The 128587-nt window shown below is 43.4% G+C and overlaps 1 protein-coding gene across 1 annotated transcript; it reads right to left on the bottom strand.

The window, feature by feature from the left end:
- Positions 1-7556: 7556 nt before the first annotated feature.
- On the bottom strand, positions 7557-96501 carry VILL (villin like). The gene is made up of 20 exons (XM_044293585.1): positions 96356-96501; positions 56361-56436; positions 52051-52125; positions 45539-45735; positions 43724-43832; positions 42240-42350; positions 40300-40499; positions 34729-34807; positions 34387-34485; positions 32833-32986; positions 31619-31719; positions 30894-31031; positions 28522-28680; positions 22489-22668; positions 22037-22182; positions 17579-17723; positions 15134-15322; positions 11880-11948; positions 10769-11053; positions 7557-9559 (listed from the first exon to the last, which is right to left on the bottom strand). The coding sequence occupies exons 2-20, from the start codon at positions 56421-56423 to the stop codon at positions 9446-9448; spliced, it is 2613 nt and encodes an 870-aa protein (XP_044149520.1). The 5' UTR covers positions 56424-56436; positions 96356-96501; the 3' UTR covers positions 7557-9445.
- Positions 96502-128587: the final 32086 nt, after the last annotated feature.

Raw genomic sequence — 128587 nt, 5'->3', positions numbered from 1 at the left:
AGTAAGCCAATCCATCAAAATCTGCTTCAAAAGCCATATTGCCCTCCCTCCATTCTGAATCCTGCCATGTGACCCCACAGCAGTTTACCACCACATATGGGGTGTTGACGTATTCAGGAAAAAATGGGTAACAAATTATGGGGTGCTATTTTTCCTGTTACCCCTTGTGAAAATTAAAAATTTGAGGCTAAAGCACAATTTTATTGGAAGAAATGAAACTTTTCATTTTTACAGCCAAGTGTATCCAAATTCCGTAAAAAGCTTAGCGGGTCAAAGTGCTTAGTACCCCCTTAATATATTCTTTAAGGGGTGTAGTTTTCAAAATGGAGTCACTTTTTGAGGGTTTCTACTGTAGGGCTATGTCATGGTCTCTTCAAATACAAAATGGTGCCTAAAACCATTCTAGCAAAATCTGCTTTCAAAATCCATATGGCGCTCCTTTTTTTCTGTCCACTGCCACATTCCCATAGAGCAGTTTACCACCGCATATGGGGTATTTCTGTAAACTGCAGAATCAGAGTAATGTATATAAAGGTTTATTTTGCTGTTAACTCTTGCAAAAAAATGGATTAACATAAAAAATCTACCCAAAAAATTAATTTTTTAAATTTCACCTCCATTTTCCTTTAAAGAGGACCTTTCATCAGTCCAAACATTGTGAACTAAGTATGCTGACATGTAGAGCGGCGCCCGGGGATCTCACTGCACTTACTATTATCCCTGGGCGCCGCTCCGTTCTCCCGTTATGTCCTCCGGTATGTTCGGGGACTTGGTTATAGTAGTCGGAGACTTGGTTATAGTAGGCGGAGTCTGCCCTTGTTCTGCTGGGTGTCTCCTTCTCCTGGGCTGTAGTGCTGGCCAATCGCAGCCCAGAGCTCCCAGGCTGTGAGCTCTGCGATGCGATTGGCCAGCGCTACAGCCTAGGAGAAGGAGACGCCCAGCAGAACAAGGGCAGACTCCGCCTACTATAACCAAGTCCCCGAACATACCGGAGGACATAACGGGAGAACGAAGCGGCGCCCCGGGATAATAGTAAGTGCAGTGAGATCCCCGGGCGCCGTTCTATATGTCAGGATACTTAGATCACAATGTTTGGACTGATGAAAGGTCCTCTTTAACTTTCTTGTGAAACACCTCAAGGGTTAACAAAGTTTGTAACATCCGTCTTGAATAATTTGAGGGGTGTCATTTCTAAAATAGGTTTATGGGTTTACATTACAAAGGCCCCTTAAAATCACTTTATAACTGAATTGGTGCTTATAAAAATGGTTTGGGAAAATTTTGTTGAATTTGAAAAATTCCTTCTAAAATTCTAAGCCTTCTAACGTCCTATAGAAATCAAATTACATTTACAAAATAAAGCAGACATATGGGGAATTTTCATTGATAACAATTTTATGAGGTATTACTATCTGTCTTAAAAGTTGAGAAATTCTAATTTAGAAAATTGTGAATTTTTCTAAATCTTTGGTAAATTTTGGATTCTTTTATAAATAAAGGTGAAATATATAGACTCATTACCACTGTCATGAAGTATAATGTTGTCATGGTCTTACCTCCTGGCTGTTCCCTTCATTTGACATGTGCTGGCGGCCATCTTGGTTTCTGGGTTTTCTTGTAGCCTCCCACCCTGCGGCTCCTCCTTCCCACTGGGAGGAGCTGGATGCCTAGCTCATATATATAGGAGGTCTGTGGCTTCAGTTCCTTGCTTGGTCCTCCTGTGTTCACATGCTTCCAAGACTGCTGCTGCTTCTGGTTCCTGATCCTGGCCTCGTCTGACTACCCCGTTGGTTCCTGATTCCGGCTTCGTCTGACTACCCCGTTGGTTCCTGATTCCGGCTTCGTCTGACTACCCCGTTGGTTCCTGATTCCGGCTTCGTCTGACTACCCCGTTGGTTCCTGTTCCTGGCTTCGTCTAACTACCCTTCTGGTTCCTGACCTCTGTCTCCGCAAGACCCTGCTTCGGTTTAGCCATCCGTTCGGACTTTGCTTACGGCTTGCTCTTCAATAAACCTTCTTATTTTCCACTTATCTCTTGTTGTACGTCTGGTTCATGGTTCCATGACAAATGTGTCACGAGAAAACGATCTCAGGACGGCTTGGATAAGTAAAAGCTTTCCAAAGTTAATAGCACATAAAGCGACGCATGTCAGATTTGCAAAAATAGGCCTGGGATTTAACGTGAAAATTGGCTCGGTAGTGAAGGGGTTTAACTGTTTTTAATGTGTTACTTCTTGACCCTGTTGCAGTGGTCACTCCACCTAGCCAAACTGTTGGACTGCCACATAACTGTTGCTATATCTTTAGGTGCATGCTATTTCCATGCTGCATTATATCCCTGCACTTGTGTGCATTGTACTTGCATTCATGTGATAAGTCATGTTAGTTAAATTTAATATGTGTTGTACAATATAATGTAATCTGCTACATATGTGCTGTGTGTCAACACTCCAGTTTTTCACAAAATCAGATATTGATTGCCTATCCTGAGGATAGGCCATTAATATAAAAACCTTTTAACCCCTTTCTGATACAGCCTTTTTCTGTTTTTTCTTTTTTTTTTATTCCTTCCCTTCCAAGAGCCATAACTTTTTTATTTTTGTTTTGTTAACATAGCTGTATGCAGGTTTGTTTTTTGTGAAACAAGTCTAATAGCACCATATAATATTATATATGATGTAGTAGATCAGGGATGCGCAACCTGCGGCCCTCCAGCTGTTGCAAAACTACAACTCCCAGCATGCCCGGACAGCCTACACCTATCAGCTTACAGCAAGGCATGATGGGAGTTGCAGTTGTACAACAGCTGGAGGGCTGCAGGTTGAGCATCCCTGTAGTAGATGAAAAAAAAAATCTAAATGGGGTGGAATTAGAAATAAACAATATTCCACCGATGTTCTATTGGTTTCATTTTTGTGGTGTTCACTGTGGGGTGAAAATTACGTTTCCTTGGTTCCGCAGGTCTTTACCATTACAGTGATACCAAATTTACATAATTTGTCTTATGTTAAATACTTAAAAAAAATATATATTTTTTCCTTTGCATCGCCATTTTATGACACCCAGAACTTTTCCATCTGAGCTGTGTAAGGGCTCTGTTTTCGCTGGGCGATCTGTAGTTTTTATTGATACTATTTTGGGTTATGTATGACTTTTTGATCACTTTTTATTTACATCTTTTTTGGGTGGCGAAGAGACAATTTGATTTTATTTCCAGTTAGAGCGCAGTACTGGATAATTATTTTTATATTTCATACTTCATGCATATTTGTATGCGGCAATAGCAGTTATGTTTATTTTGTTATTGTTTATTTTTGTTTGTAAAATGGAGAAAGGGGTCATTAGATTTTTTATTATTTTAGTTTTTTATGTTTTTAAAAACGTATGTCGAGATTTCTTATACCATAGACTGTAAAATTTTACCATTTACCATTCACTGTTTTCCTATATAAAGAGTTATTCCAGGAGTACAATATTGATGACCTATTCTCAGCATATGGCCTCCTCACAACATACCAAGCACAGTGGCATAACACTGTATAGCGGCTGTGCTTTGTTATTGCAGCCCAGGCCCATTCACTTGACTGAGACTGAGCGCCACATAAGTCATGTGATCATTGAACACGAGTGCCATGACCTCTTTACCCACTTCAACCCCCCTAGCTGAAACAACCTTAATGACCAGGCCACTTTTTACACTTCTGCACTACACTACTTTCACCGTTTATTGCTCGGTCATACAACTTACCACCCAAATGAATTTTACCTCCTTTTCTTCTCACTAATAAAGCTTTCATTTGGTGGTATTTTATTGCTGCTGACATTTTTACTTTTTTGTTATTAATTGAAATTTAACTATTTTTTTGCAAAAAAACGACATTTTTCACTTTCAGTTGTAAAATTTTGCAAAAAAAACGACATCCATATATAAATTTTTCGCTAAATTTATTGTTCTACATGTCTTTGATAACAAAAAATGTTTGGGTAAAAAAAAAATGGTTTGGGTAAAAGTTATAGCGTTTACAAACTATGGTACAAAAATGTGAATTTCCGCTTTTTGAAGCAGCTCTGACTTTCTGAGCACCTGTCATGTTTCCTGAGGTTCTACAATGCCCAGACAGTATAAAAACCCCACAAATGACCCCATTTCGGAAAGTAGACACCCTAAGGTATTCACTGATGGGCATAGTGAGTTCATGGAACTTTTTACATATACCCATGCTGGGTGAGAGAAATATCTTGGCAAAAGACAACTTTTCCCATTTTGTTATACAAAGTTGGCATTTGACCAAGATATTTATCTCACCCAGCATGGGTATATGTAAAATAACACCCCAAAACACATTGCCCAACTTCTCCTGAGTACAGCGATACCAGATGTGTGACACTTTTTTGCAGCCTAGGTGGGCAAAGGGGCACACATTCCAAAGAGCACCTTTAGGATTTCACCGGCCATTTTTTACAGATTTTGATTTCAAACTACTTTGCACGCATTTGGGCCCCTAAAATGCCCGGGCAGTATAACTACCCCACAAGTGACCCCATTTTGAAAAGAAGACACCCCAAGGTATTCCGTGAGGGGCATGGCGAGTTCCTAGAATTTTTTATTTTTTGTCACAAGTTAGTGGAATATGAGACTTTGTAAGAAAAAAAAATCATCATTTTCCGCTAACTTGTGACAAAAAATAAAAAAATTCTAGGAACTCACCATGCCCCTCACGGAATACCTTGGGGTGTCTTTTTTCCAAAATGGGGTCACTTGTGGGGTAGTTATACTGCCCTGGCATTCTAGGGGCCCTAATGTGTGGTAAGTAGTTTGAAATCAAAATGTGTAAAAAATGACCTTTGGAATGTGTGCCCCTTTGCCCACCTAGGCGGCAAAAAAGTGTCACACATGTGGTATCGCCATACTCAGGAGAAGTTAGGGAATGTGTTTTGGGGTGTCATTTTACATATACCCATGCTGGTTGAGAGAAATATCTTGGCAAAAGACAACTTTTCCCATTTTTTTATACAAAGTTGGCATTTGACCAAGATATTTATCTCACCCAGAATGGGTATATGTAAAATTACACCCCAAAACACATGCCCCAACTTCTCCTGAGTACGGCGATACCACATGTGTGACACCTTTTTGCCGCCTAGATGCGCAAAGCGGCCCAAATTCCTTTTAGGAGGGCATTTTTAGACATTTGGATCCCAGACTTCTTCTCACGCTTTCGGGCCCCTAAAATGCCAGGGCAGTATAAATACCCCACATGTGACCCCATTTTGGAAAGAAGACACCCCAAGGTATTCAATGAGGGGCATGGTGAGTTCATAGAAAAAAAAATTTGGGCACAAGTTATCGGAAATTGTTTTTTTTTTTTTCTCACAAAGTCTCCCTTTCCGCTAACTTGGGACAAAAATTTCAATCTTTCATGGACTCAATATGCCCCTCACGGAATACCTTGGGGTGTCTTCTTTCCGAAATGGGGTCACATGTGGGGTATTTATACTGCCCTGGCATTTTAGGGGCCCTAAAGTGTGAGAAGAAGTCTGGAATATAAATGTCATTTGGATTCCGTGAGGGGTATGGTGAGTTCATGTGAGATTTTATTTTTTTACACAAGTTAGTGGAATATGAGACTTTGTAAGAAAAAAAAAACAATTTCCGCTAACTTGGGCCAAAAAAATGTCTGAATGGAGCCTTACAGGGGGGTGATCAATGACAGGGGGGTGATCACCCATATAGACTCCCTGATCACCCCCCTGTCATTGATCACCCCCCTGTCATTGATCACCCCCCTGTAAGGCTCCATTCAGACGTCCGTATGATTTTTACGGATCCACGGATACATGGATCAGATCCGCAAAACCCATACGGACGTCTGAATGGAGCCTTACAGGGGGGTGATCAATGACAGGGGGTGATCACCCCATATAGACTCCCTGATCACCCCCCTGTCATTGATCACCCCCCTGTAAGGCTCCATTCAGACGTCCGTATGTGTTTTGCGGATCCGATCCATGTATCCGTGGATCCGTAAAAAACATACGGACATCTGAATGGAGCCTTAACAGTTGTTCTAGAGATGTGTCTGCTGCTAGAACTCTGTGTGGCATTGACCTGGTCTCTAATTTGAGCTGCTGTTAACCTGCAATTTCTGAGGCTGGTGTCTCAGATGAACTTATCCTCCGCAGCAGAGGTGACTCTTGGTCTTCCTTTCCTGGGGCGGTCCGCATGTGAGCCAGTTTCTTTGTAGCGCTTGATGGTTTTTGTGACTGCACTTGGGGACACTTTCAAAGTTTTCTCATTTTTTAGGACTGACTGACCTTCATTTCTTAAAGTAATGATGGCCACTCGTTTTTCTTTACTTAGCTGCTTTTTTCTTGCCATAATACAAATTCTAGCAGTTTATTCAGTAGGACTATCAGCTGTGTATCCACCTGACTTCTCCACAACGCAACTGATGGTCTCAACCCCATTTATAAGGCAAGAAATCCCACTTATTAAACCTGACAGGGCACACCTGTGAAGTGAAAACCATTTCAGGTGACTACCTCTTGAAGCTCATCAAGAGAATGCCAAGAGTGTGCAAAGCAGTAATCAAAGCAAAAGGTGGCTACTTTGAAGAACCTAGAATATGACATATTTTCAGTTGTTTCACACTTTTTTGTTATGTATACAATTCCACATGTGTTAATTCATAGTTTTGATGCCTTCAGTGTGAATCTACAATTTTCATAGTCATGAAAATAAAGAAAACTCTTTGAAAGAGAAGGTGTGTCCAAACTTTTGGTCTGTACTGTATATTAGACGCTGTTATCAAAACAGCGTCTAATATACCTGTTAGGGGTTAAAAAAATCGCATCTCCAGCCTGCCAGCGAACGATCCACTATAAGAATCATCGGCATCCTGAGATAGTTCTCCCCCACCCTAATCATCCTAGGATTTTTTTTTTTCAACTCCTCCAAGTACTTATTTTACAGTCTTTCGCTTTTTTCAAGTTATGTAAATGAAATGCTTACTTCATCACGTCCCATTCCTAACCCCACCTGCTCCCGAACTAACATCCCAAATCACGCGCATGTGCAGAACCAGTCACCTCACTCACTGATTAAAAAAATCTAGAATATTCGTGATTACGAAGATATAGCAATATTTTCTAGATCTTCGTGAAATCTCGAAGTGCCGATATTCGCGATAAAAATTTGCGATTAGAATATTTGCGATCAACACTACACCTCATCTCACACTGATCATATAATGTATACTGCGCAGCTGTGAGACTTGGAAGAGAAGGGGTGGAGATGAGCAAGCGTAGAGGGTGTGTCTTATTGGTTTGTGGGTATGGCTGCACTGCAACAGTCAGAGAAAGCTGGACTCATCTCTGAAGCATGGAGAAGACAGGACTCATCTAAGTGCATTTACATATATGGCGGGAACATTTTTTTTAAAGTTTTTCTCTAAACTGATAGTTCATTCAGAATTTATTTTAATATCATTATTAATGTATTAAAAAGTATTTATAGAATAGTGAGTGGATAAAAAGGCTTAGAAAGTGATGACAGGTTTCCTTTAAATATGTCTTTGTTTTATTAAAGGCACTAAATAACAGACAAAATTATAGGCCGACACGTGTTTTGGTCTAACCATAGACCTTGTTCACGCCCATGTGGTATGTAGAAGAGCAAACTTGGCGTCAAAACTAACAAGAATGGAGTGTCTTGTAGGATGCAAAGTGCAAGGAATTCAAGGTTTTGACTTGGCCTCCTAATTCCTCAGATCTCAATCTGATCAAGCATCTTTAGGACGTGCTGGTAAAAGAAATCCCATCCATGGAGGTCCCACTCACAATTTATAGGACCTACAGCTAAGGTCTTGGTGCCAGATACTTTAGGACACCTATAGAAGATCTTGTGGATTCCATGCCTTGATAGGTCAGGGATGTTTTGGCAGTACAAGTGGGACCTACGCAATACTAGACAGTTGGTTCATGAGCTATAATAATCCCATAATTCAGCAACCAGGCCTTCCCTTCCTCTGTCTTTTAAACAATGAGAACAATACAGTAAATGTACACAGTGTTTACTGGATTACATATTAGGATTAAACTAAACTAAAAGAATAGAAAAAAAGTCACTGTAGACTTGCACAATGGGCACATCACTGAGATTTATGGAGCAAAAGACCTGATCTATAACTTACGATCAGCTATACATATAGACAATAGACAATATTTATCAGTGTTATCTTGACAACTAAAATGTTTAATGGATGTCTGTGAGAATAAAATGTTCCCCTCAGAGGGAGGAATTGTTCTGGTGTCTGGAAAACTCTGTGGATATGCAGTAGGCAAACTATATATATATTATAAAATTATACATTTCTGAAATAATATGCATGTATTAAAGGTGCAATATTTTCAACCCTTGTCTAAAGTAATGCCAGTTATTCAATCTTTCCATGTTAAGAACTAATTAAACAGCAGTCTTAGCTGAATTTCCAAGCTAAAGATGCTTAGGCCTCATGCACACGACCGTGTCTGTTTTTTGGTCCTAAAATCAAGGATCTGCCAAATACGAATGTAGTCCATGTGTCATCCATCTTTTTGTTTGACTTCAATGAGTCCATGGTCCGCATTTTGTGGGATATTCTTTTTGCGGAATGGACATACGGATGCGGAAAACACATAGATGATCCAATAAGACAGAACATGTCCTATACTTTTGCAAAACTTTTGATATGTTATATAGCAACATATCAAAGGTTTTGATCAGTGGGGGTCTGAGTCCTGAGACCCCCGCCACTTACTAGAAGAGCTCACAGAGCACTGTCTCTCCTTGCTGCAAGAAGACAGAATCGAGACTGGCTCATAGACTTTCTATTGAGCCTGTCTGACTTTCTCTCCTCCAGCGAGGAGAGAGAGCACGTTATGTCTGTTCTTCTCTCACCTCATTCTAGTGATCGGTGGAGGTCTGAATACTGAAACCCTTACCAATCAAAACCTTTGAGATGTTGCTATGACATATCAAAAGTTTTACAAAAGCTCAGTAACCCTAGCTTGTGACTGGAGGAAGTGCTGCCATTTCACATTATGGTCTTTTCCTCTTCACTTTGGGGTTGGGGAGTTAATTTGTAATCAATGTAAAATCATATATAATGTTCGCCAGTGGTCCTGAAGATGCTTTTATAATTATTTTACTGTGGTTCCTTACTCACATTGACATCTATCTATAAAGAATCAGAAAAATAGTAAAGTGTAGTACAAGTAATCAATACAATAACTGAAATTTGGAAGGTCGCATCTTCTAAGACACCACTGTCCATAAATTGTTAGATCTGTATAGTCATACACCTTATACAATGACTGTATATGTGGCTTCTCCCTCCAAATGACACAATGTGAGTTTTATTGGTAGCTGGGGAGAAAGCGGCAGAAAAATGAGGAATTCTAGGTACTAAAAAAGGCCATTTTGCTTTTTGATGTTTTGCTGTTTCCATCTGGGCAGTTGATAGAACTCGGCTTTGGGCATCCCAAAAATCTTGGCAAACTCATCATCCGACAAGTACATCTGCAAAAATGAAAATATTTTATTAATATCATTATTTTATTTTTAGGAAAAAAGTGTGACATACAAATACACACATTATAGGTTGTATACTACTTATTTAGTAGCATGTGCCATACTTTCTAACAGCTGTGTGCCCACTACACTACCCATTTCAGCTGGTATAACAAGTTTTAGGTTTCCCCCCCCATTGGTAAATATAAAACTGTCTAAAAGTTTTAGTTTGATGTTCTATAATGGATTAAATAATAATAATAATAATAATAATACTACAGTGATATCCTATGCCAAAGGCAAATAAAACAATTCCTTAAAGGAGTATCCAGCGCAATTCAAGCAATGCTCCATGGCCAAGGGTGCACCACCAATGAGGCCAGGTGAGGCGATGGTCTCAGGCAGCACCAGGTAGGGGTAAGAGGGGGGCAGGGGAAGGGTCATAGACAATGAGCGCTTTCATTTTGCTAAAGGAGTTTGTGGAGGATTTGCAGCAATAATGACAGATTAGGAAATTAATCATAGAAGTTTTTACCCAAAAGCAACATGATGAAATAACTCCTCAATACTGCATATTTAACTTTCCAAAGGCTGTATATACGGATAAGGAGTTAAAAAGCATCTATTGGGCAGATCAACCCTATTAAACCAGGCATATTGCCTGGTAGGGTTGATTGTGCTGATTAAAACGATACCTTAATTCTTTGTAGGTTGCAGCATATACAAATCAGGCAGTTGGAGCACCTAGGGGTGGGCTGTAGTGGTTTCAGCATAGCTACAGCTATGCCCACTAGTGCTCATTACACCCCCCCCCCTCCCCTTTGATTGACAGGGCTAATAGCCCTTTCTAATGGTGCCTGCACTGTGACTCGCTAATATTCATTGGTTGTCCAGCATTAATATGTTATATGGAGTGATTGGTGTCAGTGTGTATTACTACATCATGAATTCCCCTAGGAATGCTGTGGCTTATATGTATGCAGGCTTACATACTGTATATAGGTGTCAGAACATAGAGACACAAATAAAAAATGTTTTAACAGAATAAAAACAATAAAAATCTGGTATTGCTGTAATCGTTCTGACCCTTCAGAATAAAGTTAATGTCATTTTTACTAAGCTGTAAAATCGAAATCCATAAAACAAATGTGGAATTGCTTCTTTTTTTTCCAATCCACTCTACAACAATTTTTGGGCACCTTATCGGTCTCTGCTTACCTCTTTTCTGCTAGGGTCTACACCGTCAGGTAGATCTTCTGCAAGTTTGTTAAGAAGCAGACTCTTATCGAAGACCTGATTTCCATTGCTCTGTGTCAGTATTTCTACTTTAGGGAGGTTCTGGCTTGGTGATTGTCTTCCATTGTTACCGGCATAATTACCGTTGCTTTTTGGCAAACCACCATTGGTGTGTGACCGATACACAGGATCTTTTATGTTATTCTCCTCGTTTTTTACCTGGGCACCAAACTTGTTTGCGCTGTTTAGATTTGTGTTTTGTAAATCCTAGGAAGGAAAAAGCAAATTAATAAAATATATTGCAGATTCCAGGGCTGAGTTTTCCATTAGGCACACCACAAAATGCTGAGAACCTAAACTGAAGCTATCACCATGGAATTCAGTGCAATCTGCAGTCAGCAGGTTATAGAGCAGGAGGGGTTGAGCAGAAGGATATACAGGTTTGTGGGAAAAGATTCAGCAAAACTTGTAATATATACATTTACTGTAAGCGTCTGCTCTTTCTGATCTCAGTTGTACATGGGGTCAGTCTTATCAGTGACTGTGTGTATACACAGGTAATTGTCACCACACAGGGGTGGTTTTAAAAGGGTTGTCCCACCAAAAGCAGTTCAAGTTATTATAGCTACTGAGTTATTCCATAAAATGTATCTGTAGTGCCTCCTGCTGTTTGTTTTTTTATTTTATTTCTCTGTCCATATCACTGAGGTGTTCACACATGTTAAGTTCCATCCTTCAACTGCTACCAGCTCTATCTTTTGTTATACGGCCAGAGCTCCAGCAGAAAGTACACACCGCTTGAGCTGTCAGTTTAAAATACATTTAGCAGAGCTATTGGAGCCATAAATCAGGAGATCTCTGGATCCGTGTGAGGTACAGGGCTGGTTCTAGCTTTGTTAGAAGGAGATTGTCATGTACTGTAAGAAAGCCCTTCAGAATCTATAATGCCTTAAATGATAAATGTCCCTATGAACATTAGAGTATTGTGGGCCAAATCGTTTGTTTTTGCAGGACCAGCCAACCAGAAGTGTGTGCCAGTGGTCGTGTACAGCAAGCAATGCCATTTAGCCATACCTGAATCCAACAGACTTACCGCACTGATCTGAGTAATGGCAGAGACCTCGCCCAGGTTTTTCTTCATGTCTTCATAGGATAAGTCAGACTGTTGGGAAAGATTATTTCCATTTTAATAAGAATGTAACCAAGGGGAACCAATACAGTTACAGGTGTTCATGAGATTTACTACCAGTTCTGCCAGATTTAAAGGGTTTCTATCACCAGAAATACTGTTATGTAGCTGACTGATATAGCGATGCGCCAATGTCAGCACTACATAACAGTATGTTTCTAACGTTAGTCCCTGCTGCTGTTTTTGTTAAAAAAGCACTTTTATTATATGCTAATGAGCCTCTAGGTGCTATGTGGGCGTAAAATCAGCACCTAGAGGCTCCGTCCACTCACCCTGTATTCCGCCCAGGTCCAGTGTTGTGTCCGCCCCGCTCCTCTTGATTGATGCCACTGTTCCCTGCATCCCGCGCCTGCGCCGTTTACTTCTGTCTTCGGCGCAGTGAGTGAATGATGCGATCCTGGTGCCGGCTTCCTCACTGCGCCTGCGCCGACTACGTCACAGTGAGGAAGCCGGCATCAGGAGAGCGGCCTTCACTCACTGCGCCTGCGCCGAAGTGAACGGCGCAGACGCGGGATTTCGCCAACGATGCAGGGAACAGTGGCATCAATCAAGAGGAGCGGGGCGGGCACAACACTGGACCTGGGCGGAATACAGGGTGAGTGGACGGAGCCTCTAGGTGCTGATTTTACGCCCACATAGCACCTAGAGGCTCATTAGCATATAATAAAAGTGCTTTAACAAAAACGTCAGCAGGGACTAACGTTAGAAACATACTGTTATGTAGTGCTGACATGGGCGCATCGCTAATGTCAGTCAGCTACATAACAGTATTTCTGGTGGTAGAAACCCTTTAAGTCTTCATTTTCTAAAAAGTCTCACTTTAAACTGTGGGAGACTAAAATGTAAATCTGTGAAGTGCTTATGAGTTTCTTCTTGTAAAGTATGATTTGAAGTGTCATTTCATCACTCTAAATGACAAGCGAAACCAGTTTGACAAAATGTGGTTTCCATTAATCCATTACTCTCACATACGCTGTAGTGTGTTTGAATGTCATTTGGGGGACTTGCTGGGGGAACTATGAGTGTTGGAATTTCATTGCAGATTTGCAGCATAAATTGACATGATATGGATTTCAAATCTACATTGTAGGTGAATTTACGCTGCATACTTTTTGCAGCATGTGGATGAGGTTTCCTAAAAACTCCTCCACTTTGCTGCTCCCATGACAGGCTGTAGATTTGCCGCATGCAAAGCTGCAGCGTATCTGCTCCATGTGGACATAACACAAGTCATAGCATCTTCCTAATCCTATTCCACCTGAGTTTTTATCCTGATCGCTCACTTTTTTCCTCTCTTTTTTCCAGTCCTCCATTTTAGATGCCTCAAGAAACCCAATTTAAGAGACAGTCTCTACTCGCCAGATGAAATGATTCAGATGGTCTACTTTACAGCTATACAAAACATGTCCATGCATATTGCATCGGCATGCACAACCTAAAATAGTGATAGAATATGCTGTGCTCCAAATGTAGCTTAAGATTGGGTGGTCTACTGCTGGGCCCTATTATTGTGACAGACCATGTACCCACCAGAGAAAGCTCTAGATTTCTTGTGGGGCACTCTTACCCTAATGATAGAAGCACTACAGAAACTGTGGGGGCCATGAGGGTCATTTTTTAAGTCCGTTTTTCTTATTTTGTGTTGGAATAATTTATTTCAAGTTTATTAAATATCGCACATTGTTTGATAAATTTGGTGCATCTTTAAACATGACACTTTTGTCTGGGCTGGTGGAAGGTTGCAACTTTTTAAAAAGTTGCAGTTGATAAATCTAGAGTGAAGCTAATTAATACCGATTAGTGATGGCATAGAGATCTCTCCTTCCCATTCCACGGAGGACATTGCTGCATCGCGGCATCGGGATGTCTAATACACCCTTAAGCTAAACAACAGCACTCAATATCAGGCAGCAGCTGCAAAAACTAATAAGAGTTTAGAGTGTATAAAAAGAGAGATAGACAGCCATGATGTAATATAACCCCTTTGATAAATTCCTCGCAAGGTCACATCTTGAATATGGGATTTAGTTGTGGGCTTCTTATAAAGGATATATGAAAGTTAGAAAGGGTTCAGAGAAAATAGGATGGAAGGCCTCTCATAATAAGAGGCTTAAAAAATTGGGCTTGTTCAGCTTGGAAGAAAGACGAATTAGATGTGATCCATTCACCATGTATAAATACAGTACATGTGTGATCATCAGTACAAAGAACTGTAAGGAATCCTTATTCATTACAAGGACTTTACAAAGGACAGGGGGCATTTTTGCATATATAAAACATTAAAATACATTTTATGAAACATAATGGGAGACATTTATCAATAATGGCGTAATTTGTGCAAAAATACTAACGTTACAAATCAAAAGTGGTGATTTGTTTAACCTCATATCAAAAAGCGCACGCCACTTGTAAAATGTGACTTTTTAAAATATCAACTTGATAACCCAACTATTTCTTTTGATTTGCGAGATAGCAATAGCACTAAAATGCGACTTTTTTAAACTAAAATGCGCCATGTCAGCCACCTCTGCCAGACCACACTTGCCACTTTTAAAACATATTTGCGACTTTTGAAGCATATTTGCGACATTTACAGTGGTAAATTGCGACTTTTGTCTCAGACTCGGGGCATTTTTGTTATTGTTTTGTTTTTGTTGAATGACAATTTACTGACAAAACCCTGCTGTTTAGCTCATTTATATCATCCTGTTTTAATACATAATTTTCACTTGGTCCCACAATGATTTCTTTTCATTTCATAAATGCGTTTTTTTGACAAAAAGTCGCATCTTTATGCCATAAATTTAACTTTTTACACCAAACACCACCACATAAGCTGGCTTAATTGTCTGCAACAATTTGAGCCATTTCTGACGATAAGAGGATAATAAATAAGGTGCAATATGCGCCAATTTGATAGCCCCGCCCACTTTAACATTTAAAATTTATTTCTGGCGTGATGCATTCTTTATTGTGAAAATTCTGGAGAAAACTGTTGGTATATTTGGTGCAAATTAAAACACCATTCTTTTTGGATAACTCTGGAGCAACATGCTTAATAAATATCCCCCACTTTGTCCTTAGTATCTTATTAATGGAATCAAACCAATTAGTTTTAATAGGAGATAGACCTAGGACTAGAGATTGGTATTACTTACATTCCATTTGTGAGCATCCCAGGCACTGAACCAGCCAGTGAAGGTAGGAGGTTCATGACCTTGTTTTACTGTAACTATTGGAGTTGCCATGTCTCGGCTAGCAGGATGAGATTTCAGGTATTCTTTTGCAGAGTTAATGGATTGATTCTTCTCATACTCATTTGCTGATTTACCAATCCATAGGAAAAGCTGAAGTGAACATGAAAATAAAAGTTTTTTTTTTAAGGTTTAACTTAAAAACATTGTATCTGCCTAAACATATATATTTATCTAATATATAAAAATAAGTGTATGTGTGTGTGTATATCCGCTAAAGGAATCCGTACTGTCATGAAATTTGGCACACAGATACATCAGGTGTCCGGGAAGGTTTTAGACCGGGTCTCAGCTCTCTAGCACGTACCGTTCCTGAGATGTTCCCACAAAATGCAAATATGGTACATCACAAGTATTTCTCTTCATATCCCAACTGCCATACACACGGTCACATGTCCCTTATTAGCCAATAGAAGCTCACAGGTCCTTAGTCTCCACATACACACAGTTTTACACCAGGTTTCTATAACAACCCAGACATTTTTCTTCACTGCTGCAGGTCAGCTTTAAAGGGGCAGGGTGCTGTGGATGACACTGTTAAGGGAGCGGAGTGCTGTGGAGGTCACAGTTCAGGGGCAGGTAGGGTAGCCATTCAGGCTCTCCTTAAAAGATGGACTTAAAAACCCTGCCCCCAGGTCCCGCTAATCCACGCCCACTCCCACTCCAAAGCCGACGGGGATTGAAAAAAATCAAGGTAAAAATCAACTTCTGTCAGCTGCAGGGGTGGGAGGGTGACTTTCTCCCTGCAGCTCATGCTCAGACAGCACAGTGCTGCCGTCTTAGAGTGAGCTGTTAAAAGATCATCTGTGTCCATCCAGGCCCTGTGCCGGACGGAGGACAGGGAGTCTGAAAGCCGGACTGTCCAGCCTAAAACCGGATCTCTGGCACACCCTAGGGACAGGCTGCTGTGGAGGTCACAGTTAAGGGGACGGTCCACTATGGAGGTTAGTGTTAAGGGGCAGATTGCTGTAGAGGCCACTGTTAAGGGGATGGGGGTTGTGGAAATCATTGTTAAGGAGATGGGGTACTGTGGAGATCACTAATAAAGGGGTGGCCGTTTTGGAGGTCACTGTTAAAGGGACGGGCTGCTGTGGAGGTCACTGATAAGGGGATGGGATGCTGTGGAGGTCACTGTTAAAGGGGCGGGGACTGTGGAGATCTCTGTTAAGGGGACAGAGAACAGTGGAGGTTACAGTTAAGGGGACTGTCCGCTATGGAGGTCAGTGTTAAGGGGCGGGGTGCTGTAGAGGTCACTGTTAAGGGGCAGGGTGTTGTGGAGCTCACATTTTAAGGGAACATAGCTCTGTAGAGGTCACTGTTAAGGGGGCGGGTTATTGTGGAAATCACGGTTAATGAGACGGGATACTGTGGAGGTCACTAATAAAGGGGCGGCCACTGTGGAGGTCACTGTTAAAGGGGTGGGGTACTGTTATAGTGGATACTGTCGATATCTTTTAACGACACACACACAAACATTAAATTAAATAGATGAAATATACCCGTGCAAAGCCGGGTCTTTCTGCTAGTGTCCTAATAAGCTCCTTATGACACCCTTCGCATTGGAGCTGATAAGAAAAGCATGTTTGGAATTCAAGCATGTCTCAGTTAGGCTCAAACTACCTACATGCACTTTATCTGTTATTATTTATTTTTAAGGGCTCACCTCACTAGAATATGCCAACAAAGTTAGATAGGCGCGGGTCCCACCTCTGGAACTTGCACCTATCTCTAGAACGGAGCCCCAAAAAGTAAATGAGAGCGCACAGCACATGTGCGGTCACCCTTCATTCATTTCTTTGAGACTTCCAAAAATAGCTGAGTGCGCTCGTTCAGCTATTTCGGAACCCCCATAGAAGTGAATGGAGAGCATTCTAGTTTCTTTCTCTTTCTGGACTATAGTAGAGTAGAGGTGATCTTCTCTCTGTGGATCTCTCTGAGATAGTGATTCTCTGGAATGTAGGTCTAGTCATCTGAGGAGTGAGCACATAAAGCTCCTCTCACTTCCTGGCGCAGACCTAGGTCCATCTCCTAGCCTCCTACAAGGCTAGAGGCAGGATTGTTAACCCTGACCTATCCAAAACAGAACTATTCAGGTGATACAATGCATCAGAATATTAAATAGTTTTTTGTTGCATAATGTTATTTGCATGTACCCTATACTGAGGTACCGCATATATGCAATATCTATAAATATGCTAAAGCGTGCCCATTGGGCCTCATACCGTGACATTCTCTCTATTTTTGTAGGTTTGCAATGTCTATTATAAGTCTATTATGCCTGTTGACATCTGACTGGTTGGTTTTGATTGACTGTATGCGATAATTATCCTCATGTTTTGTGTCACATACCTCTTCCCAAGTATCAAGTAACATGACATCATCTTCATCAAGGTCACTCTGCTCAAAATTTATTATTTCTGTCATAATGAAACGACCGGTTTGATTGGAACACTCAAAGAGTCGAGGTTTGTACTGCATAACGGTCTCCTGGAATCTACATAAAATATTACAGAAACATAGTTACTAACGGCCATAGCAATTAAATACAAGACACTGAGAATGGAGAGGTGGTTGCATGTGCGTAGCTCTCTCTACAAACTACTATGAGAGTTCGAAAACCAGTCACAGCAGGACTGTGTTAGGAGAACTGTAGGTGTAGGCCCCAGAGATGACTGGAAATGCTCTGGATTGTTCGTGAAAATACTATTTGGAATGGAAAACATTTCAGAAATATCATGCAGTTCTGCATTTAAATGCTAATTGTGTAACATGGACATGTATTGGTTAGCACATCAGCGTAGGGGCGTAGCTAAAGGCTCATGGGCCCTGGTGCTAGACTTCAGTTTGGGACCCCCCACCCTCAATACTGTTTCCTAACACCACCAGACCCCTGCACGCCCACCATGCCCAATGGCAGAACTAAAATCTCACTGAGAATTTTTTTTTTTATCCAATAAGTGCATAATAATAATAATAATAAGGATGCCATCTAAAAGCATATAGGTTAAAGGGGTTGTCTAATCATAGACAATGGGGGCATATCGCTAGGATATGCCCCCATTGTCTTATACGTGCAGGTCCCACCGCTGGGACCCGCACCTATACACTACGTGCAGAATTATTAGGCAAATTAGTATTTTGACCACATCATCCTCTTTATGCATGTTGTCTTACTCCAAGCTGTATAGGCTCGAAAGCCTACTACCAATTAAGCATATTAGGTGATGTGCATCTCTGTAATGAGAAGGGGTGTGGTCTAATGACATCAACACCCTATATCAGGTGTGCATAATTATTAGGCAACTTCCTTTCCTTTGGCAAAATGGGTCAAAAGAAGGACTTGACAGGCTCAGAAAAGTCAAAAATAGTGAGATATCTTGCAGAGGGATGCAGCACTCTTAAAATTGCAAAGCTTCTGAAGTGTGATCATCGAACAATCAAGCGTTTCATTCTAAATAGTCAACAGGGTCGCAAGAAGTGTGTGGAAAAACCAAGGCGCAAAATAACTGCCCATGAACTGAGAAAAGTCAAGCGTGCAGCTGCCAAGATGCCACTTGCCACCAGTTTGGCCATATTTCAGAGCTGCAACATCACTGGAGTGCCCAAAAGCACAAGGTGTGCAATACTCAGAGACACGGCCAAGGTAAGAAAGGCTGAAAGACGACCACCACTGAACAAGACACACAAGCTGAAACGTCAAGACTGGGCCAAGAAATATCTCAAGACTGATTTTTCTAAGGTTTTATGGACTGATGAAATGAGAGTGAGTCTTGATGGGCCAGATGGCTGGATTGGTAAAGGGCAGAGAGCTCCAGTCCGACTCAGACGCCAGCAAGGTGGAGGTGGAGTACTGGTTTGGGCTGGTATCATCAAAGATGAGCTTGTGGGGCCTTTTCGGGTTGAGGATGGAGTCAAGCTCAACTCCCAGTCCTACTGCCAGTTTCTGGAAGACACCTTCTTCAAGCAGTGGTACAGGAAGAAGTCTGCATCCTTCAAGAAAAACATGATTTTCATGCAGGACAATGCTCCATCACACGCGTCCAAGTACTCCACAGCGTGGCTGGCAAGAAAGGGTATAAAAGAAGAAAATCTAATGACATGGCCTCCTTGTTCACCTGATCTGAACCCCATTGAGAACCTGTGGTCCATCATCAAATGTGAGATTTACAAGGAGGGAAAACAGTACACCTCTCTGGACAGTGTCTGGGAGGCTGTGGTTGCTGCTGCACGCAATGTTGATGGTGAACAGATCAAAACACTGACAGAATCCATGGATGGCAGGCTTTTGAGTGTCCTTGCAAAGAAAGGTGGCTATATTGGTCACTGATTTGTTTTTGTTTTGTTTTTGAATGTCAGAAATGTATATTTGTGAATGTTGAGATGTTATATTGGTTTCACTGGTAAAATAAATAATTGAAATGGGTATATATTTGTTTTTTGTTAAGTTGCCTAATAATTATGCACAGTAATAGTCACAGGCACACACAGATATCCCCCTAAAATAGCTAAAACTAAAAACAAACTACTTCCAAAAATATTCAGCTTTGCTATTAATGAGTTTTTTGGGTTCATTGAGAACATGGTTGTTGTTCAATAATAAAATTAATCCTCAAAAATACAACTTGCCTAATAATTCTGCACTCCCTGTATAGAGAACGGAAACCCAAAACTGAAGGAGGGCGCATTGCGCATGCGCAGATGCCCTCCATAAATTTTCTATGGGGCTGTCGAAAATAGCCGAGCGCTGGCTCATCTATTTCCGTCGAGCCCATAAAAGTGAATGGAAGCAGTGGCCGGTAATACGCAATACTCTCCCATTCACTTCTATGGGAAGGCGGCTTGGTGGTGGCCGGACCGGAGTCCTCCAGCCACCACCTTGCAGGGCTCCGTTTTCTAAATAGGTGCGATATGCCCCCATTGTCTATGATGAGACAACCCCTTTAAAGGCATAATTGACTTAAAGTTAGGCTGCTACGTTCACATGGCTATGGCGCTGACATGCCTGTGCTTTGCATTGCAAACCGCAGATCTGCAAAGCACCAACTGTGTGAACACAACATCATGGTGCGGACGGGGACCCATTGACAAGATGTGGCCAAAGACAGGACATGTCCTATCTTTTAAGGGGCAGAGTCATGCCCAGTGGCACCACAGCCATGTGATTGTAGTTGACACTTTAAGTAAATTCTAAAACAGGGATAAATCAGAAGGCAAGGTAGTGTCAGTGTACCCCCCAAACTGAGGTGACATGCTGTATAGCCACATTACAGCAGTGTCACTCACAGTGACTATAACCCAGTAGAACCCAGCCCCATCCCAGGCCAGCACAATCTGGGGAAACCAGTAGAAACTGGCCACTTTGTATACAGACTAGCAGCAACTAGGTCCCACCCTTCATTGGAACATCAGTCAAGACTCAGGACAGGAGGGCTGCGCTGGAGACCGGTAAGCTGGCTGCTGCTATCTCCCAGTCCCCATTCCTACCCGGCAGCATCCCTCAGTCTTATAACTTGTAGAGGCTGAGTTCTCTGCTCCGGACCTCACACCTCACCTCACTCACTGCCTGCAGCTTCATCATCCACATCCCGTGTCCTGCCCCGTACAACACACAGCACTGTCTGCCGACGGGACGGCACGCACCTGCGTGCACACACGCTCTGCCTCCGCCCGCCCTCTCACCCTATTGGTTGACTTGTGACTTGTGAACTTTGTGTTACGGACCCAGTATTGTATGCAAATCATCACACACTTTATGTGGACCTAGCGCTGCAGCAGTGCTGAAGTAGGGGCCCGGTCGCAATTCTGACCGCTTCGACCTCTATAGCTACGCCACTGCATGTCAATCCTTAAAAGGGTCGTCTTCAGTTAACTGATCTGCAGACACAGCAGCGTGTTGGGAACTTCAGTAAAGCACAGTGGTTGCTGTTCTTTTGATCATTGTAGGTAGCCCAGGGATCAAACCCGAAACCAGGAGCCCATTAATCGCCAATGATAAGCCCTTTAAACGGAACCTGTCACCTGGATTTTGGGTATAAAGCTGTGGACATGGGTTGCTAGATGCCCGCTAGCACATCTGCAATATCCAGTCCCCATAGCTCTGTGTGCTTTTATTCAGTGTTGCTCACGAATATTACAATTTTTATCGGGAATATAGGTACTTTGAAAATTTGCGAATATTTAGAATATAGTGATATATATTCGTAATTTTGGATATTCGAGATTTTTTTTATTGCAAATTTTCGTAATGCAAAATTTTACTGCGAATTCCAATTGCTGAGTAAAAACATGATTCCTCCCTGCTTCTTGCATATTATGCGATCATTACCTTGTCGATTTTTTTAGTAAAAAAATCGTAGAATATAACGAATATTCGAATTTGCAAATATTGTACAAAATATTCGCTAAATATCGCGAATTCGAATATGACCCCTGCCGCTAATCACTACTTTTATTGTGTAAAAAAAAGATTTGATGCATATGGAAATTAACCTGAGATGAGTCAGAGCTTGAAAATATGACTCTTCTCTGGTCACACAAGTAAGATATGACTCTTATGTTAATTTGCATAAAAGGCGGAAAGTACAAAAATGCATACTACTTATTGAATTCGTCTGCAAATGAAATTAAAAGTGTAATGTATATGTTTAGGGGAACACAATGAACATTTAGAAACGCTCAGTGAGGGTAGCATAGTAGAGGTGACAGGTTCCCTTTAAATATTTAGTAATCATTTCAAAGGATAATTGAAAGTATTGTCAGACTATGCAAATAATGAATACATGATTGGTAAGATCTCTGTGCACTCACCTCTTATCACTGGCATAAGGCGCCTTTCCACCCAGGGCCACCCAGAATTCAGCAGGCTCTTGACCCTCCAAGATGGTCTGTTTGTCTTTTATGGAGATAATGTTGGCCACTGTCTTTGCCATTTCTCTCTCATCTCCGCTGCAGCCCTAGGAGGTAATTTACACTTATAACATCATGAACAACTGGAGATAATCCTGTTATGAGTATATTTACAAATAGTTGTTAGACCAGTAATTGCCTTGTTTTACATATGCCTTAAAGTTGTTTGTGCTAAAACATAACTTTTATTACATGATTTGTAAAAGAAGGGAATTACTGGTTTAATGACTATTTGTAAATATAGTAATAAATGTGCCTGTATGCCTACAGTCTACAATTGTAGAAAAATCCAGTTATGAGCGCACCTGTTAAAAGATGGTGACTGTGCAGACTATAGTGAGACAAATACTGACCTTTCCACACCACAGGTAGCACACAGTATCGGTCTTCAGTACAAAGACATCGTTCGAATTTAGGGAAGCGGCTCTGGCCGGGATCTCGGTGGCCTTTGTGTTGTATTCATCGGTTCCCCTGACCTGGAACAGTCTCACTGCGGGTTCTGGCTCAGTATTTCCCTGGCGACTTGTTCCTCCCTAGTGCACAGGGGAAAATATAGATTTTATTGCATTTCATATATCTGATCCAAGGCTAGACCCAAACAGCAAAGGGATTGTGTACAAGAAGAATGAACATATCCCTTAAATGGCTGAACATTGAGTACCCCCCTTATGTCTCCAACAATTCACCAATAATCATGAGCCATGAAATGCATAAGCCAGGTCCATAAATGTACAGTAATCTAATAATGGAAGCTGCTTCAAAAGGGAAAAACATTGTGTTCTAATATAAAATTAAGAAGTCCAGGATCAAAAACTCACTGGGATTGTTTTTTACATCTGAAATTCAGGAGCACCAAATCACCTTCTTGGATTTAACCATCTTTAAGGGTCAAGAAGGCAATATCTTGGGAGTAGCATTCCTTTGCACTTTTGCCCTTCCTATCTCATAGACTGCCTTGATTAGGTGGTACATATAGGTGTGCTTACTACTCCTCCCATTGGTTGCTTGATGCACATGGAGGTGACTAGGAGCAGGACACCATATGTGCAGGGTCTGCGCTCCTGAACATAGAAGCCCAATGGCTTAGATAGGTTTAGCGTAGGACCCGCCTGACCTGAGACCACCTTGGCGCTTGGTAGGCGGGCACAGATGTGTTTTAATCAAAATATATTGGCTATTTAGAACAAACTACTACACTAATGCAGCCTTAGAGGAACAGCTAGTTGCCCCTTGGTCTTTATCAGCACTGTTGCACACTAAATATTGTGCCATTCCCCCGGAGGTCAAAACGAGCCTTTTAATAAAAGACACTATAACGAGCTGGAAAGCAACATGTAAAATGTTTTCACTACCCTTCACTTTATCTAAATACACTACGTGCAGAATTATTAGGCAAATGAGTATTTTGACCACATCATCCTCTTTATGCATGTTGTCTTACTCCAAGCTGTATAGGCTCGAAAGCCTACTACCAATTAAGCATATTAGGTGATGTGCATCTCTGTAATCAGAAGGGGTGTGGTCTAATGACATCAACACCCTATATCAGGTGTGCATAATTATTAGGCAAATTCCTTTCCTTTGGCAAAATGGGTCAAAAGAAGGACTTGACAGGCTCAGAAAAGTCAAAAATAGTGAGATATCTTGCAGAGGGATGCAGCACTCTTAAAATTGCAAAGCTTCTGAAGCGTGATCATCGAACAATCAAGCGTTTCATTCAAAATAGTCAACAGGGTCGCAAGAAGCGTGTGGAAAAACCAAGGCGCAAAATAACTGCCCATGAACTGAGAAAAGTCAAGCGTGCAGCTGCCAAGATGCCACTTGCCACCAGTTTGGCCATATTTCAGAGCTACAACATCACTGGAGTGCCCAAAAGCACAAGGTGTGCAATACTCAGAGACATGGCCAAGGTAAGAAAGGCTGAAAGACGACCACCACTGAACAAGACACACAAGCTGAAACGTCAAGACTGGGCCAAGAAATATCTCAAGACTGATTTTTCTAAGGTTTTATGGACTGATGAAATGAGAGTGAGTCTTGATGGGCCAGATGGCTGGATTGGTAAAGGGCAGAGAGCTCCAGTCCGACTCAGACGCCAGCAAGGTGGAGGTGGAGTACTGGTTTGGGCTGGTATCATCAAAGATGAGCTTGTGGGGCCTTTTTGGGTTGAGGATGGAGTCAAGCTCAACTCCCAGTCCTACTGCCAGTTTCTGGAAGACACCTTCTTCAAGCAGTGGTACAGGAAGAAGTCTGCAAGGTAAGAAAAACATGATTTTCATGCAGGACAATGCTCCATCACACGCGTCCAAGTACTCCACAACGTGGCTGGCAAGAAAGGGTATAAAAGAAGAAAATCTAATGACATGGCCTCCTTGTTCACCTGATCTGAACCCCATTGAGAACCTGTGGTCCATCATCAAATGTGAGATTTACAAGGAGGGAAAACAGTACACCTCTCTGAACAGTGTCTGGGAGGCTGTGGTTGCTGCTGCACGCAATGTTGATGGTGAACAGATCAAAACACTGACAGAATCCATGGATGGCAGGCTTTTGAGTGTCCTTGCAAAGAAAGGTGGCTATATTGGTCACTGATTTGTTTTTGTTTTGTTTTTGAATGTCAGAAATGTATATTTGTGAATGTTGAGATGTTATATTGGTTTCACTGGTAAAAATAAATAATTGAAATGGGTATATATTAGTTTTTTGTTAAGTTGCCTAATAATTATGTACAGTAATAGTCACCTGCACACACAGATATCCCCCTAAAATAGCTAAAACTAAAAACAAACTAAAAACTACTTCCAAAAATATTCAGCTTTGATATTAATGAGTTTTTTGGGTTCATTGAGAACATGGTTGTTGTTCAATAATAAAATTAATCCTCAAAAATACAACTTGCCTAATAATTCTGCACTCCCTGTATATGAATCTGTGGGGACATCCAGAATTTCCGGCAGGAATAGAGGCTAAGCACTTCAAAAAATGGAGAGAGCTGAGGATTAATAAGGTGAGGGATATGTGGGATCAGGGATGCACAGGAAGGAAGATACCTTACTTATATGGAATTTAAGGACAGGTTCCCAATACCACCAAATCAACATTTTACTGGCATACCTACAGGCCAAAGAATTTCTATCTAAACTTCGATCTATTAATGGGCCAGGGACTCATGAAAAAAATCGCTTTCGGACTTCTATTGGGGAATAAGAGATATGAAACAGAGACAAGTAGCTGAAAGTCTTTTTTCACAATGGGGAAGGAATTTCCGTCAGTAGATATAAGACAGACCATTCTGAAGGGGTGGCATACAATTAGAAAAGCAACACCAAATGAGGGATGGAGGGAGACGTATTTCAGGCATATATGGCTTCCGTTTTGCCTCTCGGACGCCCCATCCAGACAGACTCACGGAATGTCCCAAATGTCACGAAGGCAGTACAGACCTTTACCATGGCATATGGTCTTGCCCGGAGACGAAAAAATTCCGGGCATTGGTCATATCTCAAATTAAGAGTCACCTGAAAGTTGAAATCCAACCCACCCCAGAGCTTTTACTATTCCAGGTGGCCCCCGAGAGGCAAAAGTTTACTCCGCTTATACATCTCCTGTTATTAGCGGCTAAGAGGTGTCTTTTTAGGGAATGGCTCAGACCCATAATACCTTCAATGAACAGTGTTTTCATACACACAAAAGCATGTTTTATGTATGAGAGGGCGGAAGCAGAACAGTATAGAGGAAAGTGTATTGAAACTTTCTTCAGCAGATGGAAAGTATTCATAAAAATAGCCCTAAACAAAGAAGAACTAGTAGAAACAATGAAGCCCTTTATCTCCTCGGAGTGGTACCTGAAAAGGAAGATACTAAACAATCTAGGGAAGTTACAGATAGACTGACTAACGGAAAAAGACCAATCCTTAGATATTAGGGGTTATGATTAGATTTATTTTATTGTGTTAGTGACCATGAAGTGAGAGGGGGGGGGGGTTGTTCAGCATTGATTATGGCTAATGAGGAAAAATGGAGATAATGTCATTATCATAAATACATAACGCAACTGTGCGGGCTTATGCTAACGCTGTACTCAACGTTTATACTATTTATTATGTACAACATCTGTAACATATACAGTTTATCTGTGAAAAAGTAGACACCTGCACTGAAAAGAAAAGATTTCTTATTCTTAATCTCAATAAAGATTATATTAAAAAAAAAAAAAAATATTGGCTAGGTGTCTTAGATTTTATCATATCAGAGTGAGGACTTATATCCATATATTATGTCCATATATAATGCTTGCATCTATTTTATTAAGTGCATTATTACCTTATTTCTGTGATTTTTTTTCATGAATATGGCCAGGGACATCCACACATTTATTTATCATACCGTGCAGGATGTTTTTATCTTTGTTTTTTCTGTGATTTTTTTCATCTTGAAATCTGACCCAGATGTGGGTCACCTTATTAAGGACAGGCCAGTCATTACATATTGTAAGGGTTAAGACTCCATGTTGTGTCCTCAGCCTCCATGTTTGTATTTCATACTGCATACTGCCATTTTTTGTGTAATAAACTGTGAGCTTCTTGTGGAAAGTTGCTGTAACTTCAAGGTCACTCCTAGCCCCCACCAACTCTTGTTAGACAGGAATCTTAACAAGCACTAGGAGTACTAGTATATCGCTAGTACCCACAGTTAAGATTAAGGAGACGTTCTAGGCATATAGCCAAGAAGATGCTAATTTCAGATTGTGTTTTTAATGAGTTAATGACGTAAATGTTTGACTACGTCTTCAGTTGGAAATGATCCAGAAAATCGCTTTATTAACCTCTGCTTCCTTTAATAAAGTTTAGAAACTCTTGATGCACAGCTCTATGCCTGTGTTGGTTTTTCTCTATGGGTACCCATAACTTCTAATTCGGAGTCCACTGCTCATCCGGCATTGGGGTCTTTGCCCCAACAAGATCGCCGGGGATGCAGCCTGAGAGATTGATTGGTCACAGCTTCCTGCAGGCTCTCACAACTACTACATGGTTGAACATCAACCTGAAAGGCACATTTCGATGTGGGGGGTGCGTGGCGTGCAATGCTATCCAATTAGGTAGCAAATTTACTTGCACAGTCACCATTCGATCTTTTGTGAATTGTAGAACGAAAGGGGTTGTGTACCTGGCCACATGTAAATGTGGAAAACAGTATGTGGGAAATTTCGCAGAAGAATTAGGGAGCATCTCCACGATATTCGTATGGATGCTGATACCCCGATTGCGAGACATGTGTCTACCCTATATGACAACAATGTGGATATGATCAAATTTCAAGGAGTGGAAGTAGTTAGAAGGTCCCCAAGAGGAGGGGACTTTGATAAAAGACTGTGTACAGTCCAACCACGGGGCCTTAATAAATACAGCTCCTTCATCTGTTTCATCTAAGTGGCCTTGTATTTTTGAAGGTCCTTGTGGATCCCTTTATCCCTGCGCCCCTAGGATTAATCTGGTACATCAGTAGTAATAATGACCATCATTTTCCACCATACGTGAGAGTTCTGTACAACATCCTGGTATAACCCCAGGGGCTGCATACTATTTGGCCCCCAGCATTGTTCACCTGAGCAAGCTGACACAACTCCCGCATGTGCTGGTTTTATTATACGCAATGATCACATTTTTCAACTTTTTTTTTTTGGGCAGACTAGATGGGCCAAATGGTTCTTATCTGCCGACACATTCTATGTTTTTATGTTCATCCATGCTGTCATTTTCATATTAATACATTTATTGCACTCATCCATTCATTACCTCACTCCAATGCCATGCTGCTATAATAGGTAGATCACCGCCGTTTGGTCCTTGTCAATTGTGAAGGAGTGTTTTGACACTCCCCACGTGATCGCTCCATTCAGTGGGCCAACAGGAGGGGCAGGGCTGAACTGCGGCTTGGCCGTGCCTCTGGCTCTTAAATTGGCCGGTCCAGGGGCTCAATCCTTAGTCCCGATCCGAGTTCATCATCCCTTTTAGTATTTTAGAGAGCTTTAATAAAGATTGATTTTAGCTATTTTGTTAGAACGTCCCTTCGGTCAGTGATTCGAGTTCTTTCAACGGCTTTCATTGCTGGTTTGTGGGAGCACAGTGTTGGAATGCAAGTGAGTATGAACATAAAAATTACATAATCGGACTCAGCATCACTTACGCTATACATTGCTTACTCTAATTTGGGGGCTGTTTTGGAGCTGACAGATTCCCTTTAAGAAACCTCTATTCACTCGACATGTCAGATGTAAACAATGTAAGTGTAAGGCTTCGATCAACTATACAGGTTCCTCTTTCCTCAGGACACAGAGCCGTTACTAGAGAATTGGTCATAAAACACAATACAGAAGAAGATATTACCTCATATATAATCATCTTCCCTTTAAAGATAGCCTGGAAGTGCTTGGGTTCTTTCCCCATGGTCACTCGTATTTGTACTGGCTGATCCTGGTATTTGCGGTCCAACTCTACAGCATGAAAGGCACATGCTGTGATTTCATCTTGGGTGGCATGACGACCCTGCCAGTAAGACACCAAAGATTAATATAAAAGCTTCATTGACTCTCAACCAGCATTGGGGATCAGTCATATAAACCGAAAGGTGTTCAGTCATCTACCTCATTCTTTCATTTGTTAGATTCAAGTATGTATAAGGTGTTTACATCTTCTGTTATTTCCAGTGGAAATAAGCTATGAATATAAATATAAAGGAATTGACAACTGTGTGTTACTATTTTTATCTGGTGCTGTAAATTTGGTCAAACATTTCCAGGAGGAATACTAGAAGAAAGGCATAATGCTGAATTCTAAGAAAACATGCTCCAGAGCTGTTACTTCAGAAAGAAACTAAGAGCTGATGGGTCCTCTGTAAAGAGACCCTGTTACCATGAAATGCAGTGTAATCGACGTTGCTGAACAGATTGATGTACAGTTTTGATAGAAAAGATTCATTAAAACTTGTACTTGTATACATTTTAACCACATTGAAGTGAATGGGTCCGGATCTGACCTGCAAAAAATGCAGATCGGATGCAAACCAAAAATATGTTTGTGTGTATGAGCCCTAAGTGTGTACACAGGGATAGCTCTACATCATTGATAAGATGGCCCCCGCATACAACTGAGCTCAGAAAGAGCAGAGATATAAATGTATAAAAACTTAAGTTTTACTGACTCTTTTCCACAGAACTATATATCAAACTGCTCAGCTCCTCCTGTTCTATAATGTGCTGCCTGCAGATTGCACTGCATTTCATGGTGACAGGTTCACTTTAGAGAATGTAAGGAGGCTTAAAGAAGCCATGTCAGCAGAGACAACTATATGAAACCAGCCATACTGCCTGCTAGGATTGACTCTGTAGATTAAAATGAAAGCTGGATCACAATAATCCATTTTGCCACTTGAGAGAAAACAGAGTTTTTCCTCTATAATAAATTAGGGCTACAGTGCACTGAGGGGGGAAACATAGCTCCTCCATTTTGTCATGCTTCCCTCCTCTTGACTGACAGGCTCAGACATCAGCATCCTCTCTCCTGGCCTTGAGGCAATGAGTATACGCTGTAAGCACCTGTTCAGCTGATTCTTAGCTTGTATCTCTAGATGCTATACAGCCTGAGATACAGTGGTGTGTATCAAGGAGGTTTCTCATACCTCCTCAACTACTGAAAATAACTGGGTAATAATGTAGATGGTACAAGTTGAATACTGACACTGGCCTCCTGCTGGCAATACTGCCTAGTGTGTTCAGAAGGTCTATTGAAGTGAACGGAGAGCGGTCATCTCTCCATTCCTGGCCAACAGGGCCCTGTTGTATTGTAGAGGTGGGAACAGATGGGACATTTGAACTGTGTATGCTTGGCTAAATGAAAACAAATGATTGAGAACAGAAGTGAACAATTATTCTATATGTACAATGGGGGAAGTTATCATTAAGTGGATTTTTTAAAGGATTCTGTCACCAGGATTTCTCTTACTGAGCTGTTAACATGACCACATCAGTCTGCATGATTTATATTACAATATACTAGTATTACTGCTCTGTGTCTTGTAATTTGTCTATAAAATCGCTTTTATTAGTATTCAAATTACCTAAATAAGGAGCCCAAGGGGCTCTCCCTCTGTCCGTTGGAGCCCAGCCGCACCCCTTCTCCTTAAGCCCAGCACCGCCCCACTGCTAATTTATTCACTCCTCATCGCCGACCTCATATGCCTGGTGCGCCGTAATCTCGCGCATGCGCTGTGGATAGACCTGTCAGCGCCCGCGTGGTGTCCTGGCATCGGCCTTATGGGCTTCTTATTTAGGTAATTTGCATATTAATTAAGCGATTTTATAGACTAATTACAAGACACAGGGCAGTATTACTAGTATATTGTAATATAAATCGTGAATACTGATGTGGCCATGTTAACAGCTCAGTAAGGGAAATCCTGGTGACAGAATCCCTTTAAGTAAATTTTGCTTTGAGTCAGTGTTGGAATAATTTCGACCAAATTTTAAAAGCACACATTGCTCGGGAAATTTTGTGTATCTTACAGCAGTAAAACTGCTTTTTTGCTTTTTTTGGATCTACCCTCACACACTTTTTCACACATTTTTCCAAATTGTCTAATAAAATCACAAAAAGTAGCAACTGATATTACTGAAAAACATCATATATCAAGATTTGCCAGAATTATGGTACATAGGGAATGATACATTCCCCCAGTGTGTTTTTCCTCGTACATCACTTACCAACCACATGTAAAGCAGGTAATTTGGTTTGCCTGATTTTATGTATGTGTACAGCGCCAGATAGCAATCGCCTCCATAGAATCTCCCGTAGGTCTTAGGATCAACTTCTTTCAACTCCAGATTTTCGATTCTCCAGATCTGCAAGAAAGTTTACAAAAACCGAATCCATTTACAGTCCATTACTGTAATTACCGTATATTTAGTAGAGATTACTCTCATGTCTAGAAACTTGATCTGTAGGTCAGAACAAAGAATGATTATACAGAACCTCTCCCTCTTCAGAGGACCCATTACTTCTGTGCATTAAAGAGATAGCACGGTAATTTCAATGGATACCATGTAATAAGTCTGGAAAACTGAACACTTACTGCCAGGTTCTTTAAAAAATAAATGACAGCAGATCGCTGTAGGTGAGAGCTGAATGATGAGACCAGCTAGGGATTTGCCTAAAGTGACCAATCCCTTTAATTCTATTGCTAAAAGATGAATACAGTTTTAATGGCAAGGCTAAGTATTCAGAGAGTCAGGAATTCCCAGAAATAAATCATTATGTACAGTGTGCATATTAGTATCCTGTTTTGAACATACTGAATGCTATGAACGCTTGTTCCTGATAATTAGCAGATAATCAGATGGTCTAATAAGTGCTTTACAGTTGTGTAGTTGTATTACTGTAGCTGTGATTATAGCTCTGACCCTTGCCTCTAGAAAAATGATTTACTCACCTCCACATTTCCTGAAGCATCATCCACCATCCTCTGTTCTGCTGCTAAATCAGGTCTAGCATACAGCTGATTAATGTCAAATTTAACTTGCTCCACCTTGGCTGAAAAGATTATAGCTCTTATTAATGCTCACATCCGATTATAGACACGTACCTGCCATTATCCAAACAGGCACATATTTCACTATTGTAAATTCTCATCTCACTGAGACCTATAAAATCTCATAAATCATGAGTAGTAAATACTTCTATTTTTATTTCCTGTCCAATAAAAAGAGTTTGTGATTCCCCCTTAGGCTGCCTTAACACGCTGCAGATTTTGTTGCAGAAATTTCTGCGACTGAAAATTAGTTCCATTCACATGAATGGGGCTTGCAGAAATTCCTTCCTTCAAATGAATAGAACTGATTTTCAGTGGCAGAAATTTCTCCAACAAAATCTGTAGCGTGTAGGCACCCTAAGGCTAGTTTCTCACTAGCAGTGGCAATCCAATAGGCTGATCTCTGTGCATTCCGGCATTGATGGAGGTTTGTAGGGCTCCACCCATCCCCATTCACTATAATGGGGACTGATGGAGATCCCGCCACATTCCGGCAAATATGCTGAGAATCAGTCGGAAGAAAAACACTTCTCGACATATTCTCCGTCACTGCCAAAATGCAGAGCGATCCGGCCGGAACAGCCTGCCGGATTGCCGCCACTAGTGTGAAACTAGCCTTACATGGTCTAATGGTCACCAATCATATAGTCAGTCTACTGGGTTGAGTTTAAACACATTGGGGAAGGTTTATCAAGACTTGAATTTCGACCACCGGTGTTGATCTCCAGTGTGGCAGACCAAGATGTGTCAAAATTATTAAGAGGCGAATCTGAAAGCTATGCCAGCTAGGAGCTGGTGTAGCTTTTAGCCATTACTTGCACCTACTAATTAATGTAAGTAATGATGAATGTGTTAGGCCACGTAGGCCCCACCACCTCCCGTTCATGCCCAGCTCACTTTTACCAAAATTGGCGAATGTGGTGGAGAAGAGGCAAAAAGTTGCTGATTTCTGCTCAAAATGAAGCTTGCACAAAAATGTGGAACTTTTTAATACCACAATTTTGGCGCAGGAGGTATAAAAAATATCCCAAATGATCACAATGTATTCAATGCAATTAATTAACTTTTATATCACTGTCAAAATCTTCTGTATCAGATAAAGTAGGACATCTTACCAATCTTCCCCAGACTGTGTGTTTTTCCAAGTCCTTGTGTCTCTCCGAAATCTCTCCAATTCTGGAAGAGCTGTTTGAACATGGTTGACTCAGCCCCATCATTGATCACCTCTATATTTGTGGTTGCAGGGTATCCTTTGCCCTGTATGAAACCCTACAAACACAACATGATAAAATACATATATATATATATAAGTATCAGCAGAGAAATACATAGACACTCTCAATACATGCAAACACAATGCAATATGATAATTCAATATAGTTCCCACATAATACTGTAATTCAGTTCTCAAAAAATATACATTTCTAAAAGCTGAATGATTTATTTTGCTACTGGGGTTCGTATCCCCAGGGACCATATAGTAAACCTAGACCCCATTCAAATAGCCAAAAGATCAAATCCAGCACATCGTCCTATAAAACATAAAGGGGGTCACTTATTAAGACCAGCGTTTAACACGCCAGTCTTAGTAACCCCTATATTTGGCAGTGGATCCGCCGAAGTTATGAAGGGGCGCGGGACTCTCCATAACTTTGGCGCATCCAGCCAGTCTAAATGCAGGTCAGCTTCCTTGCTGGCTTACATTTAGACCATTTTCTATGCCTAAAACAGTCATAGAAAATCATGAATGAAAAGGGGCTGCCAGCCTGTCCCCTACCTTGCCCACGCCATGCCCACTTTTTTACAACTGGCGTGAGTGGGGAAAAGTCGCAGATTGAGTCCCAAATAACCTATGCGCCGCAATCTGTGCCAGAAATATGCCTAATATAGGTGTATTTCTGGATAATTAATGACCCCCAAATTCTTTATTGGTCACATTAAAAAGTCCATAAAGTGTTAGAAAAATACTACGCGTTTTAGACGATCACCTGTTGACTTTGTCCATCATCATAGCATCTCTTATAGTGTGAAAACCAGCATATTTAAAAGACAAAACACAAATGTGATCAATTAATTAAAATAAGGAGAACACACCTCCCACTTTGATTAATACTGCACAGACAAGCACCTAGGATAACCATTTCATTTCAGGTGATCGTTTAAAACGCATAGCATTTTTCTAGTGTTTTATGGACTTTTTAATGTGCTCAATAAAGAATTTCTGTTTTATGGTACGACGTGCTGGATTTCTTCATTTTACTATTGACTTCCTGATGCCGGAGCGGCTTCTTTCCGTGCACCGTCTGGTTTCCCAGATTTCCAGGATATAGAGGCAGTGTGGTCAGCTGAGCTACAGTTCCGTGTTCTTTTCTTTTTACCCCAGGCAAATGCCCACTTTGCCACCCCCTAAAACCAGCCCTGTACATAAGTGAAGGATCACACTGTTGTAAAGGAGAGGCCATATCTTGATATTTATTAAGATGGTCAGATCTGTGAACTACTACTACCAGAGCGAGAATAAAACATGGCATTTGCACCAGGTACCTACCTTCTAGAGGCCTCTACTAATAAATTGGCTACATTACTTATTATTTCTTGTAAAAAAAAAAAAAAGCTTTTCCCCGATAATTGTTCTAATATAGCGTCATAACTTTGTTAATTGCACTTACCACTGCTCGACTGAAAGCTGCTTTCTTCTCTTCTGGACTGGAATCTTTTCCCCTCCAAACAAAAATCTTTACTCCTCCTTGATCTAGAATGTGACTGTCCTGTAACAGGGAAAGACAAAATCTTAAACCTTCTGTTTTGCATTCATTTGGCGTATTAGTTGCACCCCTATTAAAGTGTTGTGAGTGCCGCCTATCTTTTTGTTCACTACTACAGAGGCACCAGGAACATAGATCTAAAAGGATTTTACTGAGAGTTATCCAACATTTTAAAGACTGAATTATATATATATGAATGTAGCATTTTAAAAAAAAAGTTTATTTCATTTTAAGCAACGCACTAACCTCGTGCTGCAGGAGATCTTGAGTCAGAGGTTTTGTTGCAATTTCTTCCACAACCAAGTCTCCATCTTTTTCAAACACACTGAGAAAAAGGATATTATAAAGACAGGAAGCTATTACTTGTATGCAATAAGAGATTAGGGTCAATTCAGATGAAATAGTGATATTTAAAGGGACTCTAAACCTAAATGGGCACTACAAGTCTATGGAGAGGTGAGGGGGAGGAGTGAGCAGTAGCTGAGGAAACAGGCCAGACATTGAGAGACCGCACAAGTACAGGTCCTTCTCAAATAATTAGCATATTGTGATAAAGTTCATTATTTTCTGTAATGTACTGATAAACATTAGACTTTCATATATTTTAGATTCATTACACACCAACTGAAGTAGTTCAAGCCTTTTATTGTTTTAATATTGATGATTTTGGCATACAGCTCATGAAAACCCAAATTTCCTATATCAAAAAATTAGCATATTTCATCTGACCAATAAAAGAAAAGTGTTTTTAATACAAAAAAAGTCAACCTTCAAATAATTATGTTCAGTTATGCACTCAATACTTGGTCGGGAATCCTTTTGCAGAAATGACTGCTTCAATGCGGCGTGGCATGGAGGCAATCAGCCTGTGGCACTGCTGAGGTGTTATGGAGGCCCAGGAGGCTTCGATAGCGGCCTTAAGCTCATCCAGAGTGTTGGGTCTTGCGTCTCTCAACTTTCTCTTCCCAATATCCCACAGATTCTCTACGGGGTTCAGGTCAGGAGAGTTGGCAGGCCAATTGAGCACAGTAATACCATGGTCAGTAAACCATTTACCAGTGGTTTTGGCACTGTGAGCAGGTGCCAGGTCGTGCTGAAAAATGAAATCTTCATCTCCATAAAGCTTTTCAGCAGATGGCAGCAGGAAGTGCTCCAAAATCTCCTGATAGCTAGCTGCATTGACCCTGCCCTTGATAAAACACAGTGGACCGACACCAGCAGCTGACATGGCACCCCAGACCATCACTGACTGTGGGTACTTGACACTGGACTTCAGGCATTTTGGCATTTCCCTCTCCCCAGTCTTCCTCCAGACTCTGGCACCTTGATTTCCGAATGACATGCAAAATTTGCTTTCATCCGAAAAAAGTACTTTGGACCACTGAGCAACAGTCCAGTGCTGCTTCTCTGTAGCCCAGATCAGGCGCTTCTGCCGCTGTTTCTGGTTCAAAAGTGGCTTGACCTGGGGTATGCGGCACCTGTAGCCCATTTCCTGCACACGCCTGTACATGGTGGCTCTGGATGTTTTTACTCCAGACTCAGTCCACTGCTTCCGCAGGTCCCCCAAGGTCTGGAATCGGTCCTTCTCCACAATCTTCCTCAGGGTCCGGTCGCCTCTTCTCGTTGTGCAGCGTTTTCTGCCACACTTTTTCCTTCCCACAGACTTCCCACTGAGGTACCTTGATACAGCACTCTGGGAACAGCCTATTCGTTCAGAAATTTCTTTCTGTGTCTTACCCTCTTGCTTGAGGGTGTCAATGATGGCCTTCTGGACAGCAGTCAGGTCGGCAGTCTTACCCATGATTGCGGTTTTGAGTAATGAACCAGGCTGGGAGTTTTTAAAAGCCTCAGGAATCTTTTGCAGGTGTTTAGAGTTAATTAGTTGATTCAGATGATTAGGTTAATAGCTCGTTTAGAGAAACTTTTCATGATATGCTAATTTTTTGAGATAGGAATTTTGGGTTTTCATGAGCTGTGTGCCAAAATCATCAATATTAAAACAATAAAAGGCTTGAACTACTTCAGTTGGTGTGTAATGAATCTAAAATATATGAAAGTCTAATGTTTATCAGTACATTACAGAAAATAATGAACTTTATCACAATATGCTAATTTTTTGAGAAGGACCTGTACATAGGAAAGTTATAGCTCAGCACAAATGCTTCATTCACAAAAATACAGGTCAGCACTTCTCTGTAATGTCCTCCATTATATTGGGGTTGCTTCTGAGTGACTATGAGACAGTCAGATAGTTAGATAGTCAGATATTCAGAAAGCATAAACTGCTAAGGAGGCCCCGAACTGAAGCGTCAACCTTCCTAATGACCCTTTAAACTCATTGTATTCAAGTTGTAAAAAATGTAAGTTTTATTAAAGGAGTTGTGCAGTGGCAAAATACTGGTGATCAATATCAGACTGGTGTGGGTCTGACTCCCGGCACCCCCACCAATCAGCGTGGACTCCATCCTCTTTATTGCTTAGCTTGTAGCAGCGCAGTGTAGTTACACCTTCCTTTCCATTTTTAGGTGACCAGTAGAGGAAGCTGCAATTACAGTGCACCCCTGCTACAAGCTAGATGGCATGCAGGTAAACATTGAAGAGGATGCAGCACTTGCAAAAGCACCACAGCCTCTTCAACCAGCTAATAGGCTGGAATGCCAGGAGTCGGACTCCCACCGATCAGATACTGATAATCAATCCTAAAGATAGCTCATTAATATCCTGACACTGCAAAACCGCCTTGTGGTACGTTTTATAATATGGAAATTAACTCAAGGTTAAGACTGATCCAATAAGTAAAAATAGAGAAGTGGTTGAGCCTCAGGCTACATGCACACAACGTTGTTTGTTTCCATGTCTGTTCTGGTTTTTTTTTGCGGATAGGATGCGGACCCATTCATGTGCCACCGTGTGCTGTCCGCATTAGCATGTCCGTTCAGTTGCCCCACAAAAAAAAAAAAAATTGTGCATGTCCTCTTTTTTTCTAGTTTGCGGACAAGGATGGGCATTATTACAATGGAACCACACAAAAAAAACGGATCCACAAAAAAAACGGAAGCCATATGAAACATCATCCGTTTTTTTTTAAGATCCGCAATTTGCAGACCGCAAAACAAATACGGTCGTGTGCATGTAGCCTCAGGGACATATTCAACCATTATGTGAAGATCATTATTACATGCAGTAAAGGAATTTAATATCAGCTGCCATGTCTCCACATCCTCACTGAAATAGTATTATATATTTGTTGATTACTGCTGGCATCTCCATTACATATTACCATTATTCCTATTGGTATATATTACTAGTACTACATATATTGCACTATCATTCTGCAAGGTAAAAGTATAAAGTCTTATATTGGTATTCAAAACCACCAATCTGAGGTTTTCTGAAGTATGTTTCCCGTGTGGTCCCAGACAAGCATCTGAATGACCAATACTACTATAGAAGGTAAGCCAGGACTATACAGAACCCAGCACCTGGGGCATATATTCCCCTAGCCCTTCTATTAGCTACGCCCCTACAATGTAAAGACAATTGCTATGGAACTGTGCATCAGTAACTTACAAGAATTCCCCAAACTCTTTTCCTAACTGTACCCCCATTTCTTGGTGACCACCAGAGGAGACCCCCAACAACTGGAGCTTCAACCTTTCCAATTATCCTTTACACATCTTTATATTCAAGTTAATTCCTGTACTATTCTCAGGACTGTCATCAATATCAGATCGACGGGAGTACAACTCCCATCACCCCTGCCAATCAGCTGTTTGAAGGGGTCACTTATGAAAGGGCTGCTGCATCCTCTTCAAAGTTTACCTGTGTGTAATGTAGCATGTCGTGGCAGTGCAGTGTAATTACAGCTTCCTTTTCCATTCACTTGAATGGGACAAGCAGTTGTAATTACACTGTACTGCTGCTACAGGGGAGATGCAGTGCAGTTAAAGGGTTTGTCCCACGAAAAATATTCTACAATTTTCAAACCAGCACCTAGATCTGAATACTTTTGTAATTGCATGTAATTAAACATTTAGCATAGCCACTGAGTTATTCAATAAAATGCATAGCATTTGTATAGCGCCACCTGCTGTAGCTTTTTTTCCCTATTTCTTTGTCCTGCTCACTGAGATGGCTGCACATGCTCATTTTCGTCCTTCAACTGCATCATGAATTGTGATAGGGAGAGAGCTCCAGCACAAAGGACACACCCTCTTAGCTGCAGCAGAAAAGGCACTACCCTTGAGCTGTCAGCTTGATATAAATCTAGCAGAGCAATAAATAGAGAGATCTGGATCCATGTGAGGTTTAGGGCTGTTTCTACCTTTGATAGAAAGAGATTGTCATTTTTTACATTAGTCATGGGAAAACCCCTTTAAACATTGAAGAGAACACAGCACCCACACGAGCGCCGCAACCCCTTTCGCACAGCTGATTGGCAGGGGTGACGGGAGTCAGATTCCCTGCTGATGTTGGAAGTTGCTCCCTGTAAATGACACATTTGACTGTTACAACTGCAATAGTGGTTATCAGCCTGTAGATGGAGCTCTAAAATGGACATTAGCTTGAGCACTTTTTTTTAGAACCTTGGGTAATCCCTGATTTCCTGTTATTATATTACCCAGTTTACCCTCCAGGATCCTCAAAAAAATGCAATACTGCCATCTGTGAAAATATTCTTAACTAATAACTATAACTAATGCTATATACCTAGTAGTTTTTTTTTAAACTTATTTTCTATTTGAACTGTTACAACTGCAGTAATATTTACCAACCTGTAGATGGTGCTTTATAACTGACATTAGTTTGAAAACTTTTTTTTAGTAAATAGGGTAATGCCTGATAAGATATTATTGTAATCAGTCACTTTAACTGCCCGGCTCTTCTAAAAACATACAATACTGCTAGTGTGATCTCTAAACTGTAGCCAGTAGTCTGCTGATAGAGTCTTACAGAAAGTGATATCAATTTCAGAATTTCCTTCAGGAGTTCTAATGTTATTGTCTGTGAAGGTTCTCATTTATCCAGGTCATGGTTTTATATCTGTAAAGAATAAATCAAGGCAACTGGACGTACTGTAGATTTCTTTAAAACGTTTCACTCATTTTTCCAATGAGCTTTATCAATTCTGAGTGACTGTACAAAAATTCTGGGAATAAATATGTAACTGAATCCACGTCTGGTAATTATACCCAGCATTGGGTCAAAGGTGTTGATTCCATTATCCTAATTGGAGTCAAGACAGCATTGTATGTGGCAGACAATAGATGTCTAACCCCCCCCCCCCCACCTACAAACGAGGCATGAAGGAGGCCATCTACGTAAAAATGGAGAAGCCAAGCTTGAATAGAGGTGTGGGGTGGGGGGGGGGGGCGTTAGACATCTATTGTCTGCCACATACAATGCTGTCTTGACACCTTTTTCTGGGAAGTCTTTATCACCTACTGACTCCAATTAGGATAATGGAATCAACACCTTTGATCCAATGCTGGGTATAATTACCAGATGTGGATTCAGTTACATATTTATTCCCAGAATTTTTGTACAGTCACTCAGAATTGATAAAGCTCGTTGGAAGAACGAGTGAAACGTTTTTAAGAAATCTACAGTACGTCCAGTTGCCTTGATTTATTCTTTACAGATATATTCTAATGTTATTGATTTGTTTTCAATTCCGGTAATACTATAGTTTTTTAGAACCTTCTATTTGAATACACAGAAGAATAGGGTACGATGTACATTTATGCCGGAGGTTCCTTTTTGGTTGTTGAATTATTTGCAGTGTCATAGGATTTAGAGCTGCAGTTTTTAACTTACTGGTAAAGCCTGACATTTGCTTTCTGCAGTTCATCTGCCTTTTCATCCGGAATAGCATCCTTCAGTTCACCAGTTCTTTGCCCAAGCACGGCATTCATTATCTGCATCAGGTCAGGGGAATCTTTTTCATTGTCTATGATGCCAATCTGGGCTCGCCCTCCTCGCTCATCATCTCTTATGCTCTGGGCCAAGGAGCAAGCCTGGGAAGAAATAGATGGGATTTGTTAGGTTTCATTTAGAAATAGTAAGCTTTTTATGTAGATATGCAGGACATAGTAAATTTGGCTCGACGAGGCACATATTTCTTAATTATTCCACCTCATGGCTGAAGTACAGTACATGTACTCCAATACAAATGTTGTCCCTTTTTTGGTGGACATGCCCCAAAGTTTATGTAAACTCATGTGCTAAAATATATGTTGTATATTATAGAGAATGAAGAGATTTGTGTTAATCGAATAAAATGCAATGCAATGTAATACTAATATTCTACCTGTATTACATCTACCTATTATAGAAAGTACGAGGAAGAATGAACATTGGGGGAGATTTATCAAAACATAGCAACCAATCAGATTCCACCTTTCTTTTTTCAGAGCTTCTTTGGAAAATGAAAGGTAGAAGCTGATTGGTTGCTATGGGCAACTAAGCCCGTTTTCCTTTATACTAGTTTTGATAAATGTCCTTCATTGTCTTTTTGTGCATTTTCAGCTATAAAAGTTTACTCTTTTGGTAACGATTTCCACTAGATTTTTAAATGTCAGTGGAAGCTCAAGAACGTTAAAGGACATCAGATTGTACCCATGAAACTGGCTGACCTGTAACATGTGCGCTTGGCAGCTGAAGGCATCTGTGTTGGTCCCATGTTCATATGTGCCCACATTGCTAAAGAAAGTGATGTGACGTGGGTGCTGGGGACTGGTATATCGTCTATAGGAGGGGTCTGGGGGTATTTGTACTATTGGATAATCCCTTTAAAGAGAATCTGTAACCAGTTTTATGGTGTCCCACATTAGTGACAGAGCCCCCTAACAAAATGCTGGGTCACTTTCTTTAACTGGCACAGCCAATTTGCTAACAAAAAAAAAATGTATTGAACAGCTCCAGCGCATACCAATGAGTCCAGCATATTCATGAGGTATCGGCTTTCTTTGTCCTGTGCTGCTAATTAATTTGGAAAAAAATGTCAATCAGCAGCAATGGGGGAAGAAAGCCAGAAGATCATGAATATCAGGACTCATTGGCATGTGGTGAAGCTGTAAGAATCGAGGACCTTAAAACTGGCAACAGATTCTCTTTAACAGGGAAGCTTCCTTCCCCTATGGATTACAAAAGCAATAGAGTGACAGCATATTTACCAGCCCTTGAGGGAAAGTGTTACTTAATGCAGCAGAAAGTTCAGAGGCCATACAAGAAGTATTATTAGAGAAAGGTAAGACACCTACATTGAGGTTACAAGCTTCTCTGCATACTGGTGGGAGCTATAGGCTTCAGGTTCCCCATCATATCAAATGCACAGAGTGTACTCCCCTGTGGATACTGCAGAGCAGAGATATCATATTGTGATAGCGCTCCTTTCCCATGACTGCATGGCCCAGGGGAGCATCAGAGTGAGTAAATGCAACCACCATTCCTTCTACTACTACTCCTGTCCTCTTCCCTCTCCTGGGTACGCGATAATGAGGGTAGCAAGGCAATCGTCTGCCCAACATCTTGGGAGGTTTCATGAAAAAACTATGCTCAGGTTTTCAGTGCTGTTGTGTTTGGGGATTATATAGCTGTACACAAGCGCTTGTAAGCAATGAATGGAGCCTTACTAAATCTAAATGTTATCTTTCATATATTTCTGTATAAGGCAGATTTGGAGCTCCTGTTGTTTGGCCTACATCAACGTTCCTTTCCTGAACAAAATACTCTGTCCTCTTCCTTCATCTCCTTACCCTTATCCTCTCAGTTCTGTTGCTTTCTGGCCCGTTCCACTGGATGATCACTTTGCCAAGGTCAAGAAGGAAAACATCGCCTTTGTTAAAACTGCTCCAGGACAAGTCCACCTGTAAGAGTCAAAACCAATACTTTACACTGAGGTGAACACAGCCATGTCATTGTTAAGGAAGTCGCAACCCCCAAGACAGTTTGGAGTTAGATTAGAGGAGAGTGAGGAATGAGGGACCAAGTGATCCATTTCCTAATCCTCCAGGCCATGTGGACCGCAGAAGCAACTCATCTAGGGGGACACCATTGCTCCAGAGAGACTGCATCTGATCAGGGCCACTACCATTACCATCCTCTGCATCAGCTTCTCAGGGGCTCGCTGCTCATTTGGAAGCTATGTTTAATATGGAAACGATATTTTCAGATTTCCTAGGATTTTTCCAGTATATCAATAGTCAGGTCAGTTGACATCTGATACAAAACCATAATTGCTATTGTTATATGTATGTCCGACACCACAGACTTTTTAGACTACCTGCACAGGTTGTGGATTAAGTGCATTTTTTTCCATGTGGATTTTCGTGACAAAAAATGCAGCATAATTCAGTACCAGCAACATGAATGAGAACTGACAAATCTCATGTACACTTTATTTTTGCCATTTTGTCATCTGCAGAATGCCAATTGTTTCTGCAGAACTTGCAAAGGGGCGAGATCTGAGGCAAAACCACATCAAAATCCGCATGTAAAACATGCAGATTTTGATGCAGATTCAGGCCACAAATGCAAACGCGCAAAATTCCACTTGGAAACTCATGTTAAGGTAGCCTAAAATAAGCATTCCAACTCCCAACAGTAACTCCATCGAAAGTAATTGTTCTTTTCCATGGGTGAGAACAGTGACAGGAAACTCATGTTCAGAGCTGTGAAGTGTTCCTCTTTTTAAAAATACTTCACCACTTCAGTAAGGGCCGTGTAGCCAGTTACAGTACACAAGCTGCATTGATACAGATCCAGAGCTGTGCCCTTAGGGTACTTTCACACTAGCGTTATTCTTTTCCGGTATTTTGTTCCGTCACCGGAAAAAAACGCTTCAGTTTTATCCTAATGCATTCTGAATGGAGAGCAATCCGTTCAGTATGCATCAGGATGTCTTCAGTTCAGTACCTTTACGGTATTTGGGCGGAGAAAATACTGCAGCATGCTGCAGTATTATCTTCGGCCAAAATTCCGGAACACTTGCCGGAATGCCATATCCGGCATTAATTCCCATTGAAATATATTATTGCCGGATCCGGCGTTTCCGACAAGGATAGCACTGCTCTATTAGGGGCCAGCTGTTCCGTTCCGCAAAATATGGAATGCACACGGATGTCAACCATATTATTTGCGGATCCGTTTTTTGCGCAAAATACATACGTCATGTGCATGAGGCCTTAGTCTTTTCACATCAGTAGTTAGTATGACTCTTCATGCTCTATAGTACACATACCTCTGTGGCTGAGACATGTTTTCTGCCCTTTACATGAAGTAAGCGACGTATGTTGTACATATTTGTCTCCACGTGTTTAAATCCTGAGGCAACTCCTCCTTTCTTGTATCTGGTGTGAGAGATAAAATAGTTATGTTATTATATTAAAAATTATCTATCTATTAGGGAGAGTTCACATAACTGTTATTTTTCCATTGTTCTGATCTATCAGAAGAACAGAAAAATAAAGAAAAAAAAAATGGATCCCGTAAAAAACGGATCTCTGACGGAAATGGCTCAAACGGGTGCCAAATGTGCATAAGTGATGCACAGGATCAGTTTTTTTGTAGGATGGAAAAATAACTATGATATGAACTCCGCCTTAGGCCTCATACACACGACAGTTGTTTTTTGCGTCCGCCCCAAAAACGGATGCGGCATCCGTTTTTTAGGGAGGATCCCTTTTTCCCACAGATCCCTTGTAATAAATGCCTATCCTTTTCCGCAAATGTGAAAAAAGTAGGACATGCACTATTTGTTTTGCTGAAAGGAAACACGGACAACGGACGCGGAACACAAACGGATGAACTATCAGCATTTTTTTGCTGACCTATTGAAATGAATGGGTCCCCATCCTATCCGCAAAAAAAAAACGGAACGGAGGCCGAGAAAAACAACGTCGTGTGCATGAGGCCTAAGGCTAGGGCTACATGGGGACATGTGTCTTGCAAAAGCAAGTCGCACCAAAAGTGTGCAGCTACAGTCACATATTTTTTTTTTTTTGCAAATCGGTTTATTGATTTTTCCATATACCATATAATAACATACACATATGGACTAGCTTTTCGCTGTCCATATCAGAGGCAGTATCCACAGATTGACAAATAACATTCCCCTCCCCCCAGTAAACCCCTCCCTTCTCCTTCCCCCCAGCCCACATGCCAATGATCTTATAACACCAACACTCTAATAGATCGCCATTCATGTGTCTCTAAGAAAATCAACACACCTTCAAAGCACCCAACCTTCCCCTTATATCGGCCTTCAGGTACCCATTGACATTTTTAATAATGAAAGTCAATGGTATGACTCTACGAGATGTGACATGCTGCCACTGTGATGCAACGGTCGCACAAAAATGCAACTTGGATGGGTTTTTTGTGACAGTTGTGTCGCAGTTGCAGCATGTCACATTGTGACTATTGACTCTTATTATAAAAAATGTTGTGTGACTTTTCAGCAACAAAAAGTTGCGCCAGCTTAGGCGTATAATCATGACAGCTCTGGGGGACTTTATTAAGGTCCCAGCTTCCATGGCAACACATGGTCACCTCACAATTGCATTTGCAGGTGTTTATGGGAACCGGGGGAGCCCGCTCCATCTGTAAAACTGCCTAGATGCCCCAGTTGCTCTTGACTGCATCATCTAGAGGGTTAAAAGGGGGCGAAAATAGTGTTATCCCCAATCCTGACCCAGTTCTCAGTCAGTGGCAGGCTTCCACAATGTTCATGGAGAAGTGGGGGAACAATGATTTCTTGATTCTGATTTTCAGTATGGTTGAGACAAAGGTATACTGAGGTATATTGGGCAAATCTATGCCAAAGGGACATTGTTTTGCCGTACATACTCCACATCTAAAGGTAGTCTATAGGTACATTATATGCCAAAAGTGATGTTCAACCATGGTGGGAACTAGGCTGACATGCACAATAACTGGACAAGGGCCATCTGCCCCATCTGCTACATATTTGTAATCTACATTTTCAATAGGAAATATCAGACCTATTGATCATGGTCATCGTAGCAGTAGGTGCCAGAAAATAAATCTCACTTACATAATACCATTCTTGAAGTAGCTTTTAAAGGTAGCAGATTCATATCCCTGCACCTCCCTGTGTTGTATTGGGCTCCCTCCTAGAGCCTCGTCCATCTGGGTTGCATAAACTGCAGCAGCTCCTTGTTCATCCTGAGATGAGTCCTTCCCTATCCAGTAGTGGAGATCACTGGAAATGCCACTGGATGATTGCTTGATCTGTGGAAGACAGTAAACTGCATATTCATATCCTTTCTATAATTAGTAAATTACTTACACAGTCCTAACATTAGTGCAGGTGTTGACCAGTCAGATTCCTGCTGCCAATTTTTAGTGCAAGGGGCAATTATGACATTTAAAGGCTATGGACACCTTTGGAGGCATTTGTTATAGCACTACGTTCTACTTATCCTGGGCTAAAAAATTTCAGCAGTTTGTCTTCTGCAACCTTCAGTTTCAATGCATCCACAGACTGTTGCTTCTCCTTCTCAGTGAAACCTGTCAGAGACATCCTCTGAAGGCTCAATCTGTGACCCTTATCTCTTCACTCCTGACATTTCATAAACACTTGTTTAAGCTAAAATCTAGTGAGTTTTAGAAGAACTTAGCTTAAATGTGTGTTTATGAACTGTACAGATAACGGCTACAGATCAAGCCATGAGAGTATCTCTCTGAAGGGTTTCGATAAGAAAGAAAAGGATGTAGATGAAGTGAAACTGAAGGCTAGAAAAAAAATCAACAGTTTGTTGTTTATAAAGACAAATTGGGAAAATGATATTTAGCCCAAGATACGCAGAATGCAATAATTAAAGTAAAAAATGAAAATCAGACATCATATAGTACATTATATCAAAAGAATATCAAGATTATTAGGCTACTTTCACACTGGCGTTTTGAATTCCGTTTGCGAGATCCGTTTCAGGGATCTCACAAACGGTTCAAAACGGATCAGTTCAGCCCCAATGCATTCTGAATGGATAAGCATCCGTTCAGAATGCATCAGTTTGGCTCTGTTCTGTTTCCATTCCGCTGTGGATGCGGACACCAAAACGCTGCTTGCAGCATTTTGGTGTCCGCCTGGCGATGCAGAGCCAAACGGATCCGTCCTGACTTACAATGTAAGTCAATCGGGACGGATTCGTTTTCACTGACACAATATGGTGCAGTTGAAAACTGATCCTTCCCTTATTGACTTTCAATGTAAGTCAGGACGGATCCGTTTTGACTTAGACTTTTTTTTTTAAAGAATGATGCAAACGGGTCCGTTCTGAACGGATACAAGCGTTTGCATTATAGGTGCGGATCCGTCTCTGCAGATACCAGACAGATCCGCACCTAACGCAGGTGTGAAAGTAGCCTAAGGCAAAAAATCTATAGCATATGATTAAAAACATAAATGGGGTAAAAAACTTCAGACATGGGTAACAATAACCACAATTGCTGTACAAAGTCACTGGCCACCGACCTCAGTACCATTCGACAATTCCCTGCATAAAATAACGTGACTTCTAGACAATCTTTGACCCCCTGACGAAGCCGAGGAAGCAAAACGCACGTCGAGGCGTTCTCTAGCCATTTTAGGTTCACTTCCCTTGATCATGTCTACAAGTGGGTTCTGTTAGTGAGAGCTTTAAAGCAGTGGTGCACAACCTTTTCTGGTTGGGGGCCACATTGTCAGCCTGAACCAATTCCAAGGGCCGAAAATAAAACTTAAAGGGGTATTACCAACTGAAATACTGTATTTTTGGCATATTGAACATACAGTATATTCTATAAATGTTTAGTTACAGTTCCAGGACTCCCATCTAATAGGAGAATACATGAAAGATACATGTAAAAAGCCATAAGACATAGACATACATGTCTTTTACCAGATGTTTGGGGGCCGCACAGAATGGTATCGAGGGCCGCATGTGGCCCCCGGGCCGCAGGTTGTGCACCCCTGCTTTAAAGGGAACCTGTCACCTGGATTTTGTGTATAGAACTGAGGACATGGGTTGCTAAATGGCCGCTAGCACATCCGCAATACCCAGTCCACATAGCTCTGTGTGTGTCACAGACTTTGGTTTGCGCTGTGACACTGTTGCCACACTTGCAGTTGCCCGCGGCAATGTGTTGCTGTGAGAGCATGCGGTGGCAGTGTCTTGGCCCTCTGGGTGATTGCCGTGACATGGTTGCCATGCATGCTGTTGCCGGTGGTAACATGTGGTTTAGTATGCTTGTGTGTGTACTTCCCCTTTAAGTTGTAGCCTCCCTCTGTCTGGTGCTGTAAGGGTTAACTCCCTGACTGGGTGTGGTCACTTGGCTTTTATCTTCTGTGGTTTCCTGGCTGGAGTCAGTTGTACTTCAGTTGTCTTTGGTGCTGGAGCTCTACTCCAGTCCAGGGTGTTCCATCTGTCCAATGAGGGCCACCCTTGTGGTCATCAATGTTATCCCGGAGTGTCCTTCCCTTCCTGTCCCTATTTGTATGGAGTGGGTTATGTTCAGAGTGTTTGTATGTCTAGTTTGATGTTACATGTCAGGTGATGTTTGGTGTCCAGCTTGTTTTCTAGACATTCCCCTGTCTCATGTTTATTGCACCTGTAGGAGGTGACCTGCTCCCTTATTACTCCTTTTGGCCAGGCTAATTCCCTTTTACCCTTTGACACTGCACCGGTGGGGGGTTTCCCCCACTCCCCGCCGTGACAGTGTGCTTTTATTTTGTTTAAAAAAAAAACTGATTTGATACATATGCAACTTAACCTGAGATGAGTCCTGTATGTGAGATGAGTCAGGGACAGGACACATCTCAGGTTAATTTGCATATGTATCAAATATTTTTTTTTTACATAAAAGCACACAGAGCTATGGGAACTGGGTATTGCGGATGTGCTAGTGGCGATCTAGCAACCCATGTCCTCAGCTCCATACACAAAATCCCGGTGACAGGTTCCCTTTAATGATATTATTAGGTTATGAAGCCTGACTTTATAGTATTGTTTGAGGGTTAAAGGGCTTCTGTCACCCCACTAAAGTCATTTTTTTTTTGGGGCTAGTTACATTCCTTATAGTGCGATATATGAAAATATAATGGTGTTACTTACTTTCATTCAGCCGTTTCTTATAAAAACGAAGTTTTATAATATGTAAATCAGGTCTCTACCAGCAAGTAGGGCGTCTACTTGCTGGTAGCCGCCGCAAAAAACCGCCCCCTCGTCGTGTTGATTGACAGGGCCAGCCGCGATCTCCTCCTCCGGCAGGCCCTGTCAGCATTTTAAAAATCACGCGCCTCTGTTCATTCGGCGCAGGCGCTCTGAGATGAGGAGGCTCGTCTCCTCAGAACTCCCTCAGTGCGCCTGCGCCAATGACGTCTTCTCAGGTGTTTCCACTAAGTAAGGCCCCTTTCACACGAGCGAGTATTGCGAACGCATTGCGACCACACGGAATCTGGACCCATTCATTTCAATGGGGCTGTGTACATGTGCGTTGGTTTTCATGCATCACTTGTGCGTTGCGTGAAAATCACAGCATGTTCTATATTCTGCGATTTTTCACGTGACGCTGGCCCCATGGAAGTGAATGGAGCTGCGTGAAAATTGCTTTGCATCCGCAAGCAAGTGCGGATGCGATGCGTTTTTCACGGATGATTGCTAAGAGATGTTGTTTGTATACATTCAGTTTTTTTATCAAGCACGTGCAAAACGCATTGCACTCGCGCAATAAAAACTGAACGCGATCGCAGGCAAAACTGAATGACTTTGCCTGCGAAATTGCGCATTTTTTACTGAACGCATCCGGACCTAATCCAGACACGCTCGTCTGCAAGGGGCCTAAGTTGCTCTAACATCATAAATGGGTTTCACATCACAGGTGACTTTTAGTAAGGTATACTGCTGTGATGTCACAATTGTTTGCTGTAAGGTAAGCTGATGGGACATCACTACTGAATTTCAGTTAGGTAGGCTGCTGAAACGTCACTGTGGATTTTAGTAATTTAAACTACTATGACATCACAACTATGGAGGAGATGTATCAAACTGGTGTAAAGTAGAACTGCCCATAGCAACCAATCAAATCCCACCTTTCATTTTGCAAACGAGCTGTGAAAAATGAAAGGTGGAATCTGATTGGTTGCTATGGGCAACTGAGCCACTTCTACTTTACACCAGTTTGATAAATGACCCCATATTTCAGGCAGATGAGTTACTGTAACGTGACAGTATCTTTTAGGTAGATAAACAATTTCTGCCTACTTGAGACTCCCTTGTATCTATATAGACTTTAGACTGTTGTAGCCACTGGCCATAAGTCTGTCTATTGCAATTCATTATCCAGGGCACATTATCTGCTTTTGCACTGTTGATTATAGTTTATACCTAGCTTTTATCTCAGGCATATCGCTATTTCATTACTTTGTGCTATTAGGTCCCCTGATGAGTCGCAACTGCGACAGAAACATGGCATATTGGGAGCAGCTAGGGGTATAAACCGGTACATGACCATATACTAGGGCAAGTTTCCTTTCGGGGTCACCCTTATCAGGGCGAGTTGCTCCATGGTTAGGCTCTTTAGGGCATAATAGCCCCTTTGCCACTATCATCTTAGGGTGTTATAGGATTTGGTGTCCCTCTCCTCTGCCACCTAGGAGACCCGTCACTGCATCTCTCCGAAGTCCGGGATCCTATGCCTACTATGGATTCTCTGCAGCACATCTAGCAATGCTGCGGTGGGTAAGACCCTATTCAGCTGTTATTACTGTGGTTTCCATTTTTTGGGGGGTTTTGCTGTTTATGGTTGGGCCTTTTTGATTTATTGTCAAGACTGATATATATTGACGGTTCCTGACTTAGTTTTTTTTGTATTTACTTCTTGCATTTTGGGGCGCTCAATTTTTTTACTCATTGTAAATTATGTTTTAGTATGCCTTTATTTTTGGATAGTTAGATATTTGGCTCCTAAGGGTTCTCTAACGCTGGGTTCACACCTGAGCGTTTTACAGCGCGTTCCTACGCGCTGTAAAACGCACAACAGGCAAGAACCAATGATTCCCTATGGGAAGGGTTCACACCTGGGCGTTTTACAGCGAGTACGATCGCGCTGTAAAACGCCCGACGCTCAAACAAGTACAGGAGCTTTTTTTGGCGCGTTTGACGCGCGTTTGGGCCATAGACTCTTTGGACAACACTGCTGTCAATCACCCAAACGCGCGTCAAATGCGCGTTCACTATTAAAAAAAACGCGCATAAAACGCGCGACAAAAACGCGCATAGAAACGCGCGTTTGAGAAACGCCTAGGTGTGAACCCAGCGTTACTGCTTTTTCCACTTCATTATGGGGAGATGCATGGCTTAGGCTTTGTTAAACTACTGTGAAATCAGAAGACCGTTTCAGGCAGGTGAGTTATTGTGACATCACAGCGTGTTTTAGGCAGGCCATTTTAGTGGACTCGTCCCAAACGAAGCTGAAGACATTCAGGTTCGGCTGCCATCCCCAAAAAAAGTTTTCGGTCCAAACTGGTTTGCTTATCCTTCGTTTCTACCATGAGATGTCATATCAATAGTACAGATGCGTGGCGGGTCGCAGTGAAAAATCTGCTGAAAACCAGCCCAAAATCTGCAGCAGCAAAATCTGCACTAAATCGTGCATATTTTGCTTTGGATTATGGTCAATGCTGTGAATTTGCTGCAGATTATAATGGGGAAAAAAAAATCTGTGGTGGAAATCCACAGCATAAATTGACATATGATTTCGAATAATGTGTGGATTTCATTGCAGAAGGTCTCTGCAAGTTCTGCAACATGAGATTTTTTTAAATATAATTTTCTTTGCTGCTACTGTAAATGCTACAGATTTTCTGCACACTATGGAAAATCTGCAGCGTTTACACCACTTGAAAGGATGTGTAAGAGAAAGGATGTGTTTTTTTTATTTTTATTAAATAACATTTTTTTTTTTAAATGAAATAAATTTGAAGACAATCTAACAATGTTTGGTAAATGTAATTTTGTATGCATTTCTAAATATTCTTTAGTGGTGCTTCATTTGTGCCGAAATAGTATGACAGGTGTGTGGGTTTAGGAGATGTGTAAACCACGCATGATAAAACACCTGTCTTCTGTTCTGTTGAATAGGAGCAGGGGCGTAGCTTTAGGGGGTGCAGAGGTAGCAGTCGCTACCGGGCCCAGGCTGCCTGAGGGGGCCCAAAGACCCCTGTGCCACATAAGACACTGGCATTATAGAAAGTGCATACTGGTCATTTTACACCTCTGGCTGGAGGGAAGGGGTTAGGTTAAGAATTTGGCATGAGGGGGTGCCCTTTCAATGTTTGCCTCAGGCAGCAGGAAGGATATGTGCTCCCCTGCCCCTGGCCAACAAGCACTGAGGGACGGGGGCCCAAGCTCAACTCTTGCACCAGGGCCCATATGCTTTTAGTTACGCCCCTGAATAGGAGATCCCAAGTAGGTGTTCATTCGCTTTTTCACTTCAACAAAGCTGTGACTTTGACAAAAACTTAATATATACAGTGTATAACAATATATCATCATGTATACTTACAAATAATATAATGTAGCAGTCACCTTCAAAGAAGCTCCCATAGGCTTTTTCAGGGAGAGGAACCATTTGCAGTTTCTGAAAAGAGAGTGATAATTAAATACATACTGCCATTTATGTGACAAACGCTGGGGACAATAGAAAACTAATGGCAGTTACTTGACCCTTGCGTGTTTGTGCTGCATAGTAGTTAGAATACAGCTCTGCATTTGGATCTGTGGTATTTTCCCTGCTGTCACTAAACTCAAGGGGGTCGTTTACAAAGGCTGTACACCAGTTTTCTGGAGCACAAAGGGTGCAAACTTTTTGCAAACAACATTTTGCGACTATTTGCCTCTCCCCTCTTCTCTTGCCGCTTAAAATAAATAAATAAAATGGGTGGAGCATACAGTAGCTATAGTTTCCGTTTCTGGCGCATGGCAACAAATTTATTGAGATTTTCAATTAAGACTGGCGTGAGGAGAAAGCTCGGCTGTGTGCAACAGGGGACAACAGTTTGGCAGATAGATATACAGTCTACTTGTGCATCTTCCGATATCTAGTTTGGGAAGGATTGCACTATTTAACTATTTGCTTCAGGCAACAAAAAACTGGTAGCACCCTTGAAAATTGCAACATACAGTATGTGTGAAGATTTGCACCAGTTTTTTGTGCCACAAAAATGGAGCATTAGCGTCAAGTTGAAATGCCACAAAACATTTAAAATATATAAAAGATACAAGCATTATTCTTTCTCTCCTTTTATGGTCCATTCCTAGTTTTGGCTTCCAACAGTGGCCATACCCTATCACTACTGTCGGAGCCTCCTTTGGTAGTTCCGTCAGATTATAATACATACAGTGGTCCCTCAAGTTACAATATTAATTGGTTCCAGGACAACCATTGTATGTTGAAACCATTGTAAGTTGAGTAATCGGTTCCAAAGCCCCAACATGTCATCCAAGATGAGATAAAATGAAGATTTAAGAAAAAAAGGCAGATAACTAAGACAGATAAATCAAGTTCTTACATATAAGGCCTCATGCACATGACCATTGTTTTATCCCGTGTCCGTTGCGCCATTTTTCATGATTTGTTTTGCGGACCCATTGATTTTCAATGGGTCAGTTGAAAACTTGGCTAATGCACCATTTGCCGTCCGTGATCCGTGGTTCCAGTCCGTCAAAAAAATATAACCTGTCCTATTATTTTCACGGAAAACGGTTCGCGGACCCATTCAAGTCAATGGGACCGCTAAAAAATGCAGAGGCACACAAGATTGTCATCCGCGTCCGTTTTTTTTTCTTAGACTTTTTTTTACTTTCCTTTATGTCTGGTGGTCCTCCAAACATAAAGGAAGACACACGGAAACAAAAACGGAAACGGATCACAGAACAACGGAACCCCATTTTGCGGAACGGAACACAACAGTCATGTGCATGAGGCCAAACAGTCAGGAATAGCTGCTAACTAGCACCATCCCCTGGGCTAGGTATGTTTTCTGATCTCTCCCTGCGGAAGATGTGTGAAACGCACGTTGGAGGGTGCGGTGTGGGACTGCCGCAGGAATTACATTGATATATGGACAATTCAGGTTGGTATATATAATTTATATATGAATTTTTTAAGCATGTGACTGTTTTTGTGAGATTGAGTACATGTATTAGCTTTAATGTGGTGCTTATCATAGCTTTGTCCACTTAGATATTAAGATAAGTATTCCATCTTTAAGTCAAAGATCTGCACCCCGCAGACTGGGCATTGCATAAAGTGTTAATGAGAATGGAATTACTGTACCTGATTGTGGTTATTTGGGAAGATTGCAAAGTGTACCTAGAGAGAGACTCGGGGAGGATTACTACCATCATTGCCACCTCCTAAATGCAAGTGTTTGGAGGATCCTGCTGTGTTATAATTTAGAACTGTGCCTGCTGTGTATGTACTATATCTCCCATCATCTACTCACTAAAGGGAGACTTTGTTTATTATAACCAAACAAGACTGGGGATTCCATTCTCCAGCCCCTAAGTCTGGCCACGCGAGGCACAACCAAGCAGGGGCCCCCAAAAGTCTAGGGTGTCCCCTCCATGCCCTGCACATGCGGCCCAGGGACAGGTAGAGGGATACAGCTCTTACTGATACTACCATCACTCCCATCCTCTCCAGTTTTGCAGCCACCATGCCTCCCCTGCAGCCCAGTGCGCTGCAATGGGACATAAGTGGCTGCTGATTTGCTGCCCCCATGTACATAGGTTCCTCAGAGGCCTAAAGAGTAGAGACCCCTGCAGGACCATGGATCAGCTATGTACATGAGGTATATTAGGGGTATATGTGTATTTGTGTGCAAAAACAATGCTGTGCAGCTACTGGCATTGCCAGTTATCCTACAGAGAAGAATAGCTGCAAGGTGGCACAACTGTGTAGCACTAGATGGCAGGTAATATTTGGGTGTTAAATTTGTGTCACTACGGTGTAGCTCTATTATAAGCCTGCTTTTGGAGGAGAGGCCTGAATAAAAAGAGGTAGGATATGGTTGGTGTCATAAACACTGACAGATGCTATTTAAATGACATATGGCTGTTGTGTATTGTGTGTGACTAATATGTGATGACAACATTTTGTATACTGGGAGAGCCCCAGGGTCAGATCTCTGTCTACTGACTGATGTGCAAGAACAAATGATTCAGTGAGATCTGTCTACAAGACTCATTTTTACTGTATACATTAAAAAAAATATAGAATTAAAAGGGTTTTCTCAGAAAATGATTTTTAAAAAGACCACAGAGGGTTAATATAAAAATAACCTATACCCTCACAAATCCCCCGATGTTAATCCTAACCAGAGCCATTTTGATGAGCACAATAATTAGAATGTGCTATAAAAACATATTATTAATTGAGATGTTTAAGTGGGATATTTTAGCTTAGGACATCATAAAAAAAACACTATTAGGGTGGGTTCACACTAGCGTTATGGAGCCCGTTATAACAGGGTTATAACGGAACATAACGGAATCCATAAGACTGAAGGACGGATCCATTTGCTGCCCATAGACTTGCATTATGACGGAATGCAAAACGGACGCCTTTAAAAGGCATTCCGTTTGCTCTCCGTCCTAATAGAAGTCTATGGGAATCAAAACGAATCGATCTGGTTCCCGTTTTGCAAGACTGAAAACAAAGTCCTGTCGACAGGACTTTGTTTTCCGTCTTGCATAACGGGACCCAGACGGATCTGTTATGTTTTCCCATAGATTTCTATTAGGACGGAGCAAAACGGAATGCCTCTTAAAGGCTTCCATTTTGCATTCCATCCTATGGATTTTGTTATGTTCCGTTATAACCCTGTGATAACGGAAAGCCATAACAGACTCCATAATGCTAGTGTGAACCCACCCTTACACTAAGTTTATTGACTGTGTCAGTAATGCAATATCGATACTTGTCATCATATCCTAGAATGGGCAAACTTGTTCATATGCCAGGCGCACTGAGCTTGAGTGGCCCATCGCAGTCTGAGTAAACATGTTCTATGATTATTCAGAGGTGGTTGACAGTGAGGCCTCTTGCACACGACCGTATGGCTTTTTCAGTATTTAGTGGACCGCAAAAATACAGATCCGCAAAAAATACGGATGACGTCCATGTGCATTCCATTTTTTGCGGAACGGAACAGCTGGCCCCTGATAGAACAGTACTATCCTTGTCCTGTATGCGGACAATAATAGGACATGTTCTATCTTTGAACGGAACGGAAATACGGAAACAGAATGCATAAGGAGTGCATTCCGTTTTTTTGAGGACCCATTGAAATGAATGGTTCCATATACGCACCGTATACGGAACGCAAAAAAAGGAACATACATGCAAAAAAAAAGTTTGTGTACAAGAGGCCTGACTCTGTGACTTTGTCACACAAGGATCCACATAAACCTAGAGCCATCCCCACAGATTATGTAGGAATGAACATTGGCCTAAAAAGGTTAACCTTAAAGGGGTTGTCCCATCTGGACATTTATGGCATATCAACAGGATATCTGAGACCTGCTCCTATTTGGATTTTTTTGGGACGTCTCATAGCAGTGAATGGGGAAAGCTGTGCATGTGAGCTTTGCTCTCCATTCATGTTAGGGGCACATTATTGAGAAAGGAGCAGGTCCCAGAGGGGGGGGGGGGGGGGGGGGGAGGGGGGGCTGTACCTATTGGACAATTATGGTGTATCCTACCAATATGCCACGAATGTCCAGATGGTACAACCCATTTAAGGCTCTGGGCCCCAATGCTAAATCAGTAACGGGGCTCACAAACAATTACAAAGTAAGAGAGTTACTTACCTCGATGGACCATATTTGTAAGCCAGGCTTCCTACTAATGTTAGCAAGTGGTTGTGTGTTCATTTTGGCAGAAAAACTGTAAGACAGGATTAGAGAAATGTTAGATTAATAAGTTATTGATGGCAAAATGACATTTCAAACTGCATATTTTACATGAAGATGAACCTAGGGGCATATTATAGAAAAAAACTATTCCCATAGCAGTGCTAACCACTGAGCCACCGTGCTGCCCATTTCGCTTCCATTTTAGCTATTTCCATCTGAGATACATTATTTAAAAAAGGACTTTGTGAATGTAGCCTTATTTCTTCAGTCCCTCGTCAATCCAGTGCAGATGCTTTGGCAGTCCCTCTGGTCTTTACAAGCAGCCAGCGTGTGACTGCTGAGGCCATCGTGGGAGTCAACATGCCAGTGGTATGGCCCATGACTAGGCCATTGATTGACTGCAGCAGTCACATGCCTACAGGGGACTGGAGAAGTAACTAGTATTATTTTTTATCTATAGAATTTTCAGCTTTTTTTTCCCCCTGGAAACTTGATAACCACTTTAGTACTTGGAAAAGAGCCGTGGTTACCATCACATGAGGCAGTAATGGGGCGGCAGAGACGCAAAACTGGATGTAAATATATGCTGTTTTTGCCACATTGTCACCGTGGTTGTAGTTTTGACTGCAAATGAGGTGTGTGACATGTTTTGTATCACTTTTGGTCTATTAAATGCTATTATAAAGACATAACTACAGTGCCTTGTAATACAAGATGAAGTGTAGTGAGTTTCTTGTTTGAATATATTCAAATTAGCAGAGCTGGAGAAATGAAGCCCAGGATAAATAACAAGCTGGAACATTACCACTCATCAGTATGTACATTTATCGTAGCTTTTGGCATACAAGGAAAAGCAATGATGGTCCCCATACACATTAGTGTATTGTCAGCCACATACGGCAGGAATGGCTGACAATCTAAGGTATATCAGGGGTTCTCAACTCTCCCCTGACAGATAATGTTGGGGGAGAGAAGTATCAGGTGAAGGCTCCATTCACACATCCGCAATTCCATTCTGCATTTTGCAGAATGGAATTGCGGACCCATACGATTCTATTGGGCCGCATGATGTGGCATTATGTCCTGCTCCTTGATGATGTGCAGGCCCCGATCCGGAATTGCGGACCCGCACTTCCGGGTCCTCAATTCCGATCCTGAAAAAAATAGAACATGTCCAATAGCGGACAAGAATAGGCATATTCTCTTAGTGCCGGCAATGTGCAGTCTGCAAAATGCGGAATTGCCGCTGTCCGTGTTTTGCGGATCCGCAAAACACACACGGATGTGTGAATGGACCCGAAGGCCTCATGCACACAATCATATATGTTTAGCAGTTCCAAAAACCACGGTTGTACAAAACACAGATACTGTCCGTGTATGTGCTGCCATTTTATTTTCCCCATCTATAGAAGTGTCCTATCCCTGTCCACAAAATGGACAAGAATAGGTTCTATTTATTTATTTATCTGTTGCAGGACAGCAGCATGGACATATGGATGCGGACAGCCCACGGTGTACTGTCCACATTTTTTGCAGCCCCAATGAAATTAATGGGTTCGTATCCTATCTGCAAAAATAGGGATCGGTTGTGGAACAAAAATATATTCTCCACATATTGTTAACTGATGGTTTAATGGCGAGTAAAATGTTAAAACTTTAAAATCTTGTCTGTGGCTGGATGCGTTGGCAGGAAGTCAACATTGTACGTGGCTGTATACATTGTACTGTTTGTTGCCTGGCAGGTGGCCTGTTTTATCTCACAAAGCCTGGACTTGCCATTAGTTCAGGTGCTGCAGACTGATACATAAAGCGAGAGCCGTCTCCATCAATCCATTAATACTCAATGCAAACACAGACATTCTAGTGAAGAGCAACTGTATTCACATCAGTCACATTTAACTCTTTCCAAAGGACTGTGTTAAATTACATACTGTCCACCAGTCCAGATTATGAATTTTACCTAAAACTGAGGGGGTTATTTAATATACTGAAATACAACTATATTGGCGCATTTCAGACACAGATGGCGGCGCAGCGGTTAGTTGCGCTGCAATCTAAGACTTCTGACGGCTCTTGACAGGTCTAAAGTTGTGGGGGACTATTTCAGGCGTAGAAAAAGGTCTAAATCTAGGAAGCGGTCTTGCATTTAGAACTGGCGCTGGATGCGCTAAAGTTATGGAGGGGCCTGCGCCTTTTCATAACTCCTGTGAATTCACCACCAGCTTAGGGATTTATTAAGACCGGCGTCTAAAATGCCGGTCTTAATAAACGTGCCCCTGAGTTTTGTGGTGTTTTTTCGCAACTGTGTGGTTTTTAGTGATCTTTTTTTGCATCTGTGGTTTCGCAACAAGCTCCAGATGTTATTTTAAAGTCTCTGGAAATTATGAAATGCAGGTCACACAAGTTTTTAATTTTTTTTGCATAGTGGTGCATTTTTTGGCTTTCTGGCATTCCTTAATGCAGCATTTAGAAGCTAAGGCGTTTTTTCAGACATCCTTCTCTACAGGAAAAAAAAATGCTTAAAAAATGCCACTCGCACATTAGTTTAAAAAAAAAAAAATTCTATGGCTTTTTTGGTGAACCCAAAAAAAAAAAAATCCACTGCACTAATTTCATGTGTGTAATAGCCCTTAGGCTGGGTTCACACTTGAGCGTTGCGCAAACGCGCGTTTTACGCGCGTTTTTGACGCGCATTTTTATGCGCGTTTTTGTAATAGTAAACGCGCGTTTGACGCGCGTTTGTGTGATTCACTACAGTGTCCTATGGCCACAAACGCCCCAAAAGTCGCTCATGTACTTTTTGGAGCGTCGGGCGTTTTACAGCGCGATCGTACGCGCTGTAAAACGCCCAAGTGTGAACCATTCCCATAGGGAATCATTGGTTTCTCCTTGTTGAGCGTTTTACAGCGCGTAGGAACGCGCTGTAAAACGCTCAGGTGTGAACCCAGCCTAAGGGTGGTTAGATGACTTTCTAGTAGAGTTGAGCGAACACCTGGATGTTCGGGTTCGAGAAGTTCGGCCGAACATCCCGGAAATGTTCGGGTTCGGGATCCGAACCCGATCCGAACTTCGTCCCGAACCCGAACCCCATTGAAGTCAATGGGGACCCGAACTTTTCGGCACTAAAAAGGCTGTAAAACAGCCCAGGAAAGAGCTAGAGGGCTGCAAAAGGCAGCAACATGTAGGTAAATCCCCTGCAAACAAATGTGGATAGGGAAATGAATTAAAATAAAAATTAAATAAATAAAAATTAACCAAAATCAATTGGAGAGAGGTTCCATAGCAGAGAATCTGGCTTCCCGTCACCCACCACTGGAACAGTCCATTCTCAGATATTTAGGCCCCGGCACCCAGGCAGAGGAGAGAGGTCCCGTAACAGAGAATCTGTCTTCATGTCAGCAGAGAATTAGTCTGCATGTCATAGCAGAGAATGAGGCTTCACGTCAGCCACCACTGCAACAGTCCATTGGCATATATTTAGGCCCAGCACCCAGGCAGAGGAGGGAGGTCCCGTAACAGAGAATCTGTCTTCATGTCAGCAGAGAATTAGTCTGCATGTCATAGCAGAGAATGAGGCTTCACGTCAGCCACCACTGCAACAGTCCATTGGCATATATTTAGGCCCAGCACACACACAGGCAGAGGAGAGAGGTCCCGTAACAGAGAATCTGGCTTCATGTCAGCAGAGAATCAGTCTGCATGTCATAGCAGAGAATGAGGCTTCACGTCAGCCACCACTGCAACAGTCCATTGGCATATATTTAGGCCCAGCACACACACAGGCAGAGGAGAGAGGTCCCGTAACAGAGAATCTGGCTTCATGTCAGCAGAGAATCAGTCTGCATGTCATAGCAGAGAATGAGGCTTCACGTCAGCCACCACTGCAACAGTCCATTGGCATATATTTAGGCCCAGCACCCAGGCAGAGGAGGGAGGTCCCGTAACAGAGAATCTGTCTTCATGTCAGCAGAGAATTAGTCTGCATGTCATAGCAGAGAATGAGGCTTCACGTCAGCCACCACTGCAACAGTCCATTGGCATATATTTAGGCCCAGCACACACACAGGCAGAGGAGAGAGGTCCCGTAACAGAGAATCTGGCTTCATGTCAGCAGAGAATCAGTCTGCATGTCATAGCAGAGAATGAGGCTTCACGTCAGCCACCACTGCAACAGTCCATTGGCATATATTTAGGCCCAGCACACACACAGGCAGAGGAGAGAGGTCCCGTAACAGAGAATCTGGCTTCATGTCAGCAGAGAATCAGTCTGCATGTCATAGCAGAGAATGAGGCTTCACGTCAGCCACCACTGCAACAGTCCATTGGCATATATTTAGGCCCAGCACCCAGGCAGAGGAGGGAGGTCCCGTAACAGAGAATCTGTCTTCATGTCAGCAGAGAATTAGTCTGCATGTCATAGCAGAGAATGAGGCTTCACGTCAGCCACCACTGCAACAGTCCATTGGCATATATTTAGGCCCAGCACCCAGGCAGAGGAGGGAGGTCCCGTAACAGAGAATCTGTCTTCATGTCAGCAGAGAATTAGTCTGCATGTCATAGCAGAGAATGAGGCTTCACGTCAGCCACCACTGGAACAGTCCATTCTCAGATATTTAGGCCCCGGCACCCAGGCAGAGGAGAGAGGTCCCGTAACAGAGAATCTGTCTTCATGTCAGCAGAGAATTAGTCTGCATGTCATAGCAGAGAATGAGGCTTCACGTCAGCCACCACTGCAACAGTCCATTGGCATATATTTAGGCCCAGCACCCAGGCAGAGGAGAGAGGTCCCGTAACAGACAATCTGGCTTCATGTCAGCAGAGAATCAGTCTTCATATCATAGCAGAGAATCAGGCTTCACGTCACCCACCACTGTAAGAGTCAATTTTCATAAATTTAGGCCCAGAACCCAGGCAGAGGAGAAAGGTCCCGTAACAGACAATCTGGCTTCATGTCAGCAGAGAATCAGTCTTCATATCATAGCAGAGAATCAGGCTTCACGTCACCCACCACTGTAAGAGTCAATTTTCATAAATTTAGGCCCAGAACCCAGGCAGAGGAGAAAGGTCCCGTAACAGACAATCTGGCTTCATGTCAGCAGAGAATCAGTCTTCATATCATAGCAGAGAATCAGGCTTCACGTCACCCACCACTGTAAGAGTCAATTTTCATAAATTTAGGCCCAGAACCCAGGCAGAGGAGAAAGGTCCCGTAACAGACAATCTGGCTTCATGTCAGCAGAGAATCAGTCTTCATATCATAGCAGAGAATCAGGCTTCACGTCACCCACCACTGTAAGAGTCAATTTTCATAAATTTAGGCCCAGAACCCAGGCAGAGGAGAAAGGTCCCGTAACAGACAATCTGGCTTCATGTCAGCAGAGAATCAGTCTTCATATCATAGCAGAGAATCAGGCTTCACGTCACCCACCACTGTAAGAGTCAATTTTCATAAATTTAGGCCCAGAACCCAGGCAGAGGAGAAAGGTCCCGTAACAGACAATCTGGCTTCATGTCAGCAGAGAATCAGTCTTCATATCATAGCAGAGAATCAGGCTTCACGTCACCCACCACTGTAAGAGTCAATTTTCATAAATTTAGGCCCAGAACCCAGGTAGAGGAGAAAGGTCCCGTAACAGACAATCTGGCTTCATGACAGCAGAGAATCAGTCTGCATGTCATAGCAGAGAATCAGGCTTCACGTCAGCCACCACTGCAACAGTCCATTGTCATAAATTTAGGCCCAGCACCCAGGCAGAGGAGAGAGGTCCCGTAACAGACAATCTGGCTTCATGTCAGCAGAGAATTAGTCTGCATGTCATAGCAGAGAATCAGGCTTCATGTCAGCCACCACTGCAACAGTCCATTGGCATATATTTAGGCCTAGCACACAGGCAGAGGAGAGGTTCATTCAACTTTGGGTAGCATCGCAATATAATGGTAAAATGAAAATAAAAATAGGATTGAATGAGGAAGTGCCCTGGAGTCCAATAATATATGGTTATGGGGAGGTAGTTAATGTCTAATCTGGACAAGGGACGGACAGGTCCTGTGGGATCCATGCCTGGTTCATTTTTATGAACGTCAGCTTGTCCACATTGGCTGTAGACAGGCGGCTGCGTTTGTCTGTAATGACGCCCCCTGCCGTGCTGAATACACGTTCAGACAAAACGCTGGCTGCCGGGCAGGCCAGCACCTCCAAGGCATAAAAGGCTAGCTCTGGCCACGTGGACAATTTAGAGACCCAGAAGTTGAATGGGGCCGAACCATCAGTCAGTACGTGGAGGGGTGTGCACACGTACTGTTCCACCATGTTAGTAAAATGTTGCCTCCTGCTAACACGTTGCGTATCAGGTGGTGGTGCAGTTAGCTGTGGCGTGTTGACAAAAGTTTTCCACATCTCTGCCATGCTAACCCTGCCCTCAGAGGAGCTGGCCGTGACACAGCTGCCTTGGCGACCTCTTGCTCCTCCTCTGCCTTGGCCTTGGGCTTCCACTTGTTCCCCTGTGACATTTGGGAATGCTCTCAGTAGCGCGTCTACCAACGTGCGCTTGTACTCGCGCATCTTCCTATCACGCTCCAGTGCAGGAAGTAAGGTGGGCACATTGTCTTTGTAGCGTGGATCCAGCAGGGTGGCAACCCAGTAGTCCGCACAGGTTAAAATGTGGGCAACTCTGCTGTCGTTGCGCAGGCACTGCAGCATGTAGTCGCTCATGTGTGCCAGGCTGCCCAGGGGTAAGGACAAGCTGTCCTCTGTGGGAGGCGTATCGTCATCGTCCTGCCTTTCCCCCCAGCCACGCACCAGTGATGGACCCGAGCTGCGTTGGGTGCCACCCCGCTGTGACCATGCTTCATCCTCATCCTCCTCCACCTCCTCCTCATCCTCGTCCTCCTCGTCCTCCAGTAGTGGGCCCTGGCTGGCCACATTTGTACCTGGCCTCTGCTGTTGCAAAAAACCTCCCTCTGAGTCACTTCGAAGAGACTGGCCTGAAAGTGCTAAAAATGACCCCTCTTCCTCATCCTCCTCCTCCTCCTCCTGGGCCACCTCCTGTTCCATCATCGCCCTAAGTGTTTTCTCAAGGAGACATAGAAGTGGTATTGTAACGCTGATAACGGTGTCATCGCCACTGGCCATGTTGGTGGAGTACTCGAAACAGCGCAACAGGGCACACAGGTCTCGCATGGAGGCCCAGTCATTGGTGGTGAAGTGGTGCTGTTCTGTAGTGCGACTGACCCGTGCGTGCTGCAGCTGAAACTCCACTATGGCCTGCTGCTGCTCGCACAGTCTGTCCAGCATGTGCAAGGTGGAGTTCCACCTGGTGGGCACGTCGCATATGAGGCGGTGAGCGGGAAGGCCGAAGTTACGCTGTAGCGCAGACAGGCGAGCAGCAGCAGGATGTGAACGCCGGAAGCGCGAACAGACGGCCCGCACTTTATGCAGCAGCTCTGACATGTCGGGGTAGTTGTGAATGAACTTCTGCACCACCAAATTCAGCACATGCGCCAAGCAAGGGATGTGCGTCAAATTGGCTAGTCCCAGAGCTGCAACGAGATTTCGCCCATTATCACACACCACCAGGCCGGGCTTGAGGCTCACCGGCAGCAACCACTCGTCGGTCTGTTGTTCTATACCCCGCCACAACTCCTGTGCGGTGTGGGGCCTGTCCCCCAAACATATGAGTTTCAGAATGGCCTGCTGACGTTTACCCCGGGCTGTGCTGAAGTTGGTGGTGAAGGTGTGTGGCTGACTGGATGAGCAGGTGGAAGAAGAGGAGGAGGAAGCCGAGAAGGAGGAGGTGGCAACAGGAGGCAAAGAATGTTGCCCTGCGATCCTTGGCGGCGGAAGGACGTGCGCCAAACAGCTCTCCGCCTGGGGCCCAGCTGCCACTACATTTACCCAGTGTGCAGTTAGGGAGATATAGCGTCCCTGGCCGTGCTTACTGGTCCACGTATCTGTGGTTAGGTGGACCTTGCCACAGATGGCGTTGCGCAGTGCACACTTGATTTTATCGGATACTTGGTTGTGCAGGGAAGGCACGGCTCTCTTGGAGAAGTAGTGCCGGCTGGGAACAACATACTGTGGGACAGCAAGCGACATGAGCTGTTTGAAGCTGTCTGTGTCCACCAGCCTAAATGACAGCATTTCATAGGCCAGTAGTTTAGAAATGCTGGCATTCAGGGCCAGGGATCGAGGGTGGCTAGGTGGGAATTTACGCTTTCTATCAAATGTTTGTGAGATGGAGAGCTGAACGCTGGCGTGTGACATGGTTGAGACGCTTGGTGACGGAGGTGGTGGTGGTGGTGTTGGTGGTACATCCCCTGTTTGCTGGGCGGCAGGTGCCAACGTTCCTCCAGAGGCGGAGGAAGAGGCCGAGGCGGCAGCAGCAGAATAGGCCGAGGCGGCAGCAGCAGAAGAGGTAGCAGGGGGAGCCTGAGTGACTTCCTTGGTTTTAAGGTGTTTACTCCACTGCAGTTCATGCTTTGCATGCAGGTGCCTGGTCATGCAGGTTGTGCTCAGGTTCAGAACGTTAATGCCTCGCTTCAGGCTCTGATGGCACAGCGTGCAAACCACTCGGGTCTTGTCGTCAGCACATTGTTTGAAGAAGTGCCATGCCAGGGAACTCCTTGAAGCTGCCTTTGGGGTGCTCGGTCCCAGATGGCGGCGGTCAGTAGCAGGCGGAGTCTCTTGGCGGCGGGTGTTCTGCTTTTGCCCACTGCTCCCTCTTTTGCTACGCTGTTGGCTCGGTCTCACCACTGCCTCTTCCTCCGAACTGTGAAAGTCAGTGGCACGACCTTCATTCCATGTGGGGTCTAGGACCTCATCGTCCCCTGCATCGTCTTCCACCCAGTCTTGATCCCTGACCTCCTGTTCAGTCTGCACACTGCAGAAAGACGCAGCAGTTGGCACCTGTGTTTCGTCATCATCAGAGACATGCTGAGGTGGTATTCCCATGTCCTCATCATCAGGAAACATAAGTGGTTGTGCGTCAGTGCATTCTATGTCTTTCACCGCTGGGGAAGGGCTAGGTGGATGCCCTTGGGAAACCCTGCCAGCGGAGTCTTCAAACAGCATAAGAGACTGCTGCATAACTTGAGGCTGAGACAGTTTCCCTGGTATGCATGGGGGTGATGTGACAGACTGATGGGGTTGGTTTTCAGGCGCCATCTGTGCGCTTTCTGCAGAAGACTGGGTGGGAGATAATGTGAACGTGCTGGATCCACTGTCGGCCACCCAATTGACTAATGCCTGTACCTGCTCAGGCCTTACCATCCTTAGAACGGCATTGGGCCCCACCATATATCGCTGTAAATTCTGGCGGCTACTGGGACCTGAAGTAGTTGGTACACTAGGACGTGTGGATGTGGCAGAACGGCCACGTCCTCTCCCAGCACCAGAGGGTCCACTAACACCACCACGACCATGTCCACGTCCGCGTCCCTTACTAGATGTTTTTCTCATTGTTATGGTTCACCACAACAACAAATATATTATTTGGCCCAATGTATTGTATTCAAATTCAGCGGGATATAAATTTGAGGCCTAGTATTTAGGCGCTGGGTGACCGGTATGGATTTAGTGACAGAATTAGACTTGGAAATGCACAGAAGCGTGTGTGTGTGAAGTTATTCTGAATGACCCAATGTGCACCTTGAATATTATATACCCTTTTAGGGATAGATTTCAAATAGCTCTGATATAGCAGAAACCACTAAATTATGAAATTGCTAAATTGGGAATTGTACTTCAACCCAGAACAAAAAATGTGCTTTGACGGACACTAAATATCTTGCCCAGCAACAACAGTACAACGGTGGGTAACGAGAGATTTAGAGGGAATTAAATTTGAGGCCTAGTATTTAGGCGCTGGGTCACCGGTATGGATTTAGTGACAGAATTAGACTTGGAAATACACAGTAGCGGGTGTGTGTGAAGTTATTCTGAATGACCCTATGTGCACCTTCAATATTATATACCCTTTTAGGGATAGATTTCAAATAGCTCTGATATAGCAGAAACCACTAAATTATGAAATTGCTAAATTGGGAATTGTACTTCAACCCAGAACAAAAAATGTGCTTTGACGGACACTAAATATCTTGCCCAGCAACAACAGTACACCGGTGGGTAACGAGAGATTTAGAGGGAATTAAATTTGAGGCCTAGTATTTAGGCGCTGGGTCACCGGTATGGATTTAGTGACAGAATTAGACTTGGAAATACACAGTAGCGGGTGTGTGTGAAGTTATTCTGAATGACCCTATGTGCACCTTCAATATTATATACCCTTTTTGGGATAGATTTCAAATAGCTCTGATATAGCAGGAACCACTAAATTATGAAATTGCTAAATTGGGAATTGTACTTCAACCCAGAACAAAAAATGTGCTTTGACGGGCACTAAATAACTTTCCCAGCTACAACAGGACAACGGTAACGAGAGATTTAGAGGGATTTAAATTTGAGGCCTAGTATTTAGGCGCTGGGTGACAGGTATGGGTTTAGTGACAGAATTAGACTTGGAAATACACAGTAGCGGGTGTGTGTGAAGTTATTCTGAATGACCCTATGTGCACCTTCAATATTATATACCCTTTTTGGGATAGATTTCAAATAGCTCTGATATAGCAGAAACCACTAAATTATGAAATTGCTAAATTGGGAATTGTACTTCAACCCAGAACAAAAAATGTGCTTTGACGGACACTAAATATCTTGCCCAGCAACAACAGTACAGCGGTGGGTAACGAGAGATTTAGAGGGAATTAAATTTGAGGCCTAGTATTTAGGCGCTGGGTCACCGGTATGGATTTAGTGACAGAATTAGACTTGGAAATACACAGTAGCGGGTGTGTGTGAAGTTACTCTGAATGACCCTATGTGCACCTTCAATATTATATACCCTTTTTGGGATAGATTTCAAATAGCTCTGATATAGCAGGAACCACTAAATTATGAAATTGCTAAATTGGGAATTGTATTTCAACCCAGAACAAGAAATGTGCTTGAACGGACACTAAATAACTCGCCCAGCTACAGCACTAGGGACAGATTTAGCTGGATATAAATTTGAGGCCTAGTATTTAGGCGCTGGGTGACCGGTATGGATTTAGTGACAGAATTAGACTGGGATATGGCCAAAAAATGAACAGACTATTGCTGGTTAAATGCACTTGGTGTGACAGCTTCACCCTGATGTAGGCTTTAGCCAAAAAACAACCACACCATTGAGGGTTAAATGCACTTGGTGACAGGCGCAGCTTGCCCCTGATTTTGTATATGGCCAAAAAATGAACAGACTATTGCTGGTTAAATGCACTTGGTGTGACAGCTTCACCCTGATGTAGGCTTTAGCCAAAAAACAACCACACCATTGAGGGTTAAATGCACTTGGTGACAGGCGCAGCTTGCCCCTGATTTTGTATATGGCCAAAAAATGAACAGACTATTGCTGGTTAAATGCACTTGGTGTGACAGCTTCACCCTGATGTAGGCTTTAGCCAAAAAACAACCACACCATTGAGGGTTAAATGCACTTGGTGACAGGCGCAGCTTGCCCCTGATTTTGTATATGGCCAAAAAATGAACAGACTATTGCTGGTTAAATGCACTTGGTGTCACAGCTTCACCCTGATGTAGGCTTTAGCCAAAAAACAACCACACCATTGAGGGTTAAATGCACTTGGTCGCAGCTTGTGCTGGCGCACCACAAGACACAAAATGGCCGCCGATCACCCCAGAAAAATGAGACTGACAAACGGTCTGTGCAGCCTAAAAACAGTGAGCAATTGAGGATCAGCAGCTCAATGATCCACAGCTGCAGATCGATCAGTTAATCAAGTCCTTTGGAGGAGTTAATCTGCCTAATCTCGCCCTACTGTCGCAGCCGCAACCTCTCCCTACGCTAATCAGAGCAGAGTGACGGGCGGCGCTATGTGACTCCAGCTTAAATAGAGGCTGGGTCACATGGTGCTCTGGCCAATCACAGCCATGCCAATAGTAGGCATGGCTGTGATGGCCTCTTGGGGCAAGTAGTATGACGCTTGTTGATTGGCTGCTTTGCAGCCTTTCAAAAAGCGCCAAGAAAGCGTCACAAAAGCGCGAAGAAAGCGACGAACACCGAACCCGAACCCGGACTTTTACGAAAATGTCCGGGTTCGGGTCCGTGTCACGGACACCCCAAAATTCGGTACGAACCCGAACTATACAGTTCGAGTTCGCTCATCCCTACTTTCTAGTCACACTGTGCAGCTGTTTTTTTTAAATTTACATTTCTTTTTGGTGCAAAAAAATTAAAACGTGCTGTGACCTGATGTTACATGTTGGCCAGTAGGAAATTATAAAAAGCCCTAAAAACACTGCACAGCTTCCTAGCATTTCTTGCTCCCTTAGCTTTTTTTATTTTTTATAAATTGTAATTCCCATAGGCTTCTGTATTGAAAAATAGGTCCCTACACAAATTAATTTGCACTGCCAGCATGCATTATATTTTTTTTTTGGACACCTGCATTATTTGTGACTTTTCTTCTGGTGTTTTTTGCAGTCTGCTTGGCCACTAGCGTTTTCCTCATGGTGTTTTTTCCCATATAGAAAAGATGTGAAATTGCCGGAAAAAATGCCCAGTAGTACAGTATAGTAACTGTGTTTTTGAAAAGAGTCCAGAAAGACAAAAGTACCCCCCTAAATAACAGAATCGCAGCAAAAATAAAAAATAAACACACATCTGGCCTGCATTTCATATTTTCGTAAGTCCGTAATGCTGACAAAAATAGGACATGTTCTATATTTTTGCGGATGGCACAGAACAGACATACAGATGCAAGCCGCATACGTACTGCTGTCCGCATCTTATGTGTCGCCATTGAAGTGAAAGGGTTCACATCCAACTTGCAAAAAATGCGGATCAGATGCTGACAAAAACAACACTTGTGTGCATGAGCCCTTAGGGTACGGCAAGATCAGCTTTCTGCATGTAATTTTGGAGGCCAAAAACGGGTGTTAATTAAAAGAGGAGAAGCTGTAACTGTCTTTTTTATACTTTATATCGTTTAATGGTCCTCTCCTGATTTTGGCTTTCAAAACTGTATGCAGAAAGCTGACAGTGTGGTAGTACCCTTAGGTCTTATGCACATGACTGTAGGCAAACAGCGGGTCCACAGTATAAGGATTGGAAGGTTTTCTGTCTGTGCATCCGCACCACAAAAAAGTAGTGCAGGTGAATGGAGTCGCGTCCACAGATGTTAGGCACACAATTTGTGGTCTGCAGCACGGGTATAGCCGGCACATGGTCATGTGCATGAGGCCTTAGAGTGGTGACCTACAGGGACGTCGCTAGGGCCTTTTATCCGGGGCCAGGGCCCCGAATAAATCTACCACTGCCCCAAACCTCGCGCCAGCAGCAGCCCCAACAACTAGTATCCGATCCGATTCCAACCCCATGGCAGGAGGCAGGGCCGCGCAGCATGTCCAGATCACACAGCGCGCTGTCACATCACAGCGTCATCAGCGCTGCTGCACCGCCGGCCAATTCTTGTTTCTGCAGGTGGGAACAGACGAGTGCGGTGCTGGTGCCACTGCAGTGCTTACTCCACTGTACTCACTGGCGTCTGGCCCAGCCATATTGTTGAAACGGTCGGTCGCCCTCGTTCTCTGACTGCCAGCCAGGCCCAGGCATACAGGTCCTTCTCAAAAAATTAGCATATTGTGATAAAGTTTATTATTTTCTGTAATGTACTGATAAACATTAGACTTTCATATATTTTAGATTCATTACACACCAACTGAAGTAGTTCAAGCCTTTTATTTTTTTAATATTGATGATTTTGGCATACAGCTCATGAAAACCCAAATTTCCTATCTCAAAAAATTAGCATATTTCATCCGACCAATAAAAGAAAAGTGTTTTTAATACAAAAAAAGTCAACCTTCAAATAATTATGTTCAGTTATGCACTCAATACTTGGTCGGGAATCCTTTTGCAGAAATGACTGCTTCAATGCGGCGTGGCATGGAGGCAATCAGCCTGTGGCACTGCTTAGGTGTTATGGAGGCCCAGGATGCTTCGATAGCGGCCTTAAGCTCATCCAGAATGTTGGGTCTTGCGTCTCTCAACTTTCTCTTCCCAATATCCCACAGATTCTCTATGGGGTTCAGGTCAGGAGAGTTGGCAGGCCAATTGAGCACAGTAATACCATGGTCAGTAAACCATTTACCAGTGGTTTTGGCACTGTGAGCAGGTGCCATGTCGTGCTGAAAAATGAAATCTTCATCTCCATAAAGCTTTTCAGCAGTTGGAAGCATGAAGTGCTCCAAAATCTCCTGATAGCTAGCTGCATTGACCCTGCCCTTGATAAAAACACAGTGGACCAACACCAGCAGCTGACATGGCACCCCAGACCATCACTGACTGTGGGTACTTGACACTGGACTCCAGGCATTTTGGCATTTTCCTCTCCCCAGTCTTCCTCCAGACTCTGGCACCTTGATTTCCGAATGACATGCAACAGTCCAGTGCTGCTTCTCTGTAGCCCAGGTCAGGCGCTTCTGCCTCTGTTTCTGGTTCAAAAGTGGCTTGACCTGGGGAATGCGGCACCGGTAGCCCATTTCCTGCACACGCCTGTCCACGATGGCTCTGGATGTTTCTACTCCAGACTCAGTCCACTGCTTCCGCAGGTCCCCCAAGGTCTGGAATCGGTCCTTCTCCACAATCTTCCTCAGGGTCCGGTCACCTCTTCTCGTTGTGCAGCGTTTTCTGCCACACTTTTTCCTTCCCACAGACTTCCCACTGAGGTGCCTTGATACAGCACTCTGGGAACAGCCTATTCGTTCAGAAATTTCTTTCTGTGTCTTACCCTCTTGCTTGAGGGTGTCAATGATGGCCTTCTGGACAGCAGTCAGGTCGGCAGTCTTACCCATGATTGCGGTTTTGAGTAATGAACCAGGCTGGGAGTTTTTAAAAGCATCAGGAATCTTTTGCAGGTGTTTAGAGTTAATTAGTTGATTCAGATGATTAGGTTAATAGCTTGTTTAGAGAACCTTTTCATGATATGCTAATTTTTTGAGATAGGAATTTTGGGTTTTCATGAGCTGTATGCCAAAATCATCAATATTAAAACAATAAAAGGCTTGAACTACTTCAGTTGGTGTGTAATGAATCTAAAATATATGAAAGTCTAATGTTTATCAGTACATTACAGAAAATAATGAACTTTATCACAATATGCTAATTTTTTTAGAAGGACCTGTACTCAGTCAGCGTCGACTTAGCTAGCCAGAGCCGGCCCAGCCGCCAGTGTTCAGCAGGCAGCACTAGTTGATTCAGCATGAGCCAGCTTAGGCGCAAGGACCCAAGCCCAGGTAGTAGGTACTACTGGTATATTCTCCTATAGATTATTATATATGTACAACTGGTATGAGACTGGGGGCAAATTACTTAATGTGGGACAGTGTGGGGGCAAATTACTTAATGGGGGGCAGTGTTACTAATGAGGGCATTCTAGAAGGGACTATGAGAAGTACTATTACTATGGGGAAGATTATCTGTATGGCACTTATTTTTCTTCAGGATAGTATTGGGGGGGCATAGTAAATGGTAGGATAACACTGTGGGGACTCCAGGTTGGAGTATGATGATAGAAATGTGAGGAAGCTAAGATGTCTGTGTGTCACACTTTGCAGAGACGAGGCGGCTGAGAGAAGTTGTCCAGACCGAATGGAGAAGATGATGACATAGATCTACATCCGAAGAGACGTCACCTGGGAGGCCCTGGATGTGAGAGGTGTGTGCTGCTGTATAGCAAGTAGAGCAAAATGCGGGGGATGGGGGTGGACTTAGAGAATTGGGCCATATTCATTGGGGCTTGTGCTCCGGATCTTTTTTGACCCTAGCAACGCCCCTGGTGTCATACATGTCTGTATAATGGTAAATTCGCACAATAGTTTTTTGTGGTGTTTTTACTGACGTAGACAGTAAAAACTTCAATTCTAGATGTTAGATGAAAGTCCATGGGAAATATGAAACACAGGACACATGCATTTATTTATTTTTCTTCAGTTTGGGTAAATTTTTTCTGGTGTTTTTCCATCCCATTCTCTATAGGGAAAATAAACACAAGAATAAAATGCTATTCAAAGGTTAAAGGGAGTCTGTCACCTCCATATGGCCATATACAGCGCTTACATTGTCCTATAGCACACCTATACATGAATGTAATGGTTCCTTTGTCTGTCTTTTTCTTTACACTTGCAGAAGCTGGAGAAACAAACTTTGATTAGGAATAGGAGGTCGGGCAGAGATGGGGAAACAATGAAAAAGGCAAAGCAGCCTGGGCTCCAACACACTGAACGCCGCCCCTGGGCACGTACGAGGGCTTTGTTTTTCCAGCTTCTGCAAATGTTAAGAAAATAACAAAGGTTGTATTACATTCATGTATAGGTGTGCTATAGGACAATGTAAGCGCTGTATATGGCCATATGGAGATGACAGACTCCCTTTAAAAAAAAAAAAACACCACTAAATAACGGCACAAAAATACACGTGGGGTGCAAAAAAAATGCATGTGCTTTTTATGGCTTTTATTAATGGTCAAAAAAATGCCACACTAAAGTCATGTGTGAAGGGTGCCTAAAAAAAAGCACACCACCTAAAACATTCTTGTAAAATATCCTAAAAAATGCCACAAAAATGTCTGTGTGAAGAAAGACTATATGACATTACGTATATTGTTAGGCATCAGTTAAATATTCAGCCCTTCCTGACTAACAGCAGAACAAACTAGGGGAAACTGGAGTTGGCAGCCGTATCCTGGACGGGCTGGATTGTTGGAGCAGGTCAGAGATTGTGACTACTAGAAGCTATATATAGATTTCTCTTCAAAACTAATTTACCTTCAAATATCTTCACCATCTTAGGGAAAGTTCACATCGCCGTTTCATGTTCCGTTCTTCTGATCCGTCAGAAGAACAGAAAAAATAAAAACAGGATCATGTGAAGAAAAAAAAAAAAGGATCCTATTGCACATTTTGCATCCATGTGAGCCATTTCTGTTTGAAATCCATTTTTTTAGATGGAAAAAAATTACTGCATGCAGGATTTATTTTTCCCATCTAAAAAAGTATCTTGGAGAGAAATGGCTCTAACGGATGCCAAATGTGCAACAGAATCCTTTTTTTTTTTATAGGATCCTGTAAAAAAACTGGATCCTGTGCATAAGGCCTCATGCACACGACCTTTGTTGTGTTCAGTTCCGCAAAATGGGGTTCCATTGTTCCGTGATCCGTTTTTGTTTCCGCGTGTCTTCCTTTATTTTTGGAGGACCACCAGACATAAAGGAAAGTAAAAAAAGTCTAAGACAGGTTTGCCATGCAAATGATAGGAAAAAAACGGACGTGGACGACAATCTTGTGTGCCTCCGTGTTTTTTAGCGGTCCCATTGACTTGAATGGGTCCGCAAACCATTTTCCGCAAAAATAATAGGACAGGTTATATTTTTTGGGCGGACTGGAACCACGGATCACGGACACGGATGGCAAACGGTGCATTAGCCGAGTTTTTAACGGACCCATTAAAAGTCAATGGGTCTGCAGAAAATAACGAAAAACGGCACAACGGACAAGGAATAAAACCACGGTCGTGTACATGAGGCCTTAGGCACATACATGTGCCTTCCATGCCCGTATTGTGGCCCACAAACAATGGGTCCACAAGATACAGGCACTGGTCACTTGTGCACCATATCACGGATGCGGACCGTTCATGTGCATGAGCCCTAGCTGATGCACAGGATTCCAACGGAAAATGAAACGGAAATGTGAACTCTCCCTTACCGATTTTTACCTTAATCCATAAATATTGTCCAAAACCTCATCTCTGCACCTCTGCTGATTAAAAAGGGTTGTCCAAGTCAATGAATTAATGCTAAAAGGTTATGCTCACTGTTCTGAAGCCCCTCTGCTCCAGCACCACCATTCTGATCTTTCCTGCCGATGTAGCCATGACGTCCCATATATATGGCACATCACCGCTGCAATCATGTGAACAAACCTGGTCTGGAAGGAACAGAGTGATGGCTCTCGAATGGAGGAGTTTGGAACAGTGAGTATAACTAGTTTATTATTTTCATCCCATACCATGCCTTTTACCTTGGACTTCACTTCACAGACTCTTTAATCATCCAAGTCTGTAACTCTCATATGAGATTTGCCTTTATGTTGAAAAATATTAGACATGCCTAATCTCCTTCACCTACTTATCATTCCCTCTACTGGTAATGCCTTTATATATGACAGTAACAATGAACCCCTCCTGCCAGTGTTTTTTTCACCCTTTCTTACATGTTTTTTCACACTACCTTAGATTATAGGATTGATTTGAACAGAATCTCTCTGATCCTCATGTATTTGATTGGAATCTGTATTTACACCTTATACTACTATGTAATATACAGCGCTAATATACCAATACAGGGGCCAAGCAAGCATGTGCTCTCAAGGGATAGAGGGGAATATGCGGTCAGTTGCCGGTTAAGCATTTATCACAATTTTACCACCAAGCATGCATGAGCTGAGTATCCATGTTCACTTGGAGGTTGAGAAAAGTGAATAAACAAAGGAGCAGCATATTAAAATCCAGTATACCCAATCTCTGTTTCCCACAACAGATACCCTCTCCATACACAGATTGTCTCACAATTCCATTAAAACCTTTGTCCAATGTTGGTAGCCAGCCATCTCCATTTCATTTTCTGTAATAATTTTCTCACGTCGTGTATGTTAGCAGTGACGATTGAATAATGTATTTCATAGGTTAAGAGAAAAGTAAAAGATGAAAGGCTCTAATCTTCTACTTGATTAAAACCTCTTCAGCTATGCTCCATGACATTCTCGTGTATTAGATGGTTAAAGGGACACTACCATCAAAACCCTTTTCATCACATATAAGCAACCAATATGTGGCTATTTTGTAATAAAATTTATTTTATTAAAAAACTGGTGGATGGTTTTCTAAGTAATTTTTTAAGCTGCTCAATGTCTTCTACTTCCTGTCCTGGCTCTTTAACTTCTTCTTCGTTTGGACTTTCAGCATGGCAGACACTTGCTTAACATTCTCAGTCAGGCCATCACTGCGGCTAGAGAGATTCCACTCAATTAGAGCATCACACATTAGGCTACTTTCACACTTGCGTTCGGGGCTCCGCTTGTGAGTTCCGTTTGAAGGCTCTCACAAGCGGACCCGAACGGATCCGTCCAGCCCTAATGCATTCTGAGTGGATACGGATCCGCTCAGAATGCATCAGTCTGGCACCGTTTGTCCTCCGCTCCTCTCAGCAGATGGACACCTGAACGCTGCTTGCAGCGTTCGGGTGTCCGCCTGGCTGTGCGGAGGCAAACGGATCCGTCCAGACTTACAATGTAAGTCAATGGGGACGGATCCGTTTGAAGTTGACACAGTATGGCTCAATTTTCAAACGGATCCGTCCCCCATTGACTTTTAATGTAAAGTCAAAACGGATCCGTTTGCACTATCATGAACAAAAAAAACTAAAAAAAAATAAATGTTTTTTTTTTTTTTTGGTTCATGGTAATGCAAACGGATCCGTTCTGAACGGAGCCACCGTCTGCATTAATATGAGCGGATCCGTTCAGAACGGATCCGATCGAACGCTAGTATGAAAGTAGCCTTACACTTATAAATGCAATGCTCTTCTGGGAGAATCTTTATCTAGGCCTAGCAAAAGAACAATGGATGTGTCACACTGTCACCCCATTTCCACACCTACTATAATTAATAAGGATTAACTTGCAGATAACATTTTCCCCTCACAGCAGCAGTAAACTGACAACGGATTACTTACACTTTGACAGGATTCCATAAGAACATAATAAATTGAACTTTCATTGCAGTGATAAATCATTGCAATGTAATGGGGCTTAAAAAAAGTAAGAAAAAGTTTTAAAAAATATTAAAAATAAAAAATGTTTAAAAATATGCACCAGCATGTCCCAAAATGCCCAAGTTATTCAAATAAAAACATATTTAGCCTGTACGGTGAACACTGTAACAGGGAAAAAAAAATCAAAATGGCCAATTTGAATTTTGTTTTGTTTTGTTGCTTCAACTCAAAAAATTTAACAAAAAGTGATCAAAACATTATACACATCCCAAAGTTGTATCACTGAAACCTACCGTTTGGCCCTCACTCCATAAATATAGAAAAGTTATGGGGGTAAAAATGTGGTTATTAAAGTAAATTTTTTTATTTTTTTTTAAATATTAAAATGCAAGAAAAACTATACAAATATGGTATTGTTGTAATCTTACTGACTCAAAGAATAAGGGGAACAGGTTAGTTTTACTGCATGGGGAACGCCATAAAAAATAAAATTCATAAAACTGTGTCAGAATAACTTTTTTTCCCCCCAGCTTTCCACTACATCATGTGCAATATTAAATGGTGCCATTAGAAACAACTTGTCCCTGAAAAAAACAGACCCTCCTATGTCCATGTGAACAGGAAAAAAAAAAAAAGTTATGGCTTCGGGAAGGCACAAATTAGAAAAAACAAAAGCGCAAAAACATCACTGCGTCATGAATGGGTTAAAGCCTTGACAAGCATTGCTATTCACATTACACAGTATAAGGCCTCTTTCACTCTACCGTTTTTTTTTTTCCGTTTTGCGGTCCGTTTTTTGCGTTCCGTATATGGTCCGTATACGGAACCATTCATTTCAATGGTTCTGCAAAAAAACGGAATGTGTTCCGTATGCATTCCGTTTCCGTATTTCCGTTTTTCCGTTCCGTTGAAAAGATAGAACATGTCCTATATTTGGCCGCTAATCACGGTCCGTGGCTCAATTCAAGTCAATGGGTCCGCAAAAAAAACGGAACACATACGGAAATGCATCCGTATGTCTTCCGTATCCGGTCCGTTTTTTGCGGAACCATCTATTGAAAATGTTATGCCCAACCCAATTTTTTCTATGTAATTACTGTATACTGTATATGCCATACGGAAAAACAGAACAACGGAAACGGAACCACAACGGAAGCAAAAAACGGAACAACGGATCCGTGAAAAACGGAACGCAAAACACTGAATTCAACATACTGTAGTGTGAAAGAGGCCTAAAGCTCTATGTTTTGGTTGAGTTCTTTGGTGGTGCATAGACATAAATATAGTTCTGTTTATGGCTTCATAGCTTTTCTGAACCTCAACAAAGTGTATGATCTACTCTACCTAGACTGAATCCTTATGCATAATACATGGAAAATCTGCAGCATTGCGTGCCAAACCATTAAAATCGAAACGTGAAATCCTTCATATTTGTTTTGCAAAATTGCTTTTCTTATGACTCCACAGACAAAGCAGGCAGATTAACGTGACTCTAGATCTAGAAAAGCACTGAACACTAACTAGCACTAAAATGATCCTTTGCCGGAACAGCCTGCCGGAGTTTATCACATCTCGCTTCGACTATAATGGGACGCGGCCTGTTTCCAGCATTAGTGCCAAGATTCGGCCAGACAAATACTGCTGAAGGCCCATGACATGATTTCTATCGTTAGGTCTACATGTCATTGCATGTGATACATTTCATTATATTATAAATTTATATTATATATTATAAATATATATTATAAATTATACTTGCATTTTGAATGATTAGATATCAACATTTCCTTTCTATGAACCATATACCACTGTTCCAAGGCAGGGCTAGAAATGTTAAGGGGTTGTATCAGAAAACACGTTAATGGCCTGTCGCTAGGCTCAGTGTGCGATCAGCCAGTGACCTGACCACCATCGCCCCCACCAGGTGGATGACTATATAATGGGCTGTCATGCAGCCATCCAGAGAAAAGCTAGTAGAGCAGACAGGTCACAAACTTGTCAGAGCTACTCCCACTTCATTCTTGCAATACTCCTTCAAAGCCTACCCTTAGACAACCCCTTTAAAGGGGTTATCCTATGATTGATGTAAAAAAATGAAAATTAGACATCATATAGTACACGACAATCTCTTTCTAACAAGGCTAGACCCAGCCCTGTACCTCACATAGAACCAGACACCTCCCCATTCATTGCTCCAATTGTTCTGCTTGATTTATTTTTCAGGGTGTGTCCTTTTTGCTGCAGCTCTATCACTGTGGCATGTCTTTTCTGCTGCAGCTCTCTCCCTATCACAGCTCCGGGGGGGGGGGGGGGGGGGTGTCTTTCCTGCTGCAGCTCTTTCAAAAGATATGGCTGGTGACAGTTTAAAATTTCAACTGTGACCACAAGAAATCAGGAAAAGAACAATCAGCAGGTGGTGCTGTAAAGATACACTTTATTGAATATCTCAGTGTCTATACAAAATTTTGAATTACATGCAATTACAAAAGTAGTCATATCCAAATGCTGGTTTAAAAAATGTTGATTTTTTTTAATGGCACAACCCCTTTAAGACTTTTTATGGATTTCTAGGACCTGGTTCTACTTTATTCTTGGCAACCATTATTTTTCCTGAAAATAAATGAGTTGATTTTATTGCTTTACTTATTTTTAATACCATTCAACAGTATGATGATCCCATAATGACCCTGCCCTTTGAGCAGTTATTTTTTATTTTTTATTATTGGAAGCAATGAAATTAAGGGCTCATGCACACGACAGTATGGCTTTTCCAGTGTTTTGCAGTCCTTTTTTACGGATCCATTGTTCCGTTTTATGTTTCCGTTGTGTTTCCTTTCCGTTTTTCCGTATGCCTTATACAGTAATTACATAGGAAAAATTGGGCTGGGCATAACATTTTCAATAGATGGTTCAGCAAAAACGGAACGGATACGGAAGACATACGGATGCATTTCTGTATGTGTTCTGTTTTTTTGGGGGACCCATTGACTTGAATAGAGCCAAGCACTGTGATTTGTGGACAAAAATAGGAAATGTTCTATCTTTTCACGATACGGAAATACTGAAACGGAATGCACACGGAGACACTTCAGTTTTTTTTGCTGAACCATTGAAATGAATGGTTCAGTATATGTACCGTATACTGAACTAAAAAAAACGGCCAGTATACTGAATGCAAAATACAGTCGTGTGCATGAGCCCTTATTTAATGCTAAAATGAATATTCATATTTGTCCAACACATAAATCATTGTTTAGCAGTGGCTAATCTAAGCATTGGACTATACAGTAACACACCACCATATCCAGAAAAATGTCAGCAAATATTTGGAGTTCAGGTGTGACACATAATCTAGGTTTCACTCTGCTCTTTCCTTTCCCCTGGCAGAGCGTGGGAATAAATACAATAAAGTGTTTGGTGTGGCTAGAGCTGGCAGTGATTTCTTCAGCATATGCCATCATGTGTGCGATCGCAGATTGTGTGTGTGATTGGATCTAAAAGAAAAGGCCATTCTCTCTCCACCAATTTGAATCCAATCCCACCTGCATATTTTGGTATTCTAAGGATGGGCATAACTATAGTCATATGCAAATGCTATTGGGGCTGGAGGCTGAGGGGGCCAATCAGCTAAAGGACCACCATGTTTTTTTTGTGGGCAAAACTAATGCAGAATTGTATCGGTTACCCAAGATCTCACAACTTATGACACATAATGTATATCTCACATACTGATATGAGCAAATTACTGTGATTACCTTTACTGATAATTGCAGTCACAATAACCCATACAAGCTCCTCTATTCGGAGGTTGGTATTTCACACTTGCACTCTTTCTGTTTACTACTAGTTCTTAGCCCCCCTAGTAAACTGATGCAGAGTCAGTCCATTGAGGAATGCTAACTAATAAGCAAGCTAAAACTAACACATGCAAAGGCAGTCATGCACTTCACAAATGTATTCTGTTATGACTTGGGTAAGAAATACACTTTGTACTGGAGTGAAGATGTGGCTGTCGTACACAGAACAATAGTAAGAGAGGCTAAGCATTCTTCACTGTTCAACCTCTGAGCTACGGATGGGGAAGGAGCCTCTGCCCTGAGCTCAGAAGCTCAATAAGCTCTGGAGCCAGCCAGTGAAGGAAGACACAACCACTTCCTTCAGTCGGTCTATTCTGTTTAGAATGGGATTCACATAGTAAGAGCTCATGCACACGACCATATGTATTTTGCGGTCTGCAAAACACGAATCCACCAAAAATATGGATGATGTCCTTGTGCATTCCGTATTTTGTGGAACAGAACAGCTGGCCCCTAATAGAACAGTCCTATCCTTGTCCGTAAACGGCAAACTAAGCTGCAAAAAACAGTGTCAGGCAGCTTAGAGATCTATCCCATCAGCTATTTATCCCCAGGACTGTGACTGTGACGAGGGGACATCCTCTGCGTCTGGAGGAAAGAAGGTTTGTACACAAACATAGAAGAGGATTCTTTACGGTAAGAGCAGTGAGACTATGGAACTCTCTGCCTGAGGAGGTGGTGATGGTGAGTACAATAAAGGAATTCAAGAGGGGCCTGGATGTATTTCTGGAGCGTAATAATATTACAGGCTATAGCTACTAGAGAGGGGTCGTTGATCCAGGGCGTTAGTCTGATTGCCTGATTGGAGTCGGGAAGGAATTTTTTATTCCCCTAAAGTGGGAAAAATCGGCTTCTACCTCACAGAGTTTTTTTTTTTGCCTTCCTCTGGATCAACTTGCAGGATGACAGGCCGAACTGGATGGACAAATGTATTTTTTCGGCCTTATGTACTATGTTACAATAATAGGACATGTTATATGTTTTTGCGGAACAGAAATACGGACATACGGAAACGGAATGTACAAGGAGTAACTTCTTCTTCTTTTTTTTTTTTTGCGGACCCATTGAAATAAATGGTTTTGCAAAACGGACAAGGAAAGAAAATACAGTTGTGTGCATGATCCCTAACGGTGAGTAGACAGCAAAATTGCTAGAAGGGAGACCACTAGTGGCAGAGATTTCAGAAGCATTTTTAGGGTGGATAACATGAAAATTTGTAATCAAAGTGATTTACAGATTTGTGACATTTGAGAAGAAATAGCTTGAAAAGTTAGTGTCCACTTGAAGATCACTTCTCTGTTATTATCAGACTGCTGGTATCTAGGGAAACAGGGGGAGGGGGTACCACCTTTAACTCACCCTTGGCCCCTTTACCCAACCTTGACCCATAACAAAAGACACCGACAACTGTATCACTTTATTGCTGGGTGGTGATCGGCCACAGTTTCTTTATTAAAGCGGCAAACCTTAATAAACCATAATATCGGAGCGGTATGCCAAAGGCTGGACTCCCAGCGGGCAAATTAAGCCGTAATCATCAGAGCGGTCTGCCAGCCGCTGGACTCCCAGCGGGCAGTTACGCCATCTGCTACTACCATATCTCCGCTGTACTCAAATGCCGCCAGCTGTGACTTCATAAACTCGACCAGAATTCGCAGCTCTCAAAAGCCGTAATCATCGGAGCAATATCCAAAACCGGGTCTCTTAAGAATAGAAAAAACAAAACAGAATAACCAAGTATCCATAACTGATCAGAACCGTGCACCTCGACCCGCCTCCCAAGAATAACCGCAAAGGGAGGGAGGGAGGGCCAATCTGCTTCCACTTGCAAGAGGAAGTGACCAGGACAGAGAGGAGGTATATGTGACCTTCAGGATTTCCTGCACCGCCCCCATCTTGTCTAGGGAGGATCCCCAGTGAATTAACCCTTAATGACCCTAATCTGCAACCTACTTAACCATTACTGAGACGGGGCCAGATTCCTAAATGCCCCTAAGGGGAAAAGGGGGGAGGGGGGAGGACCATCAGTCCCTAAGCACCCTCCCTATACAGTCGGGCGCTTTCCAGGATCATTGTTATTACCTGTCTAGCCACTGGAATATGCTACAGGGCAAACCAAGATAAATTTAAATTCCATGCTGCTGTCTTGCAGATCAAAGACAATTGTATCAGCATACGAACTCTGAATCCCCTCACAGACATTTAATTTTTTCATTGTTGCCTTGCAAGAGCTATAAGAGCTTTTTTTTCAGGACAAATTGGGGTTTAATGGTGCAATTTTGGTGTACACATAACTTATTGATCCACTTTTATTAACTCTTTCTGGGAGGGGTAGGGGAAAAAACAGCAATACTGCTATTGAGTTTTTATGTTTTTATGCAACAAAAATATGTGGAGATTTTATTTTTGCAATTTTTTTTCCATTGAAAAGCATTTTTTTCAGTGGAAAACAGTATTTTTTATACTTGCAATTTTTTTTAAATAAAACTTATTTTTAACTTTTTTAAACTAATAATCCCACAAGGGATTGATAAGCTATCTTTTGATTGCTTCTAAGATACATTACACTATTTATGTGGTGCAATGTATTTTACTGTTAGTGCTATACTGACATCACCAGCAGGCTGCGCCAGAGAGGCGCCACCTGCAGGGACATGCTGGAGGCAGGCCTCGACACCCAAGATTTCATTCATGGGGAGCCAATGAGAGACAGAGGGGGTCTGCTCCCTCTGTAACTGCTTACATGCTGCACGCATTTATTGCCGGTGGTTTGTAAAGGGTTAAATGGCCAGGATTGGGCTGTTAGAGCAGGAGCATGGCTCTCATATCAGAGCCAAGCTCCCACTCTCCGCTGCACAGTAGACCCATGCAGCGCTTAGACTGGGCCACTGTAAAATGGCGGCCCAGCCTAAGGCCCCTTTGTAATGTCATAAAAAGGAGTATTAGTGGTCACTAAGGGGTTAAAAACAAGTTACTTTCTTATTAAAGAGGACCTTTCATGGGTCCAGACATTATGAAATAACTACCAGGATATGTAGGGCAATGATGTAACATTGCTTACTATTTTTTCTGGGCGCCGCTCCATCCGCCCGCTGTGCCGCCCTGCAGTTTTCCTGCTGGTATGCTAATGAATAGCATCAGTACAGGGAGGAGACTGCACTGTTTCTCAATGGGCGTCTCCTTCTCCCTGGCTGTAGCGGCAGTCCAATCACAAAAGAGAGGGTCACAGCCAGGAAGAAGGTGATTTTTTTTTTTTTCCTTGGCTGTAGCGCGGTCCAATCACAGCAGAGAGCATCACAGGAAGAAGGAGACTCCCATTGAGAAACAGGGCAGTCTCCTCCTCCCTGTACCGATGCTATTTATTAGCATACCGGCCGGGAAAACTGCAGGGGGGCGCAGCGGGGGAACGGAGCGGCGCCCAGAATTTTTTTTAAGCAACATTAAATCAGTGCACTATGCCCTAAATATCCTGGTAGTTATTTCATAGTGTCTGGACCCATGAAAGGTCCTCTTTGTTATTGTAGAGGAGGTTACAGGCCTGGATATACACAATTCCAGGCAGCTCACTGGAAAGTTACTGGACACTACTTTAAAAAGACAAAACCAGCTCATAGTGATATCTTCCTGCTTGGCAACATTATAGGACATCACCTGTAATAAAAGCTTGGGGGTTAAACTGGTCTTCACCCTTTCACTGCTAAGTCAGTAAATTTCAAACCACAGCTATAAAAATCCCAAATAAATCAACATTTCCAATGCCAAAGTTAAAAGCCACATCCTTTTGTCAGAATCAAAAACTATTGCGGAGATTTACTAGGGCAACTTATTACAAGACAGCTTTAGGCTACTTTCACACTGGCGTTTTGGATTCCGTTTGTGAGATCCGTTTCAGGGCTCTCACAAGCGGTCCAAAATGGATCAGTTTTGCCCTAATGCATTCTGAATGGATAAGGATCCGTTTAGAATGGATCAGTTTGACTCTGTTCCGCCACCATTCTGCTCTGGAGGCGGACACTAAAACGCTGCTTGCAGCGTTTTGGTGTCCGCCTGACGATGCGGAGGCAAACGGATCCGTCCTGACACACAATGTGACTGACACAATAGAAAACGGATCCAACCCCACATTGACTTTCAATGGTGTTCAAGACGGATCCGTTTTGGCAATGTTAAAGATAATACAAATAGATCCGTTCTGAACGGATGCATGCGGTTGGCAACATTATAGGACATAGTATGCCACTATACAGTGCATATAACGTAACCATATAGTCAGGCCTTTTTTTTTGTGGCAAAATGCCCCGGAACGGCGTTCCGCAACCTATTTTCTCCGACTCGCCCCGCTCCCCTCATGGGCGTCCGACTGCCGCGGCATATGTGAACAAGAGAAATCCTCTCCGTACTCACAAACTGCTCCGCCTGCTTCATTCATAAAGTGGGAGGAGCAGGCGCGTGACGTCAGTGAGTTGCGCTGCCGCACGGCCTGCCGGCTACGGGAGTTTGTGAGTACAGTGGAGAGGATGGCAGAGGATTTCTCTTATTTAATGCCTATTGCCTACAGAAAAATTATTGAAAATGCTGGGGAAAAAAATTGGTACTGTAGCTATAAAATACTGCCAGCCTGCCACCACACATAATAGTCCTTAAAAAGACTTTTGGGTCTTTGAAACGTTTTTCTACTAAATAGATTGCGATCACACTCCCTACACTATCTTTGCCTTCCGAAGTGCAGCTCTCCCTGACTACAATTGAGCCGAATATGCGTCATCGGGTGGCTACTGGCATTACAGGGAGGACAATACTTACCGGAACATTTATTGGCTGCATAGCAGCCGTGAAACGTGCAGGGAGGAGACTCGAGCATGGCGCATGAGCACATGCGGTACTCGGCTGAGTACCGCCATGTGCCGAGCATAGCGATGTTCGAGCCGGACAGCAGTTCGGCTGAGCATGCTCGCTCAACACTAGACATTACTGGAAACACTGGGTATTTTAATTCTGCACTATAGAGGAAGTTTTAATACTAGGGGTATTATAATAAAATACAAACTTCTGCTGGAACAGTATTTTGTATTGCACTGTGGTATTTGGTTCTTCTCTGGCAGTATATTATGCTGCTCTGTGGTATTTAGTTTTGCTGGTGCAGTACATTTTGTGCTGTAGTATTTGGTTCTGCTGGGACAGTATACTGTGCTACACTAGGGTATTTGGTTGTGCTGTAGCAGTATACTGTGCTGCCTGTGGTATTTGGTTCTACTGGGGCAGTATATTGTGCTACATCTTGGTATTTGATTCTGCTGGGACAGTATATTGTGCTACACTTTGGTCTTTGGTTATTACTATTTATCATTCCATGGTGCTGTGTATATATAAAAAGGGGTATACATACATAATGCAGACAATTGCATTAAGCATGACGAGTTACAAACTGGTACAGAAGGAGAGAGGGACCTACCTCTGAGAGCTTGCAATCTACAAGGTATGGAGGAAGGACACAGTAGGTGAGGGTAAAGCTAGTCATGGTGGTATAGCATTAGCAGGATGACTGGTTGTAGACTTGTCTTAAGAGGTGGGTTTTCAGGTTTCTTTTGAAGTATTTCACTGTAGCTGAGAGTCTGATGTATTGGGCTAGACAGCATGGGAGATGCACAGGAGACATCTTGGAGACGATTGTGGGAAGAGGTGATGAGAAAGGAGGTCTTGTGAGGACCGGAGATTACGTGTGGGGATGTATCGGGAAAGTAGCTCAGATATGTATAGAGGGTACAAGTTGTGGACGCCCTTGTATGTAGTTGTTAGTATTTTAAGCTGAATTCACTGGGGCAATGGGAAGCCAGTGAAGGTATTGGCAGAGGGGAGAGGCAGAGGAGTAATGGGGTGAGAGGTGGATTAGTCGGGCAGCAGAGTTGAGGATAGATTGGAGGAGTGCGATAGTGCTAGATGGAATGCCACAGAGGAGGATGCTATAGTAGTCTAGGCAGGAGATGATGAGGGCATGCACAAGCATTTTTGTCGACTCCCGATTGAGGAATGCACGGATGCGGGATATATATTTTTTTAATTGGAGGCGACAGGTGGTGGAAAGTGCTTGAATGTGTGGTTTGAAGGACAGGGCAGAATCCAAGGTTTCTCAAAGGCAGCGGACTTGGTTGACCGGGGATATTGTGCAGCCATTGATAGTTATAGATGGGTCTGTTGGGGGGGTCTGTTGGAAGATGCTAAATATCTGGTCTGTGAGGTATGATGTTTTCCAGTTGAGTGGCAGGTCTGTGATGCCAAGAGATGAGAGAGTATGTAACAAAAGGGAGTGGTTGACAGTATCAAAGGCAGAGGACAGGTCGAGGAGGAGGAGGACACAGTAATGTTTTTCGGTTTTGGCCGTAAGCAGGTCGCTGGTGACTTTGGTAAGGGCAGGTTCGGTTGAGTGGTGGGGTCGGAAGCCAGATTGTAGCCAGTCAAAGAGGGAGCAGGAAGAGAGGTCAGAGGACAGTTCAGAATGGACATGTTGTTCAAGAAGCTTTGAGGCATATGGGAGAAGTGATATGGGGCAATAACTGGACAAAGAAGATGGGTCAAGGGAATGCTTTTTGAGGATGGGTGTAATGGTAGCATGTTTAAAACCAGAAGGGAAGACACCAGTTTTTATTGATATTGCAAAAAGGTTCAAGGAATCCAGCTCCACTTCGTTAAAGGAATATTTATATTGCTTGCGGTAAAATCACATCTAGTTACAGTTACAAAAGGCTTGTCTATGCGTTTCGGGCTACCAGAAACAATTCAAGCCCTTACTCATGAGCCCGAAACGCGTAGACAAGACTTTTGTAAGTGTAACTGGATGTGATTTTCCGGCAAGCAAAATAAATAAATATTCTTTTACCGAAGTGGAGCTGGATTCCTTGAAACTTTTTGCATTGTGTTACCTGGGCCTGACACGGGTCCTCCGTGCTCACAGGTGAAGGTGGGGCAGGTGAGAGCTGCTGAACTTTCCTTTTTACTACAGTTTTTATTGATAGGTTGAAGAGACGAGTTAGGGCTGGGATAAACACAGTCGTGAGATTGGGGATGGGGTGGAATGTGATTGGGTCAAGCACACAGGTGGTGAGATGTGATCTGGAGATTAGGGTGGAAAGTTTTTCTTTTGTAATGTGGAGAAGCAGGTTTTGGGAGAAGAGTACTTAGTAGTTGTGTAGAGGGACTGTGGGGAATGTGCACTGAAGCTTTCTCTGATGTTGACAATCTTTTGTTTAAAGTATGTGGCAAAGTCCTCAGCTGAGATGAAATGTGATGGTGGGGGCACTGGGGGATAGAGAAGAGAGTTAAAAGTGTTGAAAAGATGTTGAGGGTTGTGAGACGAAGATATGAGAAATGAGAAGTAGGCCTGTTTTGCAGCAGCAAAAGGATTTGAAAATCAGCAGGGATTGCTTGTATGTGGTGAAGTGATCCTTAGAATGGATTTCTTTCATCACCGCTCAGCAGCTCTGTTAGCTTGTCTCAGTTTTTTGGTCAGGCTAGTGTGTCAGGGTTGTCTGTTGATTTTCTGGGTTGTTGCGTGTGAGTCCTGAGCTGTACTTATAGTGGTGTTATACAGAGTGGTGGCAGCATCTGCGTCCTGGAGGGAACATATGGTAGAGAGCAGTAGAAGAGAGTCAGAAAGCAAGCGAAAGTCAAGATGCTTAAGATTCCTGCAGGGGTGTGTTAGTGTATGAACTGGGGGAGTAGCGGGAGAGATCAGTGAAGGTGAGTAGGTTGTGATCGGATAGGGGGAGAGGCGTGTTAGGTAGCATAGGAGGGCAAAGATAAGATCCATAGTGTGACCATCTCTGTGGGTGGGAGTGGAGGACCACTGCGGGAGGCCGAAGGAGAAAGAAGAGTGCTAGAAGCAGGGCTCGAGTGCTGTGGGAACATGTGGGAACGGCGTTCCTGCACTTTTTTCATAGCAGGAATGCCGTTCCCTTTCAGGGCCGCCTGTCTTTAACGCCGGGCAAAAGGGCCAGGAAGCGGTGAAGGCTTTGTACTCACCGCTTCCTGGTCCTCGGCTGTCGGCTGTGCAGGGCTGTGCACAGGCATGAGGGCTGAGGCACTCTGTGATGTCATGTTGTGCGCAGCCTTCACAGCACAGCCGACAGCAGGATCATCGCGTAGGAGGAGAGGAGCGGCGGTGTCCAGGAGCAGGAGAGGGTAAGTGTTTATTTTATTTTATGAGGCGGCTGATGGAGAGGAACTGTCTGGAGGGCCTGCGGGCTGATGGAGAGGCACTAGGGGGCCGCTGGTGAGAGGCACTGGGGGCTGATGGAGAGGCACTGGGGGCTGGTGAGACTGGAGGCACTGGGGGCTGATGGAGAGGCACTGGAGGCTGATGGAGAGGCACTGGAGGCTGATGGAGAGGCACTGGGGGCTGATGGAGAGGCACTGGGGGCTGATGGAGAGGCACTGGGGGCTGATGGAGAGGCTCTGGGGTCTGGTGAGAGGCTCTGGGGGCTGATGGAGAGGCACTGGGGGCTGGTGAGACTGGAGGCACTGGGGGCTGATGGAGAGGCACTGGAGGCTGATGGAGAGGCACTGGAGGCTGATGGAGAGGCACTGGGGGCTGATGGAGAGGCACTGGGGGCTGATGGAGAGGCACTGGGGGCTGATGGAGAGGCTCTGGGGTCTGGTGAGAGGCTCTGGGGGCTGATGGAGAGACTACTGGGGGCTGATATATGGCTACTGGGGGCTGCTATAATGCTACTGGGGGCTGCTATAATGCTACTGGGGGCTGCTATGAGGCTACTGGGGGCTTATCTGAGGTCTGATTGGGGGTCATTCATATTGGGGCCTGAGCTGAGGTGTGATCTGAGGTCTTATTAACATTGGGGATCTTATTGGGGCTGTAAGCTGATGAGCTCTGATTAACATTGGGGGTCTGATTGGTCTGACCTGAGGTGTAATGAAAAATATTAGTTTTCTGGAGCAGCTTGGAGAAAAAAGGCCTCAGTCTCCCACACTCCTTCTGCCCGGCCAAGCCTGCCAGCACCCCTGAGGCCAAGCCTGTCAGCACTCCTGAGGCCAAGCCTGCCAGAACTGTCTGAGAACTGTCTGAGTCTTCAGAACTGTAAGTAAGTTTTATATATAAGGGGAGCTTATAATATGAAAGAGACTAATTACTCCTGAACAGACATTTTGCGCGAATTCCAGTTTTTGTTTACGTTTTATGTTGCACAGAATTTTCTGCAAAATATATATATATATTTTTTTTTTTTTGGGGGGGTGGGAGGTCGGGGTGGCAGTGGATCTTGGGCGAGTTCCCACACTTTTTTTCCCAGGACTTGACCTCTGGCTAGAAGCTTAGAGGCGGCTGAGTGGCAAGTGTCAATGGGGATGTTGAAGTAACCCATGCTGATAGTGGGGATGTTTACAGAAAAAAAGTGTAGAGCCAAGTGTTGAAGTGGTTAAGAAAGATAGTGGCTGGGCCAGTGCTCCAGACTAAAAAAAATATCAAGGAGCCATTAAAAATGTAGGAGCCAAATTAAATTTTTAGTCACATATTTAAAATACATATAATTACGGTATACTTAAAAAAAAAAAAAAAAGACATGTCTTACCTTGTGTAGTTGCCCATTTGTCTCAACTTTTGATTCGGTCTTCTAACCCCATCAATCTTGAGGCTCACCGTCCTTCATTACACCCCTCACTGTTCCTCCATTAAAACCCCCATCAACATGGCTACTGTGGTGTTCCAATAAAAAAACAAAAAACTTGGGAAACTTAGGAGCATGAGGTTTGCTAGGCTACAGCCCACCCAGTTAAAGGGGTTGTACACTCATTTCCATGACCTGTCAGACTAGCCAGATTCACGTTGGTAATCCCTAGGTGCTGGGTCCTGGCTCATTCACTTCCAAGCCTCTGCTGCTTATCTTGGGTTTCTCCCTGAAAACGTTTGGCTGCAGTGGCATCAAGACAATCACTGGCCACTGTAGAGATCTGCTCCCCTTGCATCACAAGACCATTTAACATAATGCAAAGGAAGCAGTCATCAGTTATTGGCTGTAACTGCATCAAACAGGACGTTTTCATGAAGGGAATCAAGACAAGCAACGGGTGCTGGGGAGCAAACGAGACGGGACCCAGCACTGGGGATCAGGTAAGTATGATTACCAACAAAGGTCCTGCAAGTCTCACAAATTAGTGTATACAAATCCTTTAAGGAGTTATTTTTTTAAGGGGGTTTCAAACTAGTATTCTTCTATATGTAACACAGAATGGGTTAAATTGAACTATCCCCACTACAAACCTTAAAAGACCAATCACTTAAAGGATGCTAGGATGTGCCCCCATTGTCTTATAAGTGCGGGTCCCACTGCTGGGACCTGCACCTATTTCGACAACGGAGCCCTGAAAGTGAAGGAGGGCGCACTGCGCGTGCGCAGCCGCCCTCCATTCATTTTCTATGGGGCTTGCGAAAATAGCCGAGTGCTTGCTCAGCTATTTCTGTTGAGCCCATAGAAGTTGTGACGAATACCGTACCCCGACTGACAGCGAGATATGGTATGGTCACTGGTTATCAAGGCGTGACGTTACGCCTTCCTGGAGGAGCAGGTAAGGCACGGGTGTCAAACACAAGGCCCGTGGGTCGAATACGGCCCGCCAGACCTCGTCATGTGGCCCGCGTAGCCGCCGGCGGCCGCCAGCCTTCACCTTTTATTCTCGCTTTTTTTTTTGACACAAGAAAGCCGCCTCTTCAGCGCATGCGCGGCAGCCTACAAGCCAGAGAACGTCTGCCCTCTAGCGGCGCCGGCCGTTCTACACAGGAAACCTCCACTTTCAGGGGTGTGGAATTCCTATCGCCCGACGCCCGAGACATGCAGTTCCGGGCACCGGGCAAGTAGTTTGCACAGTTGTTTAGCCCTGTGCGGGCAAGTAGCAGGGACATGTCGGTTGGGCAGTAATAGGAGCGGTCATATGCTAGCCGCGAGCTGACCGCTCCTACATCTATGTCAGCCTGCCCCTGCATCGTGCATATGAGTACCGTACATATCACTTCCTGCAGGCGGCCCCCGCTCCTCCCGGCTCCTGTATCAAAGTCTCCGCCCACCTGCCAGCACAGGAGCGCACAGTAAGTCAGCACACCGTCTCCAGAGACTGAGTAATTGCAGACCAAGATGGGAGAAGAGGAGTGAGAGACCCCACGGCCCCCTGCAGATGAGCGTTCCTCCCGGAGCCTGTCCACATCGCAGCTCCCGGCCTGACCTGCAAGCGCTGACTGGGGTCACGTAGCATTATACTGATTTATGATGCTATGTAACCCTTACAGTTCTGGAATGTGTTGGATAACACTGACAGCATTATGTCAGTGTTATCCAACACATTCCAGAACTGTAAGGGTTACATAGCATCATAAATCAGTATAATGCTAAGGTTGTGCTGTCTGTCTTCTGAGGCTCTGGCCCTGCCTGCAATCTGCACTGCACGTGGCACTTGATAAACTATAATGTCTCCCTGTTGCCCCCATACAGTATAACATCTCCTTGTGGCCCCCATACAGTATAATGTCACCTTGGGGCTGCCCTAGTGCCCCATACAGTATAACGTCACCAAGCAGCTGCCCCCACACAGTATAACGTCACCCTGTGGCCCCTGCCCCCATACAGTATACAACCGTATACATCCTACAGATACAACCGGCCCTTTGAGGGTGACCAAACTGCTGATGCGGCCCCCGATGAATTTGAGTTTGACACCCCTGAGGTAAGGTCAGCTTGATACAGTTTACACAGACACCTCCTGTCCATGTGGGCACAGAGAGGCAACAAGCCTAGAGAGCCTTTTCATTGCCCCAGTGAAACAGCGCGTTCTCAGCCCGGGTATACTGCCACTAGTTTCTTGTTTGATATAAGCCCGGTCCGCTAACGGGATTATATAGGGTAAGAAACCAACCCGCGGTAGTGTATTACTAGGCCGAAACACGAACGTGGGGATTGGTGATCGAGATACAAGACAGCACAAGATTAAATTATATATTTAATTGCCTTAAGGGCTCTCTAGAAATAACACTATACACACAAACAATATATACAGTGGTCTGAGGTTACAAATACAGATGGCGTGGTACAAGCAGAACAAAAGTCAGTTTACCAGGTATAGGAGTCCTTTGGGTTGTGATGAGTTCTTAGCTGTCGTCACATAGGAAGCAGTGATGTCAGCTGGTTGCAGATCTCTCTTAACACATGGCACGCAATGAGCTCCATTCAGAGAAATACATGCCCGCTTGCTGGCACCAGCCTTTCAACCTGTAGCCGGCCCCTCCCGGCCTCTAGGAGGGGTCCATTCCCCTTCTGCTGGGCTGGAAGCACATGAGCCACAAAACCAATTAGGGCTAATGGCTCCAGACCAGAAGGTCGCAAATTGGTGGTTCTGGGACCAATGGATCCGCATGGGTTCCGGCTACCAGTATGGTACTGTTATTTAGTTTCTGTGGGGAGATAGTATATCTCCCCTCCCTGACATCCCACCACCAAACTATGACCACGGGCCTGTTCATCGGGGCCACAGTGACACAAATATGCATCTGGTTTATGTCTGTGATCGACGGGCGATTCATAATTCCTTAATTCCATGATGTCTGATAATGTTCATTGAACTGGGGAATGGCCTAGACCCCCTGCAGAGAGGGTTTTCCTGTTCCATTATCTTCGTTCCTGGCTGGCTGGCTGGAGGTGAGAAATTGTGAACAAAGGTGGCCTGCAAGAGGTTCTCTGCCAGTTGGCTGGGCTTTGAAGCAGGACTTCACTACCTCTGCTATCTGACAGCTGATGGCTGGTGTGGGAACATGGCTGACATAAAATAATAATCCATATTCCTCACAGAAGTCAATGGGAGCGGTGGCCAGTCATGCGCGGTCACTTCTATGGGGAGCCGGCTTGGTGGTGGCCCAACCGGAGTCCTCCAGCCACCACCTTGCGGGGCTCCGTTCTCGATATAGGTGCAAGTCCCAGTGGTGGGACTCGCACCTATAGGACAATGGGGGCATATAAATATAATACTTCAGGAGCTTTGCTCTTTATTCTCAACACCTCTGCTGTCAGTGAATGAAAACCTTTGCTCCCAGAGGGAGGGAAGATTGTCCATATTCTAGTGCTGCTCACTGTGTAAAGGTGGTTAGACATGGACATACAGTCTGTGAATGTCAAGCTTGAAGGTTTCCATTTACTGGCAGCAAAACAGATGTGTGGGAAAGGTAGGATACCTCCTCTGGCAGCTCAACTAGTCTGGGCTTAACCCCTTATAGGCTGCTTTAGTGAAATTATCCCTCTTTTTAACTTCACATGCCTTTGGAGCAGAAAGGAGCAGCTCACCGCTCTCTGCCCATCACCTCACATGTCAGTAAGGAGCCTTGCATTAACATAGTTGTCCTTTTCTAGATCAAGCAGGTGCTCTGTACTGACCTCCCAGCACTGCCGGGATCGAATAGCATTATATTGATTTATGATGCTGTGTAACCCTTACAGTTCTGGAATGTATTGGATAACACTGACAGCATTAGGTCACATTGGCAACCATTTTGGTCGCCATCTAAAGCACTGTGGTACAGGGGGGGGGGGGGGGTAAATGACAGCTACTTGGAGGTTGGAGGGAGAGTAGATGCGTACAGAGTGCACTTCAAATTAAGGGAGAGTAATGGAGGGTGGCAGTGGAGTTAGGCTGTAGGAGCAGTAGAAGAAGACCAACTCCTCCACCATGTTTGCAGCCATGGCGGGGGGAGTGAGTGAAATGAAATCTGCTATAAGAGAGTGCAGCAGGAGAGGCAATGTCAGAGGGTGTCAGCCATGTTTCTGTGATACCCAGAAAGGAAAGTTTGTGAGAGATGAAGAAGTCTTGAATGTAAGAGAGTTTGTCTCAGACAGAGCGAGCATTCCATAATGCTCCTGCAAAAGGGACCAAGGGAGAAGGGGTCAGGGGAATGGTTTTCAGATTTAAGGGGTTGCAGAAATGTATAGAAGGAGATCGGTAGTGGAAGGTAGATGTGATAATGAGGATTTGCTGAGTGGGGCCTGGATTTGGAGATATATCGCCATAAGGAGAAGCAGAGAAAGTGTTAAGAGGTGGGGGAGTAGGAGAGGGCATGAGGTATTTGTGTGTGTTCGGGAAGGAAGTGTTTTATGTTGCCAAACAGGTTTTTGCAAGTGGTCAGATGAGTAGATAAAATGGAGGGAGAGATAAATAGTTCATTGTTGGGAGAAGGGATGTGGGGGTATTTCAGGAGGTGGTATTTGGTTCTGTTGGGGTAATATATTGTGTTGCACTGTGGTATTTGGTTTTTCTGGGGCTGTATATTGTGCTGCACTGTGGCATCTGGTTCTGCTGAGGAAGTATATTGTGCTACTCTTTGGTATTTGGTTCTGCTAGGGCAGTATATTGTGCTGCAGAACCAAATACTAAAGTGTAACACAATATACTGTCCCTCTATGGCATTGCACACCCCACCTATGTATGCTGGCATTGCCTTCTTGTGTTGACCCCACCTACTCATATTGTCCCCACCTTTTGTCAATTAGGGCCCACATACATCATGGGGCCACTTTTCCGGGGCCACTTTAAATTTCAAGTCTGCCCCAGGGTGGAGTGGAATCTGCCAATAAGTATTAAGTATTATTCTTTTCTGCAGGAAAATCTCATGTCTTGTACAGTTTCTTTCTGAATCCGGACAAACCGTTTAATGTGTAACAACTAAAAGTCTTGCTTGGAATAACCAAGAGTCACCATTTTGAATGATAATGTAGTTATTTTATTAAGTCTATTGAAACATGGTGACAGCTGTTACCATGAAATCTGGACTAACAATAGTCACTTACTGCATCGAGGAGGAGGAGGAGGAGGAGGAGGAGAGAAAATATTTGTTTAGAAATATGTTCTGCTTTGACTTTGCCAAACTCAGCTGGGTGTGTACCTGGCCGACATGTTCTACACAGCCTGATTGTATGAGGACACATTTGCTGGTTCTCGCAATAAAATACAATGTATTGTATTACATAGTATTACAAAATTTCTGTTTAAAGTGAGCCTCCAACTTTAGAGACACTTTATAAATCTGCGTAACGCAATTTTTTTTATATAATGTTTTGATAGAGCATGCCACTTTTAGCCATGGAAGCTTTTGATAGTAATGCACAAAGCTATTGCAAATTTTAATAAAATTCCATACAGATCTCCTTCCCTGACTGTGCGCACACAGTTCTATTCACATCATGGCGTATATAAATTAGGTGTGTGCAGCACAATCAAGCAAGGTTTTCCTTCACCTAGACCTGTGGCTGAATACCTCTGAAAAGGAAGAGCGGTCAATAGTTGGCATCCGGCACATGCTCCACCAACACACTTCTAACTACACACATTTCTAGTATGGAGCAGGGGAATCATTGATGCAAAATTCAGAAGCGACAAAAAAATATATGTGGAAGTACAATATGAGAAAGCAACAAAATCCTCACATAAGAAAGGGATACAGCAGTTATAACATTTGTAATGGAAAATATCTCCTTCACCACATTAAAACGTATATGCAATACCAGCAATGCATATTAGTTAGTTAGTATGGAAACTGTATCTAATATTCGCCCAACTAAAGATAAAACAGGCTTCTAATAACCTATATATCTTGTGGAAGATCTGCCTGTAGGGTATACATCTCCTGAGGTAATAGGGTGGAGGTTACTCTGCATGCTTCAGTAAGGAGTCACACAGGGAAACACCCTTCATATCTACCTTTCCTTGCAAATACCAGCAAAACGCACCTCTGAAAATGTAGAGTGGTTAATTATCGCCTCCCTGATCCACCAATACACTTCTAACGACACCGATGTAGTACCTACTAGTATGTATCATGTTCCATGGTAGCACTTTGCCTTTTTACTCATTATTACCATGACACAGAATAGTTATAACTACTGAAAGTAATGCTTTCTACCTACATAACACACATATATATATATATATATACATATGATATACATATAGTCACAATCAGTAAAGTATGTGCAGTATTACAGTTTGTTGTCAGGAAACAGAAAAATGGCGAACGATCCCTGAACATATTACAAACCATCTATGGAACAATTGTGTTCACAGGTAAGGGACAAGTGAACGAGTAGTTCCCAGGAGAAGGATGATGGTTCTTACCATCTCCCATCCACAGCACACTACAGATGATCTCACACATAGAATAAAAATTATTACCTTAGATATACGATGACTCGAACTTCTTCTCTTCAAGTTTTCTCTGTCAGGACCAATATTGTCACCTCTATCTGTCGCAGGAGCACAGCTTCCCAAACCTGTAACCTGAGCCCAGACTCACCTGCAGTGATCCTCCTACCTGCTGGGTCGACCCACCCTGAATTCTCTTACCATGCACCCTGCCCACAATACAGGGGGGTATGTCCTGCTAAGTGAGTCAATAAGTAATTTGGATTCCTGTTAGAAGGTCCCTTGTACGAAGGTTGCACTCTTAAAATAATATGCATAGTCGAGTGCTTAACTGCATGAGTAAATGATATACAAGGAAGAGGAAAAATCAAAGCTTGCAATTACTATATGAAGCGTAGACACAGCTAAATCCGGGATAGTCTATTGTTTTTGGATCGGTAATACTTGATTTTTTTTACTTGTCAAGTTAGCCACGAGGTTTTTAAAATGCTTTATGGCAATTTTTTGAGTAACGGCTCATTTACATGAAGCAATTGTTGTCCGCTTCCAGATGAGCACTGATAATAACTGCCGTGCAAATAACCAAAGCAATCAAATTGTGTTATCATTCACATCAGTCCTTGTCCCTAATGGGGATCACAATTTTACTTCCCACACAGATGCAAACACGATCCAATTCCATGTACTATTAATCCACTGAAATAATTGTCATTTTCCCTATTCATACATAATAAAATTCATAACAGACGAGGATGATAAAATATAACTTTTATTCATATCCTATTAAAAATGTGAGCTAGAGAGAGACAAGGAAGGTATGATTTAGGGTGAATTTACATGACTGTATTTTCGAACCGCGTCCAATCCACATTTTTTGCAGATTTCACACGGGCCCAATCATTTCTACGAGGTGGCAAAAAATTAGAACAGCACACAGTGTGCCACTCCCCAACATTCCTCTGCTGAGGCAGACTGGCCATAGATCCTACCAGGAAATTTGCCGGTCATTCGATGCCAAGGGGCCTCTCAAGCTACCAGATACATGATGTTCCCAGCAGTGACTCAGGTCCTCATGTACCTGGCTGGTGACTGTAAAAGTCTATGAGGTGAGACGCAGATTATTCTCCTGAATTCAGCTGTTCCACCATTCACCCTCATAGGCCACAAACCACTTGGCCTAACCCTTATGAGATAATGTATCAATGGCACTTGTGAGACGCGGGCAGCACTATGATATCATCATAACCAACTGTGCCAGGACACAGGCATCTCCGTTTGCAGGCTAGAATAGGCCTGTCGCCTGCACCGCAGACAATGGCATGGAATGGAAGTGAGATGTTTTTTTTATTTCCTAGTCTCTAATAGGCTACTTTGGAGGAACATATTACTGGGGGCACTATAGGGGACAATATTATAACTACTGGGGACACTATAGGAAGCATTATTATTACTGGATGCACTATATGGAGCAATATTATTACTACTGGGGACACCATAGGGGGCACTATTTCTGGAGGCACTATGGGGTGCATAATTATTATTATTACTATAATTATTACTAGGGCACTATAAGGGGCATCACTTGGGGCACAATAATATACATTATTATTACTGTGAGAACTAAAAGAGGCAGTATTATTACTGGGGGCACAATAAAGTACATTATTATTATTACTTTGGGCACTAGGTGGCATTATTACTACTGGGCTCCTATGTGGAATTTATTATCAGTGGTGACGGTGAATAATGGGGGCTTTATGACTACTGGAGCCACTCTGGGGGATCACATGGCTCCCGCAACGACAACTATTGAAGATACTGCATGGCACATTACTTTTGTACATACTAGTTTTTAGCAGGATGAATATCTGTATGGCACTACTTTTTCTGCCAATCTGTTAAGAAAAAAAGACATGGATTGCAGAATCACTATTTTTTCTGCAATATAGTATTTGGGGAGAACAGGGAGCACGATATTGGAGGTAGCAGCAAAATGATACTGTTGGGGCACCAGGAAGGGGGGAGGGGACTGTGTTGAGAAAGTGGGGAGGATGACGGGGAAACTAAGAGGAAACTGTCTTTGTGGCAGACTCTGCAGAAACAAGATGTAGTTGGGATAAATTGTCATGGTGGTCTAGGTTGTATGAAGCAGATTAGGAAATGGAACATAAAAAATCAGAGATGTCAGGGGATGAAATAGGTATGTAGTGCTGTATACTTTTGTATGTTTAGTAGTACTGAAAGACCAGGCAGCATGCTGAAGGTAGGGCTCACTTGGTGCTGTGGCCCCTCAACTAATCTCCCCAGTTCTCTGTTCTGTATCTTAATTAGAGACAGCTGGAAGAAAAAGAGGACAAACTGTGGAAGCTCACTGTCCACAACAGAGGAGCAGCTCCTGGGAGGTATTTTGTGCTTTTATTTAGCGTTGCTGGGGCGGTATTTTGTGCTGCACTTTGGCATTTGGTTTTGCTGAGGGCAATATTTTGTGTTGCACTATGGTATTGTTGACTCCTCCTACTTTTCTGAGAGATGCTATCTTAGAGCATCTCAATGGAAATAAGCAAATAACGTCATATCAGCATGGCTTCATGAGGGATCGGTCATGCCAAACTAATTTAATCAGTTTCTATGAGGAGGGAAGTTCTAGACTTGACAGCGGTGAATCAATGGATGTCGTATATCTGGACTTCTCCAAAGCATTTGACACTGTACCACATAAAAGGTTAGTATATAAAATGAGAATGCTCGGACTGGGAGAAAATGTCTGTATGTGGGTAAGTAACTGGCTGAGTGATAGAAAACAGAGGGTGGTTATTAATGGTACACACTCAGATTGGGTCACTGTCACTAGTGGGGTACCTCAGGGGTCAGTATTAGGCCCTATTCTCTTCAATATATTTATTAATGATCTTGTAGAAGGCTTGCATAGTAAAATATACATTTTCGAAGATGACACTAAACTGTGTAAAGTAATTAACACTGAAGAGGACAGTATACTGCTACAGAGCGATCTGGATAGATTGGAGGCTTGGGCAGATAAGTGGCAGATGAGGTTTAACACTGACAAATGTAAAGTTATGCGCATGGGAAGGAATAATGCAAGTCACTCGTACTTATTAAATGGTAAAACACTCGGTAACACTGACATGGAAAAGGATCTAGGAATTTTAATAAACAGCAAACTAAGCTGTAGAAACCAGTGTCAGGCAGCTGCTGCCAAGGCCAATAAGATAATGGGTTGCATCAAAAGGGGCATAGATACCCGTGATAAGAACATAGTCCTACCACTTTACAAATCGCTAGTCAGACGAAACATGGAGTACTGTGTACAGTTCTGGGCTCCTGGCAGACATAGCAGAGCTGGAGAGGGTCCAGAGGAGGGCAACTAAAGTAATAACTGGAATGGGGCAACTACAGTACCCTGAAAGATTATCAAAATTAGGGTTATTCACTTTAGAAAAAAGACGACTGAGAGGAGATCTAATTAATATGTATAAATATATCAGGGGTCAGTACAGAGATCTCTCCCATCATCTATTTATCCCCAGAACTGTGACTGTGATGAGGGAACATCCTCTGCGTCTGGAGGAAAGAAGGTTTGTACACAAACATAGAAAAGGATTCTTTACGGTAAGAGCAGTGAGACTATGGAACTCTCTGCCTGAGGAGGTGGTGATGGTGAGTACAATAAAGGAATTCAAGAGGGCCCTGGACGTATTTCTGGAGCTTAATAATATTACAGGCTATAGCTACTAGAGAGGGGTCGTTGATCCAGGGAGTTATTCTGATTGCCTGATTGGAGTAGGGAAGGAATTTTTTATTCCCCTAAAGTGGGGAAAATTGGCTTCTACCTCACAGTTGTTGTTTTTTTTTCCCTTTTGGATCAACTTGCTGGATGACAGGCCGAACTGGATGGACAAATGTCTTTTTTCGGCCTTAAGTACTATGTTACTATGTTACTTGTTTTTGCCCAAATCTGGACCCATCTACAACATGGGCTAATTTTATTTTTTTCAGGGCTGACTTCAAGTCCCCCCCCAGGTCATCTGGGTAATGCTATAGTAGTTGCTAGTCACCATGTCCTCGCTGTTATCTTGCAGACTTTGCTTGATTGATGTCCTGCTCAGCAGCGAAAGTTCACATTGGGCATGGCATCAATCAAGGCAGGGTGAGGGTGCTAACAGTGAGGTCATAGTGACTAGTCATCACTTTAGCAACACCCAGATATCTATAGGTGAGCAACATAGCAGTTTTATAGCTTCTTTTCTTGCTCTTAGAAAGCAGCCTATTCCTTCTACTCGCCCTGCATTCCTTCCTATTGAATTGATAGTGTGAACAAACTTCCTTACTGTTTCATCACAAATTCTGTGCCATGAGTCATCAAGGGCCAGTAAATAATAAATTGGCCAGCATAAATCATCTAGCCATTAGAATTAGTTAGCACAAAGGTGAGAAACTCCAACTGTGGTTTACACCAACTCCATATGCCTAAGATCAAGCTAAAATAGAAAATATCAAGGAATGGGTAGGTTGTAAGATCCAATCCTGCCCTTTATAAACTCTTTTCCCTGCCCTAACTTGGTCACCCTACTAATGTAAACCTCCTATTCTACCATCATCCTGGTCCATATCACATTTGAACAACGCTCCCTGCATTGTCTAGTATCTCTTCTACCATTCTACATCTCTGGGCTTGGAAGTCACATGGTCAGTCTTTCGGCTCCTCTTTACCTCACTTGTCACACTTGATAACAAGATATGATGCAATCACAAGGGACTAGAATCTGTTCTGTAAAAGAGTCTCTGGTGCCTAAGAAATTCTTGTCTGGCACTGGACTAATTAAGAATATATTTCTGGAAATTGTATATCGGGGGTAACGCCTGGATAAACCCAAGCATATTAATAATTGAATAAACACACCAACAATTAATGCGAATGATGATGATCTATGTGTTGTCATCAAAATATGATAATATTCTATAATAATTCATGCTGGTAAAACATATGAAAAACATAAATAAGCAGGCTAGTAACAATTTAGTAGATAAATCCACTGGCCTACCTATTTTATAAGAATATCCAGAAAATGTAATATTGATATCACACCTCCTTTAGCATTGATCCTATCTATCCAGCTGCTGCAAAGCAGATATCACATTCTTCTTAAGCTGAATTAGGCGTAACCACATATTATGTATGACATATAAGCTGGGATGGAAAGTACATACTCATGCCTCGGGGAAGGAGAAAGTATGCCTACAGAAAAAACATTATCTAATTGCACATGCATATTTTTGTCATTACGATCATGCGTCACGTATGCAATTGTGCGCTTTTAACAATTTCATCTTTTTTTTACATTTGTGTTCTGCTTTAAATGGACCTTCTGGTAAAAGAACATTAAAGGGATTTTCTGGGATTTTACTACCCCATATTGGTGGGGGTCATACACCTGGGACACCCATCGATCAGCTGTTTCGGAAGGCATCGACGCTCCTGTGAGCGTCGTGGCCTTCTCTGTGCTTGCTAAGCACAGCGCCATACATTGTTTAGCAGCTGTGCTTGGTATTGCACTCAGCCCTAAAGAAGTGAATGGGGCTGAGCACAATACCAAGCATAGCACTATGCAAATGTACAGCTGATCAGCAGGGGTCCTGGGTGTCGGACCCCCACTGATCAGATACTGATGACTTACTTATCTTGTGGATAGGCCATCAGTAGTAAGGTCCACGAAAACTTTTTGAATGTGCATCAACATATTATTGGTGTGGATATGAGCCCAGGCAGCACAAATAAACATACAGATGAACCAATGTGCCTGATAAAAAAGGAAGGGCCAAAGTATGTGCAGATCAGTGGGTCAAACGTCAATCAATGAAATAGTGATGACCTACCCTGCAATGTTTGAATGTCCTACTATAATGTTGATACAGTCTATCAGAACAGATTTCAGATTGCATCATAATTTTACTTATTACTGTAATTTAATTGGTTTGCACAACAATACATCTTCCTGTCTCAAGACTGCATTACTTTATTTTTAGGCTGAATCACTTGCAACTTTGAACTAGAGATCTGTTAGGGAAGCCTTGTCTAGGGCAGAATTCACAGATGACCTATATAGAATCATGAGAATAGAAAAACTATTCTTCGTAAATTGGTTGTTCTTGTTCTTCATTACCTGGTATTGCTGGGAGGTTTTCCATCTCGGCGACATTGTAAGCTTCACTTTGAAACCAATAGATGACTGTATGTTGGGATATCTTTTTTTTTTTATAGATAACTTCCTGAAACTGTTACTACAATGGCTCAATGTACAGCCATGGCCAAAAGTTTTGAGAATTACATAAATATTGGAAATTGGAAAAGTTGCTTCTTAAGTTTTTATAATAGCAATTTGCATATACTCCAGAATGTTATGAAGAGTGATCAGATGAATTGCATAGTCCTTCTTTGCCATGAAAACTAACTTAATCCCCCAAAAAACTTTCCACTGCATTTCATTGCTGTCATTAAAGGAGCTGCTGAGATAATTTCAGTAATCGTCTTGTTAAGGCCTCTTTCACACTACCGTTTTTTGTTTCCGTTTTGCGGGCCGTTTTTTGCGTTCCGTATACAGTCTGTATATGGAACCATTCATTTAAATGGTTCCGCAAAAAAAACGGAATGTACTCCGTATGCATTCCATTTCCGTATTTCCGTTCCGTTGAAAGATAGAACATGTCCTATTATTGCCGCAAATCACGTTCCGCGGCTCCATTTAAGTCAATGGGTCCGCAAAAAAAACTGAACACATACGGAAATGCATCCGTATCCGTTTCTTCTGAACCATCTATTGAAAATGTTATGCCCAGCCCAATTTTTTCTATGTAATTACTGTATACTGTATATGCCATACGGAAAAACGGAACGGAAACACAACGGAAACAAAAAAAAGGAACAACGGATCCGTGAAAAATGGACCGCAAAACACTGAAATAGCCATATGGTAGTGTGAAAGAGGCCTTACTCAGGTGAGAATGTTGACAAGCACAAGGCTGGAGATCATTATGTCAGGCTGTTTGGGTTAAAATGGCAGACTTGACCTGTTAAAAGGAGGGTGATGCTTGAAATCATTGTTCTTCCATTGTTAACCATGGTGACCTGCAAAGAAACGCGTGCAGCCATCATTGCGTTGCATAAAAATGGCTTCACAGGCAAGGATATTGTGGCTACTAAGATTGCACCTCAATCAACAATTTATAGGATCATCAAGAACTTCAAGGAAAGAGGTTCAATTCTTGTTAAGAAGGCTTCAGGGCGTCCAAGAAAGTCCAGCAAGCGCCAGGATCGTCTCCTAAAGAGGATTCAGCTGCGGGATCGGAGTGTCACCGGTGCAGAGCTTGCTCAGGAATGGCAGCAGGCAGGTGTGAACGCATCTGCACGCACAGTGAGGCGAAGACTTTTGGAAGATGGCCTGGTGTCAAGAAGAGCAGCAAAGAAGCCACTTCTCTTAAAAAAAAGGGTAGTATAACAAGCAATTAGATTGCTTCTCTCATAGACTCCAATGCATTAGTATTGGAGTCTATGAGAATTTTACTATGTCCCTATTTAGCCATGCCACAGACAGGGGCTCCATAGTGACTAATATGCAGCAGCCTCGTGTCACACAGGAGGACAGGGGCTGCTGCATACACATTCCAGCTCCCCTAGTCCCTGACAGGGGACCTGGAATGCACCTGGAAGAGCGCGCATCTGGGTTTTAGGGCACCCAGATGCCGTGGTCATGTTTGACCACGGCGTCTGACTGTTAAAAGTCTGCAACCGTACTTACCACCGATGGCTGATATTAGTGCCGGGTGTCTGATATTTCAAACGGGTCCACACTCACTACCCATAACAACTCCCCCCCCCCCCCCCCCCCCCGCGCCCTCATCTATCTTCTAGTTTTTTTCCTTTGCTTTTTTGGTACATTGCATAGCTGGGCTATAACCTGCACCACTAATAATTTTCACATGCTCTCAAATTTGCACATGTTTTTTTCACTGTATGAGAGGGGTGTCTAAACTCCATTCACAAGCAATTTATTCCACTCTGTTACAAGTTTTCACTGCAGAAATAGCACTGAGCATCCACAACTAATTTGCCAGGTGTGAGCATAGCCTAAGGCAGCAAATCCCTTAAATAAGTACATAGAAGAAACATAACCGGGACTTGCATTATCTTATTACCCTATCACAGGGAGGTACTCCTTAATGAATGCTTTGCTACGTCAGTTAAATAAACGCCACTTGTCAATCTTTAAAAAGTATTTCTCAAGATGCTCCTTAGCAAACCTATCCTTCAATATCCTCCATGAATAAATGTTTACTTAATTTATCCATCATCAGTTATAAAACAAGCAGAAAAGAAAAGCAATATTGATCAAGCCAGCCTCCCAGTACAACAGCACCGAGTACCTGTATAGTTGACATAGGTTGATACTGGTCTTTGTTGACTTATGAAAAATGTGTCTGTAAATGTCACTATAAGTGATAATACATAGAAGAAAGCGTCGCCTGGCACAATGTTCAAAATGGGTCCTCCATTCTGATGTCTAATTTTGCCATCCAGGACAGAAAGGATTTGCATTTCTTTGCAGTTATATACCCCTTCAAGACTCCTGGGTCAATTCCTCCCCTTCCCATTTGCTAACAATGCATTTCCTTTGGAGACAGCAGTCCTGTGGAAGTTATTCCTGCTTAGTAGCCAAAAGGGATGCCCTCTGTTTTAGCAGCTGCACTTATTAATATTAACTATTCAGAACATTCCTTTCATTTGAAAACATGCACATTTACTCACCCCTTTTTCTCAACTTTAGAAGATCATTTGGCAAAACTATTGTTTTTACTGTTATTTTACAAGTAGCTTTCTTAAGTGTCCCTCACTACTTCAACGCAAGCCTAAAATCTACCCATCACCAACAAGGGTACCCTTAGTACAAGTAACAGAGGTCTGCCAGTTTCTTAAAGTTCAAAAGCAAAAAGTCAATTTCGAATTGTCAGTCCTACTTTGAGCGCTGCAGGTTACGGGTTGTTGGGTTTGTTCACACCTAGTTCTACTCTTCACAATATTGAAACCGCGCTGCTCTCCAATAACTCCATTCAGATCACTTCAGCATGTGCCGACATCCATCACACCCTTGATGGGCGGGATATGTACCTCTGACGAAGTGAAGGTAAAACCTGGGTCAGGTGATAGATGGGAAACCAGTCAAATTGTTTGATATGCCTGTATTCCTCTCAAGTTTGTGAGTATAATAAAAGCTGTTTTGGGATTAAAACTCATTGCTGTGCTTCACTATCTTTGCCTATCTGGTCTTGACCAATATAGGAGAGGCAAATAGATGTGTGGCAAGAAGACATTAATTGGCATGTTGCTTAAAGTTCACTTACTTACTTTGTTTGGACAGCTGCCTTGCATATGAATCTGGGTTTGGTTATTGACTAGCCTTGCCTGGTTGATTAGGGTAGTGTGCTGATTGTTGAGTCTATTTATATCCAGATCTTACTTCATTCTGGTTGCCAGGTATAGTGCCATTGGCTTTTCCTCTCAGCTTCTGTAATTCTGATCTTGTTCTGGTTTACAGTAGATTGTATTCTGGAATCTATAGTTACATGAATTCTAGTGTGTTGTGTGTGTATTTTGGAATCTGTAGTTCTATAGAGTTTAGCATGTTCTGGTTGGATATAATTTAGATTGAGTCTGTTCAGTATTCATTTATCCACTATCTACCTATATGTCATACATCTGTCATCCACACTGCTGGATCATTTCCTCCTTCCTTAACCCTCAGCATTCACCGAGTTTGTTTATGTGTCTTGTCTTCTGCCAGTAGTCTTCTGCTCGTCTTGTCTTCTGCTTCATCCGTGTGATTTTTTATTTTGCAACCATCCGGCTGTTGTGATTCAATCCCTACTGTAAGTCTTAGGGGTTTCTAAGTAGCATGAGCCACAGATAGGACCTATGAAAGGTGACTGCTATAGGTGAAGTCATTATACCCCCCCCCCCCCAGACCTTATGCTATATGTAGCTATTCCAAATCTTACAGGCAGGTAGATTCACAATCACATCAACCGTATGTGCAGTACAAATAATGTTGCTAAAGTCTAGCTCAACTAAATCTCCTACAATTCTTCAGAGCCATTGCCTAACCACTGCAATGCTTCCAGCCAGTCTTAACAATGGCTTTGGGACCTTACCCCACCCAAATTCACTGTGCCCATATTCAAAGTTTGTTGTGCTTTTTTAGTTTCTTATGGGCGCATCCACTTTTGTCTAGAATACCAAGGGAAGAGGCTATGGGTCTCATAACTTTCTTCTGGCACCTTCTTCTGAATAGTCACTGAAAACTACCACTACACAATTAGAACACATAGAGGGCAGTTCATTGTATGCATTAATCTTAAAATAGGTTGTTTAACAGGATCCTGGTAATTAATAGGGTAATTCCAATCCTATCCTGAATTCCTCTCAACTAAAGGTACAGAACAAAAGAAGGGGGGGGGGGGGGATCTAGATGTAACCAAGTATACATGACATTTTAAAGAAGCTATGACCATTTCCGTTTATATTTAGAACAGGTGTTTTATGCTGCAGGCTAAGCTTCCCATAGCCTCTCATTTGCAAAGTGAAGAATTGCCCTTCTCTGCAGCTTCCCTGTGACCAAGAGGAGGTCATGTGGCATCCTGTATGACAGTCTAGTTTAGTCTATAATCATACATAATTATAGCATGCTCAGAATAGTTATTTTAGAATAAATGTACATTCTGTAAGTAAATGTGCCAAGTCACATTCCCTGTATACAGTGATTGAACATCACATTGGAGTCTTCTGTCACAGTCTAATATGTGATTCTATATAGCAAAAAAAAAAAGCTGAGAGGTGCCAAAGGAACACTCTTTTGACATTTGTCAGGTGAATAAAGCCCTCAGGATACATTTTATTTGCCAACTGTAAGGCCCCAGTATGAGCAGAGCCTAAAATATCCTTGTGTTAGAGAATTTACTCTTTTCAGCAACAGCTAAACACCAACTATATCAGAATTATTTCTTCATAGAAGAAAAGATACCATCGTCTTATCACATTGGTACATTGTCACATTGATACAAACATTTACTACTACTACCTGGAAAATAGAAACATTTAGTATTTTATAGTATAATACATAAGCAATTTAAAGGGGTTTTCCCAGACTGTGATATTGATGATCTATCCTCAGGATAAATAAAATTAAATCAGCGGGGGCTCCTACAACTGGGACCACCACCAATCAGCAGTTTGATGAGGCTGTGGCGCTCTGATGAGCGATGTGGCCTTATCACAGCTTACCAACCAGCACTGCTCTCCGTTGGATAGTGGCTTTGATTGGCTCAGCCTCATACACTTGAATGGAACTGAGCTGTGCCTAGACCATGTGACCAATGAATATGTCACTGGCCTAGGAATAGTCTGTGGCACTCACAGGAGTGCCCTAGCCTTTTCAAACAGCTAATTGGCCGGGATACCATGCTGATCTTATATTGATGACCTATGCGGAGGATAGGTCAACAATATCACAATCTCGGAAACCCCCTTTAAGAATGATGGACCATTGAGAGCTCCTTGGTTTGCTGCACACAGGATAATTTCCTGGAGCCAAGGATTTTCTGATACATACCATCAGGAGACTTCTCAGTACATTAAGGTAACATACAAGATTGCATTTCATCTTCACCATCATCATCATATTCACAGGCACATACATGCTACTTGCATACTGTGGAGATTTGAGTCCTGTGAAACGTTATATGCAAACACAGCACATGACACATATAAGCTTTTTCAGAAATGAGAATGAACAGCGGTCTTTTGTTCTTAGACGGGTCATTGAGTCAGAGAATTGTGTAATCAAATTGCAACATGGACATTCAATGGATGATTTGAAAATGATCTGCCATCTTGAGATTTAGGCTACTTTCACACTTGCGGCAGAGAGATCCGCCAAGCAGTTCCGCCGCCGGAACTGCCTGCCGTATCAGGCAAAATGTATGCAAACTGATGGCATTAGTAAGACTGATCAGGATCCTGATCAGTCTTAAAACTGCCTGATCAGTCGAAAAAATGCATTGAAATGCCGGATCCGTCTTTCCGGTGTCATCCGGCAAAACGGATTCGGCATTTATTTTTTTCACCTTTTTTTCAGTCTGCACATGCGCAGACCGGAAGGACGGATCTGGCATTCCGGTATTCTGAATGCACTAATACATTCGTATGGGAAAAAATGACGGATCCGGCAATCAGGCAAGTCTTCCGTTTTTTTTCGCCGGAGATAAAACCGTAGCATGCAGCGGTTTTCTCTTTTGCCTGATCAGTCAAAACGACTGAACTGAAGACATCCTGATGCAAACTGAACGGATTACTCTCCATTCAGAATGCATGGGATATGCCTGATCAGTTATTTTCCGGTATAGAGCCCCTAGGACAGGAACTCTATGCTGGCAAAGAAAAACGCAAGTGTGAAAGTACCCTTACTATTAATCCAATGCTGGAACTATTTTTTATTTTTTATATTAGATGAACAGGAATTAACATAAAACACGTGTTAAACACCTAATACATTTCTCCACTTTTGTGGCAAACTTTGTAACAGAATTTGCCATTACCGGTATTTCAATTATTGAACTCATTTGTTTGTACTGTAGACACTTGCTATGTCTAATATGTTCCAACCTACTGGTAAAATTAGACACCTTTTCCACTGCATTTCTTTTATGAAACACGTCAATGAGAATCCATAAATTCTCATCCATGCAGTGCAAATCTACAGTTATTCAGTAATGTGTGAAACTAGCCTTAGACTAAAAGGAATTAAAAAGTGACAGGCTTTACTTTAGATAAAATGAAAATCTTATCAACATAGTGGCTACAAAATGTAAAGCAGGTGGTTATTTAATCAATGAGTATCTTTGCTAACGATATACTATATCATATTTAAAGGGTCTTTTCGACTTCTTAAAAAAAAGCAGCAACAGGCTGTTTCCTTGAAGTTCCTGTTTATAGAGCATGTAGTGCTTAGCAGCAAGGTGTGGCTCCAGAAAGTAATGTGAGGGTTTTTATGTGCTTACTGTTAACTCCTACAGAGAAACCGGAATTACAGGTTGAGGATTATGAACACTATATTCCTCGGCTATATGTTACTTACAGTAATACCAAATATAATATGGTAGAACAAATGTCTTAATATATTGTACGTGTCAGTATTTACGTGTCTTTGGGTACCTGGCTACAAGGAATATAGGCTGCAGTGTCATTCTCCATTCTGGAGAGCACTGGGCTCTATGTAAAGTCTAGGCTTAGCTCATTGTATACAGTTTTACTGCAGAGTGACCTGGATATCTACATAGGATAAGTTAATCCGAGTCACCAGCCTCAGAAATCGCAGGTTAACAGCAGCTCAGATTAGAGACCAGTTCAATGCCATACAGAGTTCTAGCAGCAGACACATCTCTAGAACAACTGTTAAGAGGAGACTGTGTGAATCAGGCCTTCATGGTAGAATATCTGCTAGGAAACCACTGCTAAGGACAGGCAACAAGCAGAAGAGACTTGTTTGGGCTAAAGAACACAAGGAATGGACATTAGACCAGTGGAAATCTGTGCTTTGGTCTGATGAGTCCAAATTTGAGATCTTTGGTTCCAACCACCGTGTCTTTGTGCGACGCAGAAAAGGTGAATGGATTCACTCTACATGCCTGGTTCCCACCGTGAAGCATGGAGGAGGAGGTGTGATGGTGTGGGGGTGCTTTGCTGGTGACACTGTTGGGGATTTATTCAAAATTGAAGGCATACTGAACCAGCATGGCTACCACAGCATCTTGCAGCGGCATGCTATTCCATCCGGTTTGCGTTTAGTTAGACCATCATTTATTTTTCAACAGGACAATGACCCCAAAAACACCACCAGGCTGTGTAAGGGCTATTGGACCATGAAGGAGAGTGATGGGGTGCTGCGCCAGATGACCTGGCCTCCACAGTCACCGGACCTGAACCCAATCAAGATGGTTTGGGGTGAGCTGGACCGCAGAGTGAAGGCAAAAGGGCCAACAAGTGCTAAGCATCTCTGGGAACTCCTTCAAGACTGTTGGAAGACCATTTCAGGTGACTACCTCTTGAAGCTCATCAAGAGAATGCCAAGAGTGTGCAAAGCAGTAATCAAAGCAAAAGGTGGCTACTTTGAAGAACCTAGAATATGACATATTTTCAGTTGTTTCATACTTTTTTGATAAGTATATTATTCCACATGTGTTAATTCATAGTTTTGATGCCTTCAGTGTGAATCTACAATTTTCATAGTCATGAAAATAAAGAAAACTCTTTGAATGAGAAGGTGTGTCCAAACTTTTGGTCTGAGCTGTATATACTTACAGCATATAACTAAACCATCTATAGAAACCCTTGCACTCAGATACACATCCATTCCCTCACATATAACACATTTATTCAGATGGGTTTACCTCCCTCATAGAACTCAAGAAAATCAGAATATCTCATAGATCAAAAGATTGCACAACTCCAACCAACATATCCACATCTTTTTAAATTTATATGAACATTTCATAGTCATATGCAATGTCTTGTATAGTGAAATATACTTATTAACTAGTTGCACCAGAGTAGGAACATCAGTCAATTTCCAGGCCTTGATCACTACCTGATGTACAGAGAAGAGCACAAATCTGAAGAAAACCTTGTTATAAGAATCTTGTATACTATCATTAATAATACCCAAAACAAATATGTGTGAAGAAATTTTTGAAAACTCAAAGTGTTTATTTAGAAATGTAAGAGCCTCTGAGCAGAAGGGAAATACTTTAAAGCAGTGGTCCCCAACCTTTTTTGTACCAAGAACCAGTTTCATGCAAGAGCATTTTCCTGGGGTGGGGTAAATTATGCACATAACTAAACACAGTAATTAATAATCTCGTTTAGGCCTCCACTCAGTGACTTACAGGTGATGTCCCCTCTAAAAACATTTTCCTTTTATTCTCAGTCCTGCACAGATCACCCTAATGACGTCTCCTGACCACAACTTGTTTCTGCCTTTTATGCCCCTACTAAATAATCATCCTCATTTAGTCCCCAATGCCCTCCCTAGTAGTACCCTCATCACATAAAATGCCCAATAGTTCCCTCTTCACATACAGTTGCAAGAAAAAGTATGTGAACCCTTTGGAATGATATGGATTTCTGCACAAATTGGTCATAAAATGTGATCTGATCTCCATCTAAGTCACAACAATAGACAATCACAGTCTGCTTAAACTAATAACACACAAAGAATTAAATGTTACCATGTATTTATTGAACACACCATGTAAACATTCACAGTGCAGGTGGAAAAAGTATGTGAACCCCTAGACTAATGACATCTCCAAGAGCTAATTGGAGTGAGGTGTCAGCCAACTGGAGTCCAATCCATGAGATGAGATTGGAGGTGTTGGTTACAGCTGCCCTATAAAAAAACACACCAGTTCTGGGTTTGCTTTTCACAAGAAGCATTGCCTGATGTGAATGATGCCTCGCACAAACGAGCTCTCAGAAGACCTACGATTAAGAATTGTTGACTTGCATAAAGCTGGAAAGGGTTATAAAAGTATCTCCAAAAGCCTTGCTGTTCATCAGTCCATGGTAAGACAAATTGTCTATAAATTGAGAAAGTTCAGCACTGCTGCTACTCTCCCTAGGAGAGGCCGTCCTGTAAAGATGACTGCAAGAGCACAGCGCAGACTGCACAATGAGGTGAAGAAGAATCCTAGCGTGTCAGCTAAAGACTTACAAAAGTCTCTGGCATATGCTAACATCCCTGTTAGCGAATCTACGATACGTAAAACACTAAACAAGAATGGATTTGATGGAAGGATACCACAGAGGAAGCCACTGCTGTCCAAAAAAATGGTAGGGGCATCATGTTTTGGGCCTGCTTTGCTGCGTCAGGGCCTGGACGGATTGCTATCATACATAGTAACATAGTACATAAGGCCGAAAAAATACATTTGTCCATCCAGTTCGGCCTGTCATCCTGCAAGTTGATCCAGAGGACGGCAAAAAAAAAACCTGTGAGGTAGAAGCCAATTTTCCCTACTTTAGGGGAATAAAAAATTCCTTCCCGACTCCAATCAGGCAATCAGAATAACTCCCTGGATCAACAACCCGTCTCTAGTAGCTATAGCCTGTAATATTATTACACTCCAGAAATACATCCAGGCCCTTTTTTGAATTCCTTTATTGTACTCACCATCACCACCTCCTCAGGCAAAGAGTTCCATAGTCTCACTGCTCTTACCGTAAAGAATCCTCTTCTATGTGTACATACTTTCTTTCCTCCAGACGCAGAGGATGTCCCCTCGTCACAGTTACAGTCCTGGGGATAAATAGACGATGGGATAGATCTCTGTGCTGACCCCTGATAGATTTATACATAGTAATTATATCTCCCCTCAGTTGTCTTTTTTCTAAAGTGAATAACCCTAATTTTGATAATCTTTCAGGGTACTGTAGTTGCCCACAGTTATTACTTTAGATGCCCTCCTCTGGACCCTCTCCAGCTCTGCTATATCTGCCTTGTTCACAGGAGCCCAGAACTGTACACAGTACTCCATGTGTGGTCTGACTAATGATTTGTAAAGTGGTAGGACTATGTTCTCATCACGGGCATCTATGCCCCTTTTGATGCAACCCATTATCTTATTGGCCTTGACAGCAGCTGCCTGGCACTGGTTTTTGCAGCTTAGTTTAATGTTTATTAAAATTCCTAGATCCTTTTCCATGTCGGTGTTACCGAGTGTTTTACCATTTAGTATGTACGGGTGACTTGCATTATTCCTTCCCATGTGCGTAACTTTACATTTGTCAGTGTTAAACCTCATCTGCCACTTATCTGCCCAAGCCTCCAGTCTATCCAGATCGCTCTGTAGTAGTATACTGTCCTCTTCAGTGTAAATTACTTTACACAGTTTAGTGTCATCTGCGAAAATTGATATTTTACTATGCAAGCCTTTTACACGATCATTTAGAATCATATTTAAGAGAATAGGACCCAATACTGACCCCTGAGGTACCCCACTAGTGACAGTGACCCAATCTGAGTGTGTACCGTTAATAACCACCCTCTGTTTTCTATCATTAAGCCAGTTACTAACCCACATACAGACATTTTCTCCCAGTCCAAGCATTCTCATTTTATATACTAACCTTTTTTTTTTAAATAAGTTTTATTCAAGGAAAAATACATGCAAGCATTATACAAAGCCATTGGTGACATATAGGATACAAAATGTCTGTGAAGGTTCTCATTTATCCAGGTCATGGTATATATCTGTAAAGAATAAATCAAGGCAAATCTACAGTACGTCCAGTTGCCTTGATTTATTCTTTACAGATATATAGGATACAAAAGTCATATCAAACACATCTGTAATGAAATGTCATTCTGACTACAGTTTACATGCATATTTCCCATTTTTTCCCCGTTTTCTCCCTCCCCCGCCCTCCTCCCACTTATAACTAAAATCCTCAACTTTGTTTAGAAAAGCAAACTTTTAGTATACCAATATTGAAAATATTACCCCCCACAAAGTAAATATCTGTTAACTCACAGACTACCATTAATTTCCCCCCGATCAGAATCACATTAGACATACAGTATTTATGGTCAGGGCTAGGACAACGTTGGCGCACGCAGAGAAACCTGCCCTGAACATAGTGGCTGAATTGTGCCGGGAGCCACGGGCGCGGGTACACCAGTGAAAAAAAGGGGGCATACCTGAAAGGGAGCTTTGAGAAAAAGGGCGGGAGGGAGGGGCGTGAGGCTCGGGCGCCTGGCTGAGCGGCAGGTAGGGGGATAAATAGCCAGACGCCCCTCCCACAAATGCAGGCTGCCAACAGCCTTACTATTTATGGTCAGGGCTAGGACAACGTCGGCGCACGCAGAGAAACCTGCCCTGAACATAGTGGCTGAATTGTGCCGGGAGCCACGGGCGCGGGTACACCAGTGAAAAAAAGGGGCAAAAAGCATCAGTTAGGTACAACACTTTTGCAAACTACAAAGCCAGTGATCGAAAGGCACAAGATATCTCTACTCGGGGATTGGGTATATCCCTAGTGAAGCAGGAGGACCGCCACCGCCCCATGGACTGGATGACATGAGCTGGCACCTGATGCCGAGAAGCAGCGGAGGCTGCCCCTAGCGACATGAGTGGCCCGAAATTACCTTGGGGTCATAGCCTAGACCCTGGGCGAGGGCACGGATGAAAGATATAAACTGAGGGTGCTGAGAGGCTTGCCTGCGTGTGGCAGGAGCTGGCTATCTGGTGATGAACCTTGGATGAGGGCTAGCAGTTGATGCAGCACCTGAACCGGGCACCAATCGTTCAACGTGGGATAGAATTGACCTCGGAAGGGGGTCCCGTCTGAATGGTTTTGGTGGAAGGTAGCAGGGGAGTGTAATGGCCCTGGCCCCATAACAGATGCTGCTTCAGAGGATGGTTATGGCGATTTGGACCCGCCAGAACCTCACCGGGCTGGAGGAATCCATAAAGGTGAGATACATGGCCGCTTTCAAAATCAGGCTAGTGAAGGGCCCAAAAGGATTACCATCCAATGACGAAGAAGAAAGATCCCTGAACAATTTACCGGACACAGGTTGCCTATGGCTCACGGACCCTTCCCTCCTTTTGAATACCCTGAAGGGTGGCTTTAGAAAACGAAGACAGAACCTGGGTGATCCAGGAACACTGACAACCTGGGCGATCCAGGAACGCTGACAACCTGGGCGATCCAGGAACGCTGACCACCTGAGCGATCCAGGAACGCCGACCACCTGGGCGATCCAGGAACGCCGACCACCTGGGCGATCCAGGAACGCCGACCACCTGGGCGATCCAGGGACGCCGACCACCTGGGCGATCCAGGGACGCCGACCACCTGGGCGATCCAGGGACGCCGACCACCTGGGCGATCCAGGGACCCTGACAACCTGGGCGATCCAGGGACGCTGACAACCTGGGCGATCCAGGGACGCTGACAACCTGGGCGATCCAGGGACGCTGACAACCTGGGCGATCCAGGGACGCTGACAACCTGGGCGATCCAGGGACACTGACAACCTGGGCGATCCAGGGACACTGACAACCTGGGCGATCCAGGGACACTGACAACCTGGGCGATCCAGGGACACTGACAACCTGGGCGATCCAGGGACACTGACATTTAAATGAAGACAGAACCTGGGCGATCCAGGGACACTGACAACCTGGGCGATCCAGGGACACTGACATTTAAATGAAGACAGAACCTGGGCGATCCAGGGACGCTGACCATCTGGGCGATCCAGGGACCCTGACAACCTGGGCGATCCAGGGACCCTGACAACCTGGGCGATCCAGGGACCCTGACAACCTGGGCGATCCAGGGACCCTGACAACCTGGGCGATCCAGGGACACTGACAACCTGGGCGATCCAGGGACACTGACAACCTGGGCGATCCAGGGACACTGACAACCTGGGCGATCCAGGGACACTGACAACCTGGGCGATCCAGGGACACTGACAACCTGGGCGATCCAGGGACACTGACAACCTGGGCGATCCAGGGACACTGACAACCTGGGCGATCCATTGACCCTGACAACCCGGGCGATCCAAGGACCCTGACAACCTGGGCGGTCCAGGGACACTGACAACCTGGGCAATCCAGGGACATTGACAACCTGGGCGATCCAAGGACCCTGACAACCTAGGCGATCCAGGGACACTGACAACCTGGGCGGTCCAGGGACACTGACAACCTGGGCGATCCAGGGACATTGACAACCTGGGCGATCCAGGGACACAGACATTTAAACGAAGACAGAACCTGGGCGATCCAGGGACACTGACAACCTGGGCGATCCAGGGACATTGACAACCTGGGCGATCCAGGGACACAGACATTTAAACGAAGACAGAACCTGGGCGATCCAGGGACACTGACATTTAAATGAAGACAGAACCTGGGCGATCCAGAGAAGCTGACCACCTGGGCGATCCAGGGACGCTGACAACCTGGGCGATACAGGGACCCTGACAACCTGGGCGATCCAGGGACCCTGACAACCTGGGCGATCCAGGGACCCTGACAACCCGGGCGATCCAGGGACCCTGACAACCCGGGCGATCCAGGAACCCTGACAACCTGGGCGATCCAGGGACACTGACAACCTGGGCGATCCAGGAACACTGACAACCTGGGCGATCCAGGGACACTGACAACCTGGGCGATCCAGGGACACTGACAACCTGGGCGATCCAGGGACACTGACAACCTGGGCGATCCAGGGACCCTGACAACCTGAGCGATCCAGGGACCCTGACAACCCGGGCGATCCAGGGACGCTGACCACCCGGGCGATCCAGGGACGCTGACAACCCGGGCGATCCAGGGACCCTGACAACCCGGGCGATCCAAGGACCCTGACAACCTGGGCGATCCAGGGACACTGACAACCTGGGCGATCCAGGGACACTGACAACCTGGGCGATCCAGGGACATTGACAACCTGGGCGATCCAGGGACACAGACATTTAAACGAAGACAGAACCTGGGCGATCCAGGGACGCTGGCCACCTGGGCGATCCAGGGACGCTGACCACCTGGGCGATCCAGGGACGCTGACCACCTGGGCGATCCAGGGACGCTGACCACCTGGGCGATCCAGGGACGCTGACAACCTGGGCGATCCAGGGACGCTGACAACCTGGGTGATCCAGAGAAGCTGACCACCTGGGCGATCCAGGAACGCTGACAACCTGGGCGATACAGGGACCCTGACAACCTGGGCGATCCAGGGACACTGACAACCTGAGTGATCCAAGGACCCTGACAACCTGGGTGATCCAGGAAAAACTGACAACCTGGGCGATCCAGGGACCCTGACAACCTGGGTGATCCAGGAAAAACTGACAACCTGGGCGATCCAGAAAAAAACATTGACAACCTGGGCGATCCGGGAGGCACTGAGATCCCGGGAGGGCCAGGGGACCCCGGCCATACGTAAAGACCAGGAGAGAGAAGCAGATTTGAACCAGAAAACGAAAAGCCACTGTTTTCTGAGACCGTAAAGTGAAAACACGTAAATCGCTAATTCTGGTATTGTGAAGCAAGGCAGATAAACTTAAAATTAAACGTACAGAGCCCCAAATAATTTGGCAGGGGACCCAAAACTGCGCCCCCCCCCCTGAAAGCGGGAGGGCAACCTGCATCCCAAAACCAGAATTAATAGATATGCAAGATAGCATGGATATATGTGAAAACAACCTATGACACCATTTTTTAACATGATAGGCTCTCATGCTGAGCCGGCATGTGACCGGCAGTTCCCTGACTAGAACGCCGCTCCCCCAACCCTGCCGCCCGCACTCGTGCGAGCGCAACATGCTGGGGGGAGCGGCAATCAAGCGTGCACCAGCAGGGGGCAGGAAACCAGGTCGGGTGCGAGACGCAGCTAGAACGGAGCCAGCTGAGCCTCGATCACCCGGCAGGCTGGCGTGCTGCGATCCGGATGTCGGCGGAGCGTGAGGGCAGGATACCGGAAGCGATTCGGGTCGGAAGAGGAGGAGATCGAAACCGCAAATGGTGCGTGAGGCTCGGGCGCCCCAGGAGACAGGAGCCGAGTGAGACAGAAAAAGCAACACTGTAATGCGCTGTGAAGCACATGAAGCACATGTGCTGACAGAGGGAGACGGCTTAAACCCACAGTGAGGGAACCTTGCAGCAGGTGAACCTAAAACCGCATGAGCATATGACCCTAGCAATCTGGCAGAGGGAATAACTGAAAAACTGTGCCCCCCCCCCCCCTAAATCAAACAAGACCCCCACTTGCATCGCAGCCACAGGGCTGTGGCTTGTATGGCTCTGCTTATCCCCTTACCAGCCTGCTAAAAGTGAAGACCAGAAAGCCTGTCACCACGTCCCATGTTAAAAGAAATTGCATACTGACCCAGCATGTGACAGAGGCAGACAACTTAACTGTGATGCCGCTCCCCAGACCCCGCCGCCTGTACCTTAGGGTAGATGCGCGAGCGGTTTATGCTGGGGGAGAGCGGCGTCTGCACCCTATACCACCGGGTGCCAGAATCCAGGCCGGGCGTGAGGCTCAGCTAGAGCGGAGCCAGCTGAGCCCCGATTACCTGGTAGGCTGACGTGCGGCAATCCGGACACCCGTAGCGCGCGTGCGCAGAAAAAACAGGAAGCCAAAAACGACATGAAGAGGAAGGAGCGCGATACCGCCAAGTAATGCGTGAGGCTCGGGCGCCTGGCTGAGCGGCAGGTAGGGGGATAAATAGCCAGACGCCCCTCCCACAAATGCAGGCTGCCAACAGCCTTACTATTAAACTCCCCCCCCCCCCCCAATTCTCCCGCTTTTGTCTTTCCTGAACGTCCCGGCTACTATCAAATCGTCAAAAATTATCTCTACCACTGATGATAAATCAACCCACTTCGTCACCCTTGTGGGTCACTCTATTCAAATTTTCAAAACCCCTAACTGATCCTTCAAATCTTCCTGAAGGTACCACGCTGTAAGTTTAAAAGGTCCCATCAATGAGGGGTATTCAGATGTGGGGATATAATGCAGCATAAACACCTTCCAAATTTTGTACCATTTTTTCCCTAACACCTCTTTCCTGGTAATCGCATTCCCCCATTCTAATTGAAATAAATGCTTAATTCGGTTCAGCAACATCTCAGCACTAGGGACGTCTGCTGACAGCCATGGTTCCAATAAGCACCTTTTTTGCCTCCAACACTAACTCCAGAACCGATAGACTCTTCTTCTCTCTGCCCCTGCGTTGCCAGATGATTCTTTCCCCTCTGCCTGAAATATGACTAGAAGAGGTGATAGCTCGGGACGGCTATTCCCCAGCTGTTTCATTATTGAGAATACTTGAGACCAAAAGCTGCCCAAACTGGGACATGCCCACAAACCATGAAACAAGTCTGTCCCTGGTGTGTTACATTTTGGACACGCAGTCATCCTATCAGGTCTAGTTAGGGAAGACGGTAAATTGAACCCATAAATTGCCCTGTGTAGTATCTTGAACTGTGTTTCCCTCATCTGCACATTGGGTACTGCATTATATACTGCCTGTATACCCGCCCGAGCAATGGGCTCCAATTCTGTCACCTCCAGCTGATTTTCCCATTTCCTGAATAGTTTAACCACCAACTGATCTTCCCAGGTAGCTCTAAGTACATTATATATTTCAGAAATAGACATCCTACCCTTATGTCTCAGAAATGAGTCAAACTTGTTCCTCTGCCCTTCCTTGGATAAATCACTCACAATACTCCTTACATAGCTGTGTACCTGCATATATGGGAACTGTGCTGATTTCTGTAAGTTCCATCTCTCTATTAATTCGCCCAACGATGCCCATTTGGCTTCTTTCTCATGCATCATATCCCCTATTCTAGATAGTCCCCTACTAGCCCAGTCTTGAAAGGACTTCTCACTATATCCTGGAGGGAAGTTGGGATCACCCTGCAATGGGAGATGTTTCGAAAACATATATGACAGACCAAAAAGCTTTCTCACGTTTTTCCAAGTAATGATAGTATCCCTAAGAATTAAGGATCGCTTTGCTATATACGGAAGCTTAGATACTTTGGTGTGTAAGAGGACCATCAGATTCCATGGAAATGCTAGTTGGTTCTCAACCCGTAAATCTGAATAGTACGACGTCTTATTGGCCCAGTCTAGCATATGTCTGCTAAGGCACGCCAAATTATAACCCCTCAGGTCTGGGAAGTTAAGTCAGGTCTTAAGTTTCAACTTTTTCAATGCAATTCTCGCCTTCTTCCCTCCCCATAGAAATTGCGTAAACTTCCTCTCAAGGTCCCCAATATCAGCTGTCGCAAGAGGACAGGTATTGTTTGTAAAGGGTACATTAGCTTTGCCGCCCCCATCATTTTCATCAGTTGACAACGACCCATTAGAGAGAGGGGTAAATTTTTCCATCTGTCAAGATCTTTTTTAATTTTTGAGAACAAAGGTGGGTAATTCAGCCTATATATGGAGTGGGGTGACTTCCCTATTTTGACCCCTAGATATGAAAGTTGAGCCGACGGCTTGGTAATGCCAAATCTCCCTGAGCCAATGTCTCTCCCATCATCACCCAGTGCCAAAGGAAGCAGTTCACATTTGGATCTATTGACCTTATAGCCAGAGTATTTCCCAAATTCATTTAATACTTCCATCACCCTCCCCAAGTGTTGCTTCGGATGGGCTAAAAATAGGATTACATCGTCTGTGAACAAGGCCGCTTTTGACTGGCATCCCCCCACCTTGATACCCTCAAATATGTTAGATTCACACAGTTCCCTGGCAAGTGGCTCTAAGGCTAAATTAAATAAAAGGAGATATAGTGGACATCCTTGTCGGGTGCCTTTCTGAAGCAAAAAGGTTTTAGATAAAAAGCCCTGAGTATAAACCCTTGCTCTCGGGTTATGATACATCCGAGCTAAATATGTCCTAAAGGCTCCCACGAATCCCATCTTATCTAATACTGCCCCCAGCCATGCCCACCGCACGTTATCAAACGCCTTTTCCGCATCCAAGGTGAGCATGGCTGGAAACTCCCCCTTAATTGGGAGGTTCTGTACTCTATCCAGAACCGTCAAAACCGTCCTTATATTTGTCACAGCGGATCTGCCTTTTACAAATCCTACCTGTTCTCGACCTATTAACTGTGGCAAAAATGCTCCCAAGCGATCTGCTACAATCTTAGCCATCAGTTTTGCATCAACGCTTATTAGGGAGATGGGCCTATAGGAGCCTGGTACTAAGGGATCCTTCCCTGGCTTGGGGAGTAGTTTAATATAGGACATGTTCTCATTGTCTAATGACATATGGCCCTGAAAAACCCCATTAAACAAATCCAGTAGAACAGGAGAAACTTGATTTGTGAGGGCCTTAAAAAATTCCCCCATTAATCCATCTGGACCAGGGGCTTTGGAGTTACCTAGATGTTTAATGGCTTCTTGTAGCTCTGGTAATGAGATGTCAGCATTCAAAGAAAGGAGCTGTTCCTCTGTTAAGTTTGGCAATTTAACCCTATTTAAAATAGTATCTGACAGGTCACATGTTGCCTCATCTTTATATACAAACCGTATTCCAAAAAAGTTGGGACACTATACAAATCGGGAATAAAAACTGAATGCAATGATGTGGAGGTGCCAACTTCTAATATTTTATTCAGAATAGAACATAAATCACGGAACAAAAGTTTAAACTGAGAAAATGTACCATTTTAAGGGAAAAATATGTTGAATCAGAATTTCATGATGTCAACAAATTATGGGACAAAAAGTTGGGACAAGGCTATTTTCACCACTGTGTGGCATCTCCCCTTCTTCTTACAACACTCAACAGACGTCTGGGGACCAAGGAGACCAGTTTCTCAAGTTTAAAAATAGGAATGCTCTCCCATTCTTGTCTAATACAGGCCTCTAACTGTTCAATCGTCTTGGGCCTTCTTTGTTGCACCTTCCTCTTTATGATGCGCCAAATGTTCTCTATAGGTGAAAGATCTGGACTGCAGACTGGCCATTTCAGTACCCGGATCCTTCTCCTACGCAGCCATGATGTTGTGATTGAGGCAGAATGTGGTCTGGCATTATCTTGTTGAAAAATGCAGGGTCTTCCCTGAAAGAGATGACATCTGGATGGGAGCATATGTTGTTCTAGAACCTTAATATATTTTTCTGCATTGATGGTGCCTTTCCAGACATGCAAGCTGCCCATGCCACACGCACTCATGCAACCCCATACCATCCGAGATGCAGGCTTCTGAACTGAGCGTTGATAACAACTTGGGTTGTCCTTGTCCTCTTTGGTCCAGATGACATGGCGTCCCAGATTTCCAAAAAGAACTTCGAATCGTGACTCGTCTGACCACAGAACAGTCTTCCATTTTGCCACACTCCATTTTAAATGATCCCTGGCCCAGTGAAAACGTCTGAGCTTGTGGATCTTGCTTAGAAATGGCTTCTTCTTGGCACTGTAGAGTTTCAGCTGGCAACGGCGGATGGCACGGTGGATTGTGTTCACTGACAATTGTTTCTGGAAGTATTCCTGAGCCCATTCTGTGATTTCCTTTTACAGTAGCATTCCTGTTTGTGGTGCAGTGTCGTTTAAGGGCCCGGAGATCACGGGCATCCAGTATGGTTTTACGGCCTTGACCCTTACGCACAGAGATTGTTCCAGATTCTCTGAATCTTCGGATGATGTTATGCACAGTTGATGATGATAGATGCAAAGTCTTTGCAATTTTTCGCTGGGTAACACCTTTCTGATATTGCTCCACTATCTTTCTGCGCAACATTGTGGGAATTGGCGATCCTCTACCCATCTTGGCTTCTGAGAGACACTGCCACTCTGAGAAGCTCTTTTTATACCCAATCATGTTGCCAATTGACCTAATTAGTGTTAATTGGTCTTCCAGCTCTTCGTTATGCTCAAATTTACTTTTTACAGCCTCTTATTGCTACTTGTCCCAACTTTTTGGGGATTTGTTGACACTGTGAAAATGTGAATCAACGTATTTTTCCTTTAAAATGATACATTTACTCGGAATAAACGTTTGATCTGTCATCTACGTTCTATTACAAATAAAATATTAACATTTGCCATCTCCACATCATTGCATTCAGTTTTTATTCACAATTTGTTTAGTGTCCCAAGCTTTTTTGGAATCTGGTTTGTAGTTCTTCATGATAGGATCCTACTATAGCACTAATCACTGCAGGGTCATGGCTCATGTTACCCTCTGCGTCCTTCAAACACGCTATATATTGAGGATTTCTCATCCCCTTAGCTAGATTTGCTAAAAGCCTCCCAGATTTATTACCGTATTTATATAGCCTTGTTTCCATTTCTGACTGTTTCAGGGACTCCTTTTCTTTAACACAACTCTCAAAAGCTTGCCGTTCAGTCACCCACTCCTGTTTATTAGCACCTGACCGGTTACTTATGAATCTGGAATAAGCCTCCCTGACTTTCTGGATCGCTTTAGTAAAGGATTGTTGGGCCTTTTTCTTGATGCTACTCACATATCCCATTATCCTTCCTCTCATCACCGCCTTTGAAGTATTCCAGAATAACTTTGGGTCATCTAAGTGCGCCTCGTTGTCAAACTTGACTTAAATTCCTCCCACCATATGGATAACTTTTCTACAAACTCCTCTATAGCGCACAAGTGAGAACGAAAGCGCCAAATATAGTCTACCCCTCTTGGATATGTCTCAAACAGATCCAGCGATACCGGGGCATGGTCTGATATAACCATATCGCCAATTTCCATCTCCTCAACCCTATGTGAGAGCGAGTGAGATAGGAATATGTTATCAATCCGTGACCACGAGGATTGTGAATTCGAGTAGAACGTAAAGCTTCGGTCATCTGAATGAAATTGGCGCCATGGGTCTATCAAACCAACTCCTCCCATAAGAGGCTGTAGCACTTTGTCCTGGGGTCCATCAATCCCAATCCTGTCTCCGTCTCGCTTTCTATCTTCTGCACCCCTAACCACTGAGTTAAAGTCTCCCCCAATGATCTTATGCTGGTTTGAGTCACCTAGCGCCCTGGATTCCAACTCCCTAAAGAACTGACCATTATTTGTGTTCGGGCCATAAACATTGTAGATGCTGTATTGCGTGTCCTGGATCTGGACAAGAACCTGTGCCCATCTGCCCTTCGTGTCAGCAGTATGTCCTATCACTGTACAATTGAGTTGCTTATTTATCAACGTTATTACCCCTGCCTTCCTATTATATGCTGAAGAACCTAACACAGTTCCTACCCATAACCTTTTCATTCCTGTCAAAATCCTTCTCTTCCAGATGAGTCTCCTGGAGAAGAACAATGTCAGCTTTGAGCTTCTTTAAATGCCTGAGAATCATCCATCTTTTGTGGAGTGATCTCAGACCCTTTACGTTCCAAGAGATAATTTTCATCCTTCACTATTCCTATAAACCACCCTTGCAGCCGAGACAAAAAGAATGTGTTCAGAAAAGACAAAAAAGTTACAGTAAAGTAAATTACAAAAGCTAGAAAACTAGAAAAAATACCCTCCCCACCGCCCAAAATCTCCTTCCCTAATCGTTAGAGCAGCCCCTAACTGTATTGATTCTACAAACCGGATTCCAAAAAAGTTGGGACACTAAACAAATTGTGAATAAAAACTGAATGCAATGACTGTGGAGATGGCAAATGTCAATATTTTATTTGTAATAGAACGTAGGTGACAGATCAAACGTTTAATCCGAGTAAATGTATCATTTTAAAGGAAAAATACGTTGATTCAAATTTTCACTGTGTCAACAAATCCCCAAAAAGTTGTGACAAGTAGCAATAAGAGGCTGTAAAAAGTAAATTTGAGCATAACGAAGAGCTGGAAGACCAATTAACACTAATTAGGTCACTTGTCAACATGATTGGGTATAAAAAGAGCTTCTCAGAGTGACAGTGTCTCTCAGAAGCCAAGATGGGTAGAGGATCACCAATTCCCACAATGTTGCGCAGAAAGATAGTGGAGCAATATCAGAAAGGTGTTACCCAGCGAAAAATTGCAAAGACTTTGCATCTATCATCATCAACTGTGCATAACATCATCCGAAGATTCAGAGAATCTGGAACAATCTCTGTGCGTAAGGGTCAAGGCCGTAAAACCATACTGGATGCCCGTGATCTCCGGGCCCTTAAACGACACTGCACCACAAACAGGAATGCTACTGTAAAGAAAATCACAGAATGGGCTCAGGAATACTTCCAGAAACCATTGTCAGTGAACACAATCCACCGTGCCATCCGCCGTTGCCAGCTGAAACTCTACAGTGCAAAGAAGAGGCCATTTCTAAGCAAGATCCACAAGCTCAGGCATTTTCACTGGGCGAGGGATCATTTAAAATGGAGTGTGGCAAAATGGAAGACTGTTCTGTGGTCAGACAAGTCACGATTCAAAGTTCTTTTTGGAAATCTGGGACGCCATGTCATCCGGACCAAAGAGGACAAGGACAACCCAAGTTGTTATCAACGCTCAGTTCAGAAGCCTGCATCTCTGATGGTATGGGGTTGCATGAGTGCGTGTGGCATGGGCAGCTTGCATGTCTGGAAAGGCACCATCAATGCAGAAAAATATATTCAGGTTTTAGAACAACATATGCTCCCATCCAGACGTCATCTCCTTCAGGGAAGACCCTGCATTTTTCAACAAGATAATGCCAGACCACATTCTGCATCAAGCACAACATCATGGCTGCGTAGGAGAAGGATCCGGGTACTGAAATGGCCTGTCTGCAGTCCAGATCTTTCACCTATAGAGAACATTTGGTGCATCATAAAGAGGAAGGTGCAACAAAGAAGGCCCAAGATGATTGAACAGTTAGAGGCCTGTATTAGACAAGAATGGGAGAGCATTCCTATTTCTAAACTTGAGAAACTGGTCTCCTCGGTCCCCAGACGTCTGTTGAGTGTTGTAAGAAGAAGGGGAGATGCCACACAGTGGTGAAAATGGCCTTGTCCCAACTTTTTGGGGATTTGTTGACACCATGAAATTCTGATTCAACATATTTTTCCCTTAAAATGGTACATTTTCTCAGTTTAAACTTTTGTACCGTGATTTATGTTCTATTCTGAATAAAATATTAGAAGTTGGCACCTCCACATCATTGCATTCAGTTTTTATTCACGATTTGTATAGTGTCCCAACTTTTTTGGAATCTGGTTTGTATTAGGGCTTCCTTTTTTCTGGGTTGCAGCACCCGCCCACCTTCCTGACTCATATAACTGCTAACCCAAGACCGTTTACATCAAGGAGCAATGTTAAGATCATCAACAAAAACACCTACATGAACCATAAACGTCCAAAACATTCACCCCCTCTTCCCCTCCATATCCGTGATAAGGCTAGGCGATCTCTCACTTTACCACTGGAATCTCCTACTCCATTAAACCTTTCAAAACTATTAATGGGAGAACGCGCTGCATCGCAGCACTAATTAGCAAAGGAACAGTCACCTTCTCGGGTATGATAGCCCATCTCTCCTTGAAGTGCGCTTATTGATTGCTCCAGAGCGTCCCTCTCTATCATGGCGGTCCCGTCTGGGATCTTGCGACTCGACCTTTCGCCGTTCTCTATCCTGACGCGGCAATACAGATCTCCGTCTGCGCTCTGTCTCTCTCTCTCCTGCCTTCTGTTCTGCAAAGCGTCAATAATTTCTTCCGCCGCTCACGGCTCGTGAAATATAATCGTGGATCCATCTGCATGCGTGACCCGCAGTTTTGCCGGGTACATTAGTTGGAACTTGATTTGCCTCTGATACATCAAAGAGCAGACATGACTGAATTCCTTCCTTTTTTTCGCCACAGCTGCCGAATAATCTGCAAACAATAAAATATTATGTCCTTGTAGCCTGAGGGGACTCTTTCTGTTCCTGAACGCTCTTAGTATGCCCTCCTTATCGCAGTAGTCTAGATATTTCATGATTACTTGGCGCGGCCTTATAGGAGCATTATGTGTCCCTCCCGGTCTCTTCAAGTTTAGGTCTTCAACAAGGCCAATTCTGTGCACTCTCTCCACCTTATGGTGGCCCACCAGGCCCAAGGCTTCCGGCAAATCCAATTCGCAGAGCTCCTTCAGCTCCTGTGGCTTTATAGACTCTGGCAAGCCGATTAACCTTAAATTGCTCCGTCGCGACCTATTCTCCATGTCTTCCACCCTGTCCTCTTCCACCCTGTCCAGTAAAATCATATTTTGTTTGGACAGATCACTCAGGGTGCGTGCAAAACTGCCATTTTCGCTCTCAATAGATTGAGCCCTCCGCTCCAGCTCTTCAATCTTAGCATTATGCTGGTGGATTGTTTCATGGAGCTGTTGCAGGGACGTTGACAGTGTCTTCGTCAGCGTGTCCCTGATATCAGGAGCAAGATAGGTGGCCACTTCGATTGCCAGCGATTTGTAATCAATGCCCTGGGTCGACACCGTCATTGGGTGTGTTGCGAGGGACTCACCCCTGTCTTGCATCTCAGGCACTGGTTCAGGTAGGATTATAGCCGGCTCCGCCATCTTGCCCTGGGAGTCACCCGCGCTGCCGGACAGGATTTAATGCCGCCACTCCGCAGGAGGTACCGCTCCATGTACCGATCCCTATGTCCAGTAGTAGTTCTTAGGCGTCTTTCTAGTAGTCTTCCCACACTTGCGATAACGGTGGGGATCTGATTTTCAGACGAGCGGGTGTCGGAGCTCCTTCACTCCGCTGCTAGCATCCTAGCGCCGGTACCGGAAGTCATATACTAACCTTTTATGTGGTACAGTGTCAAATGCTTTGGAGAAGTCCATATATACGACATCCATTGATTCGCCACTGTCAAGTCTAGAACTTACCTCCTCATAGAAACTGATTAAATTAGTTTTGCATGACCGATCCCTTATTATTTCCGTTGAGATGCTCTAACATAGCATCTCTCAGAGAACCTTCAAATAGTTTACCCACAACAGATGTAAATTTTTTTATCCATAGAATAGGTCATCAATATCAGATCGGCAGGGGTCTGACTGCCAGCACCCCTGCTGATCAACTGTTTAAAGAGGTTCAAGCGATGTGTTCTCTTCAGTGTTTACTTGCATGCTGTCTAGCTTGTAGCAGCAGCAGCGAAGTGTAACTATACCTTCTTTTCCCATTTCCAGGACAAGAAGGTGTAATTACACTGCACCTCTGCTACAAGCTAGACGGCATGAAGGTAAACTTTGAAGAGGATGCAGCACTCGCACAAGTGCCACAGCCTCTTCAACCAGATCACAGGTGCTGGGACTCGGTCCCCCATCAATCTGATATGGATGACCTATCCTGACCCATGTGTCATGTCACAAGATGTTTATGCAGGTACAGCTGGGACCACCAGCACACAAGGAGCAGCCATGGAGCCGGAACCCAGTGGTGGGGAACAGGTAAGTCTTTTCACCACCACATGTCCCGCCACAGTGGGGGGTCTGAAATTAAGGACAGCAAAAGTGGACAACCCCTTTAAGCGTCTTTCTAGATTTCATTGCATATAATAAGAAAATTAACTGTGATGCATGTGGGTTGAGACCAGTGTCGGACTGTGGTTCCTAGGGCCCACCAGTAAAATGTATTTTGGGGGCCCACCGTATGGATACATTCAAATAT

This window comes from Bufo gargarizans, chromosome 5 (assembly GCF_014858855.1).
Source record: "Bufo gargarizans isolate SCDJY-AF-19 chromosome 5, ASM1485885v1, whole genome shotgun sequence".
NCBI classification, from domain to species: Eukaryota; Metazoa; Chordata; class Amphibia; order Anura; family Bufonidae; genus Bufo; species Bufo gargarizans.
The sequence above is the reverse complement of the archived record's forward strand: the minus strand, read 5'-3'. Positions and strand labels throughout refer to the sequence as shown.

Coding starts and splice junctions, on each gene's coding strand:
- VILL (XM_044293585.1), bottom strand. CDS start 56,423: ATGAACACACAACCACTTGCTAACATTAGTAGGAAGCCTGGCTTACAA. Junction 52,126..56,360: donor TACAAATATGGTCCATCGAG/GTAAGTAACTCT, acceptor CTCTCTTTTCAG/AAACTGCAAATGGTTCCTCT. Junction 32,987..34,386: donor CAGCTTTCAGTCGAGCAGTG/GTAAGTGCAATT, acceptor TTGTGTTTGTAG/GGTTTCATACAGGGCAAAGG.